Here is a 144,179-nt window from a genome sequence, read left to right as displayed (position 1 = left end):
GTGCTGATCCTTACAGAGCTAGAAAACCAAGAGCAGTGCCAGGCATCCTGAACCCCCACACTACCATATTTCTTGAATACGTTGGGAAAATGTTGGTGCAGAAAAGAGTTTCAACTCCCTGTCACACTTTTCAGTGGGTAAAGGCTTCCATCTTCTCTCAAGCCACTGCTAGTGTGCACATTAAGCAAGTCCTGCATGGTAAAGTAGACCTATTTTCTCTGAGTGCTACAGGAATTATCAAATCTCATTGAATTGAACATGTGAGCAAAGTGTCTCTCTGTGGCGATCATAAGGTAGACATTTGTGGCAAAAATATTTTGGCTGTTGATTCATGCTCTTAGTAATCCTTCCAAATGACACTACTGGGATAAGACCTGATCCTGTCATGGTGTGTAAATCAACTTGGTTCTCTGATTCAATCCAGGATCAGCAGAAAACAAAATGCAATGAGACCATGCTGGCTCCATCAGTTTTTGAACCTTGAATTAGGTGAGCTCAGCTACAACCCAGGCCTGGGAACCAGCACAAAATTGTTGAGGCTGCTAAGTGTCCCAAATAAATAATTACTTGAAAGTTCTTGGAGAACTTAATTTTCCGTGTGAATTCAGCAAACTGTCTCCAGACAGGTGGGTATTTTCATGCCTAATGTTTAGGTACATACCTGCAGCACCTGAGCACATCTTGAGCAGCTGCCAAAGGTTGTCAGTGTTGTGCTTTTCTTGGGAATCCCGCACTTAGGGCTTTCTTCTGAGATATGAAAGACCTGAGACCAAACCGTTCTTGTACCTGCTGAGACATGCATGCACATTCTCTTTGAAAAGCCCCATTGCCCCAGGTAACACGGGAAGTTAGATTCAACCATTTCTGCTGAGGCTGCTTTACTACATGTAGGGTAGTGAAATATTCATGCTGGGGAGGAAAGGAGAAAGAACAGCCTATGGGTGGTTGGGACCAAGCACAAGTACTGTTACCTGCTCCTCACAAGGTCACAATCTCCTCCTCTTCTTGGAGGTCCTTATCTGTGCTCTGCCACTGAGTAATAACTGATGCTGCAATCTCTAGGGAGTCACTGGAGAGAAATGCAGGGTATGCTGCAGACAGCTGGATGGAGGCTGGGAGGAAGAAGACTCTCCAGCTGCTCCAAGCCCTTTATTTTTGCCCTGATTAGATGGCTTCTCCAAGATTTCTACAGGAGATAACAACATTTATTCTAAAGAGTATTTAATTCTAACATGCAGTGATGAAGTTTCACAGAAGAAGGAAAAGTTTCCCCACCCCAGATCTCTGTGAGAGCGGGCATGATCTTGTGCAGTGACTGCTCAGGTCCCCTTGGGCTTAAGGCAGCAGAGGCACTAAACGTGACAGTGGCACCTCAGTCCTTTGGCAGAACCAGCTGTAATTGCCTACTATCTGAAAAACACACCCATTTACACGATTTATACATGTGTTTCCCTCTTCCAGACTGAAAACAAATAAAGCAATTAATGTAACTTACAGAAACAATGTGACAAAAAAGTCACCAAAATGTTTTCTGAAAGTGATCGATTTTTTTTAACAGCTCAAAAATCTTGGAGGTAAAGAAGTGATTAATAATATTTTCTTTTAAAAATAATTGATGAATTTTTATTTTAGAAAAAGATGTAAAATTATCCCACGACATTAGGATAACAAAAATTCTTCCAATAAAACTACATGGTTTCTACTGTAAGAAGATTTTGCCTCAAGTGATTTTAAAGTCCCTGAAATGAATACACACCGTAGTATAGCCTAGTTCCATGGGCTGTGACACGTGCATCTACAACAGCTATAGCACACAATGCATGTGTAGAATCTTATGCAGCAATTTTGCATCAAGGGAAGTACTCTCTCTGACTTCAGTGGGAATTGGAGAGACCCTTAAGGAGCAGAAGAGTATATCATAACAGAAACAAAGCTTAGTTTAGATGTGAATCACAATGCTGCCATTTAGTTTATGCTCAGTTTAACCTATTAAACAATGTGAGATGAGCAAAAATTACTCATTTCCATACTGCTGATTTTGCAGACTTCAGAAACCCTGAGCATGAAATAAATAAGTTGCTCTTAATAACTTTCTGTGTGGATAATGTATTTAAATGTAGGAAGATGTAAATGATGTATTTTTATTGCATTGCTGGTTACCTCTCTGTATCAATCCAGCTAAATGCAGAAGTTTAAGTTTACAAGGAACTGCCTAAAAAGATCTGTCTGTTCTTCACAAATAAAACAGTGGTTGACTATGCTGTCATGGAAGGTTCCAAGAATTAGGTCAACTCTACAAATACAATTGGTACTGTATTTCCTGAATGCCTGGCCTGATTGTATAGCTCTGTCTGTATTACAAAAATGCAGTGATAAAATTGCACAAAGATGGGATGTCACTGTATGCAAATGTATCTAATATTCTTCTGTGCCATTCTTCCTTAGATGGGCTTCTTGTGTCAATATACTGTGGTTATTCCTAAAGACAGCACTCTGAAAAGACACGATCACTCTAAAGGGCTGTTAGCATTTGAGAAAAATGTAGCTGCTGAGTGGATTTTTTTCTCTATTTTTTTAATAAACAAAATCAGCATTTCTTAGAACCAATGCTTTGGGAGTTTAAAAGAGAAATTACACATGTTGCAAGACATATTAGGGAATGGCAAGAAAATTGGTGATTATGAAATTTGCTTTTCTGATGGCTAATTTGCTGATGGGATAAATTTTTATGAAATTGTCCCCAGTCTTCATAGGTAAAGCTATGGTCACTTAATGCATAGCTGCTTACCTCTGTGAAGCCTTTTAACCTGACTTTTCCTACTGGACCTGATTTATGACCCTTTTGAACTCGAAATCTTAATCCCTCACATAAAACTGGACTAATAATAGAATATGAGAAAACCTCTTACCTTTTCAAATTCCTACCATGAGCCTTAGTTTGTCCATTTTCTCCCTTTTACTGCCTTTTCCTTCCAGGTTTCTTTTCTTGTATGTCCTTTTTTCTTGCCATGACCACGAAGAATTTAGAAACAAAGCTGTGCTCACTTCCTGCAGACATATAATATCTACAAAGAGCTGAGACTCTTGTACCCATAATCATCTTGCCCCAGGCTCTTTCCTTTGCAACATTCCCTATGAATGTACCTTCCTCAAAGAGCAAAACCGGATCAGTAGATTCTAAGGAGGCACAAACTGTCTGGGGCATCAGGCGACCGAGAGTATCATTGGGGAACATTAAAATGCACGAGATTATAACTCAGTGTACTTGTAAAGATCTCTCAAACTTAGAAAAGGAGCCACAACATTTGCACAAGTCTCCATGTAGCTGTTTCTGAACTTTCACTTTCCACTGGCCATATATTCCTTTTTCTTGAGCTCCTGCATCTTGAGACCTCTATGTGTTTTGAGACTGGTTTCCTTTGGCTTTGCCTAACTAGAAAATGGGTCATGTCCAAGAACGGGACCTGAGCCAAAGGGACACCTACAACAGTGCTGTTAGCTCTGCAAGTGAAGATAGATTCAAGCTGGATGGGTGCACAGTATCCATCCGTCCATCCGTCCATCCATCCATCCATCCATCCATCCATCCATCCATCCATCCATCCATCCATCCATCTGTGAGACACTGGACACTAACAGTTTCCTGTGAGTCAAAACCCTCTTGAGTAAACTGTGACTTCCAGAGCTTTAAAAGTATTTAACTCTTCCTGAGGTTGGAGCATAGCAATCCCCTGAGCTGGACCTGTCCACATGCACAGCAACACACTCTGCAAGACCTATTATTTCTGAAAAAGTCAGCGTGCAGAGGGTTGAGCTAAAAACTTTAACGGATAACCAGGAAAGGAAAAAATTACTTAATGATTTTCTAGGAATTGGGATTCAATTCTCACTGCAAATGAGGGAGAAAAAGGGAGAGAGGAAGCAAGGAGGACATCTCTCTAATTCTACAAGAATGAATATCCTTCAGAGTTTTCAGAATCTCCTTTCTCAATACGAATTCATTACCTTATTTAAAACAAAAATATTGTATTATGACATATACTAATCTATTAAAGTGATATATCATACATGGACCACTTTTCACCCCAATTCAGTTATACGGATCAGTGCTGTATTTCATTTGGGTAAGGGCCAAATTACTTGGCAAACAGATGTCGATTTAATTTTAGACAGTTTTTGGGTTATTGTTCCATATCTGTTTACAAATATTAAGGTAAATTAGATTTTAAGATCTAGCATGCTTCATTGTGATTTTAATCACAAATCTTCTTGAATACATGTTAATTTCCTGCCATCTTCCTAAGAAAAAGAAGAAAAAAAAATTCAATAGAAAATATTTTTCTGTGTGTGATTTTGAAGCAGTGTGTGTGAATGAAACCACCTTTCAAAATAAGCTCACAAATCATAATTACAGATGACAACAAATTTGCAGGAGTTTCTCTGAAGATACGCTTAGTAAGACTGCAAACTTTGTATGGTTCTTTTCAGTTGTGACTTTATTTTTGGAATGGATAAGGATCAAATTTGCAGCTATGGAACTCATAACAGCTATACCTCATTAAACAAATTTGTGTACAAAGAACACTGTGCTTTAGTTGTTGCTTTCTTAAAGGTAATTTTGTTTTCCATTTGCTTCTTATCTGATCAGCAAGAATATAAGGAGGCTGTATCAAAGCTTTCTGAAGCCAGGGTGCCAAGAGGAAGGAGTCATGCTCATTTTGGTTGTGCCTATCAATAGGACGAGAGGCAATGGGCAGAAACTGGAACACAGCAAGTTCCACCTGAACATATGTGAAAACTTCTTTCCTGTGAGGGCTTACCTGCACTGGAACGAGCTGCCTAGAGATTGTGGAGCCTTCCTCACTGGAGATACTCAAAATCCATCTGCACACACTCCAGAGTAACATGCTCTAGGGGGCCCTGAGGGAGTGAGAAGGTTGGACCAGGTGAGCTCCAGAGGTTCCTCCCAGCCTTGCCCGTTGTGTGAGTCTGTGTGAAAGGCATGTAGCAAGTTTCTCTACCCCAGTGAAAAGACACAGTAAGTGTTAAGGGCTCGCTATGAAAATTTTTATCATTCTACATTGTTACTTTCAAAATCACCAGTTCTAAATTTCTCTATTAACCATTCTTCTTTACTAAAATGGGGGGTTTTGAGTGTCACAGCTCTAAGTTTTTACATTCTGATCTCACTATGAAATCGATTTTGTCTCTAAGTTATTGCGAACTCCAACAGATCCACCAAACAATTTTGATTCTACCTTCTTAAAAATATCCCAACAAATGTTTCCCTAGATTTTTGTATATTCCTTTTAAACAGAGGTGATTTTGTTAAGTAAGACCAAAGGAAGTTTTTTTCACAGTATGTGTCAAGAAACTCAAAACATAGTCTCATATATTTCTCACTGGAGTGACTACATTAATATTCCACATTAATGGTCACGTGCATCTTGATGCTCCTCTGATCCAGGATTAACAAGCCTTTCTTGCCACGTGCCATTTGAAGCATGTTCCTGCCATGGCCTATTTAGTACTGGGGTGGGAGGGCTGGCTGTAAACTGAAGCACAAGACCATTCACCACAGCCACTGCAGTCATGGAGTGAGCTTGTGGTCAATCTGCCAGCCAGTTTCAGTCCTTGCTGACATCAAAAAGAGGATTCCTGTGGGTTGTTGGGCTCCGGAGGCACCCCGTCTTGCCTGTCAGGCGAAGAAGTTCTTTTGTCTTCTCTCAGGCTAAGCCCCAATGCTACGTAGTGATGCTTTTGTCAAATGTAAAAGCTCCAACACTTTCACTGAGCCACAGGGAGGACTGTGGTTAAAAGCACGGAGTGAGCTCCCATACTGTCATTAGAAGAGGTGCTGCTAACCCCATGTGAGGCTCACAACAGCTAGCAGATGCTGACTTTAGCCATCACCAAAACATTTATCTTAAGCCACCTGAGGAATGAAATAAAAAGTGTGAAAATACCTACCAGAGCAAAGATACCCTCACAGATGAATCCAGCATGTTCTGTAGTCTGAAGTAATGGTACTTTCAACTTGTTGATCTCTTACATAGAAGTGCTACACCTGAGGTGGGAGGGGCTAGACATCAGAGGGTTCCCAGAGGGTTTTTAATTCTTTACATCATTTTAATGTAACCCAATATGTACAGTCGCACATTATATAAAAATCTGCTTTATTTACTAGATATTTGATAATCTCTCCATGCTAACAGTCATTAATGTTTTCCCCTCTAGGTGAAGCAGATGGGATTTTAAAGAGAAAAGTTGCATCCAGCAGCAGAAGATAGAGTTCTCTGAAGTAACAAAGTCCAGTGCTTCCTGCTGCTGCAATTGCTATAGAAACAGAAATGCCACTTACACTCCTCTCCCTGCTTTGTAAAGAAATACTACCACTTGAGGGGATTTAGAGGGTTGCAGAGGCCTTGATGCTGCAGGGTGCTGAACGTCGCCGGTGAGGCACAGGAACCCTGGTTCCCAAGGTATTTACATATATCACAGCTATTGATTTTCAAAACCAAAGCAAGCTTGAAGTAAAAAGCCTTCTGAGAATATGAGCATTGTGTGCTTTTCAGTCCTTGCTGAAAGGGCTGAGGGTTCAGGACTTGATGCATTCCCCCTTTCTACTGTCTGGGACTTGTGTTGTTGAAGCAGTGATAGGTCTGGTCTCTCCACAGGTCTGCTGGGTGTTTATCTGAGGTTAGAACAGGTCACAGAAGGCAGCCACTGATGTGGCACAGACAGATGCCAGTGTAGCCCTGGACACCTTGGTTTAACTTACTATTTTCATATGCTTATTTTAATTTTATCCAATCAGGTGGCTGAAGCATTATATATTCCTTAATTACTGCTGAACGTACCAGAAACCATCAAGAGCAAGCGGCCAGATAATTGTCTACAAATTAAATAGAATTTGGATATTTTTTAGATCTACAAAGGGATCTAATTTTTTACAGAGAAAGGAAACTAGGGCAATAATAATTAAAGTAATAGTTACTCCTTAATAAATGCCTATTTTTATACTGGTGTTAGAGGTTAACAGCACTGTTATTTACTCCTCTGCCAAAAAGTACTGAGGGATATGAAATGTAGCAGCCAATAAAGCTGAGCCGTCAGATAAATAACATTCATATTACTCTCTGACAAATTCTTTTGCAACACAGAGATATAAATAACACTAAGAAAGCTGTTCCTACATTACAAGTTTACTGATGTGTAAAATGTAATTTTAAAAAGAGCCCAAAGCACCAGGAGTGTGACTCGCTGTAACATGATCTATAGGAAGGGTTATGTGGCATACCTAACACCTGTAAGGAGATTAAATGGGGGAAGTGAGACATCTCTGAGATGGTGGAATGCAGCCCTGAAGAGGAAAAAGTAGAAAGAGCAACTCTCATTCAGAGAAGTGAGGATAGCTTTATGCTCTGAGCAAGGCTTCAAAATAATAATGGTAATGTTTCTGTTTCTGTGTCCACAGTTCTCAGAGGGATGGATTGGCCAGAAAACACCTGACTCTCAGAGGGAAATTGCATTGCATTTATGTTCAGAAAACAGAGGGTGTGATGAGCTCCTGAGGCAACACAGGAGATTTACCTCTCAGGGTTTTCTTTTCCATAAGCACCAGGCTGCATCTATTCAGTAGCAAATAGCCACAAAGAGGGACACAAGAGTACCAAATTGCCTTACCCTAGGAAAACACTTTGTTGTTTCAACCCCTTGAAAGTGAGAAAGACTGCTTCTTTTTACACTGGATTTTAGAATGATTTAGTAAGAAGAGTGGTATGGGGAGGCATGTGGGTAGGCAGATAGATAGACAGACAGACAGAAAGGCAAAATGGAATGTGTTCCTTAAACTGAACATACTGACATTAGAGTAAATTACTGGCACTAGGAAAAATTGATGTGGAAAATGGCAGCATGCATGAAATGAGTTTTGGGGACAAAAAAGAAGTGGAGAAATGTTCTTCAATGTTGCTAGTGCTTCATGCAAATATGTTCCTTTCCATCGTGTGTGATGGAAAAAGAAGGAATTGCTTCATCCAGGAGAACTATGCTATTTCTTTTAATTACTGTCCTGGGGTGACAGGACATTTTCATGCTTTGTATCCCAAATCATGGGTTTTTTTCATGTTCCCATGTTCCCAGTTTGTTTTGTCTATAGCTGAGCCCCTCCCTCGGCTGCTGGCTTATGGCTTGCTGCTAGCTTTAGGCTGCTTTGCTGGCTTTGCTCTCTTGCTTTCTGCTTTTTGCTTGCTTTTTTGCCATTTTTCTGCTTTTGTGTTTCCCCTTCTTTCCTTCCTCCCTTCCCTGAAGACATCGGACCTGCTGCGGGCCCTGATTCGGGACGTCAAGGGAAAACCCCCCGGAGTCTGCACCTGAAAGAAGCTTTGGCACCCTCCCCAGCAGAGACTGCTCACCCTCTCTTGGACTGGTGAAAACATTTGTTGTCATCTCGGACTGTTTTCCTTGTGTTGGAGAGTGGGTTTTTTTTCGTTGTTTCTCAATAAACAAGTTTTTTCCACTTTCTCCTCTGAGGAAATTCCTCCCGAACCCGGTGGTGGGGGAGGGAGTTGTGGGGATTTTCCCCTAAATTTGTCCTAAACTAGGACAATTACTCTGTCTCTAGTTTTTCTGCTGTCCACTTTTGGAAGCCTTTCTTTCTGATGCTTTGGATATGAAACTCTGTTGCCTGAATTACTTACCATGGAGAACACTGAAAATCAGTGAAATCTTCAGCTTCTTCTAATACAGACCATTAAAACTAAATTCACACCACTATAATGGAGAGGCCCCACAGGCCATCTTGTGCACTCCTTTTCCTTCTGTGCCTGTCTGGGGAAAGCCAGAACTGGGCAGGAGGCAGGAATCCCCCTCAGGCCCACCTCTTCCCTGCTGTGGAGATAGTACTGTACAGTCCTGTTCTCCAGAGGAGCTCTGGGGGATGGCCATGCGATCTGCTTGAAGGGCTGTGCAGGATAATCCTGTGGATGGCTGTTTCCAATAGGTTTTATTTTGGAGCTTATTGAGTAATTACATCCCACACACAGCCTGAGGTATGTATTTGCAGCAACTCTTGTCCTGCAATTTGCCATCTGCTGTATTTTTTTGCTGTTTTGTGCCATCAGAGAGAGTTTTTATATGGCATTGCCTATCAATAAGTATCAATAAGCACAAAATATAAAATTTTCCTGAAAATCTGGTTTGGGAAATGTCAGTCTTGTCTAATGTTTGCTGCAATAAGTGGTCCTCTCTGCTATCACCCATCAAAGACCCCAGCAACATCTGCTCAGTGTCTGCCTTTTGTGGGGAAGAGACAGAGGTGAAAGAAGGACAGAGAGAAAAAAGAAGGGTGGACTGCCAGCTCAGCTATTGATCTTACAGCTGAGCCTGGCTGTTGCTGAGGTGGATGACTCTTTGTGAATAGTCCTGGACTTTGCTTTTTTTTAATGAGAGATAATAAAAAGATAATTTAGGATTACTGTTCATTATATTAATACTTCAAAACTTCTTGGAAATATTATGTTCGTATTTTAAGTTCTATGTTTCCAGAACAATTGTATATATATCCTCTTGCTGAACTCCAAATGAACATCCTCAGAGCACTAACAAGGACACAAAGAAATAAAAATAGGAAAGCCATTTCTAAACTGCCAGAAATGTCTTTGTCCTGCTAAGAAAAATTGCAGCACACACCAAAACAGGCAGAGTGTTTAATCTGTAGCAGCATGATGACAGGAATAAGCAAGTGCACTGATATTTTGGACAAAATGTGTAAGTAACACCTTCCAATCAGATCTTGACACCATGGGATCATTTAGATGTGAGTGCAAGGATGTCCCTTCAGACTTATCCTTACTAATAGTGAAAGCATTTTTTGTCATCCTAACTGCTGCCTTCTTGCAATACAATAAAGAACTTACTCAAATTAATACTAATTGAAGATATATGGGAAAGTGTGTCTGCAAGCAGAGTATTGAGACCTTTCTAATTTCTTTCAAAAAGACCTTTCTAATTTCTTTCAAACTTGGTATCTGCCATAATCAAAAGGATAAATTTTGCTGACATTATGAGCATATCCATTTGGGAAGGCAAAACAAGTATGATTTAGATCTGGCTTTTGTCATAGATAAATAGTTCTTTTTGTAGTGAGCCTGGAGTACTTAAAGCAATGCAGCAAAGTCCAATGAAGTGTCAACTCAAGCCAGGAACATTATTATTTATTGTCAGTTAGGACCTTCATCACTTACAGACATCACTGGAAATATTACTGGTGATTGATACTGATGGCAATGATGATTACTCTTGCAATAAGCTTAATTAAAATAATGAAGTACTGTTGCACAGAACTTGGTTGTTGCCCAGGCAGGATAATGTATAAGCAGCACAAGGAAGTCATCAGCTCAGAGTGCTTCATATTTCAAGTGTGACATTGTTAGGGAAGAAAAAAGGCATTGTGTGCCATTTCTCCACAATTTCTGCTCCATCTCCTATGTGTATGCATACACCAATAATTGCTGAAATAGACACTGCAGAGGTTGCCTTTCAGATATTAATCCTCACTCTCTCCCTTAATGAAGTGTAGATGGTAGAAGTGTGAATTGTAGATTGGAATAGTGGTGGTATTGCTGTTTTTACAACATGCTGCAAGCCTCTGGGAAATTCTTTTTTCTATTATTCTTCAGAGACCTCTTCTCTGACCACTTGGTTGTGGCAGTTTAATTGATCTTCACCTGCCACAGAGTAGCCCATGCAATCAAAGGTTTTAAAGGACCTGGAGAGAGGAGAGCAATTTCTGGCCTCTCTTGTTCTAGGTAGTAAATTCCAGCAAAACCCCCCAAGCACTAAGGTGTAACATCATCTCATTATTGTGTTCTATTCTATTAGCTGTGTATTTAAGAACCCAGAATATAGATGTAAACTCTGAACCATCCAGGCTAGCTGGGCTGATCTCAGACCCAAGTCTCCCAGAGCACAGGAAACAGCTATAAAGATCATGGGCAGCTCCAATTTCAGAGCAGGAAGATCTGCATTTATAAAGGATCTACATTTATACATGTTAAAGGCTTATTAAAGGCTTTTTGAATAAGGTTAATTAACCTGGAACACCATATAAATGTTTAGGGGCAAGTTGATTATAAGGGGTTTTACAACATTATTCCTATTTCTCTTTGGTGTGGCCTAAAAATTCAGTTAAGCAGGGATCATTTAAAAATCATTTAAAGAGTAGCACATCTGTAATGTTAGTTAAGACATGGATGCTCATTTAGGAGGAAATTTCATAAGAACGTAGGAAAAAGCCTTTTCTGAGCAGGTAAAATGCAACCATGCAATCAAATTAGGAGCCAAATCTAGCATTACCACCACGTTGTGCCATTGAGATGGTCTAATTTTGGATATTCTATCTCTTGTCCTTCCCTACTTCCAGGTCGAAGACTGATAATGTTTAGTGCTATTCTGCCTGGAAGTTTGTACCTTGTCCCTTTGCCTGCCCATAGTTTATGAAACATGCCAAGTATTTGTTTTCCTTCCCTACTACTTTCCACTTACTTTAATTCGCTGAGCACTTCGCTTTGCACTCACACCACTATTTTGAATATAACCTTTCTCTTGAATGAGAAAGTACTGTAAAGCTAAGCAGTATCTTGTATAAATTACATGCCCTGCAAGTGAAAAGGAAGAGACAGGTGATGTCCAGATGAAGCAGAAAGGGCACAACTTAGGCACTTCTGTTACTCGTACAGACCTGCAGATTCCTCCAGCACAGCTGAGGATTCATCCTCACCATTCCAGCTGCTCCAGCCACCACTGTTCCAGTACCACCAGTGTTCCCTTGATTTATGCCAATAAATTATTCTGTCTGAACAGATTATCTTTTCTCATTAGTTAAGCCTGTATCCTGTCTCTGTTGAGGGGAACCACAAAAGAGATATGCGATCATCTCAGTAGTGGTGGTCGTAAAACTGGTTTCACATAAGATGATATCAGGGTATGAATTTTCTTGTGCATACCAAGAAGGTATATTTGCCTTTTCAATGAGGTGTTTTGCCTGCTAAACATCCCATAAAATGCGAGTTGCAGAGTGGGAAAACACCTGAATCCTCTCTTACAGTCATTACAGACAATTATAGAGATTGAGGTCTAATATTTCTTAAAGAAGAATGAAATAGTTCAACTAACACAGATATGTTTGGCTAAGTATCCTATTTTTCATGGAAGCTAACTTTTTCAGAAGGTGCATTTGACCCAGTTTTGCAGCATAATAAAATGCCTGTGGTTTTATGTTTTCAGATACCACCAAGAAACTGAGAAAAAGGTTGCCTCATTTAGGCCATTTGACAAACTTACAGGAAAATGCACTCAGCAACACTTTCTAAAGAATTAAATCATGAGTGGAGCAGCAGAGAGACACCAGAAAAGAAAGAGGATGGGTGTGCCCTGAGAGAAGAGAATTACGCAGAGGAGAGAGAGAGAGAGTTTGAGATAAGCAGGAATAAGAAGTCTATTTAGTGAAAGTAAAGAAAACCAATTGAATCAACCCAAACTTGAAAGGTTCAAGCTGGTATGAGGAATGTGTGGGCAAAAAACCCAAATTAATATACAGCAACTCAGTGCTCAAGACTAGAAATCTGTGGGGCACACAAAGTAAAACAGCACTGGATGCTCAATTTTAAGTAAATGTGCTTAAGTGCTGTATTGAAAAAAAGAAAATAGGCAACATTTAAATGTATTTCTACATAGGAAAGTGGTCCATGTTTTAAAAACTAAGTCTTCAAAGAGTTTCTACAGAGAAAGTAGTCCTTCCTTCAAAAAACTCAAGCACAGAAAACCTGTAAATTTTCCTTTCAAAGCCCAAATGTATCTATGTAGACCTGCTATTCATAACCTGAATTTCTTCCTTTCAGTGTTGATTCACCAGTTTTGCCTGTAATATAGTAAAGCAAGGAGTCTCAACATGTGCCATCATACCTCAGAGGGAAATCCCAGTGTAAGGTCAAATAGGTGGACCAGTTAGGGAGTTAAGAAGAAAAAAGAAAACATTTCAACCCAAAAGACACCTTTGCAATGTTCCTGTTTAATTGTTTTTTGAAGTCCAAGTTCTCAGTTCCGCTGAATGTTTTTTTAGTGTGAAAAAGAAGACTCTTCAGTAGAAAACTTTGATGACAACAATCATTTTTCCCTAGGTTTGTCAATTTTTTTAAAGTGCTAATTAAAATACCACACTTTCAGTCCTAATGTATTTTTTTACACCCAGATGCAGACCACTGACATTTCATGCACACAGGTCAGTAAGAACAATATCTTTGTGTTAAAAATTACCTGTTATGTCTCAAAACATAATTACAAGAGAATGAGTGTGTGAGAACTATCTAATCATATCTGGTTCTGATCTCACTATAGCTGTTCTGCAATCACCTGTTAGCACCATCTGAAATAGCAAAAAGAAAAAGAAAAAAAAGAAGAAGAGAACAGGGACTAATCCAGGGACTATTATAATGGCATGGTATAAATCTTGCCAGAATTCTTCAGTTTTTCTGTCTCAAAGATGACATAACAGGTATTGGAGAGCTTGGAAATGGCTAAGAATGATAAAGAGTATATAATTGCTTCTTATTTTGAGAGAATTTGGATTAGGAAGACGAATTTAACATGTCATAACAAGATACAGCATCATGTCTAGTGTAAAGATAGAACATGCACTTTTGGTTACCCTCATCCTAACTGAAAAATAAAAGGCAGTCAATATAATTAAAGGGCAACTAAACTTTTTGTTTCTTTTTTTCTTAACAGAACCTAGCCAGTTAACACAGAGCCTTGTGTTAGCCAGGTACTTAATTGACTGAAAAAGGAAAGGCTGTTTAGCTAGAATGGCTGGCATCATCCTAAATTGAATTTAAAAAAAGATTTTTTCCTAGCTTGCAAATAAACCCCCATGCCCCAGGACAAAAGCCAGCCACTAGACGACAGAGGGCTAATGAGCAGCTTCCCTAACAGAGCAGTTATTCCAGAAGGCCCCAGCTCAGCAGTTCTTCACTGCCTAGGAAAGCATGTTGAGTGGAAATGTTCAAAGGGGTGGAAAACAATTAGGTGTGTAACTCCCATCCAAAGCTGGGGGAGGAGGAGAGGCGAATGCCAGACTTTCACCAGGCTGTTGAAAATCTTCCCATGCCTGAAGTTAAGCATGTGCTTAAATGCCTTGGACTTTCACGTCTGAGACAGGACCCTGGATTAGAGCACTCATGGAGTGGATCAAGCACGGGGAGCCCTATGCTGCTGTACAATAAAGCTGAAGTCTCCTTTCCTGTTGTTAATCTCTTTCCTGTCTGTTAGCCTCAAGGCACAGTGAAGAGTTAATTGATTTTCATCCAGGAAAGGAGAACTTCACTGAAAAGTGCAGTCATGGAATTTTTTATTTTATTTTAAGCACCAGGCACACCTGCCAGGCCCCCAATTATTCCTCAGGAGGAGAAAGTCTACTGTTTTTCCTGTGAGGAAACCCTCTGATCCAAGCACTTGTTGGAGGTTTTTACCTCATCTATGCACTGTGTTAATCTGTCTTCCCTTTTAAAACCTGGCTGCTGGTGGAGGTTTTGGGGTTGCCTGTCCTTTTGTGTAGGTGTTTAGTGGCTAACATATTTAACCAAGGAAAGATAAAGCCATGGCTAGTTTCCTCCTCAGCTGGGGGTACTAAAAGTCCAAGGAAATGTTCCCTGCAGCCCTTCTGGCTGCCCAGCAATGAGGAAGATTTGGGTTTTGGGCCCCTTGGGCTGGGCATCCCTCCTGGGGACCAGCTCAGAAAAGGGGAGAATCCTCTACATAGTTCCTTTATAAATAAACATTTTGTGGAGGACCTGACCCTGCTGCTGAGTGCTGGGGCCCTGGAATTGCCCAGCTGCCTCAGGCAGTGGAGGGGGTGCAAACATCACATTGGGCCAAAACTACCCTCAGAGATGCATTGCATTTCTGAGGAGATTTGGGGTTTGATGATTAGGAAGCACCACGAGGACCCAGGAGCTGAAAGGGTGTGTTTGCACCATTTTGTGCAGCAGCATTAGATGTAATGTTGAGCTCCTGCACAGGCTCTTGGGGCTGCACTGGGATGTTGCCTCATAGCAAAGTCTGGACCGTTTTGGTAAAAGTGAACTGCAAATGAATCTTCTTTGAAAGAGCACAGAGCGCTCCAGTAACTAAGGGAAACCTACCTGTGCTGGTCTGAAAACTCTTCAAGTTGGCCCCCAGCCCTGACACAGACAAAGTGGCCATTGGGTCTTCAGTAGAAAAAATTTCCCTCCACAGATCCTCTCCTTTTGCACCTCTTTACATATAGGTGAAGTCTTAAATGCTCCAAATCAGTGTAATTCTTATTAAAGTGGCTTGATCTTTTAAAATTTTTTTCAGTCATGTTGAGACACTAGTGCAGTACTCTGACAGAATAGCCTTTATAGTATTACATGGAGAAATTATGCTCGTGTTGCTGAAGCTTGAAACAACAACAACAACAAAAAAGCAAGAAAGAAAAAAGTGAAAAATAATTGTGCTAAATTCAAAGTTGCACAGGAGGCTATAAGGGCTTTACATTTTTTTAAAGTACCAGAACAGGTTCTGTTGTGTGTCTTGTAGCCACTAATGGATTTTAACTTTATTACTATTCAGTTTTATTGGAACTAATCAGAAGACTGTAGGAATGAAAGGACTCCCACATTACTGAAACAGTTAAGTTTTTTAAAGCCAGGCTACTGAAGAGCAAATTAAAAGGGAGGAGCAGATCAAATCCATGTGTGGGTCATTTAAGAGCTTAGTCTCATTTTTGAAATATAGATTGTCAAGGATAACATGAATTCAGCATTTCTATGAAATGTTTCATTCATTGATCCCTTAGGCCAGCAGCACTTGGCTGTAGAGAGATATGTAAAAATCAGTTTTAAAACTTTACCCTCTTTTAATATTTTATAACCTGTCAAAAGAATCAGTTAGAGGCTCTGTCTTTTCTCAAGTTCTGATATCATGGCAGCAGATCTTCAGCAGAAATGTGTTTTTTTATACAACTAAATGGTAGTTGCCATGAAAGCACATGGCGAGTCATGACTCTGAAGAAATTCCTGGGTGAACAGTAGCAAAGGTGAAACGAATGGCTAACACCTGCCAAAAGCTGCATGGAGAGTGCTGATGTCATCAGCAGTGCCATCACTTCACAGGCAAAGCCTCCACTCAGGTCTTGACAGGCAAGGGCAGGAGGCTGTGACCTTCAAATAGTCTATTTTAAGATGCATTTTCTGTGTGGCCTTTATAAGTCTCACTGAAGCCTGGGCAGGACCCAGCCTTTTACTCATCAGGTCCTTATTTATGTTTATTTATAAGCTTTTCCATGGACGTCATCTTGTTACTGTGTGAGTGCATCATGTATATTAATGGCCTTGTCCTCAAGCTTTGCTAGGAGTGATGAAAGAGCAATACCTCGCTCTGACAACAGGGAACAGGGATGCAGGGAGGGGTGATGGGCCAAGGTCACTCACAGGATCTTTGGTCCCCCAGCCTCAGCTTTAACTACTGCTCTCGTTTTTGGTTAAGTTTATCTAGCTGTTTACTTTGGTGGGAGCTGAAGTTTTCATAACTCGCCTCAGGGTTAAGTCTAAAATGTTTCTGGCATATCAGTAATGTGACAGACAGATACACATGTCCACAAACTTCAGGACTGAAGCTTCATGAGCTGTTTCACAGACACCCCCAGAGCACTGCTTGGAACTTGCTGTGAGTAATACAGAGAAAATGTCACCCAACAGACAAAAAGCCAGAGGATGAATTTCTGGCTTTGCACCATAGGCTGAGCCTTGTAGGCTTAGCATGGGAGTATTGGCAACGTATTTAATTTTTTGAAGGGTACTGTAAAACAGGCATCTTGATGCTACAGGGTTCCTTATGAAGCCATTTTGACCAAATTGCTTAGATCAAAAGAGGTTGTTCAGATTTTTATATCCTCCATGGAACAATTGAATTTTCAAACCTTGGTTACCCTAAGAATTAAATACCATGCCTTAAGACACCATCCTCTGAAGCACTGGGAATACCCAGTCAGCAACCTCAAGATGCTTAATAAAGTTAAGTGTAATATTTTCCTGTTTGCCAAGGCCACTGTTTTGGACAAAAGTGCACATAGAAGTAGCTAACCCACAGGAGAGTAAAATACTAGTTCTCTATATTATGTTGACATTTAATTGTCATTCAAGAAAGATCAGAAAACACAAAGCAAATCACAGGTAAGTTGAAAAGAAAAGCCTATCCCTCTCATCTCTTAAAAGACTGCTATGCTGTAGAATCAGAACTGAGAGTCTATGCTAACTGGCAACTTATTTAAAGTTTCAGGACACATAGCAGCTGAAAATGAAAGTAATGTGAATGAAGGTGATGTGTTTAGCCTCAGGAAGCATGGAATTAAACTGTCTGCTGGTAGGAGGTGAGAGGGGAAAAAACTGGAAACGGAGCAGTCCCTTGTTTCGTAACAGCAGCCCACAGGAAGGTGGTAGGGGGAAGGAAAGAGGGGGATGAAACCACAGCAAGATTTCCCTTCAGTGTACCTAGCAGGAGATTAGCAGAGAATATGCTTAATTATTGCTTCCTGCCCACCTGCCTTGTTCTTTCAAGAACCAGAGCTCACTCAAACATTCACTGCCTTGGCAAATGCACTCCTAATGGAATTGGTTACAAATTAACCAAGTCAGTTGCTTCTTTTGCCTAGAAGGATTTGCAATTAATTTTGTCTACCTTTTTTTTCAAACCTGCTGGTGAACTTTCAGTTTCCAAGGATCAAAATCTGGATGTCATGCTGGGATAAATCAGCGTAACTTCTGTTCAAGGCAGTGATATTGCCTGTATTTGCACCAGTCAGTCATCCATCAGTTCTGGATGATCAAATTCACTGTCCTATTTACTGCCTTCGGTAGTGTTATCCTAGGCAGTGCTGGATTTATTTTGTTAATAATTCATGGGTTGCCTTCAACTTATGACTCTCTATGCTACACAAATGATATGGAGTAATTAAAATACCTTTAAAGCACCTTGAGTGCTGTTGGCAGGAACAACAGCAAGTATTTAAAAGAATATTTAATATCATGCACTGCCGGCATGCATGCTGGGAAACAAGCTCGCATCCCAGACCCTACCCTGGGCCAATCACAGGAGAATGGCTTAATTGGTTAATCATATAAATTACAGTCACTTAATCATTTTAATCACCATCAGCCAATTAGCTCGGAGTTATGGGCTCTGAGGTAACAGTTATGCAAATGTTTGCTCCACTGCAAGCTATTAACGGCCATATTTTCTATATCAAGCTGACAGTGACTGATGTGAAAAGAGAAGTGAAGAAAGTGAGCATTTGTTTAGTACAAACTTCTGATTAGAATGAAGCACATTACTGGAATGGACTGAAAATGGAGCAGTTGTCTTTTTTCATAGGCAAAACCTTCCAGTGGTTATGCTGGAGTGGGCATGCTGAGATGCTCTCTGAGATGTTTTTGCAGAACACTGCCATGATTGCTCCAGTGTCCCAGCAACACTGTCACTTCTAATGAAACACCTCAATAGCAGGATCAGCATAAGTCTTACTGGAAATCTGCAATAGTGAGTGAGAGCTAGTTGGTTATCATTGCTTATCAACAGTGGATAATTTTCCTGAACAGAGGTGTTACCACATAGCAGGGCCTCCCCGCTCTGTCTCTGCCAAAATCATCCCAGTCTTATTTCCATGAAAGTAGTGGCACCATGCTGACTTAAATAGAGATAATTGCTACTTGCAGTGAGAATCAGAGTTTATCCCCAGCTCTTTCTCAAAGGTGAAAAAGTGCAGGTAAGATTTTCCAATATTTTTTGGCTCATTTGCATTGTTTGGGCAAAATGGGACTGCATGACAAAAACCCGGACATGGGAAATACAGAGCAGCAGAAGTATCTCTGATACAGTACATTGGGGCTGGAATATATAAGACTTTTGTGGGATGTCCAGATGTCCATTGGTGTAGGTTCTGTTCAGGAAATGTATTGTTCTGACCCATTGCCAACTTGGTCTCCCTTGTCATGCAGAAGTTCCAGAACTTCATTCCTATATTAAAGCTATATGGGGGGGAAAGTTGGAGAGGAGTGAGATATTTGCTAACATTTCTTTTTTATTTTTTATATTTATCAGCTAAAAGCACACTTAGAAGTCTAGCAGATAAAGAGAGTGCAGCTGACATGACTTTCTGCATCATTCAGAAGCTTGTCACTAAAAGAGTGACACATACCTCAGAGAAACACCTAGGAGTTGCAAAGACTCTAACACACATAGAGAATGTAGTTGTTATATTTGGTGAGACAAGCCACAAGTGGTCCATTTTCCAAATATCTCACTACGATCAATGAGCTGACCTACAAGATATGGAGGAAGGTTTCCATGAAACTCTACAACATTTTGATTTTTTATGTTTGATTTTTGTGTGTGTATGTTGTTTTAAGACATTTGGGGTTGCAAAATTCTCTATTTGAAGCACTTAGCAGTGTAGCTACATAGATAGACATATCACTGCCACCAGGGTCATGTATTATGGCTGAAATTAAACATGCCTGCTAAGGACATTAGTAGAAAAAATAACAACAGTTTTATGCTATGGTTATTTGAAGCCAGTTAGCCTGTTGTACTCTATAATATTCAATTAAAATTATTACAACATCTATTAAAAATTTATTAGTCCTTTATCGGTTGCTCACAAATAAAACAGTAACGTAAATCATGATCATTTTGGCTACTTAAATTAACAGTCAGTTTGGGGAGATGGTGTATGAGTTATGAGTACTGTATTTCAAGACAGAGGGGCTGATCTTGTCAGCTAGAACAGAAAAACAAAACCCCTCACTATATTCAGAATATCAGAATATTCTAGCTTGGAAGGGACTCACAAGGATCATGATGTCCAGCTTTTAACTGAATGGTCCATACAGGGATCCAGCCTGTGTGAACTCATGACCTTGGTGTTATTAGCGCCGTGTTCTAATCAACTGAGCTAGTTTCATGGTCAAATATTAATCAATAGAGAAACAACTAGGGGCTGGAAAGACTGTTTTTAAAGTGTTTCCACTTTGGAGCAGAGGAGGAGGAAATAAGCTCCTGAGTTTCAGCTCAGGTTCACTGATGCTATGAGTAAATGAGCTGTGTAGGTACTCTAAGAATCCAGTGATCCAAGAGCTACAAATAGATTGGTATTACTGAAATGCAAAAATAGCTGGCAAAACCGGGTGAAAAAATGCTGCTACAACTGCAGACAGGTCTGTACATGAAAAATTACTCTGATGCCAACCAGTAAAGTCTATAGTAAAGGCAGCCAAGCTGAATGGCAACCACCCAGAGGGAAATCCCCTTTATAGTAGGTGAGCTAGGAAAATATTTGCATACAATTTTATGGAGGTAATTGAAATTGAGATTAAAGCCTTAATCTTATAAAAAGATAAGACCAACCAGAGTTCTACAGTACCTACAGAGACAGGATCTGTCTGTGGCGCACCATGTAAGCACAGCACTGCACTGGCACAGACAGCACAGCTCCAAACACCTTCATGGTAAACCCCAATCTGAGGATCAAACCTCAGGAAAAAGACCAGGCTAGGAATGACACATCCTCTCCCTGAAAAGGAATGAAATGCCTCATTTTACAGTTCCAATGCCCCAGTACTATTTCATCTTTCAATGACCTTGTTTCTGCAATATCCTGAGAAATATTGAATACTTTTAAATTTCCATCTTTAGGCAATATCTTACCTTTCTGTAGCACCAAGGAAGATCCTGTTGAGTAGCAGTATCTTTCAGCTGTGTTGACAGGATCCCCTGGCCTTTGCCATGCCCTCAGCAAAGATACTTATGCCTGGTAAGCACTGCTGGCTCTGTCAAGGTCGTTCCACAGCTTCAGAGACATGCTCTGCCTGAAATAAATTAGTAACAGAGCACACCTATCAATATTTATTACAATTACTCAGGCAGAATGTAAAACATAGGTCTTATCCATCAGCGGAGTGCAGTCAGACCATTGCTATGACCCCAAGACCAGGTGCCCAAAGCCTTCAACCCTCGTAAATGGTGTCATGTCCTGTCAGAAGCAATTGTTGGAGCTGCTCGTCTGCTTCCACAAGGAAGATGGAACCAGGTAAAGAGTTCAAACAGGAGGAGATCCTCCTGCAGAGAAGAGAGAGAGTTGCTAGGGCTCTAATTAACCTTCCACTAAAACATTTCCCACTACCAAAGAGGAAGTGTATTTGTCTAGGGTATTTACCCAATTAGTCTGGAATCTTCTAAAATCTTTCTACGACCCACATGCCAAAAGATACCTTTATGATGGTGGTTGTAGAAAACCACTGACTTCTCTAGTCTGATGCCATTCAACTTTAAAAAATAAATACAGCTGTGATTTTGTATTTGTCCGTGCACTCTTTAAAAGCCTTTAGGAGAAAAAAACCACTATTTTCTTGCCAGATTGTTGCATGACCACCATCAGTCATATCTTGCATTTGCCACTAGGAAAAGAAAAGGTTTTATGGATGTTTAAAATGACAGATTTTCTTAATTCTTTTATTAGTGCTATGGTTTTTCTGTTCCGACATTCACATCAACCAAGCAGTGCACAAAGAATGCCAGATCAGGCTTCCTGAAAATTAGCCTCGATTAAGCCAGGTGGCCTTTGATTGTTAATGATTGATTAGAAAGCAAAAGACAGATTTACAGCAAATTAGTCGATACCTGAGCTTTTTTCTTCTTTATTGGTAAAAAAGGTCTCCTTTCCGACTGTTGTTATTTTTTGATATTCCATTAAGGCGCCTGTATTTATGTCACCATGTCTCAATAGAAAGGCTTTTTTATTCTATTGACAAATCTGTCACTTAAAGAAGAACATAATGCTGCTGCTGATTTTACTGATTAATGATAAGTTTGACTATATTAAATACGATAATGGTCCTAAAATAAAGTCATTTAGGTACATGATGGTGCTTGGTTTTTGCTTGTAGGGAGGTCACACTGTGCCACATTATTTTTTTCATTAGTGTGTTGAGGGTGAAGAGGTACATTTGTGCATAACCCCAGAGCAAGAACAATCTCCATTCAGGAGCAGTGCTGTGCAAATGTCTTTCTCTCTGAGGCTTCTAATTTTACAAAGAGCATGATGAATCTTTGACCCTCCTTAAGCAACAGTGTGCCTAAGGAGTGGCATGCATCCCAAACTCGATCAATATTTGTTTCAGGTATTTTAGTCCAGACAGGCAAGTTATCTGAGGTTGTGAATATCAGCAAACACAGGTAGATAGCTAGAGTTAAATTCAAGAGAGAGCCGTGGCAGCCCCAGAGCAAATTTAGGTACCTCAGGGAACAGTGTCTGAACAGGGGCTTTCTGAATATCACTTTTGGCCTGAATTCTTGCTTGAGTTGAAGTTTGGGTGTTGGGACATCCACTAGCTGTACTACTGGTTACACTTCAGCAGCAAGCTAGCTCTGGAAAATATCCCAGCCACTTCTGGTTTTAGAGGCCTTAAATATTTTTTGAAATCTGGCTCCACAATCCACTGCATAAAGAAGGATCTTAGAGACCATCACCAAAGCACAGACAGCTGACATGAACAAGATTTTCTGTTGTTCTTCCTCCCTGTCTGACAGGGAATAAGAACAACAGAATCTTGACAGATCAACAGTCTCCTTGTCTGACATCTTCACCAGGCTGCTGAATGGTATTCAGACCTAAGAGATGGTGCATGAAAGAAGGCTGGTCCTTCCATGGCCTGCAGTTTGAAATCAGATACCAAAATCAGGAAGGAAAACAGTCAAACCCTGTTCTTTGGTGACAGTTAAGTACGAAAAGCCATGGCCCTCCAAGCACCAGTGTAATTGGGTGAGCCTTGTTTTGGTCTTGTCAAAGCATTAAGTGCACCCAATAGCTATTCCCCTTTTCTACAGGACAGGTTTTCCCAAATGACAATGCCAAATCCATGTATGACTGCAGGTTTCTTGAAGGCACAGGGAATTGCAGACTCCTGTTTGACTTTCTACCTTGGCAGTGACTGCAGTTATGGATGTGAAAGATGTTTAAGGACCTTAGGGAAATTAAGACAAAATCACAGTTGTACTACTTAAGAAATGTAGGAATAGAAAGGACATGGTTAAATTAATAGGGGTGTTCTGTTGTTCAGATCTGGGAACATGGAAAACAAGCCAGGTCTGGGCAGTGAATGTTAAAGCAGCAGTAAAATAGGCAACATTAAAAGTATAAAAGGACTATTATAAACTGCTGATTTAGCCTTCTTAATAAAAACTGAAAGCTTGCATTGCTGCTTGTAAGGGCTACTGAAAGTGTGACTGTGTTAGTACAGGTGGGGCCAGGGAGAGGGAAAGAATGAGAAAACAGAGCATCAGGAGAAAGTGTGCTTTTATTGTCTGATTTTGGGTTTTATTAGCAAAGTTTGTAATGCAAAAAGGTAGCTGGATTACTCTACTTTACATAGTGAAGAAAAGCCTGAGGAGTCCTCAGAGAGAAAGAAGAGATGGAACTCGTCCTTTTTTGTGTGCTCCATTTTTCATCTTTGAATTCAGAGATCTCAGGCCCCAGGCAACATCTCAGGCAGAAGTTAAATTAAGGAGAAGGCAGAAGAGTTTACTTTCTTCTTTTTGGTCTGGCCATAAGGAAGAGGTAATTTGATGTCTCTTAAAGCTTTTTTACTGTGCACTGATGTAAGCCAAATGACCTTGGACTGGTTATGAAGCAAAGAAAGCAAGCTGTTCTTAGTCTGCAAGAAATATGACTCATCCTCTGAAAGGTGCCCCCCATCTATGCCTCTGTTGACTGCACAAGGGCCTTCATCAGCTATTGTTTGTCATGGAAGTCCTTTAGCTACATGCTGAACTAAGGTGCTGTGAACCTGGGGACACTGAGTGATAAAATGGGAACTTTTGGGATACTGTGAGTGGCTCTTGTCAGTGCTGCTTTCACCAGAGGCAGAAACCTGTTCTTCATGTGCACTGGATTTCTTGCAATGTGTCACCAGTCAGAAATTCAAAGTGCTGAAGGCCTGACCCTGGACAGTGGCTAGAGACTTTATTATTAGCTTATGACTAAGAGAACTCTGTTCTATTTGCTTTTTTTCTCATACACCATATGTTGAATCAGCTGATGAATTGTCCTCTGAAGAACTCTGTCTTCTTCCCATTGCTTTTTCTCCTTTGACTCTTTAGGATAGCTTCTAAAATAATCATGAACTAGAATTAAAATAGCTGAAAATTAAACAGATGTTGACCCTGATCTTTCAACTGTTCCTTTCAATTTTAGTTACTCTTGTTAAGACTTTTAATGAGGGACACAGTGTATTTTTATTATCTTAACTAATTCCAGTAATCTTCCCATTTGTGTTATGCAACTGCTACTACTGATTAAGTTAAAGCAGCTTTTTATTTTTAGAAAAAGTAGGATAGCTCTATTTGTGACTGGCCAAGGCATTTGGTTTATTCTGGTGATCTGTGACAGAAATCAGAGTAAAATAGACAAATCATTGAAAGACCATTTCCCACAGTTTTCAGTCAGCAATGGGTTTAGATTGACCTAAGTCTCCCATAATGCAGGTGTGAATGAGGATCGTTGAGTATAATTAATTTTTCCTTCCTCAGTGAACAGTACAACATATTTGTCTGCATGAATATCTGTATTTACAGGATAGGGCTTCATGAGTAATTTGGCAGATCTGATTCAGAGAAATGGTGTGACTTGGTAGTGTGAAGAACAAGGCAGTAGTACACTGAGCACCTGCCCTCCCTCACAGAGTGTTCAGCATCTTGCAGGATAAATCCCTTACTAAGTGTTGTTCTGATTCACATTTATAATGACCAGCTCACCCTAATAAGAAACAAGCTAAGTTTCAAACTTTGATCCAAATGTGAATTGGCTGCTAGTCAATTGAACAGAAATTAGATCATCACTCAGTAAGACAAAGGCATCAACAATATGTTGATGTATTTCTCAATAGCAGTTTCTCAAAATCATTCTGCAGCTGTAATCAGAGCGGGAAACAGAGGTTTGTTTCTCTGCTGCCTTTTAGCTCTGTCCCTTTTGGGTCCAAGAGGAGTCAGCTGTGGTCATTCTTTGGTGCATGGGAGTTCCAGAGAGCCGATGAAAAGAATCAGGTGAAAATTTGAAAATTCTGGTTCCTGATGCTGCAATCCTTAACCTGAGCAGGGTGCCATGCCTCCTGTGCTGGGAGTAAAAATCTGTTTTAGAGAGCTAGATAAAAACACATTATAAGCTGCAAGATAGGCATGGAATAGATAGGAATTTCTGGAGAGTTAGACCCCCAGAGATTATAACAGAGTGGCAAGGTATTATAGGACAAAATCCCCTGATCAGTCCTTGAACTTCAACACAAGAAATTACAGACAGAGGTGGGGAACTGACATCAAGTGAGATACTAGTGCAACAAATACAGTTAATTTTATATCAGGAACACATTGTAAAGGGCAGGAAAAGCAGCTGTTTGATCCTGCATTTATGAGTAATACGTGTCTTACAGGTCTGTGATGGTCTACTATGCATCATGTTCTCAGTATTTCCATTTTTATTTTATTCCAGACAATTATAAATGGCTAATATTCCCACAAGTACAAAGCTACAGTGATGTACTTTTATCTTCTTCTGTGGACTTCATGTCATTTTAAGAATAAGAAACTAGATTGTTTATCCAAACCAAAAATATACCCACAACTGTAACAGACTACAAGGGTGTCTCCCATTCCAAAGGGTGTCTGAAGATTCCTGTCAAAGATCAAAGGACTATGCAAAGGGCTGTGTGCATGTGGAAATCTGTGTGCAGTTTATGCACTCTGCTGGATAAGAAATGCTGTGAGCATGGCTGAAAAAAAAGAGTCCCTTTTGACCGTACTAACCCATTTTGTACCTCCATTATAATCATTTAACCTTTATTTTGAACTGAAATATCAAGGATTATAGAAAGAAAAATAATACTGGAGACTGTTAAAATAGACAATTTTCTACAAAAGGCATTTGTTTCCAGTGGTCTGGCAAAGGCTTGCACTTGAGAATGGGAAGATACTTTCAGAGTCATAAATGGTGACTGAAAACCCCAACCTGAGGCTGTTTCACTGTTCCTCTGTCAGCAAACAACTATGAAAACTGGTAAATATTTCTAGTAGTAATCTTTAAGAATGACTATGGTTTAGTATTATTATTGGTTAGTTGATTAACTCACCTGCTAGAGATCCAAAGGTCCAACTCTGATGACTCAGAGAAGTGTCAGTGTGATGCCATGTGATACAGTTTGTTTTTCCATATGCTTTCCTGAAATCCCTGGGAAATTACTCTCACAAAAGCATATTAAAAGGTCTTTATTAATATAGCAGAGTTAATCAGAGTATAATCTAGGAAATGCCAGAAGTGCCACAGCCAGCCAACTGTTACTCCTCTGAGGTGTTGCAGCCTCCACTAATAAAATATCACAACCAAAATTATAATAAAAAAGCAAACAGATTTTTTTTTTTTTTTTTTTGGGTCAGTCATGCTGTGCTCACTTTGAAAATGACTGCATGGTAAGGTGAGATTTTAAAAGTTCCAAACAGAAGCAATTAAGTTGGTGAAAGAAAATATAGCTATTTGCAAATCTGCCTTCTCCTCCTTCACTCTCTAGCACAAGAGCACTCCTAAGGGACCAGTTAATTTCTGCATGTGTATGTACTGTTCTTTAGGTCACAGTACAGCAGACTGAGACAGAAGTTCAAGCCAAAATTGTTTTGCAATTAAGAAAGTGTTGCAAGGTGAAGTTGTGAGGGGAAATAATAAAAAGGAGGTCTTTAGTATTGTAACTTTTTCAGTGGGTCTGAAACATATGTTTTAATCTAGGATACATACTTGAGATATATAATTTTCAATTAGATCAGGCTTAGCTGTTTAAGAGAACTCATGAAAGAGGGGCAAAGCTATATACAAAGCACATTGTGTAATGGTTTTTGTTTAAGGGTGTCTAGTTATCAGTGAATAAATCTGATGAAGATTGTTATTAGTGACATACATTAATAATAAAACCTGAGAAAACACCAAAGTTTTTTAAGCAGCCCAGATTCTGAGCCCTTTACAGCTAATGGAATCCCTGCCTTACAGCAAGGAATAATCCTCCAGCAGGCCAGTGAGACATCAGCACAAATTAAGACTTTTCCACTGTCACAAAGAACACTGGATTGAATCAGGGTCTCCTGAGTCTTAGCCCAACCTTAGCCCTAAGCAATTGTAGGTAAACCCCTTCACGCTAACTAAAAGTAGTCTAAATACATTTTAAATGGCAAGCTTTTGAGAATTGTATTTTCTCAACAACCGGCCATGGAACACAGAACAAAGCAGAGCCCGAGTGTTAATTGCTCCAACCCCATAATTAAATGCAGACATACTGTACTCTGACTGTGATTCTTGAAAGCATGCCCACTTGTTTTTTTCCGTGCAATAAAATAGAACTCCCTCAATATTTTGTTTGAGTAAATGCAGTTAGCATTAGCTGACGTGACAATAGGTTATTGGCACAGTTATGATCAGAAATGCCTTCATACATTAGCCACAAGCTAAAAAAAAAGGCTGTAGTCAAACCACTACAAATTATTCTGCTCATTAACATCCGGTATACTCTAGCAAGCAGTGAATGCGCATGTGTTTATTTTGTGGTTCTGTCGGGAATGGCCTGGGATCAGATTTAGTGCATGCCTGTCTGCATGAGCCCATGCACTGACTTGGACAGCTGCAAGCCTGTCTGGCCCAGAAGCCAAACACTCACATCAGCTCAGTACCATGAGCAACCTCGTGTTGCTTCTTTGCTGCTCTGCCTTCACAGGTCTGGACCAAAGGCCGACCTCCACGCACCCCGACCAAAGTGTCTGCAGCTGGAGCCAGCATCCCTCCTCCTCCACTCGTGTCCTGTGAGCTGAGCTAGCACCAACAGCTCCCACCCGACTGAGAGTGTGCAAGTCCTGTTATCCCTCTCCAAGTCTGACCTTCACTGTTGGCTTTATTTAGGACTTAAATGAAAGTTGAATATTTATGATTTAAATGTGCCAAGATCAAGACTTTACTTTCCAATTAATTTCAAGTGGTTGGTTTAATAAACAAGAAATCCCTTCCAAAAACGGAATCAACGCCTTCAGGGCTTGGACCCCCCTAGGCTACTTTCTGCTTATGTTTTATTTGCATCCTGCACATTTGCTTTGTAAGTGAGTGTCTAGGTCTGCAAGAACAACGAAAGCTGAAATTTTGTATGATTACTTGTGAATGTTTAAGTGAAACACCAAATCTAATAGACTGCTGGTAAATATGGGCAATAATTTTCATTTCCTGTAGAGGGTGGGCAGCATTAGGGCATTGCTCTCGTCACCACCTGTATGTTGGTGAGCTTCCCTCCTGTGGGTAGGAAGGCAGGGATGTTGTTGCTGTCATTGGGGGGCCCTCCAAGGAAGCCCTGGTCACATGCTTGCACTTTGGAAGTGCACTGAACCAAGATACAGATCACCTGAACCAAAATGCTCATGGTCCACCTCCTTCCCTCCCCCTCAGCACCTCCTATCCTTTGGGCATTTACCATCTGTTTCCAGATTCCCATGCAGAGAGGGGTTAAAAGCATTGCTACACTTCCTATGCTCAGTGGACTTTGTACTACAATGGTTTCTTCTGTGCCCCAGCAGTACTAGCTGGTTATTTGAAAGTTGCTTTATGATCCCTGCAGAGTGAAATAAACTTGTAAGTGAGAGGTAAAACCTTGTGCCTGAATAGTGCTATAAAGCTGTTTAACTCCAGCAAGTTATACAATCCCGAATAGCATCCCCTTGGGGGCTGAGTCAATTCTTGTGGGAGAGGAGAAGGAGGTTCAAGATACTGTGAGGGAAATGCTCTCTCTGCTGCCTGCGGTGTCAGGGCTTTTCCCTGTGCATCCATTGTTCCTCCTTCTGCAGGCCACTTGTTTACACACCCCACTGGCAAAGACATTCTCTGAGATTGCAAAGACGCCTCCTGACTTTCATTTGAACCTCTGATGTATCTCTAACTCTGATCTGATTATTTCCTGAGCAGGTATACCTGGGGGTTTTCCCTCATTGGTACCCAAATATAGTACAGCTACTGAGTTAATCAATGAACATTTTCCTCCTGTATCAACGCTATACCCTACTGTCACATTTGAATTCTGTCTTACATATTTCCTTAGAAATAAGACACTAAACCTGAGGAACCTGTGTTTACTTTAGGGAGTCTCTGACACAGTCCTAACATCTTCCTGAAAAAAACCCATGATTTGTTCCTTTCTAATTTTGTCCTGTGGTTTCAAACAAGAAATATAATTCTTCTGAAGCTATGAAATATGATGCCATTATTAAAAGGCAGATGTGAGCTCAACCAAGAGGCAATAGCAACACTTTGAACAGGTAAACCATCCTTGTAAAGTGCCTAAGAAATTATTAATACCAGTGAATAATACTACTAGTTCTATATTCAAACTGGTTTAGGCTCATGGGAATGCAGGGAGAGAGCTGACTTCACCAGTGAGAACTGCAGCCATTATTTTGGCAGCATTGAACCTAGATTTATGGTATTCCATTAAGAAGGAATGCATTAACTCTACAACTGTCACCACTGCATTGATGTCAAAGGAAGTGCTCTGCCTGGCTTTGCTGACTTGATTGATGGAAAATAGTATATCAGTCTGGTTGCTCTCTCTCTGATGAGAAAGGCAAGTATCCTGGACCCCTGAAGCTATAGCAGAACTCATTTTTTTTTCCTACTCTTGGCGAATTTTCCTGCATTCTTTGGCCCTGACCATGGAAAAGGAAAAATAATACAGTTGACTTTTTTTTACATTGCCCAGAGAGGAAGCAACCCAACAGGCAGAGCAATGAAGTTAAACCCGTCTCGCCTTCCAGTCCAGCTCAATTTCAAGCTTCAGCCTTGCACACATGCTATCAAGAGTGGGCCAGACTTGAGCAGCAAACTCAAACAACTACATACTTGGAGATCTCTGCAGATTGAAACTCAGACAGAATCTGGATTGCAGGACAAAGATTTCTTACCATGGATCCACTCTCCCAGCAGACTGAAAAAATATTGGCTTCATCTCTGGTGAATACTTAAAATAGCACCTATTCCTGAAGCTCATTAAAAAGGCACTTATTTTTTGTGAAGGGGGGAAGTTCTTCTCTTGGTCTTGAATAGACAGAGAATTGAGACACAAATAACCAGGGACCATGCTCTGGCCCTGAGGCTAGGCAGCACAGCACGGCTCAGCTCTACGTACCACAGCCTCCTCTTTCCCTTCCCCACCCCCAGACTTGAGTTGAAATTGCCTGATGGGAAAGGACCCTGGCACATGCTCTCCCCTGAAGTGTCTGTGTGTTGTTTGGAAGAAGGGCAATCAGCACAGCAATCTCTGTGCTTGGGAGCATGCAGGAATTATAGAGCATGGACAACTGCTGGCCTTCGCTGCTGCCCTGCCCTGCCCAGCAGGGTAGGCACAGCAAAAAGAGGTGTGCATCCTTTTACAGCCCCTAAAGGGACTTGGCAGAACACCAGCACTCAAGTCTGTGAATATGGTCCTTGAAATTCTCATCTAAACCTATTGGCATTCAGCAGCAAGCTGAACTAGGTGGGTAACATTTTACATCTGTGAATGTTCACAGGGGCTTTGGTTGCAGCAACCCAAGATGTTCGCCTTCCTGCTCTGAAAGCCTTCAGCAAGATCACGGAGGGCACCAGTGTCAGTCAGGTCAGAAAAAGTATGTAAGGAGAAGGCAGGATCCCTGGTCAGCTTGATTACATTTACAAATGAGATCCCCAAGTGTACGTGCATACACACACACACGAGGTGTGCACACTCCCAGAGGCAGTTCCCAATAAAATGTCTCAGCACCATCTGCACCAAAGAAGTTCTGCAAAAACCAGTGCCAGGTGATGTTCCCACAGTCACACTGTGAGGGGGGACTTTCCATGTCTCCCCACGTGCTCCGTTCTGTAGAAGATCTAGTGATAATGGTGCAGATCAAGGACTTGAAAAATATGAATTCCTCAAACACCAAAGGGACAGGACCACAGCTAGAAGATTATATTCCATACATAAGAGAGAGAGGAAATGGTAAAACATATTTTTTTCAGAGCTTTGTTATCACTTTGGATCAAGAAGTAAATTCATATTGTGGAAGATAACATTTCATCAGCTCCTTGCCCATACTAATTGATGGCTTTGATCCTATGGATGGAAAAAAAATTAGGATGCTTTCTGTTAGATTTCTTTCTGTGTTATTATTAGAAATCCTCCCTGTAGACGTAAAACTAATATTCTCTTTACAGAAATAATCTCTATTATTCATAATATTTTTGGCCTGAAATGAGTGCTTCCACAAAGCCTTCCCATCTCAGCTGGGAAAGATTAGTCTCTTTACTGTCTTCCCTCACTGCCCTCTTCTGTTACTCATCTGCTTATACTTTATTTCATCCAAAAGCAAGAGGCTTACACTGAATTCATTAATCAGTGTTTCTGGGGGTAAGATGTGGGGAAATCTCACCCCTGCACATCCTCTCATCATTTCTGTGCTTATCATCATCTTAAATTGGTTTGTCAGCCAGCCACTCACCTCAGCTGATGTTTCTTCTATGCCGGTGTTACAGTCCCTAAAAGAAATCATAAATTATGGTATATAGCGAGGTTGATACTATTGAGCCAAAAAAATCACTCCGAATTTTGTTGCTGACATTTCTCTCACAGCATCTTGTAAAAATGGGTGTTTCTAATTTAAGTTCTTATATTTTCCTCCAATAATTTTCATTCAAGTCTCATACTTTTATTAGAAGTGAGCTATGGAGCTAACTCAGTTAATTGAGTTATTTCAGAAATCATTAACACAGATTATTCCAGAAACCACAGTATCTTGATTATTTATCTTCTAAAATGTATTTACAAATTAGGTTTCTCTAGATAGTTCCCATGTCAGAAGTGATACTGCAGCAATTTGGTGGTGTTGCCCGAGGGCTACTTGTACTCACTGCATGGGAAGTTCAATGTGAGCCATTCAGGAAAGGTTGTTAACACAACCGTGTACACAATGGTTTGAAAACAGGTCTGTTCCACAACAGGGAGCAGACTTGTCTCTGTATTTGCTTGGTCATCATCTTGCCCTTTCTAATACACTTAGTCATCACTGTTTTAGAGTGCCAGGTGATGTGATTCAGCAATCTTCAGGCAAAACATAGCACAGATGTGTTTGGCCAGTCTGCTGGCTAATTGGCAATACAGCAGCTGACAGTCTGCAGAGGAACTGGCTGCAGATGCCCCTCCTTGAGCGTTCTGATGACCACTATGAGAGTAAAATGCTTTAAATTTTGTATTTTTGTAAAGAACTCTGGTAAGCTGATGGACATTTAAATATTCTGAAATAAATGTGCTAAACATATTCCTGACTATCAGATTTTACTACCAAAATCTGCGGTCGACAGGGCCTTCCTTTTTGTATATTCAAAGAAAGTATAGATGGAAAGAAGCTTTATTTGATAATATATGTTTTTAATTGTTTGCATAAACCCTGGCAGGAAACCAGAAAACCCTGTGCAGCAACCTAACACACACACACACACTCATCTCTGTGTTTGATTTCAGGCTTTCAAACAACCATTGGCAGGACCAGCAGAACACAACACGCATCTGTGCCTCTGCTTTGCTCTCCATTGCCATGACAATTATCTGTGTGAAACTGGTTCATTACAGTAATATGTGCTCCACCATAACAGACCCAGTCAGTTTGGTACAATGACTCTTTAGAGGATTTAGCTTTTTATTACACTGAATCAAAGCGAAAGAAGCAATCTGACTGTACAGCTGACTCCTGAGCTGAAACATGTTTTATCCATTCATTTTTCAACAAGCTTTCAAAACTGTATTGCATAAAGTTTGGTTTAGCTATGAAAAAAACCCTATCAAGATGTGTTACTCATTTTAAACAAATGTTCCTATTGTAGTGTCAGATTTACATGTTTTTCTGGCTCTGACTCAGATGGATTCTTCATGGGGATCAAAGCGATAAAGTTCATTACATCAGAAAACTCACTTAGATCAACTTACAGTACTTCAATGAAAGTGAGTTTCCTTTGCTGGAACAACTTAAAATGTATGCATATATTTTGATGTTCTTGGTTGCAGTCTTGTGATTTTCTCAGCCCAGTACTCTGTGTCTCCAGAGAAGCAGAAAAAGTCATGCACATATTCCACAGTTATGCCCATTATATATGGGAGGCAATGTTGAAAGTTGTAGCTTTAACAGAAATTGAAGTTATTTATCACTCTACCAAGAACTTGAATGCATCTTTGAGGAAGATTTTTTACTGTCTTCAGAGGGTTCATGATTTTGGCAGCAGGCACACAGACATTAGGTTGCATATTTAATGAGCTATATAATTTGGGGTCTGACAGCTTTTCCTACAGAATATTGTCCTACTATTCAAACAGTACCATTCCTTTGCATCTCCTCAGCTACTCATAAAAATGAAATTAGGATTGGGTAAAGATTGGGTAATTTTAAACAATTTTAAATGGAAAAATGCAGATCCATCCATTGGAACATCTTATGAGAAGATGTCATTTCCATGAATTTTAAAAAGGTTTGAGGGATGGAGTGGCTGGTCAGAGGGAATGGGATAAATTGTGAACACACAGGATGAAATTCCCAAACAACCACATTTCCTGGGTTTGTCTCAGCTGTTAAAATGCTGGATTTTCTGAGCTGGAATTTTTCCTTCTGTTAAAACAGGTTGAACTTGAGGCCTCATTGCATTGCAAGACAAAAGTAAATGATGAACACTGGAATTTTTTTCCAGAGTGGAATTCTTGTTTCTCAGACCCACCCCTCTACATACGTGAGTAAAACTGATGGCTTCATCATCTTTTATTTGTACAAGATTTCTGATGTTGTGCCACATCATTTTGTTGTACAGCATTTCTTCCTGAGCTGATCCCTACAGCTCATGATTACCAGTCAACTGTGTTTTCAAATAGTTAAATATTTCTGCCAGCAGTTGCTTATCACAAATCTATATTTCACAAACTGTGATACAGCTGAGTTACTCCCAAATTAGCTTTTTCCACCACTGTAATCTTTGGAAGGAAATTTCCTTTGACATGCCCACCTGGACAGAGGTGACGCCCTTTTACCATTGCCAGCTAGAAAATAATTCCACTCTGTCCTCAGACAGATCCTACAGTAAATGGAAGGGATGAGGCAAAGACAAGACCCGAGGAATGCAGAGTGGTTCATACCATGATTGCAGAGAGTACTGATCAACTGCTATATTGCCCAGACAAGTACCACCAGCCTGTGTGACAGAAATGTGCTGGCCTGTGCAAAGATAAGTAAAACAGTCAGCAAAAAGGGATCACCCCAGAACAAGAAAGTGATGGGTTAAAGGCATGTGTTTCCCTGCAATCCTAAGGTGCTAGCTGTGAGTAGTTGTAAATGATGCATGGATAGTTTAGGTCTAAGTTTAAGTGCTGCCTAAGTACCTACACAGTTTTGCTTACCAAGTGAGTCTTAAAAATGACCAGTGAAGACTTGCAGAGTTATGCTAAATATGGGTCAGTAAAGCTATAGGGTATTGTATATTTCTACATCTGGCATTAAAACCAAGCCCCAGAGAGACTACCAGGCATGAGTCCCTGGTGTCCAGGGCTTAGCACTGAGTCATATTGGAAAACTTAAATCTCTCTGCTGCCTCATCTTTCACAAGCTGGGGAGAAGAAACCTATTCCAAAATGAAGAAAAATAAGAGAACCTCTGGAAAACAGGTGATTTAATGAAATTTTCACCATGTTGAGATGAAATCTCACTGGAGTTTCTTATGATATTTCATTGCCACTAAGCCAGAATCTGAATCTTAGACAAGGTTCAGCCTTCAACTTGAAGCACAAAACTTGCCATAAAGGTAGTCTTGATCCACCAGCTAGTCAATAACATCTGAATTTATGTATTAAAGAAGCCTTTAGCTATTCTTTTTCCTTTTATTGTTAAGTTTAGAAGAGAGTGTTTTCATTTTATTATTATTACAGTAACTTATGTTTATATGGTATTTTTTATCCTCCAAATTCTTAAGTGCTTAGGAAACAAAAGGATCTCTTAATCCACTTCTGAAAAACAACTCCTAATGCACTACCGTCCAATAGCTTAGTAGAGGATGTTCACCAGAAGTCTTTAATGACAAAAAATAAACCAACCAAACCTTGGTTTTAAGTTTCACCCAAAACACAGCAGCTCCACCAGTGTCCTAAACTCCAGGCTGAGCTGGCAGTTCAATTCTAACTCCACAGAGAGACTGCCATCTACAAAATCTCAGCTGCTACTCACAGCAGCACCAACACATTCCTCAGAGCCCTTCTACTCAAGCCCTTGTCAGCCACAAATCCACTCCAACCCATGAGATGCAAAATGCCTGTGCTGGAAAGTGTATAAAAGGGTGGTAAAGGGGACAAGAATATCAGACAGAAGATACTTGCTACCAACCTACGCTTTCTTCTTGCCAACAGACAATCCACATGTCACCTCAACTTTAAGTCACCATCCTGTTTATAAAACACACATAAAAGGACTTGCTTAAAACATAATACCACTGAGGCATAGAGGTCAAGTTATTAACACATAAAGCTCAATCAATAAATCACATTAATTCAAGTATTGATCACATAATCTATTTTAAAAATAAGCATAACAGCCCCTCTGGTAATATAAAACATGAACAGACATACTTTTCAAATGATACCTGAGTTATCCCTATACTCAGAAATCCCAGGCTCATCCAATAACATTGGCAATTCACAGAGGCTGTCTATTTTTTAATGGAGTTCATCAGCAAAAATAAATTCCTGAATTGACCAGAATATTTTGATAACAAATTATCTAAAAAACCTTTTTGCATTGTGCTAAAACTCAGACTTAGGACCTTAACATTTTCAGCTACCAATCTTTTAAATATATACAGAGATGAAAAGCATTCCTTGAAATATTTGGATGGTTTATATGTATGCAAGTCAAATAATGTAGGAGCAGAAAGTGAAAAAAAATCGTTATAAGGGCAGATGATGAGACCAGCAAACAAAACCAAAATATGTTTCAAAGGACAAGACTTGCAACTGCTATAGCTGGAGGCTTTAGCACAGCTAACTATCAAGTTGGGATGCCTCATTTTTTACATGTCCAACTAGACACACCTCTGGTTTTCACAGGAAATCTTGAATTTGGCACTTCACATTGCAACAGTTATTTGAATATTTCATCTGAAAAGTGAAATTCTGGGCAAGAAAGAATGAATGATTTTTGTGGATTGTATCTATGATGGAAAAGCAGCAGACAAAACTGAGTATTTGTTACAGGTTTGAGACTCAGCCATTTTCATTTTCCAAGTAGAAGGCCATAAGAACATCACAGGAATTGGGTCCACTTGCACGAACCTGGAAAGTCATGAACACTATATCAGGCTAAGGGAGCTGCAGAGCAGGAATCCCAAGTGATAAGCAACAGTAATGCTGGAATGGAAGAACTAATGAATTGAGTCAGTTGAGTCTCATTTAATTCCCTTCAACTTGTCATATGCTTCTCCTGTAAAGTAATTTCCTAAGAGCTTAGCTTGATCCAGAAAAATTAAAAATTAAGCACTAAAACAGGAGAAAGAGTATCAAGTCAGCTTTTTCCTTAGTAAACTATGCAAAACCTTACTGTACTATTAAGGTACACAACCCAATTACTAAAATATGTAAAATTGAAATAATAAACATGTAGTTTGATTAGACAGGGATATAAAAGCTGTGGTAGTAAAACCAACATTTGAATCAATCAAGTTTATGAAAATTAAACTAGCAGAGCCTGCATATATTACTTAAGCATGCAGGCATTACTAAAGCATTCAACATTTATTAGGGAAAATAGTGGAAGTTTTGTTTTCATCTAGAATGGTATCATACACAGGCATGACCTTTGTCACTTCTTCGGTGCTAAATAGATGAGCTTATCATGCTGAGAGGTAAAAGACTTTTTATTAATTTTCATTGTTTACTATTTTCCATTTAACGCCCCCCCCTCCCCCCCCCCCCAAGCTTTGAGGACATTATTTCTGGCATTGTAATGTATTAAAATAATCATAATTTTACCCATGAAAAGACAAGATTTTTTTCACTCACTTGGAAACTGCAAAAGAAGGCCCACTCTGGCCAGACAGCTAATTTGGGCTGAACACAGAAATGTTGTTTCTGAGCTATGAATGCCTTTTTCTATGACAGAATGTTTCTGTAAGTGAAGTTATTCAGGTTGCTGCCCTGAAGCTTTCTCAGTTTTCAGCCTCTATTGCTTGCAAAAGAAAAAGAAAGCCCAAAATTAAAATTTCAGGTCAGTCTTTGTATTTCATTTGCAAAAATGCATTCAGAAAAAATGAACGCATCAAAACAGATGGAATGTGGATAATTTCCCCCCATGTGTTGACATTTCTATCACACGATTCTTTCATATACACAAAAGCAAAGGGTCATATATTATGCAAATAGCAATAAGAAGAAATGCACTATCAAGTCTGAGAACCCATCATGTGTAACAACACCTTGAGGGCCACTGTCAATTGCTAAAAGAAAAAAAGGTGGATGCTGCCTAGGGATGCATATCTGCTCTGTTTATGGCCCTTCTGCTTCCTTTATTATCCCAAATTGACACATTTTCCTTGATCTCTTTCTGTTGCTCCAGAGATCCATTCAAAGGTTATTTTCCCAATGAGGAAGCAAAGCTTTAGGCTTTTTTTTAGGCTTTTAGACTTGTTATCCAGAGTTTAGCAAGTGTAAGGCTAATTCATCCCTCTACTTGGAGGGGAGATATCAGCTCATCTGCTGACCACCGCAGTCGTTTTTTCAACCCTTCCCTGTGGCCCTTGGCAACAGATTTGAGTCGCTTGTCTTCATATCAGACAAGGTAGGCTATCTCCTCTCAACCCTGATGGGCACAGTCCAATTGCTTGAGGGTTTAAAACTGTTAAAAGGGACTTGGGATTTTTATTCCTTTTTTTGGGTTTTTTTTTTTTCTCCTTCTCAGTAGCTGCTATTAGCCTTACCCTCATGTTTCAGTGAGTTTTCTCCCAGCAGGGAAACTGCCTGCTGCAGGGTGCTTTGTTGCTTTCATAAATCTCTAATTAGGTCCCTATCTGATTTAACAAGAAGTCAATCCTGTCCCCAGTCATCTTGAAAGCTTTGAAAATCTTTTGCTTTTTGAAGATCCCAGTGAGAGAACAGCCTTCTACCTATCCCACAACTAATCTTTCTTACTTGCTTTGAAGGTGTTCCCTAATACCTCCTCTCTAAATAAAATTGGAGCAATTAAATAGGAAAACAATGTTAACACACATTTCCAGGCTCAAAGGACGTTGGCCTGGTTGTTAGGAATGGTTCCTGACTGAGCACAGAGCTTTTTAATGGCAACAACAGTATTCATTACAATTCCACAATGCTTTGGCAATATATTATTTGAACTTCAGAACCTTTGGGTTTTTTTCTTAGGATTTTTTTGTTTATCTGTCTTTAAAGGACTAATTTACTTTAATGTTATCCAGCAATCACAATTCTAGAACTGACAAAAAAGGGCCACCAGTGGAATTTGTTAACATTTTCTCCACTCAGATGTTGGTTACTCCTTGCTTAGCAGGTATAGGAGAAATATGAATGAAGCAGCCTTTCAAATGTTGGAAGCAGTCTGGAAATCGAGACCAGCAGAGTACAAGTATTGATTGTGTGCCTGAGTTACACCCCTGGGCTTTTAAAAGGAAATGTAACATTTCCAGAGTCTGAAGACATTATTGCTGTACATGTAACACAAGTGGGATTAAGCACAAGCAGTTTCCCTGATAGCAAACACTGAAATAGTCCTACTCATGTTACACTCCTCCACAACTTACATGAGCACTTCTTTTGTGGCTTTTGACCCCAAGAGAAGCCCATCTTAACCCAGTGTCGCCTGTGAGGCCCACCTTCCTTTGCAACTTTCAGGTCAAATGCCAGGGACTTGACTGGATTAATACATCTATCCTGAAGCCAGGCAAAGCAGGTTGTGCTGAGCACCCTCCACTCACTGGATCAGGCCAGAAGAAAAGTGGAAAAATGTGTACAAAACAATGAGAGAGTAGGAGAGGAGACTGGAGTAATTTCCTGGCTTGTTTTTCTGGTCATACTCTTCTGTTCACATCCATCACTTATTCCTGTGTATGACAGGAGGCAGAGCTACCTGGAGCACCTGACCTGGTACTTTTAAATTCTTACACTCTGCAAAGAGAACTATTTCATAGAAATTGTTTCACTTCAATTATATGAGCAGACATTAACACAGGAAATAAATCACAGCATTTGTTTCCACGAGGTGCAAGCTTCAAATTTTCATGGGTTTCTTCTCCAAGCAATTCTATAAGCACTCCTGAGTCTGACCAGGGAGGAAGGAAGAACTGGAGACAGAGCTGAGAACATAATTAATGTCACTAAGAACTTCAGTTCTTGATATCATTAAGAAGATAGATCCAGAAATAATTTCTATTGCTATGACATAGCAGTAAATGCCAAAATCCATCAGAAATGTACTTGTATCCCACATTCAGCTATCACTGGATGTTAGTATCACAAATCATTAGTACAAAAGCTGAAAAAGCCACCCCAATTCCTAAAGGACAAAAATGTATTGAACAGTAATTACTGCATCTTAACAAGGCCAGAGCCTCTGTTTAATACTGAATTCAAAGAACAAGACAAAGATCCAAAGGTGCTGTCATGCAGCCTGCAGTGATCCTGACTGGGAAACCCAGTACCTGGGTGACTGAGGATGAATTCCCAAGGATGAATTTGTCACTTTTTCTTGTGAATTGTTCAATGATAAATTGCTGTCACTCTCAGCAAACAGCATTTTTATTTCCCACACTTGAATTTTTCAGGCTTAAATGTCAAAAGCTGGAGGGGAACTGGAGGCTGCAACTCTGCCACTACAGGACTGCCAGTCTTAAACCTGTTGTAACAGGTCTGTTCTTCACCTCATCTTTTGAAAGCCAGCGGACTCACACTTCCTCAGCACTGCTCTTCAGGACCTTTTTCCACACACCATGACCACGTTTGTGCAGCAGGATGCATGGTTTCTCTGTGAAGGGTCAGGGAGCAAGGTGCCCTTGGCCAAGGTAGTGGCACTGGCAGAAGTTCCAGAGTAGGTGATGTTCCAGCAGTAAAATTACACATCTGCTGGTGTAATCTGTCTGCAGCTGCTCAAAGCACACCTTTGCCTATCACAGTGCATTCATGTGATGAGTATTTTTCAGGTTGTTGTTCTTACTGTATCACCAACATATGCCCTTGTGCATTTGGCCAAAGCACTCCTGGAACTTTATCCAGGATCACATCCAACTTTCTAATGTGCGCATATCTCTAAATATCAAAGCTAGCCACCTTATCCTAAAAGTAACACTGGGACATCACCAGTGCTAAGGAGGAGCACTGGGATATTGATGTGCAAATGAGCAGACTCTCCAAAATCTCAGGTTAACTCTAATTTAAAAGCTACTTGGTAGAGAAATTATCAGACACAGCAGGTCACTTCTTTGGAGCTTGGTTTTGCATGTCAATACACAGCATGCTCCCTTCTTAAAGGTAGATGGTAACTGAGGGGGGAATATAAAGTAGCCAGGGGCTCTTTGAGGAGGGTCTTTATAAGAATAGAGACTTAATTTTTGAGGGGTATAGTGTCTGGAAAATGCCTACACACTGAACATGCAAACTAACCCCGGAATAAAAATGAGATTTGTCATCTGGCACTGTTTTGGAAGTAGATCAAGTCTATTGCAAGGGGCTTGGCCATGTGCAAGTTCTTTTGATCTAAATCAGAAGAAACAAAGTATAAAAGCAGCTCATCAGCACACTAAATGCCCAGGAATCCTGTGGAAAAAACTGTAGATACATTCACACATTACAGCAATACTGATGTCATGTGTGACAGTGATGAGCTATAAAGCAGGGGATGCAGGAATACACCCATTTGTGATCCCCGTAAAACCTCCCTATGAATGAAAGAAAACAAGCAATCTATTAAAGTATATTGGATCTATTAAAAAACTTGCATTCCACATTAAGATAATAAAAGAGTGGCATTTCTGCTGCCTGGCACTTACCTCCTGTAAGGTACATTGCATTATTTCCAAGCAATGACAAACAAAATTGAACACTTCTCCAAAGGTCACATCTATCACAGTTTTTATTTTCTCATTTGATTCAGTGTATTAGGGTCTTGTTATTTTTTTCTATTTTACCTGTTTGGTGAAGTCATTCTTCCTCCAGAGAGAAACAGAATGTTATTTATAGAGCTGAGTGAATATTTCACAGCAAATAGCTATCCAGTCAATTTAAATTTTCCTTCTGTTTGTTATTTGTTTATGATCAGTCTGCTATTTGTTATCTCAATTTAGGGATAGTATTTCAGGCTAGACCAATGGAAGATTTCGGCTGTCACATGCAAAATCATCATACTTCATCAAATTACAGCAAATGAAATTATTGACAGTTAAATTCTAAGTACATTCTTCTGCCATTAGCAGAGCACTTTCAGATAGGATATCACCACTACATTCAGAGTGGTCTGGCAAAGTTTGCTTTTCACCCTGATTAAGACTTTCACAAATGACAGAGCCAACAAAAGGAAAAGATGCAATTATAGTACCCAGTACAGTATCAAGCAAAAGTCTTTCCCATAGTAATAAGCTTTTACTTCATAGTTAAAACTACTGCACAGTAGGAAAAAATTCTGCCTTAGACCTCTGTCTGCTTTTACACAGCTGGGTTGGGAACCAGAACATTTCTTTCACCTGGAGCCTGGTGGGGTGTTTTTTTTTTGTTTTGGTTTTGTGGTGTTTTTTTGGTGTTTGGTTTTTTTGTTTTTTTTTTTTTTTTTTCCTGGTTGTGGTTATTATAGCACAAATAGAACAAGTTAGTTTTATTTTAGAAAGGATAGTTTATTCTTTTATTGAGGCCCTGGAGAGCTATACAGTTGTAAAGTGGTCCCTTTGTGGGCATCCTCTAAACCTTGGTAGAGGATGTGCAGAGAATCAGAGCTTGGTCCCTGTTCCTCCTCAAAGAAGCCCTGCCCTTGGGAATTATGCTAATGTGTGGTTTTGTACATGGCCAAAACTGTACTGAAAATAACCCAACAAAGAGCCAGGAGGGTGATGAAGAGACTGGAGCATCACCTCAGTGAGGAAAGGCTGAGCAAGCTGGTTCAGCCTGGAGTGGGCCTACGTGAGTACACATCTTATAAATCTATACATGTACCTGAAGGGAGGCTGCAAAGGGGATGGAGCTTCTTGGATTTTTCAGTGGTGCCCAGTGACAGGACCAGAGACAAAGGCAGAAACTGAAATACAGGAGGTTCTGTTTGAAATCAAGAAACATTTTTACTGATAATCGGCACAGGTTTCCCAGGAGGTGGAGTCTATCCTTGCAGATATTCAAAAGCCATCTGACATGGTCCTGGGCAACTTGCTGTAGATGGCTCTAGCTGAGTTGAGGGGTTGGACCAGATGACCTGTCCATTTCAGCCTCAGCCATCCTGGGATTCTGTGATTCCTCACACGCCTGAAGCCACTGGGATGGCACACAGTTACTGAGCACAGCAGCAGCTGCAGCTTTTAACACTGGGTAGATCTTGTTTACCACTTGACCTAAGAAAATGTTAAATAGCCCATGTTCTTAATTCTGACCCCTCGACTTCTAGATATCTAATATTTGGCTACCAAATTTGTGGATATTGACTTTCACATCCAGACAATTTTCTCCATTTTAAGAGAACATGTTACACACTAATATAAATCAGGAGTCAGCTTCACTCTTCATATACACCATTTCCTGCAAAATTATTTGATGAAATGATATAATTTGATTTTATAAAACTCCTGAAACTTTTTTAAACTTGAAGAGCTGTGCTTAAATTTTAATTTTGCCTCCCAAAAATTAATATGGGAGAAAAAGTCACTGAAACATATGGTAAAATTTCCATTGATTTCAGAAGCACTTGGAATTTTTTACTTGCTTAAGGTAGAATTACATCCACGTGGCACAACTCAAGAAGGAAATAAAAATGTGTGCATGCATCAAAAGTATCTGTTACATTTTTTCAGAAGTGCACAACAGTTCTCAGGTTTGCCAACCGTGCAGCTGATGAACGTGCCTAGTGCTATCATAATTTTTCCCACGGAGGTAAGGAAGTCCTCAAGAAGCAGAATTACTTTCAATATCATATATTTTTAGTAAATACTTTTGTAATATTATTTTAGTACAGTATGATTTGTTAGGCTTTATGATATGCAGTAAATTAATAAGGTCTACAAACTGATTTTTATTACTTTATGTAGAAATATCCCAGCCATCTCAATGTAATTGAATGACTGTAAATTACTGTTAACAACTTCATGAAAGAGAAGGAAGTGGAAAAGTCACCTCCACATTGATGACTGTTTCCTATTCTTCTTTTGTGGCTTCTGGAAAGAAAAGCTTTCAAATAAAATAAATAAATAAAATAAGGTAGAGAATAATGTGTTGGAAACCCTGTATTACTGCCAGGGCTACCAAGGACTTTGTAGCTCACGATCAAAGGAATTCCTTACAACTAGCAGGATTGTCAGCCTTTATGTTGTAAAAATACATTTTTCATGAATGCAAATGTATTTTGAAATCTTTTAAAATCCAGAGTCATAAAAACAATCCCCCACAGAGAACAGTTTTAAAATCAAGTTACGATATCTTGTTTCCACAATAATAACCTGGCTAGCTCCATAAGAATACAAAGCTGAGTGTTGTCACTTTTGTTATTAGAAAAACAATTGTTGAGGCCAGTATCAGGATGCTTCCCAGACTGGGCATTTAAAAAATACAGAGTATGGTCACAGACATGACATTTCACCAAACTGAAGATACATTTCCATGTGGATCTCACTTTAGAGGACATAAAGGGAATCCCTGCAGGAGCCCATAAATGTGCTTGGGTATAAAATCGATGTCAGTAAAAAAGGATCAGCTCCACACTGCTGGAAGACTCAGGCTTGAAATCTTACATTAATCTGGTGAGGCATAGATACTTCTCAAATGTTAAAATAATAAACTGAGGTTTACAGCATCAGTGAAAAGTCACATCTGCTGAAAGGATGTACAGGATCTGCCTACCCCAGCAGCACTGCAGGAGAAAATCTGGAAAACTACACAGTTGTTTTTGAGGAGCCAATGCTTACACTGGAAGTGTTCTACATCTGGAGCTTTCCCCCAGAGCAGCTGCAGTCTGGTCTGGTACTCAGAAGGACCACGGGCAAGTCAAAGTGCCTGAGACAGATCTGCAGAACCATCCTGCTCTTTTGCCTCATTTGAAAGGAAACCCACTCATGTACTCTGGGATCCCTCTGCAATGTGCATACAAGGATGGGAAATGGGTATGGTCAGAAAATACGCTGTAAAGCAGGTTCCTGCTCTGGACTACATCACTGCTTTAGACACAGCCTTAGAGACTGGTATTGATGCAGCTGCTTTTGAAGGAGAGGTGAGAGGACACTTGATGCTAATTTAGTTGAAAAGCCAATTGAGGGAGCAGGAGTAAGATACAAGATGTGAAAACAAGAGTGAATGTGGTGACATAAAATCCAACCTCCTTAATGACTTGAAGAGTGATTTGGGAATCACTCTTCAGACTGACAGTACAGCCTGCATAACACTCTGTGAGCATTAAGGGTTGCAAAGCTGCAAGAGAAATAAGGAGCAGTTCAAATGGAGCATGAGAGCCATGGGAGACAAGCCACACTACTTAATAAGGAAAAAGAAAGGAAAACTAGCTAGAGTGGATTCATATGCTGCCTTTAGGGATGAGAATGACAGATCTTTGTGGATGGTGCTTTGGGACAAAGAAATGCATGTTCAGATGTGATGGAATAAATGAGGGGAAGACCACAGGACAGAGTGGCTATGGGAGGAGGCAGGTGAGAGACACATTTTACAGACTGTGATCTGGAGACAACAATAAAAGAGAATTGTCGGAGAGGGAGAACTGAAAACCAGCAGCAAGAGAATCAACAGAAAGGTCAGGTTTATACACACTGAAACTGCAGGTGTTTCTGTCGGCCTTGGAGAAGACATGAAGCAGTACGAGCAGATTCAGGCATCTAAGAAGTGGCTGAAGACAGGTGACAGTTCCAGAAAGTTCAGAAAAATGCAGGTACTGTTGGATTTGATGTGTGAAGCCATGTGGGTCCCTGAGGCCACTGCTGCCTCTGGTTGGACACAGGTGTCTGACAGGGGTTGAAGGGAAGGCGGCAGTAGCTGTAGATCTCTGGGGTGAGGATGTCTTATAACTTTGTCCCTTCAAGTTCCACACTTTGCCTGTAGCCATACTCAGCACTGAGGACACCAGAAAAGCAAGGCCTGCAGTGATTTGCAATGAATATTGAATAGACATGGTCTAAAGTGGTTAGAGAAAAAATAATTTTCTGCCAGCTATTTATATCCTTAAGCATAAGGTTTTACTATGTCTTTTGGACAGCTAACTATTTTACTGAGACCTTTAAAATAATTCCAAGAATTTGGCACACTGGTTTCCAAGAAGAGAGCAAAGAATTCCAAAAGGTGTTTTACATGCTGTGAAATTGCAGGTTCTTTCCTTTGTTCTAAATTTACTAGTAATTAATTTCCTCTAGCAATCCCATATTTGAATCTTGGCACTATAAAACTGAAAGGCTGAACACAAGCCTTCAAAGCCAGACGGCTGATGGGCTAATGCAGAGTGCCCTGTAATAGTTCGGATTTTATTTTTGAGGAAGTCTTTGGGTAATGTTCTTATCATATCCTACATGAAAAACTAGCATCTGGCTGATGAAATAAATTATGAAAGCCAAACTACAGGGAAGAATTTATAACTATATTTAGCTTGCCTGTGAAAATGATAAGTAGTTTCCTCAGTCCAGCCCTTCACCCTGTGTTTTCAGGCACAAAGGCACTAACCTAAGTTTACTTTCCAAGCAAAAGGGGACACAAAACGGAAATAATGTAATCAGTTAAAAACCAGATCCATAACATTTTTCACTGTTACTAGGGAAAGGCAGAACTACACAATTTACTTTCCTGTGTCTAATGCCAGTATTCTGTTTTAAAACACACACACCTACATTATGTCCTTATTTGTAGACCTGTCACCCCAAAGTTTGTGAGATCATTAATAAAGAATCTAGTCTATAATTTTAAAGACCTTTCCAGCTGCAGCAGGTTTGTACTGAAACTGCTTACAGTTGGTTTCAGGAATACATTTCTCTTCCCACTTTTGATATATATACACTCTCCCCATTAGAAAAAAGTTGCAGTCTCACTGCTTTCTTGCTTCAAAGAAAAGCAAACTACTGGCCAGGCTGAAATCAATTGAGAAGTAACACACTTTAAAATGCAAAAGACACTGAAGGTACTTGTAGATTTTCTATACTCTAGGGTGAATCTCACCATCTGCTGCGTTTGTGGCTGAGACTGACCTCCCTTTGTATCAGACAAAAGTAATTGTGGGGATCAAATGAAGTTTAAACAGGGAAAAATGTGAGTGACAAATCTGCAGGCTGCACACAATCTCTGCACACAAACCAACAAGCATCCACGAGGTGGATAAATAAATAAAAATTTATTTTTATTCAAAGGTGATAAGAATTTGACAGCCTAGCGAAATCCTCTTGAGTGAACACTTCAGCTCTGGGATCCTTCTCCCGCAGAGACAAATGTCTACTTCCGCCTCCTCTCCCTTTATCCAGCCATGGCTGAAAGCCACCAATGAGCAGAGAGAAGTAACTGTTCTCCAAATTTTCAACTATGAGCTATTTTTTTAATTTCCACAGCTGTTCACTAAAGAGGCTCAGCAAGCACACCAAAGTGCCAGTCACCACTTGCCTATTAACATCCACGCAGAGGAACAGCGCTATTTCCAAATCAGGATCCTGCCCCTTCTCACAAAGCAAATTTCTACTGAGATTTCTAACTAAAAGGAAACCAGTAGCCTTCCTGCAAGTAAATAGCTTATTAAGGCTGGAAGTAGGGTTTGTGTGCAAAGACTGTCCTATGCAAATCGGAGCTGATGAGCACTTAACTAATCTGTTTACAGACCAGAGCTGCTGGGCAGGCCTCAGCGATTTTCTATCAAAGCAAAGAACCTTTCTTTATGGGCATCTGGTTGTCCCTGAATTGGTAGTTTAAGCATATACCCTTGCTTCAAAGAAAGATCAAAGGATTTATTACTTCTAAATGAGTGCATTATTTCCACTTACTACTTTCTTGTTTGCAATGTGTTATTAACAGCACCATGGCAGGGTTACCTTAAGACTTGAGTTTCTCACAGATCCCTGAATGTGATTTTAGATCTTATATGTAGCCTATAATACACAGGCTGTTACACAGATGGAGAAGGAAGTAAAATACTAGCAAACAGATTAGAACATCCATTTGCAGGAAACTGATTAAAAAAACAATCCTATGAAGCAAACTAGCCATATTTTAATACAAAAAAAAAAAAAAAAAAAAAAAAAGAGGCTTCTTTGTTTTTACTGTAAATTTAAACGAGTCTGTTTCAAAGTGACAGCCACAGGTCAGTGGACAAAGCCAGTTTTGGCTCCTCTTCATCTGAAAAGAAACCCACATCCCTCCTGCTCTCAGAAAAAAGCTGAGATACCACAGTCACAAAGTAGAACAACGATCAGTTCAATGAACAAATTCCTACTACCCCATAAATGCCTGCCATCCCTATCCTTTAGGCTCACTGTTTATGGCTTTGTTTACTTATTAAGTCTGGAAGAAATAAGGGAGACACATTCATTATGTGCTTTCTGGCACTACTGGGAACAGATGGAGTGCAAGTTAAGACCTAGCATCTTTTTTGTAGGCATACTGAAGGCCTACAGTCAGCTCAGGCACAGAACCGGAAAAGGAATTTTTGGGAAGAAGTGCTGAAGTAGATTCCAGGCAGCCAGGGCCAAGGCAGACAAAGCTGCCAAGACTAGAGCCACAAGCGGCCCCAGGGAGAGTTTGGAGAGGCTGGTGTGATGTTTATTGCTCAGAGAGCAGAGCTGGGTGGTGCGATGCGGGACAGGAACTGCATTCTGAGGCTGTGGCTTTAGTGGCCACAGATGTCTGCAGACTCCCTGTCTCCATCTCTATCATGGTGCTGGAGGGAGCAGATTGCGATCCCCTTATCTGTTTTACAAGGAACCACCTTCCTCTGACAGACCCAGTAGGTCACACAGCACATGATGCTGCTTACTTCTCCTCTTTTATAAAACACAGATTCTGCTTGCATCCACATAAACAAACACAGTTATATACCCAAGGACAAGCAGAGGAAAAAAGTCATAGCAATAGGAGGTGGGGACAGGGTCCAGTGGCTTTCCAATGAGAGTAACATGTTGGCATCAGGTCCTGTGACCTACCAATCTCCATTTGCTTAGTGGTATTTTCCTCCCTGTCTCCTGACAAAGACCAGAAATTGGTTTTTCTTGAGCATGAACAGCAAATGTAGCTTTAACACAGTCAAATACAGGAAAAAAATTCAACCAGCTGACATACTGCAGGCTCTTGGTGCCTTGAAATGTATAGGTTAAAATAAAGTAGAGCTTGTATGAAAACCTTGAAAGTAGAAATGGAGAGGAACCCAAGCACATCTTAAGTCCCAGTGCTGATGCTTCAGCTTCAATCACCAGAGAGTGACTGATGTCAGTCTTTTTTGTAGACTGCAGCCCGACTGCTGCCTGACACAACTACACAACACCAAGGGACCCCTAGGCATTGTACAAGCAGAGGAATGAGCACAGACTGCCAGAGGGATGCTGTAAAACCAGCAACAGCTACAACACCCAATGCATTAACCTACTAAATATTGGTCAGTGAAAGCTTCCAGGCTCTACAGCCATGGAATAACACGACTGAAAAGCAAAAATGGCCCACTGTTGCTAGCCACAAACTAGACAGGTAGTCTAGTGGGTACTGGAAACAGCACTGCTGGCCCAGTATTTACCCAGGAAAGCCTCTGGGATTGGGGAGCTGCAGATATACAAACCAGCTACCTTACAGCTGGTTTAGGCATGCCTGCATTCAATGGTTACAGCCCAGTTAATGCTGTTAAATCAGTTGGAAGGAGACTCAGAGTGAAGCAACCAGCTCAGAGAATTTAAGAAGTATTCTTTCAGTTACTTCCCTACCACTGTTGGTGCTGTAAGTTGCCTGCGTATTTTTTTGTCATGCTTTCAAACTGGAGACAGACAGCAGCAACACTTGATTCTGGCCAAATAAAGCTTACAGCTGACCACACTTGAAGCCTAAAAATTTTGTTTTACTTGTCTGGTTTCTCCTTTGAATTTCAATAAGTCAGAAATAGATCTAATTTATTTTCTAAAAATGCTGTAAGGACTGAAATGTATTGTACCAACATTTGCATTTCTTTCCAGAGTAGCTGCATTTTAGGTACAGGCAAAATCTTTTTATGAGTTAGATTTCAGTTGGTTTTGGCCAGTGTTCCAAGTCTTTTTGAAATTCATGAATTTCATAAAACATATGTTAGCACATTTATTATCTCCATATAGAGCATTTACTCTAACAAACCAAACTCTGCCATCATTAATGAAGGCTCAGTAAAACTAGATGAAGAAATAGACTGAGTTATTTCTTACTTCAGATGAAAATCCAGACCTCATCTTAGGGTCAAGGTCAAAAGGAAGAGCTAGGTGTAAATGCAGAAGTAGCCAGACGGCTTTTAATTATACAGTAGTTGTTACGAGACATTTAGTACTTTAGAAAGGTTTATCCACCTGTTCCAATTTACCCCAAGTGCTCACAATCCATGATGAATGCCAAAGCCAAAAAAAAAATCCCTGCCATATGGAAGTCTAGTTCCATGTCATACATCTATTGAACATACTAGCCATAAAAATATTAATTTTCTGTCCATCCAAGAAAACTCTGTAACCATTTTTATTATTCTTATTGGAAAAAATTTATTGTGTAACTGTGTCAGCAGGCTGGACAGGTTGTGACAAAGCATATCTAGAAAGCAACAAATCTTAAAAATACCAGCAGCCTTAAAGACCACACACATCCATTATGGTGTTGCACAGAATGACAAAGACGTTCTTGCTACTGAAAGCTTGAGCTTTTCAAAAGCACCATTTATTCTAGCTTGTAGATGTTGAAGTTCTCCCACTCTTGAAGTGTAATTTTTCACTTTTGCAAAGCTTGCAGTGAGACTTTTAAGAACTTGATACTGAAGTCAATGATATCTGCAAGTCCCCCAAACTTTAAAAGGATTTTGGTGAACCTAAAGTCTAAAATAGTGCAGAGAACTCTTACCTCCATGTTACATCACTGCACCAAGGAAATACAACAAGTTTCCAAACCACTTCAAAGTTTCCGCAGCTTACTAGCCAATCTTAAAAAGGCAGACAATATTCTCAACCTGTCTTGAGGAAAGCTGAGTTTCATCTGTCTTTATATGAAGGAGAAAATTATGATGATGTAAAAACAAATCAAAAGCAACAGGTATCACTACTGATCAAGTTAGTACCCTCAGACCTGTGCCTGGATAGATTTGATCTTACAAATCAAGCCAGCAGACTAAAAGAAAGACATCTGCTGCATAAATACAGTAACCCTTGTATGATGGCAGCCTTTCTTTGCCTGCTTCAGACATGGCCCAATCTTTCAGTTCTGTAAGCCATTTGATAAAATCTTCTTGTGGCAGAGCTCTAAGATGTAAACAGCTGAAAAGACAGGTAGCTCTGTGCTCATGCAGGCAGGGACAGCAGCTATTTTGTACTCCTCAGTATCTCTCTCAACAAGTGTGGGACGAGGCTCAGATGGGAACTGGCAATACAAAGTTCAGTGGCTTGTGTTGGCTCCTTCCTCTCACAGCCACCACCCCAGCTTCTCATAATCCTAATGCCAGTAATGTGGAACAATCCCAGCCAGAGAGATGTGCTTGAGCTGCTCTACAGATGCATCTTGGCCACATCTGCAGTGTCATCATGTGGGCATTCAACACGCATTGAAATTTTGGCAGTATTGTATTTAATGGCCAAATTCCCATTGATTAAAGCAGAGCCAGTCTATCACATATAATACTTTTACTTGGTCAGAATACCTCCTCCCCCTCCTGAGGCTTGTAAGAGCCACAAATAAGGTTAAAACAATATAGTACTCTAAGGTTTTAATAGAAGGCGTCCTCTGTTAAACAATCACCAAAAATAGTTGCTTAAGATGGGTTATACTGAATCATAAATGAGAGAAGGCTGCTGAGGACTTTTTAAAAACAATCACTACTTTTATTGGTTGTCAATGTTTTCTTATTAGTCAGTAAATGCATTTGATATAGGTGAGTTTCCAAAGTAAGCATGATGGGCGGGCTAGTTTGAGATTCAAACTAATTTAAAGAAAAAGTCACCTCAAGGTTCCCTTCAAGACATTTACAAAGTATACCATTAATTTGTTGCACATGCAGAATAGCCATAGCTAGCATGTACTATCATCACTATACATACACAGTCACACAATATTCTGCAGAATTAGTAAAAAAAAAAAAAGTGTTTTAATATAAATCATATTATTGGCTTCAGGTACTGGACATCATTGAAGTTTTCAAGGCACTTTCTACAATAACATCTATTTAAAAAGTTGTTTCTGACTTTGCCAAACTAACTGCTTGTTCTAAAACTTTACGTGCTGGCTGTCTGCCCTGTCTGTCTGAAGCTGGGGCTTTGGCTTTTTTTCCCTTTTGTTTGTTTTTAATTTCAGCCACAATCCTCCTCCAAGAAGGAGACCACAGAACTTTCCTGGTTTGCTAAAATGGCATTATGGCAGCCTTTCCTCCAACTTGAGCACCTTGTGCTTTGGAGTGAGAATTAAAACTTTGATGAGAGATTGTGAGGGAGGAGAAAAGAACACCAGGACGCATTAGGAACAAGCCTTAGAGAGGAACATAAAAATAACATTGAGGGGTCCCCATGTTTAATAGAAGCTTTATTATTTCAGAAGTTTAAAACTTCAAAACCTCTCTTCACGTAGCATATTCTCTTCCCTCATGACTCCAAACAATTACATGTGCATGTAATGTCTTCAGAAAATAAATGGTCATGCCTCCTGCAAGTCCAGGCCTACAGGTAAACCCAGGGTTACCAGCACACACTTTCATACCAAGTGCTGCCACAGGCTGGGGTGGGTGGCAGAAGGAAGAGTCTCCAAGCCAATATCAGACAAATAACCAAGCCAAATACAGAGGATAAAAACTTAACCAGGATACTCCTACAATTCTTTACTTCATCCATTATAAAACATCCAAATGAAAAGGGATCCCACTGTCAAAACCAGTCTTCACTACTTGACCCCAAATTCCTAACAAGACTAGATCTACCTTTTGTATCATGTGAGACAAAGAGTCCCATAGGAAATAAATGTAGTATGTGATCTTGCTAGCAAAGGTCAAACCACACATCTGCAGCTATGGTGCCATGTTGCACCTGAGTGGATGTTTGTGCCCCAGGTAGTTCTGTGTCTAATTTCTGAATGAATGCAATCCTGTAGAAACAATATTGTTATCAAAAGAGACACAAACAATTTTTTTAAAGTATAATTGCTCTCAGTAGTCCTATACTCATATATAACAATATTGAATCTCAAATCCCTGAATTACCTGGAATGTCAAAGAGTTTTCAAAGAAAGCTGAAAGGAGAAGAGGTCAACTACAACTGTTTAATAACTTCTGCACGATATTACTAATTTGTTGGAATAGTGTCCAGGTTGTCTGATTATTGACAGAATTGAGCTAATTCAAGCATACAATTTTGATAACCTTATGTGCATCTATAAAAGGATCCATCACACAACCAAAACAGGGTTTGGTACATCTCCAATGTAGATGCATAATTGATCATTAAGCCTAGAGTTTGAATGTGAGTAGTTCTAGTAAAATCAGCATGAGTATTTATGAAGCCAAACATGTACCTGTACTCTGGCAAGACCAGTAAGATGTGAATGGTTAAGGTAATACATATGCAAGTATATTACTGTCTGCATTTCATGACAAGAGCTTTTGAAAGGCTTGGGTTTGCAAGATGATCTGACAATCTGTATAAAACCCAGCAAAGAAGACCACTTTGTGTAAGTACTGCATGTACAAGACTGGACCAAAACAAAAAGCAAATAATCATGCAGCAAGTATTTACCAGTATAGATTTTATTTCTTTTCAAAATAATGGGGTTTGTTTAGATTTAAAATACTTTAGTAATTACCTAAAAAAAATGTACACTTTATTAGAACTTCTGGTAAGTGCTGATCTTGAGCTCTGAAAATGCATGACAGAATACAAGAAAATATAAAATTGGGTTAGCAAAATACAATAACGGAGCTTTACAAGAGGGACACACATTCTATATTATTCAACCTAAGTCTATCAGGTAAACATGGTGTAACAGCTTTCCACTTAGAATACATGCCTATAAACTTAATCTGCAACCTGAATCCCAGGAAAAATTAACTTCTGATCAACTCAAGGCTAGTAGGTCCAAAACAACAAAAAAATCCATCTCAAGATGTGTTTCCTCATTGAATATATATTCCTTTTTTCCATAAGGTATTTATTTTAAACTTTAATAGATCACTATATATGATAAAACTGCAATAAAACATTCTCTTATTATTCATGATTCAACTCAGTTCGTAGCCATAATGTAAGTTATTTTATATGTGAACAGTTAATTGTTTCATAAAAAAAATATTTATTTCATCTAGTGAAAAAAAACTTTGATGGTTCTTAAAAAAAAAAGGACTTGCTGTTGGCTAACTGCCAAACAATCCCTTCCCTGTGGCTTGCTTTTTCAAGAGTTATAAAGAAAGAAACTCTGGAGTTTGTTGTGATCTGGACAGCCAAAGATGATTAATCTATATGGGAGCAGGATGCACAGTACTTGATTAAACCCACAAACTTCCCAAATGAGCTCTAAGGATAAAAAAATCTGGTTTGTTGTTGTGTCCATTTCCAAAGGACAGCTCACAAGCTTTCCTCCTCACGTAAAAACTGGAACACAGCTGAGAAGTCTTTCAGGGCATAGCCTTTGGCACACATCATCCTGTAGATCTGATGTGCCTGGGAGCCCAAAGGAACTGGTGTCTTCGTGTTGGTGGCAGAAATCTGGGCCAAGCCAAGGTCCTGTGGGGGACAAGAAGAGGGAGGAAGAGGGCAGAGAGGAAGAATGGAAGGAAAGAAAGAGAAAAAGTCAAGGGAGAAACAATAAGGACATAAACAGCCATGTACATATTATAGGTTATTTGGCTTCCACTGTAACAAGAACTCTACTGCCAACAAGTACAATACCCCAGCCTTAAAATTTCAGACCTGGAAGAAGCAGGTTTTGTGTAGTTAAAAACAGTAATTCAATGTTATTCAACAGAAAAACCTCAAACTTTGCCAGGCAGGCACCACTTTAAGAACAGGAGGAATTTGAAGATTCTAGATCACTACATAACCTGGTAGCAAGACTCAGACCTGTCATACCTAGTGAGAAAAATCTTCCTAGCTGTCCACTGAAGCATTTCACATAGATTCTAAGAGAATAATTTAGTTCTTTTGGCAAGAGGAATTCTTTATTACTATAAACAGGTTAAAAATCAGGCAGAAGAAATTTCAAGAACAAGAAAATGGAAGCCACTTAACAAATATACATTTACTATAATGTAAACAGTTAATAGCAAAATGAGAGTCATAGGCCACTTAATGAATATAACTGGTTTACAGCCTAATTGAAAGGATGTATTAGAGAATTTCTTAGGGGGTTGTCCCTGCTACAACTCAAAATTCTTTTTGAACGACTTTTTTTAAAAATTACTTTCTTTAATAGAGGCACACAGAGAATAGTTCCACTGTGTTTTTAAATACTGTATTTAGGTCAACAAAAAGGAGGGAAGGTTCAAAGAGGACTAATTTGAAGTGTGTCCTCCTTGGTCAACTACAGTTATAATCTGAAATAAATAGGACAAAACTCAAATGTGAGTGCCAGGTACTATGACTAACCATAGTTAGCCAGAAATAGTCAGCTGTCACCTAGTCTTGAACTCTAACCTGAATCAGACATGAAACAACCCAAAGGATAAGGGCCTGGATATATATAAAAACATCTCTTGACTAAGTAGGAAAGTAATGCCTGTACTGAAGGTTGCCTTGAAGGTCTTGTTAGTGAAATCAGTGGTTGGGGTCCATATTTCAAGAAATTTGCATAAGAACCTCTCAAGTGTTACTAGGCAATGCCTAGATTTCCTGTCCATTCAGAACTATAGTGGTTTATAGAATCTGCTGTGTGATTGATTTTTTTCCTGTTTTTCAGTGGTTTGGGTTGGAAAGGATCTTAAAGATCATTTAATTCCAAGCCCCTAACCATGGGAACGGACATCCTCCAGTTGACCAGGCTGCTCCAAGCTCCATCCAACCTGGCCTTGAACACTTCAAGGGCATCCACAACTTCTCATAGGGCAACCTATGCCAGTGGTTGCCTAACCACCCTCACAGTAAAGAATTTCTTCCTAATATCTAATCTAAATATACCCTCTTTTAGTTTGAAGCTATTAGCCCTTATCCTGTCACTACATTTCCAGAAGTCCCACTCCAGGTCTCTTGTAGCTTCCTGTAAGTCTTGGAAGGTGCTATAAGGTCTTCCCAGAGCCTCCTCTTCTCCAGGAAGAACAACCCCAACTTTCTCAACCTGTCTTCGTAGGAGAGATGACCCAGGCCTCTGACAACCCTCACCACTCTCCTCTGCATTCAGTCCAGCAGGTCCATGGCCTTCTTATGTTGAGAGGCCCAGAGCAGTATACAGCACTCCAGGTGGGGTCTCACAAGAGCAGAGCAGAGGGGGAGAATCACCTTCCTCGACCTAATGGTCACACTACTTTTGATGCATCCCAGGATGCGACTGGATTTCTGGGCTGCAAGCACACATTGCCAGGTCACACTGAGCTTCTGGTCAACCCATACTTCTAAGTCTTTCTCCCCAGGGCTGCTCTCAGTACATTCTTTGCCCAGCCTGTATTTGTGCTTGGGACTGCTCCAACCCAAGTGTAGTGCCTTGCACTTGGCCTTGTTGACATCCATGAGGTTTGTGAGGGCCCAACTCTCAGACATGTCAAAAGTCTTTGAGTATCTCAGACTTCTCCAAATCCTGGGCAACCAAGTCCTAACCCTATGTAAGGTCCTGTACCTATAGAAGCTTTTCTTGTTGTCCTTGAAGTATCTGGTCAGGTTTTATTTTATCAGGGCTTCAGCTTTCCTAACCTGATTCCTGGCTGCTTGGAAAATTTGTCTGTATTTCTCCCAGCTGACCTGTCCTTGCTTCCATCCTCTGTAGGCTTCCTTATTGTGACTGAATTTGTCCAGGAACTCCTTGTTCCTCAGCATAGGCCTCTTGATGGTTTTGCCTGACTTCCTCCTTATTGGGATGCATTGCTCCTGAGCCTTATCATGGTGCTGTACCAAACAGATTCTTGCAGATGCCAAAGTTGGCTCTTCTGAACTCCAGGGCAGTGAGCTAGCTGTGCATCCTCCTTGCTGCCCTAAGGATCTCAAACTACACCACTTCACAGTCACTGCAGCCAAGGCTGCTCTTGAGATTCACATTCTCTACCTGCCCCACTTGGTGATGTGAACAAGGTACAATGTAACAACTTCTCCTTGTTGGCTCCTCTGTCTTTAGAAAGGAGGTTCTTATCAAGCATTTCAGGACCTTCCTACATTGCTTATGCTCTGCTGTGCTGCCCCTCCAGCAGTTCTCAGTGGGGTTGAAGTCCTCCATGAGGACCAAGGCTTGTAGATGTGAGATGGATCCTATTTGTCTATATTTGTCTCATCTGCTCAGTCTTCAGGTCAGATCAGCTGTAGAAGGTCCTCACTATAATGTCACCTGTCCCTACTCTCCCTTTAATTCCGACCCATAAGCTCTCAGTCAGCTCCTCCTCCATCCTCAGGCAAAGCTCTGTGCACTGCAGCTGGTCACTGACATACAGCTTGAATCCTTTCACTCCAACACCCAGTCAGAGAGGTCATTCCACTGTGTCTCTGTGATGCCAGTAAGGTCACAGCCCTGCAGGCCTGCACACACAGCATTTGCACAGGGTTGTTTAAACTGGGCCCTGATGGAGCCAACTTACTGGCTGGAATGGCTGTAATGCCTTTGTGCTGCTCTTCAGGTGCTCTCCTGCTGGACCTGCACTCCATCTCCAGGCTCTATTGCTATCTTTGGCATCAAACTGCTAGGACTGGGACAAATGCAGGTTTACCCTCCCCCAGTAACTTTAGCTTAAATCCTTCTTCACCACAGCTCTGCCAGCGTGTAAGCAAAGACGCTCTTCCCCTACTCTGACAGATGGTCTCCATCCTTGATACAGAAGAACTGAAAGACTGTAGTACTGCTGAGAGCACCTTTGACTTCTCAGGGATGACTTACAAGACAGGTCTTTACATTCTGTGTGTCTGGATTTGAATTAGCACAAGGAAATTCAAGATCTTACTCTACTCTCTAAATGTCACTTTGATCTGTAAATCGGCTCTATAAAGGTCACTCTGATACAAATCAGAATTATAGTTACTTTTCCTATTACCCTCGAATGGCTTCAAGCTCCTGGAAAATGGGAAAAACATACATATCAGATGTCACAGGATCCAAAATAGTTTTCATCTGCATCATTTCCTCTCTTTTCAAAGACTGATGAGCTGACAAATCTAGGAACACTTACTTTAACCTGCATACAGTAAGATATTTCATGACCTATATAAACTCTCTTTGTGAAATCTGTACCCATAGTATAATTTTATTCAGCAAAGCTTAAGTCATGTAATGGAGTATTAGAATGGCAAAATCATCTAACTCCAAACTAGTGAAAGTACTTAGTGTTGATAGTGGTGACTGTGATCTGTTTCTCTCTGAAGGGACATTCACAGAAATAATCTGAAAATTTTGAATGGACTGCTAGCACAAGTACAATTTCATAAATGTCCTGGTTTTGGCAAGGGACAGCATTAATTTTTCACAGTAGCTGTGAGGAGGTAGAGCCTTGCCCCATGTCAAAATCTCATGGTCAAAACCCCAGTGTTATTTGGTACCATCCTATGTCATTGCTAGGGTGGAGCAAAGAACTCTCTCTCTGGCTTCCTTTCTGGATGCTCCTTTCTGGTTGTGGAGAAGTGTGGTGGGTGGGTCTGTCCACCATTATTTTTCATTGTCTTGGGTTTGGTGAGCATTTTCCATTTAAATCATCCTCTCTTTTGTTACTAGTATTGTTGCTGTTACTGTTTGTGTTCTTATCTCATGGATGCTTCCCATAAATTGTTCGTATCTCAACCCATTATCTCTCCCTCCTGTGTCTCTGACTAGAGGGGAAGGGGAGCAGCTCACAGGGTTGTTTTAGTGGGAATACTAAACTGAGGAATAGCATTCCTAAACCAAGGCAATAAAGTAGCTCTGTTCACTTCAGTAATGGAAGTCTTGCTCCAAGATGGTTAAAACATTCAATAACATTTCAATAGTCAAATGGACAATGACTCCTGAAGAGTAGGAAGCTTGTTTCCTCTTTAAAAACTCCATTCTATAAATTAGAGCTTTCATTGAAAAAAACCCAAGAAAATGTAAGTAAAGCTTATTTTTAGCTTCAGATTGTAAAGTATTTTGCACCTTTTCACTTGAGGTTGGAGATTCCTGAAGTGAAATAGTACAAAACAGCTCTGAAAGAAGTTTCTCGTTGCTGACTTGGAAAAGTAAAAATGAGAGTATAGTTTATGCCTTCTCTCATACTCTTTGGAACTGACAACATCTTCTGTATGTCTCAGTGCACTGAATATTCTAACACTTTCCCTCAGCTTAAAATAGGGAAACAGATTCTCTTTGGTATTACCTGGTTGCTTACATCTATTTTGCAGTTGACGTAAATGAAACTGCCATTTGGAATAAAGCTCAAAGGCTGTCTTGACATGACTCAAGAGGAGTATGAAATAAATCTAGCTCTTCTCAGGATCCAAAGTTGACATTTAATTAGCAACTGTGCTGTCAATGAAAGCTGGAACTTATGGCCTGCCAATGCCTTGGACACAAACTAAACTCAATTTTTTTAAATGCAAAATCTTTAGAGAAATGCAATCTTTAGTTTTCACATTAAGTTGACTAAATTGTATGTTTCAGTATCAAATTTCAGACCAAAAAGTTTCTAAGAAGTGTCTGGCAAACTTTTCTGACCCCAACACTTAAAATAAGGATCCTCTGGCTTTGTTTAAGAGATTTTCCTGAAAAAATATTTTTAAGAAAGCCTTTGAATTCCATCATCACTTCACCATATGTGAGCAGGAAGTTGATGTTTAGTAACAGTGTTTAGTGACTGTTACTGAGGCATTCCTAGATATTTTCACTGCGGAGTATTTTCTCCTCAACCTCAGGGTTTTATCTTTCTCCTTTGAATACATTTTTTTTTCTTAAGTGGCTAAATCATGCTCTGTATTTCTCTTTAAAAAAGTCCCCATCTCAAACAATTCACAAACTGCGTAGTGTATCACACATCGGAATGAAATGAATAGTATCAAAAGTCTTTCCACACACAGTGAAAAGCAGTGTCTTAGAAGGGGTCACTACTGCACCAAAGAATAGCCTGGACTTGACCAGCTGTCTTGGCTACTTCTTCAAGATATCTTCCATCTATACACCATAACAGAGCATAGTTCAAGTGACATGAGAGGAATTTAATGTCTTTCCTTCTTACTGAGGACTCTAGCCTAAAGAAGGGACTCTTCAGGCCTGTCAGGAGAGGCAAGTCAGAAGAGGTGAACAGCAATTAGAAATCTCTCTGAAGGACTCTCTCTTGGTTATCATTGATGCTTTATAACCAATAACTGGCAGTTTCAACAGGCATAAACCTGGCTGCTATTCCTTCAGTTAAAGAAAGATCTTTCAGGGCATCTTCCAGGGGAGATGAAGGTTCCTCTTAGAAGCAGACCAAAGGAAAAAAACCAACCCTTTGGAAAGAAACTTAAAAGGGAGGGAAGAAAATGTGCACCCCTATTGCATTTATACTATGAGGCTATTCTGGACAAGATTGAGAGCTATCAGTCATGAGAATAGAGACTGCAGCATGAAACATGGCACAACAGCCAGAACAGATTCTGTAAACAACACACATCATGGCAACAAGCCTTGAGGCAGGGCCAAGATCAGGTTGCTTATCTCTAATTGCCTGGCAAACTCCAAGCAATAACCAAATGCTTTTTATAAATCTGTAATTTGGACAACACTCTATTGTCCCTGATGTTCAATGACATGAACACAATGTAAAAACCACTACTTTTCAATATTTTAACACATTTCTCACATAAATGAAAGTTCCTGGTCATTGGTCCATAAATATAAAATATAGCACCCATGAGGGGTTGTGAGCCATGCAGCATTAGCAAAGTTTGCTGGTGCTACCACATGCAAAACACTCTGGACCCGCTCGGGAGAGAAGTTGGCTAATTTCATTGAGTGTGAAAATGCACCAATTGTCCTAAATCAACTGCAAAACTACACGAACAGTATCATTAAGAAGGTATTATATACAGGAGCTCCAGCACTTTGGAGATTTGCATGGTAATATCTGTGTTTGTTCACCAGCTTTGAGAATGCTGTTTTAAGTGCTACATTTCCATTTACGTGGAAGAGCTGAAAACGGACAGAATGCCTAACCAGTTGGGAGCACTCAATAAACTGGTATGCACAAAACCTATCCTGTATGAACTCAAATGCCTCCCTTAGGACAGTATCTCTCATGAAACAGATATTCAGTGTGAAATTATTTCCTGCACTTAGATGAGACATCTCTTCCAGAGTTCATTTTATAGTTTACCTTTAGGCAACCATTGTGCTTAGAGCAGAATTCAAGAGTCAGAATTCTGTATCTCCTTCCTCTAACTGTGTGTCCTAACTGGGATGCAGAGCTCTAACCTCCTTGCCTACTTTCCTTTGGCCTCTAAAAGCTTTGCTTTCCTGACCACAGAGTGACTCAAGACAGCGCTTTTCCTGGAAAAGCCAAGAGCATGACAGTAAGTGCATTCTCTAGGGAAAACAGTAGGTTTTCAACTTCCTACTGCTGAGAAGGACCTAAACCCCCGATCTCCTACTTCTCTGTCCACTTTGTGGACAAGCAGTTTAGATTACTAGGTAATTACTCATGAGAAGCTCTTCTTCTGTCACCACCTAAGACAATTCAGGAGAGCTCACAGAATAGTGCAGAAACCTGCAGAAGATCAGCTTGTGGTGCTGGGGGTTGCTTTCTGCGTTCCAGATGGCCTTAGGTGGAAGGACAAGCACACAAGCAATTGGCTTAGCAAGGAAGTGCTTACTATAGAGCATGTCCAGTAGCATAGCCAAAGGTATTGGAAGAGACTGGGTCAAAATCTGAGATGCTCATGCCACTATCAGCACCTAATTCAGTCACTTGGATTTCCCTGAATTCTCTCTTGAACTTAGGCTCCTAAATTCTAAAGCAGTCATGCAAGAGGCACCTATATGACTTGCTGAATGCTCACTATACCCACACGTCAATTGGGACTCCTTTATTAAGGCAGAACCCAAAAAGATCATGCATATAACCTCACTGGGTAGCTCAGCAGTAATAATGGCTAGAAAAAAGCTGGAGACTAAGGGAAAGCCCTCTAAACAACTCATTAATTCAGAGCTACAGGAAGAGCTCAGTTCCCCTCTATTCATGCCTATATGTTATCCTGTAATCACAAATTTTCACTGAGAAGACGATTTGCTAGAAACCCAGAGAGAAGCAACTGCACTTGACATGCAAGTGTGACATACCTTAGCCATGAGTGTTGTTCCAAAGCCACCTTGGTAATTGTTAGCTGAGGGTACTCCTTCCATCACTCCAGGAACAGGGTTGTATGTATCGCTTGACCAACAGCGACCTGAGCTCATATTTAGGATTTTGGCCAGCAGCTTTGGGTCAAGGCCTAATCTGTCAAAGGTCAAAGAAGAGAAGTGTTAATGTCAAAATGCACAAGACATGGGTGACTTGTTTTATATCTTAGGACCCTACCATCATTCCTCTCCCTTTATTATAAGTCATGAAAAATGACAGAGTATTGATATTGGGGGCAGGGATGCTGTATCTTAAATTAAAGAGCATCAATCCACCATTTAAGCAGTAGGTTTTCAAAGCTTTTTTCCTTTTGCACTAAGCAAATCCTCTTCACCTAGCAATTCTGAAAGTGCAAGCAAATTGAAGGTCCTCTGAGAATAATAGTTACCTTGTATTTCAATTACTTAAAGGCATTCTCTGTTCTGCTACCTACTAGGTCATACTTGTTCTTCATATCAAAATATTCTCTGAATAAAAAATTCACAAGTAAGTGTGGCAACATGAAATTGTTGAGCAATCTGTTTATATGTGAACACTAGTGCATTTTTGAAGTAAACTAGATATCATAATTGATTCTGCTTTAATAATACGAATTAAAATGCTCCATAAAAATGAATAAAAATGCTTTTTTGTCTCAAAAAACCATTACTGTCGTATACATGTGTGCATTCTTGTCTTTGCTATTATTAAATCTTCATTATATGCTCCTGCTTATGAGGCAAGTCTGCATTTCACTGTGACATATGTTATCTATTCACAAACATATATTATAGTTCTGGGTCAGCTGCTGATAAGGTTACTGATCCCGATAAAACAAAGCTTGTCCAAGTAGAAACGTCATTTGTTCTACCATGGAGATGATGGCATAAACTTCTGCTCAGTGCAGACCCTGAAAATTCTTCAATGTTATAAGAAATTAACTCTCTTATGAATTCACATGTATGCTGATAGTAAGTTGCAAGCGTAATTTTACATCTATTGCATCAATACCAGGGACAAGCGGCAGCAGTTTATTTGGCACTGCACAAATGTTCAGCTACACACAGGACAAAAGAGAAAGCAAGGGAACTATCTCCAGTAACAATTCAAGACGAGAAAAGCACATTTTAAAAGGGATGTATCACAACCTTCTACAAATTTATTTAAATAGATTTCAATTTTTTTATATTAGTGATGAGTGTGATGAGCTCTCACATCGCAGACTTTTGCAAATCCCCACAGCCTAACAGTGCTTCCAGGCACTGTAGCACTCAAGGTTTTAATCTGTAGATGAGAAAAGCTCATTACCAATGGAACAGTCACAAAAATGCATGTTTATCTATTCCAGTAGGCATTCTGGATTTGAAAAACTACGTTTAAGACAGTTGGCCCTACAGCATGGTTCCTACTCCCATAGTGGCACTGTGTCCTGCAAGTCTGCCTTCCTCATGCAAAGCAAGATCATTTTCTGTATTTCAGATAGCTTTTTAGCAGTACTGCTGTGGACTCTTATTTATGATTTGCTGCAGCAACCCCTGGAATTCAATGGAAAGTCTCCATTGGCCTAAATAGGATCAAGCTTTATGCTTCTCCTCATTTTTTTCCCAACCCTCTGATTCAACTGAATATGTATAATAATTTGTTTAAAGTTTTCGCAGTATTTGAATTGTATTTTTATTGTGCATAGTGCATCAAAGTCCTCACCACAAAAGTCTTCATCAAGAGCCACTCTGAACAATGGTTTTAATTGTAGTAATCAAAAACACCCACACTGGGAGCACTGAAAGCCTGAGCTTTCAAATACACAGAGGTTGCTTTTTTTCCCCCAAACAAATCTCTTGACTTGTCTGTTTCCTTATCACTGTTACATCCAGATCAGGATTTTTACCAATGCAGTGCCTGCTTGTGCCATATCCAGCTGCATGGAGAGGCCTGCAATTACAGCTGTGAGTATACTAGACAAGTATAGAGAGCTTATTATTTCAAAACACATATAACCCTCCCAAAGAATGCTCCTTTTACAGTGTTCTAACTACCTCTCTGTGAAAGTATACTTTAAAAGCTATGCATATATTATACAGATCTGTAAAATACTGTCTTGCACTAGATCTGACATATTTTTGCTCCTGGAAAAGAAAAAGGAAGATAGTGTCAGTTTGTATCCCTGCTTCTTCAAAATTCATTGCTCTTAAACACCATGCAGCTTCTCTTCAGGAGACCTGAACCTATTTTTTTTTCTCCTTTGCAGCAAGTGTATCATTAATAAGAGCAAGTTAGAAGTGCTTTGCATTTCATCTTTCTGAAGATTCATCCACTGGTGCATATATAACTGACAGTTAAAATTAGACATATATTAAAATCAGTTACTGAAGAAGTCCTCTGTCTTCCACTGTGCCCAAAGCTTGTAATGGTCTGAAACCAGCCAGAATATACAGTAATTGTCATTCAGCAAGAGTCTATCCTAGAAAGTCATGCTTCAGTGGAGAAGACTGAGTTTCCATTTGAAATCAACAAATTAATCCAAGACAGGTATCTGAAAGGGCAAGTTTAATAGGAAGCAGCTACTGGGCTCTCAACCATGATAAAATGTTATTGCTGTTTCCCTGTAAATTGGCTGGGAACATACGATACTCTCTGCATAAGAGCTCCATTGCTGTTCAGGAGATATACTGCTCAAGCTATCAAAATGATGACAGTCTGCCAGTCCCCATAACAACTTACCATTGGACGTGGCAAGAGCTTGTGCATGTGCGTGTGAATTTACAATTACCAAAATGTTCTTCTCCCTTATAAGCAGAAAAGAAGCCCATGTATTAACTGTACTTATAATAGAACAAAAACAATTGCTCCCTCAAATCAATGCTTCTTCAATAACATTCCTAATGAAGTGAACAGCAGAAACCAAGCAATAGATGCATATACTAAAAAAAAAAAAAAAAAAAAGAAAAAAAAAAAAAAAAAAAAGGTTAAAATAGTATCCCTTCATGCCACTGCTCAAAATTCGAGTTTTGCTGAGTACTAATAAAGCCTCAGCCTGAATTTTTCATACACTCCTCCAAAAGTTCAGTCTGGAACAGATACAAAAATAGTATCTCACAAGAAAGATACAGCCTGGTCTCATTTTAAGGTGTAACACCTGAAGTAGCTGCACTCTTGAGCTTCCCCTCTCAAGGTGCTTTGGGTAAACACTGTACAAAGGTGCAAATATTCAAGCAGAACCGTACAATCCTTCTACCACAGTTAAAAATTACTTTGCCATGGGTGTTTCAAACAAGGTAAGTGCATCATTACTAACCTTCATGAGACTTAACTTTAAGTCCCATACCAAAGACAGCAGAACCACACCTCGGAGTTCCTTTTCAAGGTACTCTTTCTAAACTTTGCAGTGGGGATGTGCCCAGGGCTAATTATTTCTCAGCCTGTTGCACATGCTCCTCCCTACTCTGTCAACTCTCATTTCTGTTTATGTCTTATGTCCATAGCTCAGGGGTGACCAGATCTAGAGACTGAGACTACGTTTAAGCTCAGCACGAGAAGAAAAAGTTCTTTTCACTTTGTTGACCTAAAAAACGAAGGGGCACAAATGTGGACACAAATCCATAGAGCAAAATTGCTTAGGAAGGAGCTGTATTGCAGCTTTTGGTATAAATTGGGGTGGCACTTCAGTCCCTTCTCATAGAGATAATTTTCTCTGCTACTGGAAGTAAAAATTGATTTTGCAGTGAGGTTATAGCCATAGAGCCCTTACTGCTCTCCTGGTCCCTTATATCCCAACTACATTAAGCAACCTTGTCCTGTCTTGTGTCACCACATAAGCCCTTCCTTGAGTCTTTGCTGGCTATTTCTGATGGGACTGTGAACTGTCTGTCAGGCAGCAACTTCCACCTGACCTAAATGCAAACCAGGTATCAGCAATATTTCATTTCTGAGCTTTATTTTGCTAGTATTAGAAATTGTTTCACTGGAGCTCAGGGCTCAGTAGAACAGTTACTGGCACTGAGATGATCAGCAAAATGAAAAAGAAAAGTATTTTCTGACTGTGAACAGTATCACTTCATGTTTGTAGTTCTTATGTACTCTGTGTGTCAGTTTGACACAGTAAGTTAGTATTTTGCAATATGCACGCTACTCATAAAACTGTACCAGCAAAATGTGCTCAATATTTTTCTTCTGACAAGTTGCACTAACATGCTAGAAAGAAAATATAAATGACAATGTGAATTAATTTCCGCAATGTCTGCCACACCTTTAAACTTTTACTAGTAACATTCATAAATCATCAGGAAAGTAATGGAAAAACTGACCGTAACAAACATTTCATTGGTCAGAACTAAGGATGGGAATATTTTTAAAAAGTATTTATGCAATTTAATCCAAATAACTCCCAGTAAAAATGGTCATCTTCCTTAGTAAATGAAAATGATGTTCAAGTAAAGCAAATGAAATATAAATGCAAAATTACATAGCAATCTGGCCTATTTTTCTGGGAGTTTATTGTGGAATTTTTGTTCATTAGTGTCAGTTTTCTTTCCTCCTCACCACATTCTATTTGCTACTGATGTTGAAGTTTGGAAAAATTCTATAATTTCAAATATAAAAAAACCTCAATAATTTAAAAATCTGAAATTAGTAAATCAGTCACTTTGCTTCAGAAAATGAAAATTTGGACTGTATGGTTTATGAAAACATTAGAGAAGTGGCTTATTAATAGAATTAATATAACACTGTTTTGAAGACTTAAGTTCAGCGTATATATTGGTTTATGGAAGGTATTGTAATATGATTTTGTAGTTACATCTAGTTCAGACAGCAGTATTTTGAATAATTAATTATTCAAAGTCCCTAGAACTTCATTTAAATGATGTAGCAGATATACACAATGTGTGACATAAAGACATTTTATATTCTATCTGAAAGTTAAGAACACATCTGAGTTACACAATTCCTATTCTAAATTTTTAGATTTTCAGTATCCTTTACCACCATTATTAAGGCAAAGTCACACTTTCTTCACCAGATAAGCATCAATCCAGTAAATCAAGTTCAGTTTCCTACTCTCTTCAGAGTGGCAGCCACACTATCCTTTGAGCTTTAGAATAGAAAAAAAATTCCTGATTAATATAGCAAACCTTCTAAACTTGTTAATATAGCAAAACTTCTAATAATTAGAATGACAACTGTAAACTTCGAACTCAGAAATCTTCACACACTCCACGTGAAAAGCTCTTATTATAGTTATAAGCACAACTCATCTTCTCAAGATTTAAATCACACAAAATTCAAATCAATGCAAGAGTTCTAAATTACTTCGTAAGACTTTAACTTCATGTCTTAAACTTCATGCAGTTTTTGACTAAATGAGATTCTGCTCTTTCTATACTCTGGTTTAAAATCAGCAGGTTTCTTCTATGGTAAATATAGTTCCTTCTTGATAACCACAACTGTAGGGTAGGGAGGCTTATATATTGTTACTTCACACTGTATTTTTGCTCACAAATGCTGAATACAGAGTCAGCCAAAGTTTAAACTGGAAAGGAAAAAAATTACAAACACCTTCAAGCTACAGTGACTGCAGACACTAACTTGCTCTTCTCACAGGGCTTACACGCCCAGAATACCCCTCTTCCAAACCTCTTCATTTTGTTTTAGTCATTCCTACAAATGTAGATAAAACTATAACAAAAAATTAGTTGCATATGCTTTATTAAGTGAATCACGACTTAAAGCAGAACCCAATGGAAGCTTTCTGGATAAGAATGGATTACAAATGTTGTAAACAATGCTACTGGTTTTATTATGGCTTGATGCAGACATGCTTCAGTATATTACAAACCCTCAATTTTAAAATGTAAATGGTACAGGATATTGATAAACCAATTAGCACTGATGCAAAGCAAATTCCTCTTTTATCTCAATTACAACATGACAACTTAATAGGTCAAGACAGTCTAACATCTGAGACAAGGGCAATTCAATAAAACAACTGCATCTTGATATGGTAATTAAGAGGAAATGTGAATCCATTACATTGTCTTGCGTATGTGTGCATATGTAGGTGTTCTTTTTTATTTATTTAAGCATTTGATGCCCTCTTGCTGTTTTTACAGTGTATCAAATCCACATGAACACAGTGGAGCCCAGTTGATAAGTATGTGTAATTTTAGCAGACAAATTTTAAGGATGCAACTGTGCAGATAAATAATGAATGAAAAGCCCCTACAAGATACACAATTACAAGATAATCTCTTCAAACATGGGACTTCTCGTCTATAAATTCACAAATTATTTTGATCTGGAATTTATTAAAAGTTCAAATGCCTTGATACTGAATTGGTACTTGCATGCAGTCTATTGAAAAATAAAACAAAATTACAAAGACAACAGCAGAATAAATACATCACAACTGGAAAATAAAAGTATTTTTCCTCAAATATGATGTCACTTAAAAGTTAGATGTATTACATGCTAGAAAAGAAATGGTAGTCTCAGCATCAGCAACAGTGTAGTGGAGCATACTGCAGCTTTTTGACAAACTAGGAGTTTTGGCAATTAGGACAAAGTGCTCTCACAGTCAAAGAAAGGTAGGTGTTCTGTTTTATGCTTTCATCTTAATTTGATATACACAACATAGTAGAAGTTTCACTTTACAATATATCTTGGAACAATTCAAGAAATATACAAAGCCAGTGAGAGCCATATGGGAGTATAATATTCTGAATAAACTGTACATTAGCTAAGAATACAAACAAAAACTTACCTCTATATTAGCTCTGGATATTTATAATGAAAGACAAACATTATTGTACACTGCACTACAGCAGAACAAATAAACTCTTAACTTCAGATGCAGAATGCAAAAACCTATGCAGCCAATGCAAGAGAATATTCTCATGCTCAAAAAGCCTCCTTTACTTAAATAATCCCTTTAGCCTGTTCATGGCTTTGTAAGACAACTACTGGAAAAAAGTTGACCTATTTCTTTTAATCATCATCTCAGCAAAAGTCAATCATAATACATAAAAATTGTAAACATGGAAAAAAAGGTTTTGTGGTGTTCAATCCACCACAGAAATCAAACCAACCTGATTCCAAGATTCATAGCCTCAGCAGTTCCAATCATACTGATGGCCAAGAGCATGTTGTTGCAGATCTTTGCAGCCTGAAAACACGTGAAATCATCCATTAGTTTACGCATTTTCATAGAACTAATGTACAGGAATCAACTAGGCCTAGGAAAATATGATCGAGTATGTTCTGGCAGCTTTCTTCTAGAGTAAACACAGATCTGTGATAGCACAAAGTTAATGAAAGTTGCTCTATGGCTCTTTCACAGATTAAAAAATACCTTTTTTTCTTAGTACTGCTCAGTTAGTACACATGCCTTGTAGGGGTTCTTTGTCCTTCAGAATATCCAGTAAATCTAAATTTAGATCAAACAAAATTAAAATGCCTCTCCCCTAAGAAGTATAATCTCAATAAGCCAGTGTGGAGAAATACCAGTCAGATTTTGGTGCTAAGTTACACAACATACTGGACAAAAGTGTCATGACGTTATTTACAAATACAAGGTTAGAGACAAGCAAACAAGTATGAAGATATATTATCGTGCATTTAGTTCTAGAGTAAAAGAGTAGGCAGCAATAAATTAAAAGCCAGAAAAAGGAAAGACTGAGATAGCTATTAGCCCTTCAGAAAGCATTACCTGTCCGGTTCCAACCTCTCCACAGTAAACCACATTAGAACCCATGCATGTCAGCAACTCTTTGGCAGCATTAAATTCTTGTTCCACTCCACCAACCATGAAAGTAAGGTTTCCAGCTCGAGCAGCTCCAACACCTGAATCAAGATAACATTGGATTTAATAACACTATTAAAAAGCCTCAAAAAGTTAGGCAGTTTCTCTTACCAGTGAGGGTCTGAAGATGCAAAATGAATAACTACAATAACCTCTCAAATTCTATGTAAAAGTAACCCTACATTCCCAGTACTCAAGGATCAGCAATCTAAATTCTCAAATATCTGATGGAGATAAAACCACCTTATCTTCCAGGCACACTAGCATAAAGCTTGCATAAAACTGGCAGCACTTTTTATAGTTTATACAAAGAAACAATCGATTTTTCCTACAACTTTGCACTCCACAAAATTCACTGTATCTGAATTACTAAATAAAATTTGTTTTGCCAAACTGCTCTTCACACACAACCATTAACAAACAACTGCTCAAAGAACTGCTTTTATCAACCTTTCCAAACCTAGGCTAATTTTTATCAATGCTTCTTAATTTTCACATGACTGAACAGCTAAAAGACACAGGCAAATAAAACCAAGTCTTCTGAATTTCTGCAGTTTATGATGTTCTTAATCTGATGCAAAATTCTCCTTAATCTGAGAAGCTTTAAGTTAGTTTCCCATACATAAACTTAATGCATATACAATGACACAATTACTATGTAAAGACAATGTAAAAATCATTCATTCACATACACACACTCTATTCCCAGTTTTATTCCTGTAGTCTGCCCTGTCTTTAGTACAGTTCAATAAACACACACCACAGTTCTTTGAATATACAGTTCCTAAGCAGAACACTGGCAAATTTTTCATGTGATATTTATTATCTCCACTCTATGAAATATTCTATTCCTTAAAAGAAGCATAATTCTAACATGAATTACTCTTATATCCCTTCCTCATCCCCAGTATTTAACAGGTATAACTGCTAGGAAAATTCAGCCTAAACCGATGAACAAATCAGCTTCCTCACTCATTTTCACTCTGGCAAGAAGCATAGCCACAATAAATTTTCTGTGCTATGCAACAAACATAGGCCAGTTAGGGTGTACAGCTGCAGATAACAACTGACTTTCAAATTAAACATGCTCAATTAGGTACAGTGCTCTGAAGTGCTGTATTACAGCTCAGCAAGTGGTCAGTTTTGGACTTTGTTTACAACATCAAGTTACACTGCAGTTTTTCACACTGAAGAATTTGTAGAATTTTTTTTGCTTTTCAATAAAAAATTCATTTGATGCTCTCTCTGTGTGCAACTGTTCTGTGTGACTATGCCCACAAATGCCCCTTTCTGTATCTCCCAAGTGTTTATTTTTCCTATCCTGCCTTTCAAGATATATCATCTTTTTAAGTCACTGAAGAATTTCAGACAAATTTGACAAATCAAAGTCTCAAAAAGGTTAAATACCTACCAGTTACGCAAAACCAGTAAAGACCTGCTCAGCCTATATTAGAACCTAGAATCACAGGATTTCTGGAGTTGGAAGTGACCTCTCAAGATCTTTCAACCCCCCTGTTCAAGGAGGGCCAGCTGAAGCATGTTGCCCAGCACTGTGTCCAGTCAGCTTTCAAGTATCTCCAAGGATGGAGACCCCACAGCCTCTCTAGGCAACTTCTTCCACTGTTTGCCAACCCTCACAGCAAAAGAAGTGTTTTCTTGTGCTTCAGATGGGATTTTGTGAGTTTTGATTTGTGCCTCCTGTCACTGGGCATTACTGAGAAGAGTGTAGCTCCCTTACTTAACTCTCTCCCATCAGGTCTTTATACACATTGATAAGGTCCTTGCTGCGCTTTCCCCTCATGCTAAACAGTCTCAGCTCTCTCAGTCTCTTCTCATATGAAGGATACTCCAGACCCTTTGCCATCTTCATGGTCCTTAGCTGGACTCACTCCAGTAAATCTGTGTCTTTTTTGTGCTGTTAAGTGTGGAACTGCAGCATCCAGAAGAACTCAGACCCATAGCTTCAATAAAACAATTGGTCTGTATACAGAACACTGGTGAGGTACTGAAATACATATATAGTAGTGAAGATGTTCCTGCCCAGGTTGAGAGACACCCAACTTTCAGCCAATCCTTGATCTCACGTGAAGAACTCCTCTCCAGGACACTCACAGGAACTGGGCTAAGAGCAAAGTCCAAACTAGCTAGCACAAACAGGTCATTGTTGTCTTTTTGGCTACCAGCTCACTATGTACATGACCACAAAGATTGCTACATTAATAAACACAATGATTTTCATTCCATTCCTCTAGCTATTTTTATTCAAACCACATAATGGCCTTTACCACTAATCCTGTGATCTGACCTGCAACAAATTAAGTAGACAATTTAAGTCAAAGCTTACAAACAAAATCCAGTACTATCCATCATAGGTCAATAGCCTTGTATCTAGATTACAGACTGCTAAATAGCTTCAGAGATTCATTTATTAGAGCAAAATTAATGCTGACAATAGTTTTCAGCTGGTTAATCTTCTGACAGCTGCACTCTCTCACTTGTTCAAACACATCTCAAGAAGCAAAAATAAATTAGTTAAGTAGGAAAAAAGAGAGCAATTTGTTTTATAATGCAGAAGGCTTGGAAAATTCTTGTTTTAAAAACAAAAACCTATTTACTTCATGGGAGATTTTATCATCTAGGGTCCTTGCCAACTATCTGCTATTTTATCAGAATCAAATGAGCAACACAGAACATTTTTAAGACTGGCAATTAAAAAAAATTGGCACGGAGTCTGGGAGTACAAGAACTGTAACTTCAGCTAAAAATAGAAATTTTAAAAAAATCATTATACAAGAATGCATAGCTTTCTTTCACAATCACAGCTTCCATACAACAACACAAGCCAGTTAAGTATTATCAGTTTTTAACACTAAAGAGAGCAATGGAGATGCAGAGCAGCTAATGTAACTTAACTTATGCTAACTATTATTCTCATATTTTGAATTTTTTAAAGAAGTCTTACCACCTATGATAATGTTTTATGTACTGCTGCTGTGAGAGTCAGAAGTCATTTAAAATCTATCTGTTCTTTCTAAAATACAAAAAGTCTCTTCACATCCTTGGGGAATAGTTTTCAGAGAAATTGTATCTACAATTAGCATGTGTTAAGATTTCCTCCTCTGCTGCAAAGCAAGACTGATGGAGCCCATGGCTGCAGTCTTGGTTTCTCTAGGATGATAACCCTCACCTGTGTACAGAATCCTGCAAGTTTGTCACACAAGGTACACAGATGCAGCCTCTCAAGCTCAGCCTATCAGGAAGAGAGCAAACATGACAAGAACCTGCTTGTTTGAGGCAGCTACAGTTGCTTAAACTGCATTAAAAAAATCAGAATAAAAGACTAGTGTTCTCTTGCACTTCCCAAAGTGGAACAGGCAAAACCTCAACTCCTGTGCTTGAAGGTGCAACATCCCACAGAGATCCCACAGAGCAGATCAACTCCAAGTCTGTTGGTCACAACAGCACCAGAGTTTGTCCCAGAGATATAAACTGACAGGACAAGGATTGCAGAAAAATGTAAGAGATCTACTCTGGGAAAAAATATGGTGAGAAATTACAGTGTAGCACTGCAGTAAGCAATACCCACTTGGAGATAGGTTTCCCACATGAGCACTAGCAGGTTTTGGATGAAGATCTGCAAAACTATGGGGTTTTTTTTTTATCAACAGAGGTACATAAAGAACTGCACGTCAAAGTATTTTGTCACATATGGCTGTGCTACTTGGGGGGCAAGTTCAATCCAGGTGCTTCTCATTCGATTGTTAATGGATTGCTCAGTTAATGGATCTGCTACAGAGCAGTTCTTAAGTTCAACATTTTAGACAAAAATAGGAAGGGAGACTTAGGAGCCCTCACATGACAACAGCAACTGGTTGCAGCTACCATGGAACAGCCTGAAGATGACCTCAAGTTTTAGCATCAAGGCCACACAGCCTTGTTTGACAGATACGCTGCCCTTCCATATTCACTTTCCTCTGCTGTTTAAACAGTATTTCATGTTGCTGCAAAAAGTCTTGACATATGCCACTGTGGTTTCCAGTTCCAAAAAAAGCCCAGAAAGGTCTTAGCTCTATAGCTACATCATTAAAACTGCTTAGTTTCTATCAGTTTGCTTATCATTAAGAACACAATTTGCTTATCATTAAGAACACAATTTGCTAGAAAAGAGATGTTAATGTAAAAGTGTTATATGAAAGTATCTGATTTTTGTTTCAGCTTTATTACATTTCTGTAAGAATAGAGGGCAGATAAGTTAAAAAGAAGTGATATTTTAATGCTACACATTACAGCAACACCACAGTGGCAATGCTGAAAACAGCAACACTGCTGGAAAGACAATGCACCCAAGCACATCCCTGTACCAATATATTTAAACCACTTGTGGTTGTACTGCACCTGCAGATAAAAAAATTCATTGCTGACCAAGCGGAGACCAAAATTATACGAACGGACCTGTTTCAGAGTCTCTGAAGGACAAGCAGGAGATGTAGGCCCTAATATCAAGAAGCTTCAGCAAAAAATCATCTGTTTTGTTATTTTCTACTCAACATTTAGTCGTAATTTAAAAAACTAATTCTGTGATCTAAACTAGAGTAAAAAAACCAAGAAGAACATTGCTAGAGTCTTAATCCCCTATCTTGTTTTATGATGTTGCACCTTCAAGCACAGGAGTTGAGGTTTTGCCTGTTCCACTTTGGGAAGTGCAAGAGAACACTAGTCTTTTATTCTGATTTTTTTAATGCAGTTTAAGCAACTGTAGCTGCCTCAAACAAGCAGGTTCTTGTCATGTTTGCTCTCTTCCTGATAGGCTGAGCTTGAGAGGCTGCATCTGTGTACCTTGTGTGAGTGCGTATTTTTAAGGACTAAGCACATTTTTTTAAGTACCTGCCAGTTCACACCAAATACTTTGTCTTTGCAGCTCACGGAAAGTAACCAAGATACACAAGGAAAGATTAACTGAAAAGGTTACTATTGTTTTGCTACATATATAAATCCAAAACCAATTAAAAGGCATGTACAGGCAAATATCAGCTATAAATCCCTACTGGAAATAAAAGAATATTTAAAACCATACTACAAATTTAAAATAACCATGAAGAGACTAGTTATTTTATAAAGCATAAATAGGATATCAATTTTTTCTACTTGCTTCTTAGATAATGTCTGCCATCACCAATCTATTTCCAGGAAACAGGTAAATGGAACAGACTCAGGAAAAAACCCCACAGCACACCACCACTCCAAGAGCTTGTGCTTCTCCCTATTATAAAAATCAGCATCAAAGCTAGACCTATGAAGCTATTCTGCTGCCGTATAACTAAAACACAGTAAATCACTGAATTTACTCAAAAGAACTTAAATGTTTTAACCAGTCTGCCATCAGCAGAGATAAAGAAGAGGGCCGATGGGACCGGGCTGCAATGTGAGCCGTCTTTAAAATGCAATTGTTCTAATCATTTTCTACAGATGCAGCCTCACAAGGGGCTGCTGTCACAGGGACCATTTACGACTTGTTATGGTGTCTCTATTGTTTACCAGCGACATTCGCTAAAAAGGCGACAGCTGGGACAGAAAGCTGCTCCTCAACGAACAATATAATCCCGTGAAAGTAATCAACAAATTTAAGGGTGTTAATTAACTTTACACTTTATCATGTTCAATTAGTTGTCCTTTCTCGAAAAGATTGCCGTGCACAATCGGTTTAGAGCGTGCCATGTTTGATTTGTAAGTGATCACTGTTTCTGTTTCGAAGTCCATGTCAGATGTTCTCTTGGGTTTTGGTGACACAGATGAATGGCTCTGCACATGTTAGGGGGTGATCTGGTTTAACATAAACCAGCATAACATAACCCCTTGTTAACGTATTGCTGGCCTTTCCTAGCAGGCACAGAAACGCCCGTGCCCGCGGACGCACACAAACCTGCACAAAACCCCTGCGGTAGCACGACAGTCAATGAGTCCAAGTTTCGTTTTTGCTGAAACGCAAAGACACAAATAAATGGGCAATTTTTCATCATTATATCTCAAAGCAAGACTTGTCTTTTAGGGCACGCTTGGGATCATTTCTTCCCAGCAAGATCCCTAGTTCTGCTGCATTATGCACTAATGCACAAGTGCCTCTGTACATTTTACATAATGCACGCTGCCTTTTCTAATTTTAGCTGAGCAAACGCTGGGTAGATGCACTAAGTTCTTCTGTATATCAAATTCTGTGGTTTGTACTGCATTTATAATGCCAGGGATTCTAGAAGAAAGTTGAATTAATCTATTATTAAAATTTGCCATTTTCCCTTTAAGGTACCATTCCTACTTGCTAATGGGACAAGGCAAAGCTCATGATGAAGCGACAACGTACTTGGAAGTGCCCCTTAATGAAAGTCATTGCTGTTTCTCTCTTCTGACAAATAGAGCTTTGCATCACTGTACCTCATAAGCTAGTGATTTTTGAGCAAAAATGGAAATGGAGGTTCAGGTCAGTGATTTCAAGATTTATACAACAAGCACTCAAATATTAATCCAGACAAAACCACGGTTAAGGAAGTAGAAACATCTCTTTTACAGCATAATTGAATTATACAATTTGTGAGATTATGGCTGTGCAGAGAAAAAAAAATAGTGGATTTCTATTCTGCAGCAACAGGCAAATTAAATACACATGATCATCATTATTTAAGCAGTTACATTGTACATAAAAACAAACAGCAAAAACCCACCCACAAAACAAAACAAAAATGCAAAGAAAGCCCAATGGAAAAGTTGTTAACTCTGAAAGCTAATAATGGACTAGGTTAAATATTTAAGAGGAAATTATAGACTATATCAGAAATAGCTGAAACCACAAAACAAAGCAGTATAAAACATTAGTTTTCTGCTAGGAAGAAGATCTGCAGGGAAAAGGGAAGCGGTCGATAGATCCTTAAATTGGACGCAATAGCTGTTCTTCTATCCCAAGTTGGCAGCTGCTACATTTGCAGACCTAGTTCATTATTTACCCATAATGACCATCAAGCTCCAGTCAAAGTCAGATCACAACAACTGTCAGCAGCTCTTTTAATTAGCCTTGTTTGAATTCAGATAAATATCACAATGGCTCAGCTTCTGCTGAAAAAGCAACAAGAAGACTGCAAGGAATAAGCTGCACAAGTCCAGGGAACCAAAGTTGTGGGGGTTTTTTTGGTTTTTTTTTTTTTGAATTAAGGAAGGCATGGTGATGTGCACATTATTATTTTTCCTCTCATGTGATATTCATATTACTACTTACAATTCCTGTTTATAAGCAAAATTGTGCATTTCAAATGTCAACTCGAAACACTACTACACAATCTAAAAGATAAACTTGAAGAGATGATTTACAGGTATTAATTAAATTTCTAACCTCTGTGAAATCAAACATTTTGAAAAACTGGATCAGAATTAAGGAAAGCACATATTAACAGGATTATCCTCTCTACTAATTTATCTCCTTCTGTTTGTTTATCCTCAGGGAACATAATCTTCTGTTGCACCAAGCCACTCTCATTCTCCCTGTGTCAGCAGCAGAATAATAATTCCCTCCTCCTCCTCCTCCACCCCCTCTCCCACAAGCACTGGCAAGAATGAAGACGAGTGGATCAGACTGTGTGCATCAGCATTAATGCTCCATGCAGCTATTTTCCTAGCAGTAGTAGACACTGAAAGAAAGATGCAAGAGAGGTGAGCAATATGCTACCTGTTCTGAGCAGCCCAGCATGAGAGGGTGTAATTAAACAGATTTTGCCTCCCAGAATTATATGAAGGTAGAAGATGCAGGCAGAGACTGTTCTAAGAGACCTATTCTAGCATTTCACTAGCTGTCACAGTTGGGTCTCAATTTTGCTAGGTGCTGTCCAAAGATAAAGCCAGTTTCCAAACTTTCCAGTCCCACATGCCAATTTGAGAAGTGCTGCTGTAATGCAAAGATCCTTGGAGGCCTCAAGGAAAACATATTTAGGGATTTATATGAATCATAAGGATACATGCATATAAACAATAGGTACTTACATCTGTTACAGTAGAAGAGGCTATCCCTTTTGGGAACAGAAAAAAATATGTAAACATAATCCAAAATGGAAGGTAGAAAGTAATGGAGGAAGAAGAATAAACAACTGATTAAACAAAATAAGCAAAATGGACATGAGAAGCTTTGTTTTCAAAAGAAGGCCTGAGTAGATTTGTATGGGGATTCGTACTTGAACTTGGCCACGGATGGTGGAATAAAGATCTTCAATTTGATTAAGATGTATTATAAATGATGCCAAAACACAGAAAAGAATAGGCCCTCTCAATAAATCATGCAAAACCTGACTAGAAGCTGTTGTTGAGGCATTTTAATATGAGAGGACGCACAAGGAAAATTTTATGAGATGGTATTAAGTAGCAACTGATGCCTCCAAGGGATCAGCCAAAGAAAATAAGTTGCAAAAGGCAAATGTGCACATAAGATACTTCAACTTTTTCAACAGAAATACAAGCTGAAAGGCCTGATGAAATTGTTCTGTCTGCACCATTTTTTTAAAAGCACTACATTTAGTTTTAGTCATTGTAATGTCAAAGAGAAATATCAAAGCACCTGAAAAGTTAGCAAGTAAAAAGGTTAACAGCAGTGCAATAAGAAAGGAAATAAAATATGATTGATTAACTTATTTGCTTATTTTTAATACCCACAATATTGTATTAAAAACATTTAAAAACAGCAGTTCATGACAGTCATCTTTCCCAGTCTCCACCTTTGATCCATATTCCACCACAAAATCACAGACAACAGGAACGCCTTTCTGGTGTTGCTGGAGTACCAGCTACTCCTTTACAAATCCCTAATATTTAGATATATGGCCTAAATCTCATCTCCAGACCTATACAGAAATATACAAAAATATTAAAACTTAGTAACAACAGCTGCATGTATGTACAGTTGTGGACAGCAAAACTACATGCACAGTTCTCAGTGCAGTTCAAAACAAGTACTTATTTTTTTATTTGAACATTAGCAAGAAGGCTGGACAGCCAGTGACAAATAGAAGCAATACATTATATAAGACCCCACATATATAAGACCCCAGAACTTCAAAGCAGATTTCAGACAGTCCAAATGTAAAGCACATGACACTGAGCTGTCTGATTAACTGTTGCTGGGCTCTGAGCAAGCACAGTATCAAATACATGTGAAATACTCAATACAAAAGAAAGAAAGAAAATAGTCTTTCTTCAAAGAAAACAAATCTTGCCCAGCACTACTGCTTGAAATTCTGGTCTTTTAGGAGAAGTCCAAAAATTAAACATGAGCATGCATGCTGATCCTCCACTATGTGGGCCACTGTTAACCCTCCACACAACTAAAATTCAGTAGACACAGTTCTGGTCTTGACTGATGAGGCTTCATGTCCTAGAAATAAAACATTATCCCAATCACATAGTGCAAAATCAAGAATAATTTTTGTCTGGTGTTAGAGAGAAGGAAGAGCTGCCTTTCCAATATCATCATAATCTCAGTTTCTTGAAAAGCTTGTGCTCTGTGCAGAAAATCAGCAACCAGAAAATTGACTGTTGTGTGACTATGGAAGAAAAAACTCAAAGCGACATTTACGATGTTCTCTTTGAAAAAGAGAAGGCAAAATCCCAGAAAATTCTTATATAGTTAGTTGTTCCAACTCAAGTTCACAGACAATACCGATATGAACATCAAGTCGTCAGAAGCTTAATGTTTGCGTGGAATAACCAAAAGCCACAAATAGATCCAACAATCCACCTTGTGATCACAGCTTTACATCTCATCCATTTTGACTGAACAACAAACATGCAAATGCATGACCAACAAAACCAGATGACAACAAAGCCAGTCTTGCTGAGCTCTTTAAATTACAAGAAGCAGCCAGCTACAAGTCACCACTTTAGCAGATTTTGCTACTCGGACTTGAATGTCTCTGGAAAGTATAAAATTACTTGCAGATTCTACCTTAACTCCACCGCAAAATGCAACTATGTTACATAGTGCTGGGGAATAGATACATAAAAGTGGAAGAAACCCCTTCATTATAACAGCAAAACAAGAACCTTCAAGAAAAAATAAACCAGGGATATTTAATATTATTGTTTACGCATTAGTACAACTCTAACAAGATATCAATCCCCTTTTACAAAAACAAATATTTGAAACACTTTAGTACTTTATGATTTTATTATTATTATTTATTACCTTCCTATAGGCCCCTAAACCAAACAAAACATGGCATGTTTTTTTCTGAATAACGATGGCATTAAGCACATTGCTAAAAAAGAAAAATATAGTCACACTAAAATATGCATTTAAACTGCATTATTCAACAGGTTTGGGTTCAAGTGTTCTTCACAATAAAAGGTCTGCTTCTTAAAAAGCCAGCTGCAGAAGCAGGTAAATTTCTATTGATGCATTCATTAGTCCCTTTATGTCATATAAGAAATTAAAGACAATAAAAAAGAAAAATGAAATAAAAACCATTTAAATGGGGTGGATAACATAGCATATATGTTCCCAAGCATTTCTGGTTTATCTTAAAGAGCTGAAGATAAAGCAATGCCACGTGACAGTCCCAATCAATAGGGGCATATTTACACTCACAACATTTAAAAAAATACCTAATATTTAATAGCAGGAATCTAACAAAATTTTAAAATAAAATAGAAATGCATAGCCAGAAAGAAGTATCAGACAGGTAATTTTAAAATAAATCAGTCCCCAATATTTTCTCCTGGAGAGTTGCTCAGCTGAAAGTTTTAATTTTACCTGGTTTGGGTAGAGTCTATGAGAGGACAACTAACAGCAGTTTACCAAATGAGATTGGAAAGAAATGCATAAATAATAGGAGTGAAGATTGCATTGACCATTTTTGAATGAACTTGTGAACTCTGTCCCTTCAGCTGACATCAGTGGTATGAATTTTAAGAATTTTTCTGACAGACTGAACCATCATCAGAGTGCATTGCTTCAGATATGTCTATGTTTATACTTTCTTTAAGCACTTTGGCACTGAATCTTGCCTCTGGATACAGTCAACAGCTGATACAGTCTTATCTTTCAGCTTCTCCTTTAAAATACATGCTTATTTTAAAGCATGCCTAACTAGAAACTACAAAGTAACAAATCACTTTCTGCTAATTTCAGCATAGTCCAAGGTAATTCTCAAAGCTTTAAGGCACTGAAATACAAAACAGTACAATAACACAAGATTATGACAACTTCTAGAAAAACAGCCTAAATTGGAAAGATTCCCTTTTTAAAATGCCTTTGTTTCAAGGCCTTTCCCAGGTTCTATTTCCTGTTCAGGGATCCTCTACACATAATTCTATTACCTCTCTGCAAAACAGATAGTAGAACATCTCTTTCAGAGAACTAGATTTAGCATTTCCCTCCAGCATAAAATGCAATGCACTTTTCAGTGTTCTCAAATGTATTTGAGGCCACTTATGAGTTCAAACCTTTGTAACTTAACTAAGTCATATTTCTTTATGTAAACTAATTCTAAGCTTAATACGGAAATATTTTTAAGAAGAGATACTATTTTTGTTATTACTTATATTGTTTCAGGATGAGCCAATATGCAATCATATGGTTTAAATTTACAAATGTTTACATGCTCCAAATGCTGCAGTTTCATGAAACAAAGCACATTTTCATATTTAACTGTACTGAATGACAACTTAAGGAGACCTGCCATAATATTTGTGTATCTCTTTTTTCTGTGCTACCTGTAAGCATTCCAATGTTGCAACTTAGGCAATTTTGCACAAAACCAATTTAACCTTTTTTTCTGTAATGTAAAGGTATTGAAAGTCAGTACTTGGCCTGGCCTTCCACTTAAAAAACAAGAAAAGAGAAAGACTGCATTTTTCCAGCGAACAGAATCAAGAGGGTAACAAAGTTAATTATTTCTCATAATCAGTAATTATGATTAGATAAGAGACTCTTTGGTAATGAACTGCTCTAATGATGGAGGACCTCCATCCTAAGAAATATAATAGTACATTAACATAACTGTGTATGCAAAGTACATAGAACCGCTGCCATAGTTAACTTGTCATTGAATGATTAAATAGGAATTCATAATTAGAAAAATCCACAGTGTAATTTATTGGCCTTCTCGACAGTTCTGGTTCATTAGAAGTTGATTACCAAATAGTGACCTCTAGCGGCCTACAGCTTTTTCATGTTACCCCAGTTCTCTTAGCAGCTTTAGCAGCCATTTAACAAAAAAAAAAAAAAAAAAAAAAAAAAAAAAAAAAAAAAAAAAAAAAAAAAAAAATTTGCGGAATTTAAAACGCTTCCCTTCAAATTACCTTTTTCAAAACATCCCTTAAAATATATAGTGTGCTAATTTCTTCACAAAATGGTTTCCCGCTCTGTAACCATTTATATAAGTGTATAAAAATGTACATCTATTTGAAAACCCCACAACTTCTCAGTTTTAAAATTAATACTGAAGTTAACACGGTTCTCATGATAATTAATATTTTTATACTGATTAAACATAATGTCTTCCACTAAAAATATATATTAAAATAAAACACTTTTCTAGTGTCAATTACAAAGACCTTGAGAAGCTCATACTTCAAGCCAGCCTGCATATACCTTAAGGTGAAGTGCCTCAAAGCGTTGCCTTTGAACAACAGACAGTTTTCCACTAAAACAAATTACACTGGCTCAGTTGGAGGAGGCAGAGGACGAGGAGAGAGAAAACTCCGCAGTTCTCTGGTCCACGTAGGAGAAAAAACCCCAAACATTTCTTATTATTTGCTGGACACATGCCTTGCAATACTCTTTACTCAAATTTAATTTAAGAAAAATGAAACTTAAAAGTAAGTAAGATTTTCATTTACCTGCAAAATCTTTTAAGCATTAGGGTGCAATTGTCCCTCATTCAACTTAGTTAATCCACTGTTAGGCTATTTAGACAATGTTCTATTTCAAAATTTTCCATTATGATGGATACATTTTTTCTTGAACTAGGATAGTATCAATTTTTTTATTTAAGTATGAATGTTTCTAACAGGAACTAGCACATTTGAAACTAATATAGAAGCCCCTGAAACACAGCATTAAATAAAAATTCACACTCAATGAATACAAGCAATTTAAATTTCCATTGTTTTCATTTTCCATCTTGCTTTTTTTCCAACGCTAACACTGTAGAAATGATGCACACGTATTTTTCTTCACTTTTGTCTAACACAGAACTGGCTAAAAAAATTATCCCCCATTTTTGGATAGAAGCTAGAAAATTAACAGCACAGTCCTTTTCCATACATAAACAGATTTTTCAGAGAAAACTATTCCAGTCTCCCAAATGGGGAGATGTCCATCATCCTTGGATGCTGGAAACGAAACAGCTTTAACAATTGCTATAAACAGAGAAATAGCTACAGGACAGAGATCTCCACTCTGATTGCCGTGTGTGTGTGTGTGTGTGTGTGTGTGTGTGTGTGTGTGTGTGCAGATGTGTGCAGGCACACACAGGACTCTGTTTGTGGCGATGATTTAATATAGTGACTGGATAATGAGCTGTGCTCCCTGCAGCAAGTGAATCACCATTTAATGCTATTATCAACAGTTCATGACCCACCGGCATGAAATGTCAACCTGATTAATCTGAACACTACTGACCTCAGAGAGGAAAAGCTATCTTATTGTCAGAATTTAATATATAATAAAACCATACACAGAATATAAATACCTTATCAAGCAAGGCCATTAACAGCAAATCTACTTTATTTTGCTCTACTATTTCTTTTAAACTTGCTTGGGCATACATTAAAAAAAAAAAAGGAAAGAAATACTTTTGCCTAGTCAAGCAGGAAGCAATCCATTAGGACTTATTATTTTGATATACAGCGAAACATTTCAAAATGGCTGTCCAAATACAAACCCCATGTTGATACCACTAAGAAAAAAAATTAGCATACGCTATTGTAGGACTTGCTACTGTCAATTCATATCAGGAAATGATCAGAAATTGTTCTTGCTTTTCTAAGGTCACTGAGGCAATAAAAATACTGATTTGTAAATAGGAAACAGCTTGTGTGAGTGATGCTGCATAGGTCACAGAAGAAAGCTACCTCAGCTTTGTAAAATGAATACACTTCAAGAAGATTAGAAACTTGTGCCAGCTACATTCATGAATATAAGGGCATCCCTCACATTTTTTTACATCTATAGCAAAGATTTTTTGTTTTGTAACTCATTACCATGTTAGAACCCTACTCAAAAAAAATCTAATAATTTTTTTCTGTTCCCTTTGGAGAACAAACCGGGAAAACAAGAAAAAAGACGTGTTTTACCAGTCACAATGATGTTAGTACAATCTTGCTATATATTCTCCATATGTCTTTTAAATTTAACTTGACTAGGAGCCTTATTAAAAGATGCAAAACTTTTCAGACAGCTTTTCAGGATTCTCTACATAACAGTATATAAATAACCCAGACTGAAGCTGGGAGGACTACATGGCATTTATCTGTCAAGTTATATTAACTGACACAAGCACAGTTACTACTGTGATTTATTGTTAAAACAGTACAGTTACTTTTAAAATGAAACCCACAATGGTTTCACCCCTCATTTTTTATTGCTGTCACCTGGTACTGAAAGGGCTAAGGGATTTTCAGGACAAGGAACTGGAAGAAAACTGAGTGAAATCCCCAAAACTGCCCACATATGAATGGAATGACCGTGGGTGGGACAGGAATGAACACTCCAAGTATTGACTTATAACCACTAGCAGCCAAGGAAAGAGGAACATGTCAAACTGACTTGACTAAAACTTGGACAAAGCCCTGATGTCTGAATTCCCAGTTGAGAGCTCTGCTGGAAATGTAAAGAAGGAATAAAGGAATTATGGACACTTAGGCAGGAAAGTAATTCATGCTGCCAGCACAGACACATGTTTAAGCTTTGCTTTTCCATTCAGAAACCAAACAGTTCTTGTGTGCCAGTTGACTAGCAAGTGTTGGCTGTTTTGCAAAGGCTGTCCTGTGTAGCTGCAAATGCTGCTGGCTGCAGTGTGCCCAAGGGGCAACATCTGACAGCCTTTAAAACCTCCTCTGCACCCCTCCTCCAAACTTCAAGGCAAAGAGGGGTTTGCCATACAGTAGCACAGCCATAGTTCTCACTCTTAGGAACTCCAGACACAGTAATAAGAGTTAACATAGAGGGGCTGTATTTACATCTCCATCAAGCACAAATTGTAAACCTGTCTGCTAGAAGTCAAAAATATTCTCTGTTACGTGCAATTAATGACCATCTTCACAATCATGATGATCTCTTAGTCCACTGCATATTAGCTCACCTAGGAGTCTTGCAGCTAGATTGCATCTTCTGCTCTCACAAAGCCATGCAGCCCTCTCCTGCTACACAAAGCTGCTTTGCCTCTGTGATCCCTCACTGTACACTCATTCTATGAGCCCTTTTAGAGACTCTGTTTGCCGTACACATTTTTGTTCTGCTTAAACAAACCAAATTTCATCCCTTTTACCTTCTGCAGAAGAAGAGGAACAAAGGACTGGGAACCTGTTCTTCTCCTTTCTAAACTTGACACAAACAAAGGCCAGAAACTGAGCAATCCACTCAGACTAAGGTAACAACCCTCCACACTCCTGACTGTGCTAAGTGGGTGCTACAGATCACATCAAGTTGCAGGTTCTGCACCAAACAGGGTATTAAATACACAACCCATATTAAATAACCGTTTACCCAGAATTCCCATGTTGGACAGACAGACTGCCAAACCATTTTACAAATATTTTTAAGTTGGTGGTGGCTTCCTATAACAGTGGCAACACAGAGTTCACTGATGAACTTGGAGAAAAAAAGGGACCTGCCACTCTTGCCTAAACGCAGGTACATGACAAACAAACACAACTTTCCAAACTGTGTAGTTCAGTCCACTCTATTTACCTGCTATGTTAGCTTGGCTTCCACTCTTCCTCATCAAAAGGAGCATATAATAGAACAAACAACCGAACTAAGATAGAAAGCTTTTACTTGCAATTCAACCATTGTAAATAAACTCAGTAAAATTGCAGATATCAACTCTAGAGTGGAGGTGCATGTAGTAATCAAGGAAAGATATTACTAGGGTTTACAGGGTGGAGAGACAAGGATGAAGGACAGAAACTGCATCCTGTCTGGGAATATTGTTGAAATGAAGAACCAAAAAGGAAGTAGAGAAGCTACATCACTCATAGAACAGAAGGACAGAAGCAGCCATCCTTAAGGGCAAACAATTTTCTCATCTTGAATCACACTGATTTCATATTTTCAAAATTTTTGATGTAGAAAAATCAGATTGCATTAGAAATGCACTGAGTCATATGAACTGAAGAGATGTAATTATGGTTAATACTGAAGAAAGAAGACAAAGAGTTGTCCAAACCCTCCCATTTTCAAGTATTCTCTAGAATATTAAGGCATGCATATAATTGGTTCAGTAGATTCTGACTGGTTTTTCCTCCTCACTCACAAAAAAAAAAAAAAAAAGAGGAAGCAAGGACATGGAATAAAAAAAGTAATTTGGCTTGCTTTCTACTGGTTTATAGCTATCTATAAAATGCCCAAGATCACTCTGACATGTTAGCAAAAGACAAAACAGTGGTTAGAATAATTTTTAGAAGTATGCTTTTAAAAGCTCTTAAATGTAAAGAAAAAAATAAATGTACCTTGACAGGGAGATAACATTAGAGTTTCAAATAAACTTTTTAAGTACACAGAAACGTAGACAAAGAAGGAAGAGCATTTCTTTGACATAAACATAGAAAATAAGGTTTTTTGGGAGGTTATTCTGCAATCTTTCTGTGCTAACTCTGGTCTTAAAATAGGTATTTAGGAAGTATTCTTTTTTTGTTCCCAAATGTAACTCAGGCAGCAATCTGGGCTTTTACTCATAAAGAATGATAGGAAAATGGAAGGATAAATTAACTAAAGCCATTTCTTTCAGAATACAGATTTAATTCTAATGAACACTCTCCAACACCAAAGTTCTCCTAATTTTTGTATTTTGCCTCTTCTCTCAGACTAATGGAGAGATCATGTACCCAAAGTATGTCTCTGCCTCCTTCTGTGTCCATTATTCATCAACATACTATAGTTCCAGAAGGACTTTAGTAAGGAAAATAGAGAAAAACAATCAGGTCAGTACTTCGTATAAACTTCTTTGGCTACATATTCAGAGTATCAGCAGGAAGTCAGTCTGTGCTTTCTCTACTGAGAAACTTCAAAAAAGCAGCTTTAATGACAACAGCATCTCCCTTTTCCTGGTGAGCACAGGAAAGAAGGAAGATAGTTGTTTATTTAACTCTATGTAATTTCAGATAAATAACTGCTCCAAATTAGAATTTAATATTCAGAATTACATAAGAAATTAAACTTCTGAACCAGCTACTGAGCAACTGGCATAAAAGTAAAGCCTCTACACCAGAAATTAGTAAAACTGGCATAGACTACACACCAACAGTAATCAGATCTGCTAAACACAGCCTAACATTATGCTCTTATCAGGGAAGGTAATCATACCTGCTACAACATCTGAAATACCAGCTCCTTAATCACTTTTGGCTAAACATGTAAAGTGAACTTTGGCATTGCAATAATTCTTTTTGCTGTGTGTAGAGTACAGGTTTTCAGTCTACATTCCTTGTCTCTGTGTAGTCCCTACACACATATATTTCGTACAACTGCTTGCTTTCTATAAAATATACATAGCAAAAAAAAAAAAAAAAAAAAAAGGAAAGGAAGAGGATCAGAATCATCTACAGAAAACAAAAATACATAATTTATTCTTAAAAAGGCTATTTTCTATCTTGTGTCAAGGGTTAGCTAGTAAAATGATCATGTAAGCATCTCCAAAGGTTGCCAAATCACTCTTCTTGAGGTAGCTGTTCAGTGTTTTGATTAGAGATTTGCACTATTGTGTCAGGAGAGAATAGTAAATTAATGGTATTTCTCAGTAATATTACCTTTAAATTAATGAAAAAGCCCCATTAAATCACAGGTCGATGTCTTAAAAAGGACATTTCTGGCATCAGATAAAAGTGTAATCAAAAGGTTTCTGCTTATCTATTTCATGGACTTACAGGGATTATATACACATCAGACTTCAAGTACAATACCCGAAAACAATACATGTAACAAGAACTCAAGGTGGCAAGGGAAGACAGTTTTGTTGAGTATGTTCTCTACTTGCCTTTTTTTTTTCATCTGATGGACACAAACCAATGATTTTCTCATTCATCATGGCTGTTTGAACAGAAATGCTTTGAGGTTCCCATTCTACAAGCCAAATCTTGTGAGGTTTATGTTGCAGCATCGCAGGACTCAACAAAATTTATAACCTGTTATTTCAGCCTTCTTTGATGAATAGATATAAAAATTAATTAAAAGGTTTAATGGCAGTATTCCACTTCTTTCAAAGTAGAACTTTCTATAAAATACTTATTGCATGCTAAGCATTTTTACAGTCAACAAGAAAAAATACAACTAAAAATGTCTAAAGCCTATAGAACAATCACAATGGTTTTTATTTTGACAATTTCTCTTAATCCTTTTCCATTCTTACTGAGATCTTTTCAAAAAAGAACCCTTTCTGGACCACTGTCTGAGGTGGTATCAAAACGCTCTTGATTTAAAAAAGTAAACATACCTGCCCCTCCTAATTGTCAAGCTTTTGCTCTTATTTTAACAGTCTCATCTACCACTCCTTGAGACAAAAGGGAACTTATGCATCCTGTAGCAGAACAAGATGGATGGAATGGATATGATAGGACATCATACAGCTGATTCCAGACAGTGTCACAGGGGGCACCAGCCTGTTAAAACCAGGGTGCAGCAGTTCAGGTGGCAATACGAGTCTGTTCACAGAGAAATGGATCCAGCATTAAACAGTGTGCTCGAGCAGACTCACAGACTGCTTGAATGGGATCCCTCGTGAGGCTTCTTCACACTGCACTCACTAATAGAGTCCTCCCTGCACAAGAAGTCTCTTCTGCTAGCAAGTGATCTGAAATGAGTTGGGTACAACATCTCCCTTCATCAAAAGAAGACTTCAGCCTGACTAAAGCCAGGGTGCAGAAGTTCAGGCAGAAAATCCCAGCCCCTCTGCAGAGAACCATTAAATTAGATGAGTCTTCCAGGGGTAGGAGAACCTCCAAATGATGAAGTAGGTAGGTTAAGAGACTACAGCCAAGTTGCCATGACTTCAGAGTGGCAAAGGCACCCAAGCTCTCAGAAGTCCAAAGTAAGAACTAGATAAAGTTTGTGATAAGGGCGATAAGTGACAGAACTAACAGAGTGAGGAAGAAAGAAATTTGATAGAAGAATTTAAACTGAAAGAGAACAGGTTTAGATTGGATATTAGGAAGATATTCTTTACTGTGAGGGTGGCAAGGCACTGGCATAGCTTACCCTGGAAAGGTACTCCCTTTTCAGGGTAAAGAGTGGATTTTCCAGGCCTGGAAATGTTTAAGGCCCAACTGGATGGGGCTTTGAGCAACCTTGTCTAGTGAAATGTGTCCCTGCTCGTGCCAGGTGATTAGAACTAGGTGATCTTGAATGTCCCTTCCAGCCCGAACCATTCTGTTATTCTGTAATTATTCTGTAATTGACTGGTTGGGTTTACAAATGCTGAATGCTACTTGCCAGGAAGAAAGAAAGCAGTTAGAAGGATGGGTCTAATGTTCAGCTTTGACATTGATTTTTTCAGAAAAAATGTAAAAGTTAGGGCTACTGACTTGCAAGTAGACTAGCTGGAACCAGATGATCTTTAAGGCCCTTCCAGTCTAAACCACTCCATGATTCTACGATTCTGTGACTGGACAGAAGTCCATGGATGACTCACCATACAAACAACCCAGAAACTGAAGAACAGTACTAAACATGTCTCTCCTCCAGCTTCCCAAAAATAATAGAATTGGTGAAACAGTATGATCCCTTAGAAATCAGAATGACTAGGGACACCATATCCAATAAAAACCCCCTACTTTTAGTTCTTTCAGTTTGGTGTGGTTCTGCATACATAAAAAAAAAGGAATGTTCAAATCAGTAGCCTGTATGTAAGACAGCAGGCAGCTATTTGTTTAGTCACCTTGTAAACAGGGCAAAGTAACATCATGGAGGACAGAAACTATAAGTGGATGAGAATATATAACTCCCATTACTGGTTTTTTTACTGTTTTGGGAGTGGAACAACCTGAATTCTAAACTCCTGGTGAACAGAAACTTTCCCAAATTTGCAAGGGCATACAGAGTTTAAAGCCAACAGCTTAATGCTTACTGGCTGGGGCTCAGGGGTGTTAGGACCAAGCAACTTAGACTAGGGCAGTAATAGATCTAATTTTTTGCATCACTTCTTGCAGGTTGACAAAGGACAAGATTTCTAGCATTATGGATATTCTTTTTCCTACCCACATAGAATACTTATGCACACTAACCAATTAAAACAGTTGTTGCTTCCACTGTTTCTAATGCCTTCCTTCACAGTATATTTCCATAAGCTGCTGTTTAACTGAACAGCTAAATCTAGAATACAGTAATATCAGTATCCTTGGAAGGGACAGAGCAACAAAAGCTTTAGTATTTTCTCTTGTGAAAGTAATAAACACATAAAATGTATTTCTGTTACTGACAGAGCATGCTTGGTTAGATGCAGAAATATTGGTATTTAAACTAAACATGTAGAAACTAACACCAAGTAACAGATTTCCAAACAAAATGCTGGAGAACAGGTTAGTCCTGTCCTTGTTAAAGGATGGAAAAAGCTTTCAGAAGGTTCACTCTCAGCGGTAAAGCAGCAGCGATTAAACAGAAGCAGGTTTCTGAAGCATCTTAACAACTCTCACTGGTGACTTGTTACATCTTACCACTGGTCCCTGCAGGTCCTGTACCCTGACAGGCAGAATGAAAAGATTCTCTAACGGGGCCACTGCCTGTCAGAAGCCACCAGCTGGCCTGCCAGGGCTTTGCAATTGCAGAGGCCAGCTGACAGTCTGGGTGTTGCTGACCATGCTGAGAAACGTGCCACCCAGCTGCTGTGTGGTCATGTCCATCTGGAGATCTCCAGCCAGACAAATCTCTGGGCCTGTCAGATCTCTTCAGCAAGCCTTGTTATGCAAATTCAATTACTCAAGTGTGCCCTATTACTGCTGGCTAACTGCTCCTAGAACCAATCTCACACTGACAGTCAGCTCACATTTCTACCCACCAAAAGTACCTCATTTATTCTTGTTCAACTATTCCCTTGTATCATTAAGGCAGAACAGACAGAGTCCATAGTACTGTAACCTCTCTGCAGTGGGCTACTATTCCTTGCAAAGAGCTTAGAGAGAAATTAATTTAAAAACATACAGCATCTAATCAAACAAGAGTTTAAGCCACACTACCTATATAATTTACCACCAGAAATGGGAATTATAAAACTTTGATAGAATGCTAGATCATCTAACTAGTATTTTAAAATGCAAACAAATAAACATGACAGAATATTCAAGAAAGAAGGGAAATGCATTTGAGGTATTTGCTTCAACACAGGAGTACAGATCGTAATGAAAAGCAAGATTTCTCATTTTAACTAGCATGCTGGTTCTTAGATTTTTTCAACTAGCAGGCCTGCTGTAGCAATAACTACCTGCTTCTCTCACATATTTATTTACTGAATTTAATTTAGATATAATTCTGAGCTACTGGCAGTTTCCTCTGATGCAGAGATATGAAAGATTTTACTTAGAGATGTCATCATATAAGTACAAAAACATAAACTAGGAATGTTTGGTGAAGATTTAGAAACTAAAACTTAAGTATCATATTGTTGATTTGGTCAGCATATAAATCAAACATTCTGCTTAAAATATTGTTGTGAAATTGCATGTCTTCATTCTGAAAGGTTATTCAAAAGCTGACATAAGAAACATTAGCTAAAACACTGTTAGCCAGAGCAAACTGGTCTAAGTCTTTATATCTAGCATTTAAGACAATATATTTTTATTTCTCAAACTGAAATATTTTTAGTGAAGAAGAATACTGGAGAGGTTTTCTAAACCAAAAAATGCAACTATAGTGAGTACAAAGCTACAGCACAGTCCCCCAGCTGTGGGGGATGAATATTCAGTGTGTTTTATAAGCAATTCAGGTCCTAGGCCAGATGAAAACAAAACAAAACAAACATCTTATTAACCTATTTCTCTTTCCCCTCACAGGAATGAAGTCACCTTTCTCGGTGTTGATGCATCTTTTCAACCTCTTTCAACAGTGAGTTTTGGTAAAGAAAGAAGGAGTCGGGGGGAGATTTACTTCAAAAACTTATCATTTACCATAAATGTTTTCTCTCCCAAAATGACTGCTGAACAAATTTATAAAATATCACTGTTGGAAGGTTGTGGGGGAAAATACTAAGATGCAGTAAGACAATGACTTGATTAATGCCCAGGAATCTAAGCTTTCATGAAGGAAGGTGTGAGTCAAACTTTGGGACAAAGTGGAAAAATGGCACAGCACACTGTGCTGGCAGGACACTTGGCATGAGTGAGAGAGATGGGAAGAGACATATTCGAGAGAGAGGCACAGTTGTGTTAAATTCTGGAAGAGGAGGAGAGGCAATGCAGACTGAGATCAGAAACCAGGAAAAGGATTCCAGGAACACATTTACAGCAGACTGCAAGAAATGAAGAGACTTAGGTGAAAGAAAATAGCAGAGAGATAAAGATCATGAGATGCCAAGGAGAAATTAAAATATGCAATTTGCCAAAGCCTGAGATAACTGGGTCATGGACCACGATCATGCCAATATTATTGGAAGATTCTCAAACAAATCTAAGTGAAACATCTAGTATTCAGAACAGACCGAATTTCTTGGATAAGAGGAAAAAAGTCAAATATGATAGTAAGATTGGAGTGTGAAAGGGAAAATTACTAGTGATAGCGAAGGACATGGTTGACTAAACTGTACAACAGCAAAACTTGTAAGATTGTAAATTGGTGGGAGAGAAATGGAAAGATGTAAAACAGAGCATGTGATAAAGAAAATAAGCTACATGCAAGTACATTAGAAAATGGACATTGAAATTCATAACAAAAATGTTACAAATAGAAAAAATCATTTTGAAACAGCCTCACAATTATTTTCCAATTTTTACAAAGGTGCACAAACTTAAGCAAAAACTTAAAAGTCTTACTGAAGGATCTTAACAAATGGTGTGAATAACCTCAAAGTCAGAAAAATAATCATTCCAAAAGAATTTTTTTTGTTTTTGAGTTGGACAGGGTAGATAGGAAAAAGAGCAAAAGAACTACACTGAAAATGCACACTCTTGGTACATCTGGTTTTGATTTAAAAGCATGGCTTTTGAAGGAGCTTTAAGAGTCTCACTCCTAAGGAAGCCAGAGATAGTCTTGTGAATATCAACTGAGGATGTGCATGGAACTCACATTTCTCTCCCCAGCCTCTCCTTCTTAAGAAGGTGGGATAAAAAAGTATTTTCTAAAAAATGGAAAGTTTAGGGAAGTCTTGAGAGCATATAAAATCTCAAATGAGTTTCATTCTTCTTTCTATCTACAAAAAACACAGTATCCCTATTCAAGGCTAAATTAGCAGTCTTGGAAAGTTCTGTTTCCTTGAAGCAATCCTGAGCTACACTTTCCAAACAAAAAATATGGACAGTTCTGATGACACCACCCTCAAACTATTGGTATCTGACAAAATACATCAAGTTTGCTACAAACTGTCTCAGACAATAATGCAATTGCTGTTGTCAGACTCAACCACAACAGACTCAGGCTACTCTTCCCTATTTATGTGACATTAACATTTATTTATTTATTACAAACCAAGATACAACTATATAAATGAAAGATAAAGAAGCAATACTACCCCAAGTTCCACTGGCAAAATAGACATGAACAGATAATCTAAAGACAGGTATTTCAATAAAATGGTGACAATCTGTTGTCAGCTAACTCAGTCACTTGAGATATACCTTCAAGATGATAGGATTTCACCACTTGGTATTATCCAGTACTGATCCACCCTAACCATATCAACCAGTAATTTCACTTTCTGTATTGCTTAGTTGCACAATTGTCAGCCAAGCTTCTAATAGTTCTCTTTCTTGCTAAGAAAAAGAATATAGTTACTTCCTACCAAGGAAATTATACAAGTAGACACTGGAGAAATAGTTCCTTTTGTTGATTCTTTTATCCAAATATCTTGATCCCTTCCAGAAGGAAGAAGAGGTGCACTGCACAGGCATTTCTACATCAAGCTATAAAAGCATGGTGGTTTCCTTTCAAAAAGGCCAAAGAAATTGGAAAGTCTGTTCATGCAATTCTCACAGAAAGTTTTATTCCTGTGTTATTCAGGATTCTGCACTGATGTTTTGTATCACCTTTAAAGTTGACATGGCTCTCATTAAAACTGATTGACTAACTTAGTCTCACCTACACATACGCTCAAAAGTCCCAGAGTTAAGAAGAGTCAAGCAGTTCTTTTTTTTCAACCTGAAATGCTGAAATACTACATGAGAATAAAATGAAAATTATTTATTCTTAACCTCTGTCATTTCCTAGGTGCTTGATGCAGTGATGTACAAAAATGCACACGCTCCTAAATTTTTATTTAATTGTGTCTAATGAAGCTGTGGGTGTTCTTGGTACATGTATATACGGGCTTAATTCTTTCATTTAATCCCAAAAAGCTTCTGAGGTAAATGATAAATCAGTGCATTTATTTAACAGATTAATACTCCACTACATTAGAAAAAAACTGGGTGTTAATTTTTAGCTTGTTGCCTCAGAGTTTGGTTGGATGTCCCTTTACCATCATACCTTGAGAAAAGCCAAACATGATGCCAGTGTATTTTCCACTACTACCCACTTTCAGAGACTAATTTTTAAAAGGAAACTCTTATTATTTTCATCCGTTTACTATGTTTCAAATTCCATTTCTACAGTCTGAAACTCTCCCCATTTTAGCTGCATCTTTGTGAAAGCAGTAAAACCAGAATACGTTAACCATAAAGCTGTGTGCCAAATCACTTACTTCTATACTGGATATACAATTTAGTATTATTTTTTCAGACCTGCTTCTCATAAAGTTCTACATTTATTTATTTTGTAAGCTGATCCATATTAAATAGAAGCTCTCACTTAATTAGCATACAAGGATATACAGGGAGTGGGTGGAAAAAAAGGAAATGTCTGAAATGCATTCAGTTAATTCAAAATCAGGCAGCAATGAGGAATTAATCAAGTGTTTTTTCCTTAGTGAGTATTACTTTATATTTATCAACACTGAACTGTATTTGACTCCTTGTTGCTTAATCATACATCTTGATTTGCTTCCTTACAATTAAATTGAATGTACTTTTCCCATCATATCCCAAAAAAAGCCAATGTGTTATGGTATTTTCTACTCTCAAGTGACCAAAATAATTGTTAAGAACCAGTAAAAGACATAACCTTCTTTTTTTCTTTTTTTGTCCCAGATAATGAGTTCCCAATGTGGAGATGAGATTGTTGGGGTGGGAAGAAGCTCTTACCACCCATTATATTTCTAGATTCATACAGGAGGTAATGAGAGGCACAGAACAAAAAGGAAGAATAAGATAACTGTAGTTTTCCTGTTCTCAAAGCAGAAGCAGATCTCAGAGAGATTAAGAGAAGTAAATCACCCATTAGATCAGAATGGTTCACTTAGGGCCACTGACACTGATTAAAGGGCATTTTAAAGGGTTAAAAAGAGCAACCTTTATGTCTGGCAAAGTTGCCAGAAAACGCTTGGTCCTCTCCTTTTTGCAATAATTCATTCATCAGATCACTTACTGATGCAAGCCAGGGTTTTTCTGGGCTCACTGGAATATTCTTGAGAGAGAAGACATCTTTTGCACTGAAGCTGGCTTCTGCATTGAGTATTGAGATGCTTTTAAACATCAGCAGTTTGGTATCTGCTGTACCCCTCCCACATTCCCAGCAACCACCGTAATTCTTCTCAGAGACTGTTCTTATAAAGAAATTAAGAGCAGACCAAATGTATACACAAATAAAAAGAGCAGAGAGCAAATGGGCCCAGAAGAAGAGCATATATGTGTAGACCTAAAAGCAGTTTGTTCAGTATTTAATTTGGTGCAATGTACAAAAATGTAGCTGATCTGCTTTTATAAAATAGTATCCATTTCTATCAAAACACAGCCAAAGGAAGAAGATAAGAAAGAACATGCATTTTTCCCCTTGCCTCAGCTCATTATGAGCAGAGTGCTGAATGTTTTCTGTGAAAACCATTTATTTATGTATGTGAGATTAATAATGGAGACTGTAAGGTCATTCTTCAGCAACTTTCAAGTTTCCTGAAAACTGAAGTGGTCAAGTCAGAAATATAATCAAGGCAGAAACAGAAGGATGTCTGTGACAAGTGTTCACCTTGTAAAGACACTATGACAAGCAATTTATTCCAAAACAGATGGGAGCCGTTATTTCCATATAGCGAGCTTCCATCCAAGTCACACTAAAACCCGCAAATATAGTTAATCTACAAGACTTTATCACATGTGATCCAAGCAAAAGAGCAAATAATAAGCACTTCCCAACATTTCACAGAATTTGCCAAAAGATCAACTGTAGACTTGAGACTTTGGAAAGCAAAAAAATAAATAATTGCAGACATAGGCAAAGATATGGCCTAATAAAGGTACCTGTAAAATGGTGGCAATGGACAAAAATTACTTGGACAGTGCAATTAAGAAAACAAAACCAAATTTTGCAATGGTTCCCTCCAAAAGACAAATCTCTAATATGAAAAACAATCAAAAGTTGCTTTATCCTTTATCATTAGGTGATAAGATTTGTTCCACATTTTTCTCCACAGAATTTCACATTCACATTTGTCTTTCATTTCACCAATTTAAAAAGACTAGTATGTACAAGAACATTTACCACAGGTGCGTTTCTGCAAATTTTCTGTGGATACATACTTTATTACAGTGATGAATATATAACAAAAATGCACTCTCTGCTGATGCAGATCTGCCTGGTAAAGTTCTGAACTTGACTTATACTTGTGCCAGACTTTGATTTGTATAAATTTGACACAGCAATAATGCCCTATTACCTCTGCTTTATTACTTGGTAAAAAGATGTCTAGGCAAAAAACATAAAAGTACACATATTTTTCATTGCTTTTGGCTCTGCCTTTTGATTTTACACTTATATATGATGAAGACTGGGTAATAAAAACTTCATAATCATACTGAATTATTTTCCATTTTTTAACCTCATGCCAGTGTCACTAGATTTCTGCTGTGAGCATGTCTACAACAACCTACACTTCATGTCAGACAAACAAGCCACCTACAATTAACTCACAAACTCTAATTGTACAACCAGAGCAACATAAAGTTCCTGCTCTTTTTTTACAGCTAACTAATTTGTTTATGTGACACAACATACTCTGACGTGCAACTTCAGACACAACTGAAAATACAATTAACCAAAAATGCATTTAGTTTTCTTATGATAATTATCTTGAGAAAATTGTAATTCTGATCAAGATAGAAGCACAGACATACATGCACATGGAAGCATCATTGGGAGCCATAAGTATGATTACTCCCTTCATGAAATATTACAAATTATAAGTCATCCAGCTGTGAGGCTGATGACAATTATAAATACACCTTTTCAATTTCAATCATATTCTCCAGAAAAAAAAATTCTGCAAACGTAGTTCCTGAGGTTTCATATTAAAAAAAATGTTTATGCTAACTAAACCTAGGAAATTTGAATTTAGCATTTATTTTTGTTTGAGCGAAGTCATGCTTTCCTTGACAAGATTACTTTGGCCAAACAAGCTGTTATCTGAGATCTGTATTTCAACCATTTAAATAGGAAGATATAGGTGAAGTCACTGTCAGTACACTTATCCTCTCAGTCCTGACAAGTCCTATCTTCTTTATGGCAAAGGAAACTTAGCTTCTTGATTGAACCCAGCATCTGCTAATGACTTTTGATGAACTTCTATGAGTCACAAAGCCGATGAGTTAGGAGACAAATAACAGGGAAGAAAAATCTGCCATCTGAGGAATAAAAGATGATGATAAACTAGAGAGATGGCTGGAAGCAAACTTGCAAATAGGAGACTGAGTGGAGAAAAATGCAGTTACATGAGACCCAGAAGACCTAAGTCACAAACAGGAGATCCAGGGAGACCAAGGAGATAGATATATACACTAGGAAGTATTCCTTGCGTGAGAAAACAGTTTCCCTTGAAACACTTCACCTGAAGAAGGTAAGATGATGCCATTTGGCCATCTGGTCAAGGCAAGGAAGAGTGGCCCAACAGAAGGCTATCATCAAAGAGGTCAAAAGACATGTACCATTAATCCATCAAAGTGACAGCAATGCCACAGATAAGATAACATAGAAGGGAAAAAAATAAAAAGGATGGTGGAATGGTGGATCAGAGAATTTAGTCTTATGGAATGAGAGACAGGAACATTTTAATAATAACTTTAAGTCATTCTAGATAAAGAATGCTTCCTTCTGGCCCTTTGAATGGATTCTTTTCGATTTGCTTTGCCACACGTTACAAAGAGTTCTTCCTTCCTTGCTGCTTCCACTCCACTAGTAAGGTACAGGCTACTGCATCAGCTTCCAAGCAAAAGGAAATCCCACATCAGGCTTCATAGCAGGAAGCATTCTATGGAATTTCTTGCTGCCTAATGCACTCCCCACTCAACAACATTCTGCCGAACACACAGTAGGTCATAGAGTTGGGATAGTACCACAGAATGAATAATCTGCCACGCTCCTGCAATTCTCCCCAAGCCCCTACTGCAACAGGCCCATCATAATGCTGGCCTGATATGGCCCCTTTCACGAGAGCAGCCCTTCTGACCTATCATTCTGTCATCCTGTTTATCTTGATCAAACTTCTGCTCTAGCTGTATTAGCTGAGGGATGTATTCAGGGCAACAGCTGCTCTGGCCAGTCCCCCAAAGCTGCACTGAAAACCTAGCAACTGCAACAAGTACAAGAGGACAATAATCATTAGAATAAACACTCTCCAGCACTCCTAGCAAGGACAGAGCTGGAACTGGAAATGAACATTTTATTAATCATTCTTGAGAGCAACATTTTAAATCTGCTTCATAGGGAATCCATGAGTCTCATCTTTAAAGACTGAAAGGTGATTGTGCTGCACTTGGTGATAAGGTAGAGACATTGCCAAAAAATGGAACCCTCAAGAGTGGTTCCAGAAACATCTTCCCAGCCACCAGAGAAGGAATAGATGAACTTTGGTAAAGTCACCTTAGCTCTTACAATTATATTGTATGAATTACGTAAAGAAGGGTTCTCGAGCTCTAGGTGTTCTGGAAATACTGCTAAAGCTCAGGCACTGGAGGCTATGTCAGATGGAATGAAGTGAAATATTTCTTAAGATTTATCACTCTGGTAAGTAACAACATTTATCCAAGCAGTACTTCTCCAGCAACATTTTCAAACCCTTAAAGCAAAGGGTTTTTTACTGTCAACTCCCACAGTAATCTCCATATCTATGCATAGCACTTTTATTAACCTGAAGAGGCACAGAGTTTCCTTCCTGCAGATCTGCTGGGGAGATTATTTCCCAGGAAAACAAACTATTGATGTCATCAAACCAGACAGACATCAATTCTTTTCACCACAAGGTATGCAAAACCATTTCTATTATCTGTACTTTAGCTCTAGAGTTGGAGAAGGCCCATGAGTTTAATCCTTACCTCCTGACACTCTTAGGTGTCTTTAGTGAAGAATGAAGGACTAATCATTTCAATGAGATGTTAAATATCATTCTTTAAAACTCTCACTTGAACAGTATTTACGGTCTGTAGGGAAGCCAATGAAATAGCAATGGCTAAAGTACCAGAAATATGCAAAGGGAAGCTCAGAACCTCATTTTCTTTATAGTTATTCTTGACAATCACTCACCTTTCTCAAAGTTAAAAGGAGGTAAACCAGAACCAGTGCTCAAATCAAATACAGTTGACTGAAAATAAATGCCACTAGCAACAAGTATTTATCTGGTGAACTTGCACTCCATGCATGAGTGCCAAGGAGGAGACAAGTAAAGGACACTGCCAGAGCTACTATATCCTTCCAAATCTCTGGAAGTGGAACAAATACACCCTGTGTATGAGAAGTCTGCCAGTTTGCTGAGTTTTGGACACACTGTAGTAACACACTGCAGACACAAATCAGGCCAGAATTCCCATGTCACAGAGCATAGGTGGTGGCAAAGAAAGTCCATCAGAGCCACAGAAAAAGAAATCCCCACCACACAGCACCATGCAGAACGTCCAATCAACACCCAAATGCACTTCAAATTATGTAGTAGTGTGAGAGACTGCAAGCAAACAGGACCATTCTTCTCCCAGTAGTGCCCCACTACATGAATCCCGCTTGACCCAAGGTGATTTCACCAGCTTTACAATTTTTTTCTGGAGATATTCCTAGTTGAGGATACAGCTATCCAAGAGATATTTTCTTCCACTAATAAATACAGCCTCTAACAATTATCATCTACCATTGAACAAAAGTAGATAAATGTATGCAAATTATTGAAACTGTATGGCAGTTACTGGATTTCAAGCTGGTGAAGAGAATAGGAAGTCACACAACTACAATGCATTCCAAGCTACAATAGATTGTGTGGTTTTCCTCACATACAAATAAAAATATTCCCTTATAAACTAAGTAAGGTTCAAATAAAGACATTTATTGTACTTGCTGCTTGCTTTAAAAGCAAAACAGAAACAGCTCAGTGACATATAGAGGAGTTTTATAAATGAAATTAACAATTTAGGCCTAAGGATTTACAGCTCTTATGCCTCATGTATTGCTCATAGTCAGAAAAGGGCTTGACTATCTGACCTGTAGCAAAATATATTGGTAGTGACTGGAATGATAACACATCAACGTGTGCTGCAGACTGTTCCTGCTATGCACTTTCCAAAACAGGTTCTTAAAATCATCTTGCTATAGTTCAGTCAGAAACTACCAGAAATTAATTTCTGAGATGTGCTAACACAGAATTTTTCTAAAATAGTATTTTTATCCAACTTGCATTGATGTGCCAATTCATGAAAAACGTTATTTCTTTGTTCACCCATTCCTAGAATACCTTAAGGTCAAATGCTCAATATCAATAACTTACTTTCATTCCAGTAGACCTCCAGGCCAATGATTTCATTTTATCTGCCCACTTAGTATCTTCTAACACTGAAAAGCATCCTCAACAGAAGTTATTTTGCATTTCCACATGATATTGGCAGAATGTCAAGGACACTTCTTTTAAAAATCATTTATAATGAAAAGCACTGAAGAATAACACAATTTGATGTAATTACACTTGCTGCCAGAGAGCAAAAACCGAAGATGCAGCAAACTAAATTTCTAGGGAGAGATAACAGAGCATATTTCTTAATATCTTCATGTTAAGAGGGTTACTGAAGTATCCCTCAACATATGTAAAAATGTGGTCACAGTGCCATAAATTTAGAATGTGGGAAGTGTTGGTACTAATTACTGGTATGGAACCTTGACATTAGACATTGCAAAAGCCGAGCATCAACTAGACTAGTTCTTTGACAGCAAAGAGATAATTACTAGGCTTCCACTACTAAGTAATTCCCAGGACTTATTAATGCTAGCACACACAAAAAAAACCTGATCAAAGAAGATTTGAAGCATTTTTCCTTCTGATAAAATGACCCATCTCCAAGAAAAAGATTACACATGGTCAGGCCATGAAAGACCCATGTAACAAATGCTTTGTCATGGGTTTGCTATAAATGTTCTGATCACATCATCGTTTTCCACTTTCAGAGAAAGGGGAGGAGATGATTGACTAAATACATCATCAGTTCACTGTAGGTTGCCAGAGTTAGAAAAATAATTCTACTGCCTATTTACTTTCTCTGGCTTTGGCACTATCTAGCCAAATAGACAAGCCACCATATTTGTGACTGAGTCCATGCAGTTGAGAAGCAGATGATGAAAGAAATTACAGGATCAGGTATCAATTTGTCCAAATTCTGGATCCCAAACACGACATGGAAAGCCTATATTCAAAATGACTTAGAAAATAAGAATCTTAGGTCTAGCTACATATATCTTTGGATCACTGGTAATGTTCCATATTTTAAGACTAATTCTGAGACTCTCTGAACTGTTATGTTTAGAATTCCAACAATATGTCTGGAGTATAGTGTTTATGAAACAAGACACAGAATTTTCACATCTGTCACACCTCAAAAATACTAAGACTAATAAAAAAGTATATCTACAGAGTTTTCATTCTTCTTTCCCCTGGAATTCTGAGATATAACTGTGGCATCTGTATCTGACCTCTGCATGCTGGCTACAAAACGTCTTCGCTGGGAGCAGAGTTTGTCACTGAAGCTGGTTAACCAGACAAGGGTGGTGAAATCTCCATCCTTGAAGATTTTCAAGACTTGGCATAAGAAAACCACAGCCTACATAATCCAATCATGGCAAGAGTATTTCTTCAAGGGGGAGGCTGGACTAGAGGTCCTCCAGACGTCCCTATAAACCAGGGATTATCAGAAAATGAACAGTATGCTGGTATTTCCTTCCCAATGAGTGACAGAAATATCCCGCTTAAACAGACTGGATTTCAGAACAGTCTTGTCATGCAAGAAACAGTCTGGGATATGCCAATGCATAGTGCTTTCTAGATTTTCTAGTTTTGTGCAATGTTTTGTCAGGTTGTTTGTGCCCATGGCTAAGCCCTGAGGTGATCATGTTCTTATCCAACAGGTCTGTAGTTTTTCTATTAGCCAAAGCAAGTTTAACATTAACAAAGCTATTCCTTTATGGTAAAATAGACTCATTCAGACAAACTCCTCCCAGAAAAACAAGATGCAAAAACTTCCCATTCTTCATTTGGTGAGAGACATGAACCCTTGGCATTTGGAGTTCATCAGCAGAGAGGTCTCCAAGCCAGCATGCATATACACAGAGTTCCCTCTCTGCCTTGTGACTGCCTTCCTGATTCCAGTTAGTAACCCTGGATCATCTTACCTATACATGAAGACACTTCAGGATTTGGGGGTTTTGGCAGCCCACAGTCCAGCAGTGTCACACTCTTCCCCCAATACTCATCACAGCATTTTCTGCTTAGATCCTCTTCTTCAAAGCACACCTTCTCTAAAAGAGCTGCATGCTTCAGAGACTACATGAAGAAAACCATGAGATGCAAAGCGGCATCTTCAACACACTGCTCTCACTTCTAGAAAAAAATTCCCCCATAAAACTTGAGTACTGTTTTCTCCTCAAGAAATTTGATGAGGAGGTTTTAGGCTAAGCTAAGCTTTCTAGGACAGTCCTATTTCCCCTCACTTTTCGACTTCCTGCGTTCAGAGAATGTTCTTCCTCCAGAACAATCTCCAACACCTCACTTGCCTATTCAGTTTTACAGGAAACACATACCTTTCCATTGTCATTATTTTTCACCATACAAATCCGTGGCCCCAGACATTCAAATTGGGCTGTCAGAAGAAAACCACACTGTTTAGTAGCTCAGTATCATTCTGTATTTACAGCTCTATCTGAGGTCTGGATGGGAAGGAACTAGAAGACAGCAACTGCAGGTACTGGTTACTCCTACTCTTTGGTACTCCTCCAGTACATTACTCTTACTCTATTGGTCTTCAAAGGATAGAGGTTATTTTCATAATACAGCACACATGTATGTCTTTCAAAAGAAAAATAAAGTTAACAAACACAGACACATTCAACAGTGAGGTGAGACAGCCTAGAAAAGAATAAGGAAGATTGTTAAGTATTAAATAATAAAATCTAATTCTGTGTCAGTGTGATTTCATCTAATGTGTGAGACACAAATGCTGACCAATTTTTCTTCAAAACCATCAAAATAACAAGTTTCCTACAGTCTAGCAATACAATAAAAATCTTTTTTAAAGCTAAAAAGAAATGATTTTTCATCTAAAATGTTATAAAACCTGACACTACTAAAAACATGAAATGTTTATACAATATTTAAAACACAATCACCCTCATTCAATACACATTGTGGAACTGACAAAGAATGCCACTTTTGCAAAAAAGTGATAAGTATTTTTCCCACTGTCCTATCTTATTAATGAGTTTCCTATAATACTATACATTACAAATATAACAGAAGCATTATTAATATATAAATAATTTCAAAGTTGTCTCAGTCTTTTGAGACCTTGTAGTGCTTCAACTTTTAACCATTAAATGATTTTACACAGACACAAAATTTGAGATCACAAAGTTGTTACTGACAAACTGAAAATCTATTAATTCTCCTTTCTATAAAATTTCTATAGTAGCAACAAAAATTATTTCACTACAGAATCATTAATGCAATAGAAATAATTCAGCAGGAATGTAAGGTGTATGCTACTACAATTATTGTCATTTTATGGCTTCAATACATATTTGTATTGAAGGTTGAATGTAGTAAACACGAGAGAATATCTTACTACCCAATAACACAGACAGTCAACTACCTCACTGGCATTATAAAATGGTTATTTTAGGTTCTTGGTGTTGTAAGGAAATTTTACACATTTTGTTGTTCATTTTATTGGGCCATTTCTGACATGTAAGGTAGGGCACTGTAAGATAAGAGAAAAGAACACAGATATAAATGTGCACACACACACTATTTAGCATGTCCTATCTATTAGCCCCTGAAAAGTATATAGTCCATAGGTGAGAACTTTAAACAGTTTATGTACACTATTACTTGCTTTAAATACTATTTCTCAAGTAATTAATAAAGTCAAAATAGGAACAAGCAATGATGTACTTAAAATCTGAAGACTGAGTGTTTTCAGCTTACTGGCTGCCACCTTATTTAACAGGTGTTTTATCTTTAAGAAAACAAAAAAAATACCCAAAGCATTTGTATCAGCCACATTGTTCACAAATCAGCAGAGAACAGAAATGCATGCTCTTCCAGGATGTCTATTATTCGTCCATTAGAGGAAATCCCTCACCTGTTGCTCTAATTAGTTGGGTTTTTTCCATTTTTTTTAATAAAGTAATAATGTGAAACAGACAACAAAACACACACATAAAAGATCTTGTGTGACACCTTCCTTTTCTCCTTCTTGTCCAGTGAGGTGGGCCACAAGAAGACCATGAAAGAATTAGGATTTTTTATTCCTATTGCTCTTGAATACTCCAATAGCAGCGTTTCCCTCACTGTTCAACACTGCAACCCACTTGTTTCACAAACGGTTCAGCCTACACCCCACTTCCCCACAGAAGAGCTTTTCTTATTAGTTACTCAGTGCCCAGGCAGGGAGAAGTTCTACAATCTTGTCATACTTCATCAGGTCATGCACAACCCTGAGCAAAGGTACAGGTACAACAACAGGACAAAGACTTCTGAAATGAGTAACAGGACTGACCTCTGAGAACTCCCTACACTTCCTGAAGACACTGCTCTTACCTGTTCTCAGCCCTGCTTCATTATACCTTGTATTCTCCTTATTCAATTTACACCCAAGTTTTGACATGGTAATTCTCTAATCCCAGAAAATGCTAAATATAGTGGTCCAAGGCATGTACTTTAAAGCTTATTTAAAGGATATTTTCTAAAGAAGCAGCTTAAATTTCTTCCTCTATATTTACTTCCAAGCAGGTATGAGCTGAAGTATTAACCAGAGGTTAGAAGCTTCATGTCTTTATCATTAGTGTGGTATCTTTGTTTTGCCACTGACTAGAGGGGTTGGGCGTTTGTTTTTGTTTTTTAAATGAAATTAAATTGGATTTTGCTTTTATTTTAGTAGTATAACCAATATATCTGCTACAAATATTAGACTTTTTTTGAACATACAGACATTTTTCCTCCTTATGAAAAGGTCTTTCTGTACCTTTTGAAACTTCATGTAGGGATAAAACAGAATATTACTAGGAACATATGCACATCCCTTTCTACACACGTAGATGTATCTTAAAACACCCAAATTTTTGAGAACAAAGCAGCCAAACACTTTCAAATTTTCTAAAGACCATGTGCTACATATTTAAGCATTTCAATTTTTACTCACTGGAGCTAAAGCTGTTCACAAACAGAAGGATGAAAAAAATAGAACTGTCTATGTAGGAAATAACTTATAAAGTTTAAAGCAGTAAGAACACAAATACCATAAAATCTGGACATTCTAAAATGACAGTAGCTGTAAGTGATTATAGTAATTTAACATTCTCATTATATTCTTGTATTAAATCTGCTACTGTGAAAAATAAGTTTCTCAAACTGTTTTAGAAACAAGTAAAGCAATACACAACATTGCCATGGTTTTGACATGCTAGGTACACACATACACACACTCAGGTTAAATGAAAAGTCTAAGGGAACTTCTGTTTTCTGAAGGCATTAAAAGACATTTTATTACTTCGTTCTTATCCTTTCTTCCCCCATTCCCCAATTTTTATCTATCTAGTTCAAGCAAAGCATTGAACCTTAAATGGATACTAATTATTCTGCATGTTTTTTCCTTTGTCCAGACATTCTTGTTTTTCATTTCTGTGCTGTGAATCCTACAGCAGCTCTCAGCAGAACTGGTGTCACACTGAACTGAACCATAGACAGGGAATCAAAGTTCTGTTATGGTGAAACAAGTCTAAAAGCAAACTGCTTCAACTTACAGAGATTCTTTCCTCAGCAATCATTATTTTTAATGAGGCCAGTTTACTTTAGGAATCTTGGCAAAAACCAGTCATTTACTCTAGTCCTAGAGCAATGACTGCAAACTGGGCAAATACAAAGATTACATGCGATGTAAAATCTGCATGTGCATATCATTACACAAAAACCCATGACATGCTGGAAAGGGGCCTGTCAAGCAATAGTGTTTGTTAATGAAAATAACAGTTTTATTCCAAACCAGTCTACTGTATCCGATTTGATAGAACAAGTGTTAACTGAACATCATGCTTAAAAGCTTTGATGAGAAAATCTAACACGTTAAACTAAGAAACAGTTCAAGGACAGCAGGAGGCAATTCCAGAACACAGGCGCAATCTATAAAGGCAAACTACCACAGCTTTTTGATGTTAAATAAGTAGCAATATCAGTATACAACAAAGCTTAGAGGCAGACTGTTGTATCAAGTCTAAAAGTTTAATATCCAGGGTCACACGCCTCAATTACCTATTCTGCTACATTTCTTAGTGAAGAAATCAGAGTTAAAGCATGATTTACTGAAAGCATTACCTAAATTACCACATGGGGTTTTGCCTGTTCCCTTAGTATCTGAATTTTTAGTATCACAGTTATGCTGCGTCTCAGATACTCAGACTACAGCAAAGCATGTATGTTCTGATTTCCACGAGGTGGGAGGTCAGAGACACTTACTTTGAAAACATATACATTCCTGAAAATGGGTTATGCCCATTTAATGGCCTAAGAAAAAGGGCACCAGCTCAAGAGGTGTGGCATTTAGTAAAACTGTGGATAAATTACTGCATTAGCACTTTACATTCATACCTTTCAGGAGAAAGCATAAAAGTACATATCCAAAAAATACAAAACTGAGGGGAAAAATCTCCCTTAATCAAACTAGAGTTTATTAAGGTTTTGACAATATTGTTGTATTAAATTTGTCAAACAGGTTACATGACACATGTTAATAGCTATTTAATAATTTATTTAATTGGTGATATATGACTTTCAAGTTATTTTTCATGGGTATGTGTTTTCTTTTGTCCATTTATAAGAGAATGAAGTGCATGACTAAATGGGTAATTCAAAATTGATAACAGGAAATGGAGGAAGGATACCTTTTTAAGGCAAAAGAGAAAAAAAAACCCCAACTTCATAACTGTACTTTTTCATCTCTATCTAGAATACAACAAGGTATCTTTGCAGTGGATACAGAAAACCATATGGATTATTCTATGCGCTCTTCTATGTCTGTCCACTGCACAGCTTTTCAGAAATTATTGTGACCTTCACTGTGGATGAATTTAAGATAATTCATTAAATAGGAACATAAATCTATTGCTATCAGGTTACCAAAGCAAAACATGTTTTGCTGATACCCTGACATGACATCTTTAACAATTTTACCATTGAAAAAAAATTCTAGAATTAAATCAATCTGGCTTTTATGAATATTAAACATCATGATAAGATATTCTAAATTAAGCCCTAACAGTGCATATTAATGGGGTGAAATGCCCTCTATATAAATATTTATAAATTCTAAATTGTGAATTTTGAGCAGGCTGGGCTGCAATGCCACCTGGTGGCTTAGAAAAAATAACAGGATGCAGTTTGAACAGTGCTTAACAGCTTGGAAAATATGCAATATTCTATAAAAATGCCAAACATGGCAACAATGTTTAAGTTAATCATTTGCATTTCTTAGCTAACAAGTATTTTTTTCATTCTGTTGCTCCCAGTGCACAGTACTTCAAGTTTTAAAGTTCACATGTTGAGATCCAACTTCAACTGGAATTTTACAATTGATTTCAGTTGTGAGTTGAACTTGCCGATGAGTGTAACCTGTAAAAGGTTGCACACATACACACAGGGTCTAATTCACACAATAAATGCCTAAAGTTGATTTTTTCCCTACTTGGGGAAAAATCAAATACATCAGAAGTCTAAAAGAAGGGTTACTGAAATGCTTTGTAAAATTACACTGTATAATTAATTCCACAGTAAGAACGTTTTTATGGTGTGTGTTGGTGACCTTTTATTACCATCAAGTTCACAATGCTGGTGGGCTGCCTTTTAATCCCTCCGCAGACAAAGGCCCTAAATAAACACAGATCCCTTCCTGGGAAAAAGTCCTCTCTGGTTAAATGGTAAGGAAATGAGTAAATCATTAGTAATCTTTAAAGCCAAAGCTATAAACTCAAGTTACCTTAAGTTAAAATGAAAGTGTCCTGCAAGAGTTTCAAAGTTCTGTCACAGATAGAAATCTCCAGCTCTTGACTCCAGACTAGGCGCCAGCTGATAAACAAACAATTTAAGTCAAGAGCTGGAGAATTCCCAGCTTTTTCATTTAATGGCTTTGGCCAAGAGTATTTATTGCCTCCAGTTTTATTCTCACTTAGCTCTAAGAGGAAATTTAAACTCATCATTATCTTAAAGCCCCATATGGGCCACAGTCAGCTCACCTGATAGAGCTCCTTTTACTCTGCCTAAGTTCTACTTCCCACTAGAAGTGATGTAATAGTGTAAACTAATTAAATGTAGTTTTAGGCTGACTTTTTAATAGGCTAAATAAATTTTGTTCAATATGGTTTATATTCCCACTTGGGGCAGTAACGATTCCAGAAAGTTTAACTTTACAGTTTCCAGTCTAAACTACTAGTAGTTTACTCCAGAAAGGACAATTGAAACAAACAAACAAACAGTCTTCAGAACAAGAGAAGCCAACTGTTAAAAGCAACTGTGTTGAAAATTCCCTGCTATAAATGGATCCACTGGCACCAGAACATACACAGAATTATGAAAAAGCAGACTGCACGACAGTTCCGATATTTCAAACAAAACATTTCAGGAATGCAAGGACATACATGTAATTAAAATTTGATGTTTGGTACTTGTTCTGTTCTTGGAATGAAAATAAACAAAGCCACGGAGCTGGAAATTAAATATTAACCAAGCATCCGTGGATAAGTCAGGATGGTGAATGTGGTGAGCAAGTCCAGCACAGAAATATTTCATTCTAACTCAACAGGAAGGTATCATCATCCTGTGCCTCAGATGCCAGCTTTCTCATTCTTTTCTAAACATGTATACATTAGAGGAGGTAAGAATACTTTAATACATATTCTAATGCTTATTTCACCTCAGAGATTTTTAAATCCATCGTAATTTAGATTTAGCACTTTTCACCTTGTGCTAGGCAACTCCTAATAAAGCCTGTTTGTCTGTATATTAGAAACTTTTCCCTTAAATAAATTCCACACATGTCAGAGATGGAGAGACCTGTGCTTAGCAAGAAGTCTGACTACCATTCCTAAAGAGTTAATAGAACTCAAACTTGAAACCAGGATGTTGTATTCCCCTCCCACCCAGCCCCCTCCCCACAAAATACTTTCCTAACCTGACTTGGCTGAAAAAGCCAATTAATTGTTACAGTGTCTGCCAAGACTTCTTATTCCTTTAAAAATGTGGATAGTGTTTGAGACAGCTGGCTATTCCAAACCCAGGTAACACCCCTAAATGTGGAAAGAATGAGGGAACACGAAATATGATTAGTATTTTAAATGGATTTCTAACGAAACAGACAGAGATATCTTAAACTTACTGTATTTCCAGCATATATTATTTAAAAAGAGGAACACCATAACTTAGATGTCTCTGCTACTCCACTGAGTATATGGAAGCAAATTAGTGCCATTAAAACACATGGAACTAGTTCTGCCTTTGTTAGGAACGGACAGTACAGACTCTGTGAGGTCATGCAAGACACACACACATCAAGCAGCCACCAAGTGATAGACAAGGACCCTTCTGAGCCTAAGCCATTACAACCCCTACAGAAACTAGTCATTCTAGGTCAAGTTAAAGTCATGGCAAAGCAGAGAAAAGAAAACTTTTTGACAAACCTTATGCCAAGTATGGGGCTTAGTATTAAACAAAGAACTGTAATTAGATTCTGGGAAAATTTTCAGAAGTTTTCACAAATATATGAAAATTAAAACACTAAAAAGAAAAGCAAAAGCTAGTTTTATAGGGAGCATGTTTACAACTTTCTGGTCATTTTTTAGTTTGTTTACTTTTGTCTGTTTTTTAAGGAAAAGAAAAACATAAAAGCCATGTGCAAACCACAAATAGGGCCTTAATGGCTGAACTGTGACTCCTAGAGCTTATTTTTTCCCTCCCAAAGCTTAATTTCCTTGCAGTTTTCCTAAATCCATAAAACCTATAGAGGTTTATCATCACTGTAAGTATATAATCATCACAACAATTACATTTCTGGACTTCCCTAAGAAGTATCTGACTGCGGAGGCAATGTAATGATGTTCTGCACAAATGAGCTGTGGAGTTCTAAGGTATTCAAATGGTATTGCCTTGCAAAAGCACATCAGCTTCAGCAGCTCAGATCTGATTGAAGCAACAGACAGAGGTGACCAAGCACAGGCAGTTACCTTCCCAGTAAGAGCTGTCAGTAGAGAGGCATATTCCAGTAACTCTCGACAAAGTTGCAAAGTTTCAGTGGTTTCAATAGCCTACAGCAGCATTAGGAACAGTTAAAACTCTGCTAAAGCCTTGCCTCAATAAAAGAAACACTCCTTTGAAACTGCAATCCACACCATGTACTTACAGAAGAGTACTTTTCAAATAATAAACCTTCTCCAATTCTCCTTTCCCACCAAAATACTGTATATTTTGTCACTGGAAATCCAAAGCACTACCTTAAATTTAGAAAATGGGTCTTATCACCAGTGTGGATGTTGATAGAGAATAAAGTGATTCAAGAATGCTCACTCTCAGCTGTGGCCTCTAGAGAAACAGCAATATTCCTGCTAGAGTGATGCAGGGAGAAGAAAAACGGACATTATTTCTGCTTCAATTAGAAAGTTAGGAAGTGACGAACACAATTTAAAGTGAGTCAGCCACTGCTGTGCTGTAGAGATAGAGAAACAGAGCAGTAATGAAATGTAACAACTTGCAAAGCCTAAATACTTAGTTCTGTTTCAAGGTCATGTTTGCAGATGTGCTTTGAAAATAACCATAAAATATTTTAACTCAATACGATCCCATTTCCAAGACAGGAGTATAAGTCATTGTACTAAGTTATATTTCAACAGGGTTTAAATAATGTATCAACAAGGTTAGCTGCTGAAAATAGCAAAAAATAAAAACTTGAACTTAGATGACACCAAATAAAAAAATCCTCTATGTTTAGTTAGGGATGAAGGATATTGCCAAATATATGAAAGAATTAGCTTATAGCGGCACGAAAAGTCCAGTCAAGTAATGCCCAGGATGTCAGCTCTACACAGTGCTTTGCAGCCCTGGAGTTTGAAAGACAACAGGTCAAAAGACAGAGAGCTCACACCACAGACACTTAACAGACACCAAGGACACACCTCTTCAACTTGCACTAAACTCCCATTCAATTGGACAGACTTAAGCAGATGTCTAAGTGTTATATAGATGTGTTCTATTAAGGTCTTTCTAATGATTTTCTTTGTCTTAACTACACATAGCTTATAGTTCCTTAGCAATAAAGGGAAAATGTTATTGAAATATGTTTTGGTAGTGACAACTAATCATGTCTTGTGACATATGTTGTGTCAAAAAGGAGCTCTATCAGGTGAGCTGACTGTGGCCCATATGGGGCTTTAAGATAATGATGAGTTTATTTAAACTTCTGTTTCCAGGTTCCAAAGCTGAAAATAGCAGGTTATAATAGACACTAAACTTTTAGTCTTCAGTGCTTTTAAATGTTAATACCAACAAACTAAAAACAGACCAATAAAATCCATAAAATTAGTTGTCCCTAAAACATTTTAAATTTGGAACATCTGACCTCTGGAATTAGACAGAGGAAAGCATGATGGAGAAGACTTTCAAATACTTTAATGGAATCTAATGTTTTAGGGTGCAAAAAGCTGTTTTTTATTATGCCTGTTTGTACCTACAGGCATAATTATTATACTCACACTTCCCTTTTACCTTTTGCTAATAAAACAGAAGACAAAATGTAACAAAGCATTTTCATTACTTGTCTGTCCAATCAGTAATCTGCATGAATTACCTGACATAAAAAGATCCCAAAAGGACGAGTACACAAGAAGCTGCCAAATCCTATGTTCTCTCTGTACTTTGTTTTCCATTGACCAGCTTTTTCTTGTAATTCAATAGCAAAGGAAAAAACCAACAGACACTATTGTACTTTACTGCTTCTTGTGCAATGTGGTGAAAGAACTGACCCAGAAACTTGTTTTCTATTTTCAGCTGTATTATTTGGTCTAATAAAAGCTTCCTTTTATTAGTGTAATGGTGTACCTCTCTGTACACCATTTCCCTTCTTTGCAGTCTTAAGTCACTAAGCAAAAGAACAGTGGTACTTCGTTACTATGATTAGTACTGAAACATTACAGATACCTATTAGTCGTGTGGCAAGAATTTAATTAGCTTAATAATAGAGTAGTATGGCAAGAATTCCTGACTAAAAGAAGTGTTGAAATCCTCTGTGGTTCAGTGTTCAGGAGCAAGGGAAAATGGCAACTTACGCCACTTTTAGACTCTGAGAATTACTGCACCCAAGTAGTAATTTACACAGATCCCACAAGAAATGGCAGAGCCATAGGAAATGCCACTCTTAACCACATAGGGTTCCATTTGACTGACAACTACACTCAGCCCGTCTTTTTCCAATTAAGCTCCATCTGCTTCCTTCAGTTGGACTGGTTGGCCTAAGGCCTCTCAACAGGACACCCATTGTATGTCAGTTCATCCACTTCCCCAAAAAAGCTTTCTCTGCCAGAATCCTGGGGATGCTTCCCCAAAGCATGTCACTGGGCAGGGACAGGCGAAATGGGTGGGTGAACGAGTGGGAGTGGATGCGCTGCATGTGAGCATTGGCAGAAACCTGGAAAAGCATGGGCTTAGTAAACCCAACACAACCAAGGGACGTTTAAGTCTCTACAAAATAAAATACAAAGCACCATTTTTCTTTCATTATATAGTCTGACCAAAAAGCTTCTGAAGCCAAAATTAAATAGTGTGTTCCCTCCCACTCCCCAAGATACACACTCTAAAATAAATAGTGGCCAAACTGATTTAAATTAAATTCTGTAGAAGAATTTGTGCTTGGGTGAAAATGGCACATTTGAGCCTGAAGCAAAAGTAAAACCACCAAGTTATAAACCTCTCAAAGGAAGGTTTATAATGGAAATGCCAACAGACCCTTAACTATAGTGGAGCTGTTAGGTGCCAACATATAAATAATTCTAGTTTTTGCGGTCACTTACGATAAATTAGATACAGTGCAAGTAGAAACAGTAGGGTTCTGATTCAGTAAACAGTAACAGCCAAGAGTGCATGTTTGGATTTTTGGACAAGTATAGCATAGATTTGATGCTGGCTCTGAAATGGAGTCTATAAGGACATTTGGACTTTTTAAAGTAATAAGCAAGCAATATTCTGAATTCTTGAGGGCTTGTAAAATAAAAACCTCCTTAACAAGCTTTGCTGCCTACTGTTTCAATCTCCTAAGATTCCTTTACTCCAGTAACAAAAGAAAATGCTCCATTCAAGATTGTTGTAATTGTCTACTAAAGAAAACAACATACTAAGTGCACATAGCCACATTTAGTGTTAAGAATTGCTAAGCATATTAATACAGGGGAAAAAAAGTACCAGTGACCAAACAGTAACAGATTAACCACTTTGTTCTTTAATAGGTGTGCCAGTTGTTGCACTACTAATAGAATGCTTTTCTATAGTCCAGCTTGTTCTGGAACTAGAATGATGCATTTAGGTGATCAAGTATGTTCATTTTGGTCCTGGGAGGAATTTATTGCACTGTTTCACAGCAGTTAAGTCCCATGCCTTAATATGATTTGTTGAGGCAGTGAGGGATGCTATTAGGGCTCTCTGCAGGAACTTCCATCTTGGATAGGGTGGGAACCCTCGGAGGCAGCCAAGATTCAGGCTGAGGCTGTTAAGAGGATGCTCTATCTCAGGAAACTCTCCGACTTGCCAAATTCACATCAGTTTCTCGTTTAGTGCTTCCGCTACAAAACCTAGTACTGCCCCAGCATCAGCCCTAACTCCCCACTAATATAAATCATGAGATGAACATCTGCAGAAATAGGAAAGTTAGACACACTCCTAGTTTACTCTAACTATATAGGGCTCTACCACGACAATGTTCCACATGCTGATAACCTACTGAAAATTCCTTTCTCCATCTGTCCCTCAGCTTTTGAATGAGGAAGGAAATCTCTGTTCTTCCCACACATGTGATTATAAAATGCCTTATTCAAGACAAAAAGCACCTAGCTGCTACCAAATACTGCTTTCAGACTACTAGTAATTGTAGCAATTCTGGAAGTAGTTTAATCAGAAAAATGTTGGACCTCAGAAATCAACCAGGTTGGAACAGCTAATCATTTACAGTCATATGTCTGTACAGATTATCTCCATGTTAGCTTCATAATGAAATCCACAATTTTAAGCAAACCCAAGAAATCTAGCACAAATGAAACACAAGTAGTATGCTCAGCCAAAGCTAAAAGTCAACATGACTTTCCCTGTACTCCCTGTGGCAAACACACTAAGAGCCACAAGCCATATATTCCCTCCATACATTCTCAGAAAGCAATGGAAACTCGGATTGAAAACAAAATGACAGCCAAAATGCACATTTCTGACTGTGCATGGTTAAACAATATGGTTACTGAGTAACTAGCATCTTACACATTTTGCAGCAACTCATTAAATAAAGCAAATGGATAATCTTTACATGTCAGATTAGTATTCCTGTCAATTTGCTAAGATTCACATTTAAAAAAAACCCTCACCCCATTAGTTTACCAGCAGACAAACAACATACCGGGACACTATCAAATCATTATGTGGATTTAAAATATGTAAAGAGTTTAATAAAGTGTTCCACAGTGTTTCACACTGCTCCCCCTATTTTGCCACAAATAATTTAATATTCTTCCACACTACAGTAATTAAAACACAACTTCTTAGACAACCAGGAACAGAAACTAAGGTATGGCATCAGGGTAACATTTCCCTGCATTACTCTGTTCCCATCAAGCCATCTCCTAATTTTTTTCTTACAAACAGATACAGGTTAAAGCTGTATTAAGGTTTAGGAAATTCCACACAATGTGTCCCAGCAAAACTAAGAAATTAAAATTTGAACCAGATTTTAAGGGTTAAAATTATCGGTGAAATACAGTGCAGTAAATAAATTTTTTCCCATTTCAGGTCCTATGTTGTGCTTGGCATGAAGAGAACTGTAGTTAAAAACTGTTTCTTCAGCTCTGGAACTGCAAGACTCCTCTGTCCTCCGCTTTTCAGTAGACTGAAGTGGTGAACCAACAGGACTAAATACTGTTGCACAAACTGAAAAGTGAACATTTGAATAAATTGTATACTGACAGCTGCATTCTAAATGCTTATTAATGGTATGAGGCAATACTCTTTCTCTTACTGTTTTATGTCATGATACAAAGCGTGTTTTTTTAAAATGTGGTTGAAGGAAGAAGAATTAGGCAATTTTGGTATTTCTATGTGCTGCCTGTGGATTAACCAGGAGCTGTTCTGCTAAGGACAAAAGCTCAAGCTACTGAATTTTCTCACAATGGGCAGCACTACACTAAACACTGCAAATATGGAATAATTGTCAGGTGTTTGTTTAAAGTGCAGAGGGACTGCTTCTGCTAAAACATTCTCCCCCTTTTTATTTGCACAACTTAAGATGTTTTTCAAAACATAAATATGTCCTCTTCTGCAATGATCCAGTGACTTAGAATGGCTCCGGATCATGGGATAATATTGTCATAAACAAATCCAATACTTGGCCAACTCATCACTATGACTTTAAAAATGAAACACAAGGAACCCAGAATACTAGCATCATCCAGATGGAGGTCAACAGAAGATCAGCTTTCATTCCTACTCATCCTGGATCCAGCTATTTAGGGGATCAACAAGTGATTTAATTTCAAAGGCCTGCACTACAAGACAAGGTTAGCTATCCCTGCCTGCAAAATTTACTCCGTGTGGGTTTGTTTCTTTTCTTTTTTGCTCCTTTAGTTTAAATGTTTAAAGGGCCTTCAAAGGACTGTTCTTCAACACAGAGCAGTTTGCACAAATGTGTCCTAAGACTTAACATGTGTCCTAAGGTTCAGACACTAAGGATGTTAATGTTCTTTCCACATATCTAATGTAGGATCTGCAGATCTCTTGAATAAGAGACAAAATAAAACATGTAATTCTATGTTGGGCCATGTCTTCAATGGCCCAGTCCATTTAAATAAGTGTTGTGATTTAAGCTGGCAAAGAAGCACCATGCAGCCACTCGCTCATTCACCCCTCACCCTGCCCCAGTGGGATGGAAAGGAGAAACACAAAAAAAGGTCAAATCCATGTGTCGACATAAGAACAGTTTAACAACTGAAATAAAATATAATAATTATAACAATTATATAAATAATAAATAATAATAACTATATTAAACAATAATAAAATGGTGATGAAAAGGGAGGCAGCAAAAAGAGCAAAATAAAACCTAAGAATGACAAGTGATGCACAATACAGTTGCTCCACTGACTAGTGTCCAGCCCATTCCTGAGCAGCAATCAGCCCCTCCCAGGCAATTCTCCCGGTTTATATACTGAGCATGACGTTCTGTGCAATGGAATATAGCTCTTTGGCCAGTTCAGGTCAGCTGTCCTGGCAATTCTCCTTCCTGTCTTGTTGTGCACCTCCTTATTGACAGAGCATGGGAAATTGCAAGTCCTTGACTTGAAGTAAGCACTACTTAGCAACAACTAAACATCAATGTGTTATCAACTTCATTCTCATTCTAAAACAAAAAAATCCCCGGCACTGTACCAGCTACTAGGAACAAAATTAACTCTATCCTAGCTGAACCCATGTAGTCAGGCTTCTCTGGACTTTTATCTTTTTTTCCAAAAAACAAGAATTCCACACACAGACTGGAAAAATCTGTTTAAGGCAACACTGAATTACAACTGCTTTTTATTAAGATTCAGAGAAAGCTGCATTTTCTCCAGCGGCACCTCCAATGCTCATAGCTGGTGGGGGTGTCCCCATGCTGATGGTCACTGTGCAGGCATGGGGCACTCCCAGTCTACTCTGGCAAGTGCCTTCCAGTTTGGACTTCCTGCTCTGGTGTGCCTGGTGCTGGGCTCACTACTGACATCTGCACCATCCACATTTAGCATAGTGCAGAATTAGGACTCATATGGAGTCAGGGGATTATTAAGGTCTAGTGCTCATCATCGCCACTGTCCCAAAAGCACAGGAATCATGCTATTTTTTTTTTTTTTTGACTACATGAAAAATACACACTTTGAACAAGGCACTCCACTGAAAGAACAAAAAGAGAGAAAAAGAATGTTTAAAACCAAAACAAACTTTGCAGAAAGCTTCAAAGTCATCACTTCATTCCAGAAACATTCCCAAACACCACCTGCAACCCCTTAACTTTAAACATTCTCTAGGAGAAGCAATCAAAAATTTAAAAATGAAATTAAATTAACTTTTATTCCCTAGGATTTATGATAGACTGGCATTTACAGATCTTTCTTACTCTGGGTATCTCAGAACATTTGACAGGAAGAGGCAGATACTAGCATTAAAGTAACCACAAACAAACAGAGCAGTTATTAGGAATGTGGTAACAGCTCACATGCAGCCGTGAATATTAGAACCATTTTTATTGAGAGAAGGAATGTTGGCTCTAACTCTGCAGTTATTCCTTATTCTTTTTCAAAGAGTGCCACAGGGATTTCTAACTTCCATCTGGACAGTTTTCGTTTAACTGTTTTTGAACACCATGTGTGAGAACACAACAGGATTGTAGACACTGGAGATGGAAAAGACCGATTAGATCATGTAGCCATCCTCCTGCCAGTCGAAGATTTTTCCCTACAGAATAGTTCCTAGCACTTTGCCCAGTACGGTTTAAAGCATGTTGAGATATTTGGCTTCAACCAACTCCTTTGGAAATTATTCCACACTGTATGATGAACGTCGTTAGGACATTTTTCCTGGTAGACACGGCACGCATTTTTCTTTCCTTAATGATTTCCAGCCTATTATTCCTGGTTATATCCCATTGAGCCAGCCTGAATAACTCATCTTTACACCTTCAAATAAATGGAGACAGATATGTTTCTCTGCACATTGGTCACTATTTGGCCAGACTACACACAATTTTATTGCCAAAATATACAGTGTGCTTTAATAAAATCATTTATTCCACCCTTTTAGTCATTGTAGGTTAGTTGTCTCCATCTCAGTGAACATTTTTAGATGATACTCTCAATAAATCTGTTTATTCCTCCTTACCTTCTTTCTGCTACCTTTTATTTTACTTCATAGATAATGCAAAAGGCATAAAAGACTTACAGAAGAAAAACTGCCTTGCAAAGTCAGCACATAAGTAAATATACTCCCTAACTCTTGTGAAACAGCAGCTGCTGCCAACATAGTGATATTTGCACAGGGTTTATACTTCCTCTGCTCCCTGTGTCAAAATACACATTTACCAATGTTTAAGATTTTCAAGATCTTCAGTTCTTTCTTCTCTCCAGCAAAAGAGATCTATTAGTTTTATTTTGACAAATAAGTATGGTTATATAATTTAAACCATAAGTTACTAGAAGTCAGAAGCTTTTTAAGCATCTCAGATTTTGAAGTACTTCTTCATTCTCATTTCAGCTTCCTTAAATCAGTTCAGCCAGTTCTTCCCTTTTCTGTTATCAGTTACTTTCTGCATTATTTTCCCTTATCTAAATTTCAGAGTAACTCAGTAATATTTTTCACACTACCTTTAGTATTAAGGTTGTACATTGTAATTTCTACTACCATCCCTAGATCACCGCAAAAAATGAATATGATCAAATACATTCAGCAAAAAATGTAAACTGAGAAATTAAGAAAAATGTCAGGAAAAAAAATAATTACACAAGGCATGTAGTGACTGAGGAAGAGAAAAGCAAATGACGTAAATGTTATGCTCAGTACCAGGAACACAGAGAACATTTTGGCCAGTCTGAGCACACACATTTAGGCTTTAAAAATAAAGCATAAAAATATAAATCCAGAAACAATAATGGAGCAAATACTACTATGCCTTTAGATGTTTTTCCTTACCAACAAGAACACCTGCTATTGAGAGGGATAGGTCAGAATTATCAGTTCTAAATTCATGAACTTGCTCCATCTTTATAGTGTTTCAAGTATCCTAACAGATCCAATCACTGCATTACCAGACCAGAAAGACAAAACCACACCAAACCTCTATACCACTGAATTCAGGACATTCCTCATTTTATTCCTGGTGTTTATTAAATTAGAGACATTGAATTAACCCATCAATTCTTCCACTCTCATAAAGTCATAAGATTGCATTTCTCTAAAGGTGCACAAAGCTAAAGGAAAAAGCAGATACAACTTAATGAAGCCAGTTCAAGGAGCTCTACAAAGGCTCCCCAATAAAGACATGTCTATTAAATCAGTTTAATTCTGGCAAAGATACTGGCGATGCATCTTTATTACAACAGAATTTACAAGCTAAGAGGTGCAATGTTTGAACTACTCATTCCTAATTCCTATTATTTAGTCTAGTCTGAAAGTGTCTTTCAAATCATCTTTGCATTGGTGTGCATAAAGTTTTAACTCCTCTGCTTCCTGGAAAAGGCACAGCACTAAGTGCCTTCAACGTTCAAGTAAGAGAAACACATAATTCACTTCTCCTATTTTAGGAAGGTGCCCTTTCTAAGAAAAAAAAAAAAAAAGCTGGTATCCTGAAATATATTACTCTTTGAAATAAAATAAATAAAACATCTTCAGAGTGTTTCAAATATTTTTTTCCTTTGCTCCATATTAAGTAGAGATCTGGCCATGCAGGGAATAAATCTGCAATGCACCCCTCAATGACTCCCATTATACTTTACCTTATCAGTGACCTGAAGTCTTAACTTGTCAGTGTTACCACTAATGTTTCCATCACTTAATGATTAGCTCAAGTTTATGGAAGCCATACTATAAGATGACACAGTCTGAAATGACAGCTGGCATAGAAACTATAACCTCTTCTAGCCACCTCCAACACACAATTTCTAAAACCAAAATCTTTTATTCTACTCTTTATTACTATTTCAGCATGACTACAGTTCTCTATATGACAGCTGTTATTAACAATTAGCAGTCTGACTTTTTAACTGACTGCTCTTTTGTCTAAAGAATAAAGTGAAGAGGAAGATCTAAAGTTTCATTATCAGATCTAAAGAACCAGACTTGTAAAAGAATTTTTCAAAAAAAGAATACTTTTTTCATACCTACAAAACCAGAAAAACAAATCGTCACATCTTTTTGTGAAGTTCCAGTAGAATGTTGTACAATGTAATTTGAGCAGAAATAGAGCTGATATAATTTCAATAGTCAGTGGAAGGGGAAAAAAGTTGATAAGATTATATCTGAACACTAACAATGCTTACAACATAGAATTACAATAGAAATAAAAAAAATAGCCAATGTACTTTAGGAAATTAATATCTTGTACACTGAGTTAAAGAGAGAAAACTATTACAGCAGTGTCAGTGAAGCCACCAGTGAAGTTAGCTCTGGATTATGAGGTGAGAATCTGTATCATGCTTCCACTGAAACCAGTAGGAGGACAAATTTGACACAATTCTTGAAGGCTAAATTTAGATCCTGTACTTAGCCAGTAGTATCTTGTGCCAACAGAAGTCAGCTTTAAATATGCTTCCGTGATAATGCGTGCTTTAAAATGCTTTTATACATACAAAGATGAAGAATCCAATCTTTGCAAAGAGGTATTTTTCCAGTCTAGATTTTAAAAAAACCCCAAATTTGATAAACATGGATTTTGAAGATGCTTCCCCATTTGTCCCATGCCCACAAAGAGGTCACAAACCAGCGCAGCACTGGGAACCATGACACAACTTTCTCATGTGGACCTGCAAGAGATCCTAATCCCAGACTAAAGCGATTGCTATCTCTAGACAGCATTAGCAGCATAATCTGCATGCAGCTATGGGGATGAGAAGTATTTTCTGAAATCACTTAATACAAAATAATACTATAGTGACTTGGTTCACCAACTTCTACTTAATGGGTCCTGACTGTAAGCTGCAAGTAAATGCTGTGGGCCAATCATATGAAGAAGACAGCACTACTAAGCTGGCATGCAGGCCCATCTGAAAAAGAGCAAGAGGAAGAATCTTTTGGGGGCAAGGCTGCAAAGAAGCCACTAAAATCTGGCCCTAATGCTACATCCAAAGATTCTTCATTTGCAATGTCAGGACTGGATTGAAATCACTGCTCTCTCTCCGTAGGCTTTACAGACCACGCAATTTTCAAAATATTATTCAGTTTGTGAACTTGTTCACAGTGCAGATGAATGTTAACATCAGGCAACACCCAAATACCTTAAAGACACAGTGGAGTTGTCTGCCAATAACAGCTAGTAAACAGACAGCTCTAAAGAGGACAGCTCAGGCACGCTGCTTTCTCTTCCTCCTCCCTGTGTCCCACAAACGCTCTCCTTGAAACTCCTGCCAACTCCATTGCATTGCACAGCAACAGCACAGTGCCTGCCAATTTCTAGAGAGCCAAGCATACTTCTCCATTTAGTGTTTTGTCTGAAGGCCAACAATGCAGTCAGGACATATAAAAATACCCCAAAGACTTGATGTGTTAGGTACTGAAAGACGGAAATCACAAAGTATAATATTAAAGGTTTTTTCCAAGAGACAACTTCTCCACATTTCTAGCAAGTGCCCACTTTAAACATGGTTTGTACAGAGACTCCTTGGGCTTCATGAATATAGTAAGGACTAAAAAGTTAAGACTGTTCTTTCCCCCTTATTCGGGATATCCCTCAATCTGTAACTGACACTAGTCACCATGTTATTTGCATTCAGATAAACCACTAATACCAAAAAAGCCATCTGTATTCATACTATCAACTATATGTTATCACATTAACTCTGTCTTTGCCTTACCATTTTCTCGAGGAACAAAACCCCCTAAACAGCTGAAGTTCTTTCAGAATCAAACTTTCCCTTTTCTTCTTTGTAGTTATAGTCAGCCTTACACCAAAAACTTACAGGTAAAAATAAATTACAGACATTTCTAAAAGGTAAATAATTCCCTCAGGAAAATAACATATTTGGCAGAAAGGGATTGAAAAAAACAACAAAGAAGTAGGTCAGAATTGCTCAAGTGATAAGCAGAAAGCCATGCTGTGTTTATAAAAAGGATCAGAGAGATACATAATCCGCCCACAATACAATTTTTCTGTGGTTTTTCTTCCCAGGCTGATTAGCTATCTAGCTTTATAAGACAGAACTTAATATTTTGGCTGGGAAGCAAGAATCTGGGAAGCAAGAATACATTCTTCAATATCACCTACCTGGATCTGCCTACTCTCTGTTCACAATAGAATTTAGATGAAAATTTTGGCCTCTAGTACGTAGTCAAATCCTGCCTTCGCAGTTGAAAATAAAAAGATTGTTAGTTTTTGCTCATCACTGACACTCATCAGGAAAAAAAAGAATTCTCAAAATGCCAGTTACATTAGTTTTTAGACTGGACTGTAAAAACCTCAAGATTTTCCCATATAAAATGATGTTTCCTCACCTTCTAATTCTAGGTGTTTTGGAGAAGGTTTCCACTAACAGTTATGGTTTTGTTTTCAAAACATTAATTTTATGTTTCTGCTCTCCTCTGTCCAAAACATGAGAAGTCTTCCCTGCTCTATATTATTTCTTACAAGCGACTAAATACTCAGAGATCAATAGTTTGCAACTTTTAAAAATAGACAATTATCACCCACATTCTTCAGTTGTTATAAAATCAGAGAAATCTCTCTTTTCTTTTGATAAAGAAATTTTATATTCCTCACTTCATTATCTTCTTTTTAATTAATGAAAAAGCAACAGAACTGCTTAATGACAATCAGTTTTTCCCTAACAGGAAGAAACAGATGAAGGCTAAAGGAATGTGAATAACTGCATAAAAATGCAACTTTATGAAAGAAGTTAAATTAAAAGGACCATTGTACCATATCCCAAGAAAGCTGTTTCTCCAAGTGTAACACAGAAGTATACTCCTAAATCCTAAAAATACTCCTGTAATAATATACATATCTGTAATGCAATTCAACAACAACAAGACAGAATACTGTACATGTAGAAAAGAAAGGCACCTTATAGCAACAAAGGTACAAATTGGTGACTAAAACTACAAACAAAGAGATAACTTGTCCAATATGAGGTAAATTGCTAATGAAGACTTACCTCCAGAAACTGGGGCATCCATGAAAACCGCTCCCATTTTTTCAGCATCTTTGGCTAATTCTTTTGAAACTGATGGATCTATAGTGCTGGAATCTATTAGCAATGAGCCTTTCTTCACTTTCCTAAAATAAAGGGGTTTTTTTCATTATTATTATCATCATCATCATCATCATTGTCATTATTTTCAGAAGATATTTGCAACTATTACCATGGCATTGGCTTCCATTCAGCATGACAAATGTGCAGACATTTTTTGGTACACTAGTAAACATAAAGTTTTAAACCTTACTGAGCAAAATCTGCTCAGTATTTTTATTGCTGAGGATATATATTGAGTATATGAGTATTTATATTACAGTATACTGCAGTTTTGAATCAATCAAAGCCCAATAACAGATGAACACAAAAAAGCACGTTCTTCCTAAACACTAATTGAAAAAAAAATACACAAAAAGGTTGCACTAGGAAAATCTTCCATTACACAAGTTGAGCAGTATATAATATCACCTAACATACACTCTAAGCAACTATTGATACAACCTAAAATTTAATATATAATAATAAAATGTTCTTTTTATATAGACAGTATTTTAAGTTCTTATCAAAATGCATTTTTGACTGCTTTTTTTTAATCATTCTACAATTTGTTCTACATAAATACCCTAACTAAAAACCACAAAAGCCCACTGAATATTTGAAGAGAAGCATGGAGAAATTTGAAGTGAAGCACTGATAGCCAGTACATTTAGGTAAGTTGGTATTTCAAACTGTAGATCACAGAAAACAGTATATCTGATTTAAACATTTGATAAATTTTTTGAAATTTAAAAAATTTGAACTTTTTTATTGCCCTCCACAACGAAAAAGTTGATTTTTATCTTTCTTTCCATTCAGTAGCACCATGATTTCATGTCCACCTGACTAGCAATCACCACGAAATCAAACACCAGAATTTTTCAGTCATAAAAAGGTGTCCCATTTAAAGCTACTCATGACAGATAAAGAGGTCCACTGCACCTTGCATGCTGTTGGCAGTACAGTGGATTTCACATAATTGAATTACCCAGATTGCTGGAAATAGTCTCTCAACATATGCATACCTTGTGACCCTGCTGGAACTCCAGACTCAAAACAGTGCCACATTCACAAACTCCTCCCTCGTGCTGCTGCAGTTAGTTTGAACACATGCAAACAAAAACCAGCATAGCAGATAAAGTACTCTAAAGCACTATCTCCCCTTATGTTCAGAAGAGGGCACAGTGGCACAGGCTCCTTGGTACCACAGGGGAATGACTAACTCAACCTTTAAACACTTCACGTTATCAATGTTTTCTTCTGTAAAGCTTTAAAAGCTTTAGAAAATTACAAAAATCTAACCAGTCACCAAGGACCAGGTCACTCAGAGCCACAATGATTCACTACTGTCAAATTACACTTTCTTCTCCTAGAAGGCTGAAAAACTGCAGCAGCACAGGACTGCTTTCCACATCCTCTGTTCCCTGCTGGATTTTCCACATCCAGGTACTCCAGAGGTTAACTGGCTGTACTGTCTCAGTAAGCACTGCCAGTCGTTCCTCAAACCGCTGCCATCGTGGGTACAGTTCTCCCACAGCTGTGTCCTGAGCTTTGTGGGGCTGATCCAATTACCCATCTTCCCTGAAGGGTCTAAGCTATAGATACTTAGATCTGCTCAGTCCTACTTTATGAGGAATTAAACTACAGACAGTAAGGGAAATAACCAACTATTATTCCTATATAGCAAGACCAACAGAAATCCCTCTCTTCTACTTCCATTTTCTTGTCACTGCATCTTAATATTGTACAATTAATACCTAAAAAGGCATCATTGTTTTTTGATAATCTACTGTACTTTTGTCTTCTGTATGTTTTTTCCTTTACCTTATTAGCCTGGATAGCTGTAAGAGCCTATATGACCCTCAGAGGTATCCAGTAACCTTAGTCAGCCTGCCAGGAGCAGTGTACATGTAGCCAGAACAGATTTTTAAATCATATTTAGGTTTTGATTTGGCAAGTTCAAAAACTCTGAGCATTAGAATTCTGCAGACTATGGATTTAAGGCTCAGTGGAAATCCCTCCACAAAAGTTAAAAAACTGTTTTTTTTAATTAAACAAAATCTTTAGGTATTTTTTTGTGTAATAAACAGATAATAAGAGTAGAAATCAAGAAAGTCTTGTCAGCTATTCTATGTTAATACACTTTAACACCGTAAGACACAATGATGTCTCTTCAGAACATTTAATTTATAGGATTTCAAGTTAAAGAAAATAGTATTTGAGCAAATAATTGTTGCCACCAAATATTCTAGTTGTACTTGATTGTAGTTGCACATTATCCCAAAAGAACCATGCAACTGAAAAGGCAGATAATAGTTAAGTTGCCTGACATGCACAAGAATTATTATTCTATTGAAAATAAAATTAAGACTTTAGCCAAAAGCCATTCAAAAACAAGCACTGTATGAGAGAACTCATATAATGAGAAATATCAATAGTGACAGAACAGAGAACAGTGAATTAAGTGCCCTGAAGGCACAAGAAGAGTTACAACAACAGCAATCATCAGACAAACCTTAAGTACCAGAGGACATTCTCCAAACTACAAAAAAGTCTTACTTTAGAATTCCATTTCCTCCTGTGTAAACTTCTTTTGCATGGGGACTAGAAGGCAGCATGGTAATAATTCTGTCTGCTCTTTCTGCTACGTCTGCTGGGGATTCTGTTACCTTTTAAAGAAAAAAAACCCAAACAATATAAGCTTACACACTTCCTGAAAACGAGATGTCAGACGTTTGGTAAGTGTGGTTTTAGTATTCACTGGTCACAACTAAGCTAGGTAAAAAATTAAAACACAAGAAAAACTGCTCTCCTAATGAAAATATTGGTTACATGAATCCAGCAATAGAAAAAAAAAATTAAAACAATCTCCTATCATGGAAGTTCCTCCACAACATCTGCAAAAGGGAATATGCTTTCATCTCATCAACCCATTCATAAATCTTCAATTCACTACAAACCTTGCATCTATACAAAATATTGGTCTACAATGTTTCTAAGGAGGGACAACATGTAAAGATCACAAAAATCTCACTTTTTTCCTTGTCTTATATACGGCATTGAAAGAGACAAGAACTGAGGAAAAAACAACTTGATGCAGCTCAGTCTCACCATAAAAGAAATCAGATAAACCAATTTCTCTCAATATTACAATTGGCATTTTTAAAGAGGAAAATAATCAGCTAAAGCATCCTTCACAAAAAAGATCTGAACAATTTTCAAAATATATTATTAGGTATTAGTTGTTAAATAACCACACCTAACTTGAAAGGTATATGACCTTTCTGAAGTCACTTTCAGAGGTAGGCAGTATAATATTTAAGATACATACACAACAAAGGAAATATTGACAGCTGAGTTGTGAGTTTCACCTGGAAGGCATTTACCACTAAGATTTCTGTCCAGTACTGGTCTGAATTAATTAATTTCTTTAAAATTGCATTGTTAACACATTCATAGCCCAGGGAAAATAGCAACAAACACACTGCTTAGTCTTTTATCTTTAGCCCACAAAGATCAAATCAAATTTCAGTCATTTGTAAGAAATGCTGGATTACACCTTGAAGGACCTCTGGGATACAGCATAAGAAACTTCTTGATTTTTATTTAACTTCTGAATAAAAGACGGGAAGACTGTCTATAGTCACTGAACTTTTTTCCCCAAGGCTCTTGGGAAAAAAAATGCAAAGAAACTGGCATATGTGGGACTGAGAAACACACAGATTTTGTTTTGAAAGAATAAGTTAATACTGCACAAAACACCTGGCATACCACACAATTACAAATGGAAACATGCTTAGTCTAAAGAACAAAGGGTAGCAGGAATAAACGAGGCAATTATAAGCAGCATACCTTCCCTATCTGATTAGTTGATTTTATGACTTGCCTCCCTGAAGATGAGAGAGCCTATCTCTTTAAAAAAGAAGTATGACATCTTTGTCTTTAGTTCTGAGTATCTCTGGTTTGGTTCAGTCCCAATATGTATTATTAGAGGTAAAGAGAGGAAGTGTAAAATTGGAACCTAAATGTATATACGTCTTTTTATTTGAAACAATGATCTCCAGTATTCTTAGAGGTTTGGAGGGTATCAGCTGAAGACTCAGTGGTTCACTTGCATTTTTCAACCAGAAGTTGAAAAACATAATGTATTGGGCACACAACTGAAATAGTACATCAGCCTCAAATTTCTACTTGGCTACATGGATAGAAGACAGCTAGGTTTTGGTTCAGTTTTAAACAATTCTTAACCAACACAGGTACAAAGAAGACATAATACAGTAGTCATCTAAACAGAAATTTATTCCATCTACATCTTTCAAAATACTAAGATGCCTTTTACATGAAAAAAATGAGATTAAAAATGTACACAGACTGAGACAGTACTTCCACAACCATACAAAGGAAAAGCTTTCTGCTACCTTGAAACAAGTAGCAAAACAAAGTGGGAACTAAAAGTGGGAAGAGACACTCTCAGCCTTTTGGTACTGTTAACAAATATGAATAATATTGCCTGAAAAAACCTACCTCCCTGGTTCAATAAGCAGCATATAAACCCTTTATTTTATTTGGGACTTTCTGTCTCAGAAACAAAGCTGAACAATTTGAAAGCTATTGTAAAACATTAAGCATTTGAAATCATTACGAATATGTGCATAACTTTCGAAAACAGACCAAATACTAACTGCTGATTACCAACATAGACTATACTAGCTTAGAGTGGCAGCCCACCAAGGCCTGTACATGTTCTGATACTTGTTTAGTTCATGCAAACTTTTGCAGTATGCAACTGGATAGGAGAGACTTTTCTGCATACTGCTGGTTGTTGGTACTGCCCTTCAATACGTGCATCTGCTTGTATTTGTTCCAAACTGCTTCCCTATTTTGTTTTACTTATATTTACAGTAAGTCAATTAATTACTGCCTACCTGAAATGCCATTCTTACTGCACACTAAAGAAAGCTCTATTTTTATGATGCTTTATGCATCAGGTGACTCCAGTAACATTCTCTGTGTTCTAAATCTGAGATAGGATTTAGACACAAAGACCTGTAAACTGAAGTGTGACACATAGTTACTTCTAACTTTCTCCAAGTTTTACCCAGGTGGTTCCACATGCTCATGCTCAGGCAGTCTTCCTCTGACTTTTCACCATCAGCAGGTGGTGGCCGCTGTCTCACATGTCCCACGTCCCCGCTGTTCGCTTCGGTGCTAAGGAAAGCGGAGCCGCAGATTGTGCAGATTTACGGTCAAACAGCCCGCATCCGCCATATGCCTTGGTAGCTGCACTGGCCTTGAACAATGGACATTTGACTAGGTTTAGTGTCTCCTGGGGTCATTTCACCCCTGTTACACTCCTCATGGTTTTACCCTTACAGCCAGACCAAAGAGAAAGCAGCCCTTAGAGCCCAATGTTCCTTCTACAGCAGTTTCTACAAGGCCCCATGGACCCACAAGTTTTCAACTCCTGAAAAAAAGTGTTGGAGTAGGATTTACACCTACAGATCAAGAAGAGGAAGTTATGTTCACATATTTTCTTTAAGTGTGTTTTATTTGTATTTAAGCCTACCCATGTATTCTCTTAGTGATTTATGATCTTAAAACATACTTTGGACTTTATTTTTAAAGGCATTACAGTTCACCTTTATTATCATGTTAAGTCTTGCAGTGAATGCCAAGGATTCTATTACAAAGGCAAAATACTATCAACATAGGCAGCCACAAAAAAAAAAAATCCCACTGCAGAACACAAATTAAAAATACAAACCAATAGTTCAAAACAGTCTCTTCATTTGCCCAGTCTTACTCAAGACAGGTCTGGTTCATGCCTGAGGGTCTTGGCTGCTTTAACAAAATAGCAACAGGAGCTAGGAAAAGAGGTGAAAAGCTTACTTTCCCACTTAAGGCCAAGATTCTGTAATTATTCAAGGGGAGCTGCAATTAATTACTAACAGGTGTGTGGTATCATATTATCTTTTAGGAATCTTGATGTTACCTCATTATTTAAAACCGCTGCAATTAGCTTTAACAGTTTAGACGTTCAAGGCACACAGCTCCTCTATCTAGATCTACCTACAATTTCCTCGCCACTACTGGAAAATTCCCTTCTATCCTCTATGTTGTTACATGAGAGGTTTATTTTTGCACTGCACTCCTTTTTTCTGTGTTTTAAGCACATATTCATCTGCCCACAACTGTCTAAATTGTGACAGCTTTGAAGAATGTCAAAACCATTCAAATGTGTTACAGACACATAGAAATGACACAACCACCTGAGAGAATGGGGTTCTGAGGGTATTAACAGATTAAGGAAAGCAATAGGACTGGCTGGAGCAGGGCCAAGATTTTGCAGGGTATATTGCAGGAAGGTAAAGATCCCTAATGTAATCAATTTCCTTCTCTCCTTCTTCCTTTTCATTCCTTCCTCTTCTCTCACCATATCCTTCCTCACCTCCAAGAGAATAAGCACTTAAATAATTAGATTTTTTCCCCTGCCCCTGAGGACTACACCTTGAAGCAGCAGGAAGGCTCATATGTCCCTATAACCCTTACAGCTATGCCAGCAGGAATTTTTAACTAGGGTCATTTAACCTGAAAAGGTCAAAGTAGGAACCAGATGAAAAGCATCCCACTGGCCATCTAGACCTAGGGGAGAAGGAAGCAAGAGAAAGCAGGAGGTGAAAGAACAGGCCATCAACCTACTCTCATAAAAAGTGCGGGGGGGAAAAAGACAGCTAGAGAAGTCTGACAAGGTAGCAATTCTGGCTAACAACATGTAAATTACTTGGGAAAGAACCATACCTTTGCTCTAACTGAAACCTCACAGATTCAGATTGTATTCATTGTGCTGTTTCAGTTCTGATTGTGATCTTAACCAAGAAAAAAACCCCAGAAGATTTAGTTGCATTGCATGCAGGAACCATTCAACACACACAGTTATTGCTGGAATAAAGAAAGTTTATTACTATACCTGAGCACCCAAGTCTTGAAATTCTTTGCAAGCTTCTGGGAAGACATCATACACAATAACTGGATATCCATGTTTTACCAGGTTTTTTGCCATTGGATTTCCCATGTTACCCAGCCCAATGAATCCAACTGGGGTTTTGGAAGCCATAGTCCTAGAACACACTGATTTCAAAAGAATAAAGATCAATATATTTGTATTTTAGACTTATGTACCATAATGATATAATAAAAACTACCATGTAATCTGTTTTCTACTATTTTACCAGCTTTATGCTTAAAAACAGTGCAAATGTGAATCCTATTTTACACAGTTTAAACCTTACATTATAGCACACATCTGGCCACAAATACCATCCCACAATGATTTATTTACATATCAAAGAAAATTATTGTAATTAGGAAAATGTGGGTGTTTTGAAAAAATACAGTACCTAAAACTAAGATCCAATAAGAGCTCAAATGTAGACTTAAAATATACAGGATAGTCTGTGTTTTATTATGTGTCTAAATTCTAAAGTGGATATGCAAAGTCCAATTTTACATATCTTTTACAGACTCTTTATTGGTAACTTTGCTTGCAGCCATGGGATATAGCATGTGTTCTCTAGAAACAGCCAGAGGCTGCCACTTCACTTCATGCAGCCCCTCACAGATTCTTCTGATCCTGCAGTCAGATACAAGCCACTAACCTAAAGATGAAAGTCTCCATAGTAAATCATGGCAAATCCTTTAAGCCATGCAACCACAGTTTAAATACTGAAAACTAGAATAAAATAATGTATAAAAAATTACAAAGTCTTTGCAAGAATCACCTCTGTATTCTATTTACCATACTACCAAGAAGGAACTATAAAGCCTAACCTACAACCTGAGGAAAACACTACAGTTTCAGTCAGTTACCTTTTTCCAGTAGTTAGTGAGCATCAAATTCTGGACAGGAGCAGCACTGCAAGCATTCATCTACTGCAATCACTATCTCATCACTCTAAACACTCCTAATCCAAAGGCAGCACAATTTGACAGTGACTAGATTTCTTTGCCAATTACATAAAATACTTTCTCCTTTACGGCAAAGGAAAAAGTTATGCAGAATAAACACTAAAGTATGTGTCAACTAAGCAGACAGAAACAAGGCTAACTAACTACAGAAATACTGTAGCTCTAAAATGCACATAGAGAAAATGTGCCTAAGCTGGATCGAGACTCTAAGAGGTCTCAGTGCTTAGCAAAGAATCCTCTCTAGGCCAATAACACTTGATTAATCATTTTAAAGTCTTTCTGACTTTAAGCTCCTTCTTAGCCAGCAATGGTCATGCTCTTTCATCTGCAGCACTGTTTTGGAAGTGCCACATTTAATAAATCAGGTTTGTTGAGAGAACTTTGGTCTGAGACAGTTTCCACAGATGCCTGCAGCAATTACATAGCTAGAGAAGTAGCAGAATTTAAAATAAATGTGGACTGGGAAAATGCTTAATGAAAACTGAGATAAGTCAGGAAAAGAGCCCATTGCTTTTTTAAGAAGTGCTACATGTCAAAACCAGGGAACAAATGAACAAAGAACCTAAACCAGCATCATCAGCCATAACAATCATTTCAAGTCCTTCTCATTGTTTCTATGAGTCAGTATTCCCCAGTCCCTCACTTGCACTAATCTAAAATTGCTCCTTTAGTTAGCCCAAAGCTTCCCACTTCCTGAGAAGCTTCAAGCCCTGGTTTTAAGCATCTTTCTTTCTCTAGCCCTTAATACGAGTAGATCTTATTTACCTTGACTTCAATAAAGCTTTCAGAACAGCCTCCTCTCGTATCCCAGTAGCCAAATGAGGAAAGTATGGGCTGGACTGGACTGCAAAACTGCCTGAAGGAAGAAATACTGTCTGGAGTGTTGGGCTTAAATAACCATGATCAGTAGTTCAAATACTAGAAATAGTCTAGTTACACATGATGTTCCTCATGGGTCAATACTGAAGCTGTTTAAAAGCTTCATCAATGACTGATGATTAAATATGAGCACCCTCAGCAACATCATGTGTGACACCAAACTGGGGGAAATGTCTGAGAAATGGCAGGGCAAGGCTACCATTCAGAAAGATTGGAGAAACAGGCCTCAAGCAGTTCAACAGAGATAAATATGTCTTGTACTTGGGGCAGGGGATGTCATTGCAGGCTGCTGACTGGCTAGACAGCTGGCAGCTCTGCAGAACCTGTGGATTCCCATCAACTGGAAGTTGAGCATGAGCTAGTAGTGCATCCTTGCAGCAAAAGGTTAATGACATTCTGCACCGCATTAGCAAGAGGTCTAGACCCAAGAGAAACCAGTCATGCTTCTACACAGCAAATACACCAGAGATGTGATCAAACTGCAGACAGCCCAGCAAACATCAAGTAATATGACCAAGGAGCAGGAGTACATGGCCTGTGAGCAGAGGGTAAGAGAACTGCCTTTGAGTTTAGGACAAGCTGCAGTCTTCTACCACCTATGGAGTGGGAGGAAAGAAGAGTTACAAAGCAAATGAAGCTGAACTCTTCACAGATGTGCTCTACAACAGGACATGGGGCAATGGCCAAAAGCTGCAGGAAGGGAAATTCTGCCTGGAAATAAGAAAAGCATCCCTGATGTGGAAAAAAGGTGCTGCACTGTAACAGGCAGTGTAGAGAAGTTGTGGAACCTCCATCCTTCTGGCAACCTTAGAACACCATGAGCAACCTAAGCTAGCTTTAAAGATTTAAGGCTTTTGGAAGCCTTGCTTCCAAACCTTGGTCTTCTTTGTTTCTGTGAATTCCAAATAACCGTATCAGAAAAATAATTCTGACTACCATATCTAGGCTCATTCTTGTAGACTCCCCACTTCTATCCTGATCTCTTCTCACACTATCTCACGGACACCTAACCACCAATTCAAACTGAACATCTTCAGAAAACTTGCTTGATACCTTTTTCTGCTATCAGTGCTGACACCAGCAGTGATGCTTGTCACTCACAACAGCCTAAAAGACTCACCCATGATCTGCTTAAATCTCATTGATTCCTCCATCACATCTGAGATCTCAGCTGCTTCAGAACCCGGCCACCTGCCTCAACAGACATAATTCTGCCTTGATCTTCATGTTGAGAATTGAGGACATTTGGCCCATGCTACTTCACTCCTCTGCAACCTGCCTGCTTTTTGCCTCTACAATGTCACGTAAGACTGCTTTGCTTTGATGGCTTTTCATGACTGTCATTACATCTTAATATTAAGACTTCAGCTGGTAATTCAACTGCAGTGATGTGCCTATTGCCAACATGCACTTTTATTGTGCCTCTAAGGCAGCTCTTCACAAGGTAAATATCCATGAAATGAACCCATTCTTCTACTATAAGGCCTCCCTTAAAAATTGTCATTTTGCAGTATCCCCAGAAAGGCATGGCAAAAGTTAGGCTGTGATACAAGACATATTGCTGAGCAGTATTATTAAGTTTTGTGTCATTGTATTCTATTCTTTCTCCTTTTGTCTCTGTTCATTTTTTTGTCTCAGTTCACAAATCAGAGACCACTTTCAGTTATGTGTGAAAACATATTCAAGTCCATGGGAATTGGGACCTTTTAGAGAAGTACTCCAATTCCTGAGTCAGTTTGTGACTTTATTTTGATTTAGCTTTTCACAGCCCAGTGTTATATGACACTTCAAAATTAAATAATTTGATTAACAGTTTTGAAAAAAACTTCAGATCTCCAGGTACTCAAACATAGGAAAACTGGTTTAGAGGACTGATTAAATTAGTTCACAGATCTAATAGAGATGATTTCAATTGAATTTGAACCAACTGTATTTAGATGCATGGCACATTTTTATGCCTACTTAAGACAGTGGGGATTTGCAAAAAAAAAAGATGTTTAAAAGACAAAACTTTCATGTTTTCCCATTAGATGAACCTCCGCAGGTGATTTCACAGAATGTGTTGCCCAGCCTGCATATGTTGGCACTTCTTAGCATCTGATATGTAGCACAAACTCAACTTTTGAAATAATTGTGTAATTCAGATATCTGATGACTGATATTCTGCAAACCCACATCACGTATGCTAACTAATCCCATCAACTGTATATGCATTTGCTGAAACTGTCTCTGTGGTATTGAGCCCATTTTACTTCAACCATAAAATTCACAGTAACCTGCTGCAGTCACATGGCTGGAAAAATGCCCAGTCCATACTCAACTTCTAAGAGCAGGCAGAACATCAGAAGTAGGAGCAACAGAATCTACTTTTAAAATAATCATTGATACCATGTGCAACTAATTCTCCTTCCCTGGGAACAGAACCGGCAATACAAATTAACCTGTAAATCAAGCTAATTGTGAGCAAAACCAGCTACAGCTATACGGACTCCAAAGAAATTGGGCTTTTCCCAGAAGATTCTTCATTATTCTCTTCAGGGAATATATGCTTGCAGATTCTCATGCCTATGAAAACTCAATTGATGAGGAGAACCAATTAAAACCCTCTCACCAAATTTGGGGCTTACAGTCAATACAGATAAAATACAAATTTTTTGCTTTGAAAAGTCAGCCTAGAGAAGAAAAACTTTACCTAATCTGCAATTTCACAAGAATTTTACCTTAAAAACAACTTAATCCAAAAAAATCAGCAAGAGTTTATTAATCTCTTGGATGCCTCTTCTTGAACAAAATGCAGTTGTTAGAAGAGTAACTTCAGAAATGCACAGATTGCAATCCTGTCTTTAAAATACCTGGCCTGTCAATGACCTAAAACTTGTCTTTTCGAGCTTTATATAGAGATACTGAAAGCAGTTTTCTTTTTAACCTGAAAGATGACATGTTTAGACAATTTCAGATGTTTCCATTTTTCAAGAACAAATTCCAGCTCCAGTGCTGCCCTGATTTCACTGCAAATACTTGACTGCACAAACACTGTAATATGCAGAATTGAGGACATCTCTTTGTATTCAAACAAAAAGGGACTAATATCTGGGTAGAACCACAGACAGCAGACATGGAAAAAATCCAGTGTGCTTGTACTCTGAGTCTAAGTGGCCAAGAACAGGACTGAGAAACAAGTAACTTCCAAAATACAATTTCAACTATATTACTTAATTCTTGCCTTTATAAAATTTATTTTAAACCAAATTCACAAAATAGCAAAACAGGAATAGTGGACACAGTCCCATCCCATAAGAGCTTCCTAATCAGAAGCTGCAGTTCATATTAATATTCTTGATCTCTCTGGATCAGTGAAACTTCACCTCTTTTCCAATATCTGAGATTTAACAGGATCATGGGAAGAGTGAGCTCAGCTACCGAAGTTGCTGGGTTTGCTTGGGGCTTTATGAGAAAATACACATGAAGTCACTTGACAAGGAGAAGGAAATATGATGACACTTCAATATGAGTCAGTAAATGAAAGATTCTCCCACTGATTTAGCATCTGAAGTTCTGGTACAAGCACAATGGAAGACATCATCCCTTTTCCCCTTCCTACTTTGAAAGAAAGGATCAGAGTGAGTTTCTGTGTTTTGTGTGGACTTCTTCATGTAATTTATAAAACCTCTACTGAAACTAGATCCTGGGAGGAAACTAGATGAAGAAATGTAGAAGTTAGAGAGGCCAGTTGTACATGGCTAGAATCCATCAGCTCCCAGAAGTTTTGCCAATTGAATTTAAATTGCCCCAGGGCCACTGACTTTTAAAGGTTTTATTTAAAAGGTTTTAAAGGCAATGATTTGGAGAAATGCACTCTGCCAAAATAATAATTTAAGAAGATTACAATACTCTAAATTCGGCCAGCTTTACATTGAAAAAATCCCACTTGCTTTCTCTTGCCTCTGTAAAGGTCTACTAATCAAAACCAGAGATGCTATCTGGTGACACTCAAAGTTTTATACATCATTTTTCATATCTGTACCTATACCTCATTAAATGTTTGCTAATACATTACAGAGAAAACCATACAGAAGTACTTTTCATCTAAAAAGAATATCAAGTGTACACTTGATCCCTTAATTAAGTAATGTGCTGGACTTCTGAGCAGCAGGTCTTCCGTCAAAATCCTTGCTTACTAATCAGTGCTTCTCTGCACCAGAGCATAGAGTCATTCAATAGTTCAAACAGAGGTCCTGCAACAGCAAAAGCAACTGTTTAACCAGCAAAAATACTATTCAGCTATTAATTGCACAGGTCACCTCCACTCCAACAAAACTACTTGTAAGGACATTTTTGTTCTCTAGCACAGTAGTGTCTTCCTTGATGAACAGCTCCCTCAGCTGATGAATCTTCATTCACCAGAAAATCATCTTTTCTCAGCCACTATAATTCATTAATCACCTCTTCACCCTCTCCTCCCCACCCCCCAGGCAGTCCCCAGGAGGGATATCTCCATATCCATCAAAAATACATTTTTAAGTAAGGTCATACAAACCCCCTCCATGAAGCACCTTTGTCAGTGCCTGCCAGCTGCAGAACACAAGACCACATAGTCTCTGTCCAGCTGGCTAATACACAAACATACACATCCAAGATGTTCCTCCAAAATCTGCCCTCAGCTCTTTATTTTCCTTCTAGACAATTTAACAATCTCTAGCATAAACATACAGAAAAAAATAAACTACATATACAAATAAATACAGAAAAAACAAACCATCATGGTCTGCATCAGCTGCAAAGAGCAACTGACCAAGTAACCAAGGAGCATTCAATAAGAGAAGGAAGATAGCCTGCTTGCCAACCAAGCTGTGGTGTTGGACAGGTCTCAGAGCTGGCAGAACTCCTTCACTAGGATGGCATTTCTCTAAGGACAGATGATGAAATTACTCTTCAAAACCCAACTGTCAGACTAATCAAAACCAAAGAAAAGAATGGCAAACTTAGCAAATGCATTAGAGATGGGGAAGCCATGACATATAACTAAGCAATAGAGTTTAGCAGTTAAGAAGGCTTAATGCTTAGACCTTCATCTCATAAACATTTCTCAGAGTCAAGAGTACTTTCAGCACAGTCACTACTGACTAAGCCAGAGCTTAAATGCTGTGGGTGAAATTCTGTTCTATGGAAGTTTCTTGGGAGAGTCACAATTTCTCCTTAGACCTAGTTACAGTTTCTTGCTCAACTCTTTCAGGCAAAGACAAACTGTATTTTTCAACTTTAAGGGCCAGTGTTGGGTTGCTTTTCACACCTATGCTCACCACGAAGAAACAAGATCCCCACCATCTGCCCTACGTTAAACATGATCATTTGAAAATTGACCGTGACAGTGGATTTCAAACTCTTACAGAAATCCCTGACAGTCACCACGCACAGAAAGTTCAACAATCCTTGAACGCTATTGCTTTCAACTGCGGTATCCCAAAAGGTATAAACACAATACAGGTCCCTGTATTTAACTTCATTAGCATGACACCAACACGCCTGCTGCACCCGAGCTATCACTTATCACAACATCAGAACCGCAACTACAAAAAAATGCATTAGTGGAAAGGAGACAGTGGAGCAAAATGCACTGAAAGATAACGTCAAAGTTGTCACACGTTTTTCTTTCATTAGTTTAAGTGAGGTTGAAAGGGGAGTTACAAAGTTTTTAGTTACCCACTTAAAAGTAATTCCTGAACCACTTCATTACGTGTCAAGATTTTATAACCATCTACCATTTAAAAGAATCTCTTTCTTCCACTTTGCTAGTTAAAAACCTTCACCTGTGTGTTGGGAGCCTAACCACAGAGTGACATACACGACCAACAGACGGCAATCAAAATGACATTGAAAAAACTACTGAAGACTACTAAAGGTTTATTTTTAATCATTTACTTCAGCAATTAAATTACTTAGGAACAGTCATGTGATTTCTCAGGACTCTGGAAAGGGAAAATGTCTAGGTCCAGTTTTACAAATGCATTCTTCCTTTGCTTGCACCAACAGGACATCGGCAGTGCTCGCTCCTTCCACTGCCCATGAACCATGGTGAGCACCAGTGCCTGCAGAGCCGAGACAGGAGGAGGTGCCGCTGGCTCTACCTTCAATTTAAAGAAAAGAACCGGATGCAATGACCGAGAGGGCTGAACAGCGCAAACCCAGGTAACAGGTACCGCAGACATGTCACTGCTGCCACAGGAAGCATTTGTGAGCTCTGATGATTTCCAGGCACGCTATTTTAAGCATGTGAGTGAAAGCATTTATTAAGCCAAGAAGCTCCGGTGGAGCCCCGAATAAGGCGGCAGCGGTAGCGCGCCGTGCCAGCCGTGACCGCCCCGCGGGTCCGTCACTGGGGATGCCGCACAGGAAGGCGGCTCCGGAGCTACACGGGGCTCGGAGGGCCCGCGGCCGCCAAGGGCAGCGCGGCAGCTGCGCGCCCCGGGAGAGGCCCGGCCTTTCCCCGCCCGGCCGGCCGAGCGGGGCCACTGGAGCCGAGGGAAGGGGCAGGTCCTTACCCATCACCCGCCGGTGCCAGCGCCACCAGCCCGCAGGTCCCCTGCGCACCACCGCTGCGGCCATGCTGCGCCCCCGTGCCGAGTGACCTCCGGCCCGCCGCCGCCCGCGCCGCGAGCGGCAGCCGCCGCAGCCAATCACGGACTGCGCTCGGGGGGGCGCAGCCAATGGGAGTGCGCAGCGTCCTCCCTGCCGGCGGCCGGCCGCGCCCACGGCCCGTGACGGCTGGGCCGGGGCGCGGGGCGGGGCGGGGGCCGGGCCGGCGCTGGAGCACCTCATTGGGGCGGTGGGACATTGCATCCCCCGCCCGCGGCTCCCGGGGAGGCGTTTCTTTCCAGCTCCGCTTGCCTGTGCCTGCCCGCTGCCGCTTCGTCTTCCTGATTTGCTGCCGGGGGAGGAGGCTTGGCTGAAGCGGGAGAGGAACGGAGCGCCGGCGTTTAGGCGGAGACAGCTTGTGTTGCGAGACGGTGCCCTCGGGGCGAGGGAAAAAGCCGCCTTGCGCTGTTTTGTCGAGTCAGATGGCGAATAAGAGTTGGCGCCTATTGAGGGTTCGAATTAAATCATCTTCAAGGTCCTCTTCCAACCCAAACCATTCTGTGATTCTGTGACTGGTTTCGTCGTTGTGTGGGCTTTACCGCGGCTGGGCGCCAAAGCCGCTCCATCACTGCCCCTCCTCCGCTGGACAGTGGGAAGAAAATACAACGAGAGGCTCGTGGGTCGAGATAAGGATGAGGAGAGAGCACTCACCAGTTGCTGTCTTGGGCAAAACAGGCTCAACTTGGGGGAACTGATTTAATTTGTTACCAATGACATTAAAGTAGGATAATGAGAAATAAAAACTAAGTCTTAAAACACTTTATCCCCACCCTTTCCTTCTTCTCGGGCTCAACTTCACTCCCGATTTTTCTACATCCTCCTCCCTCAGAGACACAGTGGTTTGGGGAACGGAGTCTGCAATCAGTTCATCACACGTTGTCTCTGCCGCTTCTCCCTTCTCCGGAGGAGAACCCCTCACATTCTTACCCTGCTCCAGCGTACGGTTCCTCCCATGGGAGATCTTCCTTCCTGGTCTTCACCAGTGTGAGTCCTTCCTCTGGGCTGCAGATCCTCACAAACTGCTCTCAAAACCCACACAGGATCCCATCCATGGGTTGCAGTCCCTTGGGAACAGACTGTTCCAGCGTGGGTTCCCATGTGGGGTCACAGATCCTGCCAGCAAGCCCACTCCAGCACAGGATTCCCATGGGATCACAGACTCCTAGGGCACATCCACCCCCTCCAGCGTGGGGTCCTCCATGAGCTGCAGCTGGATGTCTGCTCCTCTATGGACCTCCATGGGCTGCAGGGGGACAGCTTGTCCCACCGGGGTCACCAAGGGCTGCAGAGATGTCCTCTCACAGAAACCAGCCCTGTAGAACCCACCCACTGCCAAAATTTTGCCACACAAACCCAATACAATCATGCCCAGAGTGCACTTCCCAAAGGCATAACACAGGGTTTATCAACATCAATAAAATTTGCAAGAGACCAGTTGCCATCTGGAGACCCCACTGGCAACTCTGGGAGAGCTTCAGGTGGGTGTGTGAGGAAGAACATCACACTGTGAGGGAGGGCAGGCTGGAGGCAGCCCAGTGCTGCCTTGTCAGAGCAAAGTTTCAGCTCCACTCCTGCAACTGCCACATTCATCTCTCTGGAATAAAACATTTAATTTATTTTCCTGACAGCAAAACTTGCCTTACTTTGTTGTGCCAGGATGCTGGGTACTCCCTCAGTCGTTAGGTTTCTCTTGTTAGGTCAGAGCTTTTTTTGTCGCTGTTATGTAGTATCATTTACAGACTTCTGGAGTGTAGTCATGAGGCACAGATCTCGGGTCTCACCACAACGTGTCTTCACTCAATTATATGTTAGCACAGAAAGAATAGGCTAAGTATACATGAGCTTGGCTCTCCTATCAATATCATAATATACATTTTTATATTTACCTGTATAAAGCAATACAGTTAAATATAGTTACATCAACCTATCTTAACATAAAGGAATTCTGTGGGCAGTGAAGGCAGCTGTGGTCATATAGTAGCTTTACTGTGACATGTGAGAGTGCTGCTACTAAGTAGGCTGATCTCATACTTTCACCCAGTTGCTTCTTTCTCTCATTGCCTTTCAGCTGACCATTGAGACAGAAGATGACGTAAGAAAAAAAGAAAAATCTCTGAAATTAAAGTGATGGAAAGAGACACAAACACAGAAACTCTTCCATTTGCTAGCACTGCAAAACATTGGAAGCTCCGTAGACTCAAATACACCAATATTTTTGTAAGCTCACTCATCTCTTTCACTGGGCCATTTGAAGACTGCCAAGTGAATAAAGCTACTGAGCTATGTTTACACTTCTCCTCACTGGGGAAGAGGTTGATTAACATCTTGTACTTGATTTTGTTTTTATGATGAGGTGTGACTCTTCATTGAGCAGCTATAGTGGCAGAAATTTGTACTGAGGTATGGTCCCAATAAGGTCTTTGGAAGTCTTTGAAACCTGATTTTCACATGCAATCACACAGTACTTAGAAAACATGGGATTTTTTTGTATTCCAGCTTGCTTCTTCACCACCTTACATTTTCAGAGTCATTGACCCATTATCAATTTGGTCTAGACTCCTATCAAGGCTGAACTGAGTTAGAAAAGTGATTTCATTTTCTTTTTTTTTGGGAGGGGGCAGTGGGAGGGGGAGCTAAATGTAGAGGAATGTACAAAGAGTCTAATGCTGTACTCATTGTGGTCCTTGAATTCTGATTGTAACTCTCATTACAAGATGCTTTACCTCTATAGTTGCTATCTCTACATCCTTCTCATGTCTAAGGTGGTTTAGTTTGTGTAGGTATAAATAACACATCCTTTGTTTAAAAGGTCTACGAGGAGAATAAACTTAGTACCAACATAAATATAAATAAAAAATACACTATAATTACTCCTAAATAGAAGTATGAGAAAGTGGAAAAAGGATAGCTCTAATCATAAAAATGTAGTAGACTTAGTCTTATATTACTTTGTCACCACATTTGTGTATAAAGGCTTGTTACAGACACAACTACTTGATAATATATATACTATAGCTTTTATATTGCTTTTGTACAGAATGTACTTTTGCAGACAGATAAAATTCCTTGAGATTAGATGAAATGGAATCTCTGCTTATATTATGAACACTGATAGAACTCATATTAGTAATGTGTACCACTAAGGTAGCCACTATGAGAAGGAATCACTTGCGAGACTAGATGGTGCAGGATTACCACGCTGCAGAGCATTTTCAGAAGGGTGAAAATGAAAGAAATAGTTTTTGTATTTTTTATTTCCTTCAAAATGCCCTCCAGAGATGTTTGAACTCTTAGCAGGTGGATAGTACAGTTAGCTCCTTCTATTAAAAGTAACTTTGCCTTTGTAGAAGTTTATCTCACTAAGCCTTGCTAGTTAATATTGGTTTGGGTGTTTATTTCTTTGCCTACCTAATTACATTTTTCCCCCATAAAATGAAGGAAAAAGGCTTTGTTAACTTAAAAACATATTTGGTTTAAGTAATGGCCATGAAAGCTTTTACTTACATTAAAACCCAGGCCATAAATGTTGGTTATTTTTCAAACAAAACAGCATGGTCTCCTTACTCACACCTAGTAGTGGGTTTCATAAAGATTTGTATGTGGTGACTTCTGAAATTAACCAGTTAAAATGCAAAAAACCTGTTATTTGTGTAGCTTCTTTCTACACGTTGTTATTTTTCCCTTGTGTTCAGAATGGAGATATATACCTCATCTGAGTGCATACAACTTCTACTTTTTAAACTAAAACATTTTCAAGTAATGTGAGTCAAGTATAAAATTGTCTATAAAAATAAATTCTTTGGTTTTTTTATCTTTAACTGCCAGAAAAGCTTTCCAGAAATCAGTGATTACACTGCAAACATGCCACAAAGGCAAACTCTTAATAAGTGTGCCTTTGCCAGTGGTAGAAGGATTGCCAATGTTTAATTGGCTTTAAAGTTTTGTTTCATCAATGGTGTATTGTATCTTAAAAGCAGTAATGCCAACCTTATGACTGAGGCATGAAATGGCATCTCAAAATATCATACTGATTATGGTTGGAACTATTTTCTGAAGGAAAACTTCCCAGTCTACTTGTTGGTCTAGCACAGGTAGAGTTTAGTTTGCACAACACATTAAAAAGAACAGGATAAAAATTGTATATGGCAAAGACAAATAGTAAATATGTAACTGGTATATGTCTATTTTCATGGGCAGATCTTATGGTGCTTTATAAAAACAGTATAGATAATATTTTAAGAACTGATTTTTTAGCTGCCAAACCCCTATAAGTCATTGTTGATACTCAAACCTAGGTATACCTGGAGATCCCCCCACTCAATTTAGTCAGTTCAGGCTTTTGACAGCTTCCTAAACAGGACCTGTGAAATGACCAGGATTCAAAAAAACCCCACTGTTTATCCCCATCCTTGCATTACAGTTTATGGCCCTCTCAGGCATACATATAGAAGTGTTATTAACCTGGAGCCATGTGCTTTACTGTTTGCTCAACAAATGATTGTAGTGGCACACTCAGTCCTCACTCTGGATGGACTGAATGGGCCAGGCTTAAATCAGCTCCTAAACTGCTGGGGGTTGGTAATATAGAACTGAATTATTACTCATGGGAAGACAAATGAAGTCCCTAGCTTTAGACCATCAAAAAATTGTGTATTTTATTTATACAGTACCCAAATAATGCTTAGTGACACAGTGAATCTAGATCTTTCTGTTCAAGTGACTGAGATTCATTTTCTT

At 38.6% G+C, this 144,179-nt stretch overlaps 1 protein-coding gene across 2 annotated transcripts; it reads right to left on the bottom strand.

Moving 5' to 3' along the window:
• Positions 1 to 53,307: 53,307 nt before the first annotated feature.
• Positions 53,308 to 139,450, bottom strand: HIBADH (3-hydroxyisobutyrate dehydrogenase). 2 transcript variants are annotated; one of them, XM_063409915.1, is made up of 9 exons: positions 139,349 to 139,404; positions 132,696 to 132,786; positions 130,933 to 131,093; positions 126,525 to 126,634; positions 123,891 to 124,012; positions 69,704 to 69,837; positions 69,084 to 69,160; positions 61,962 to 62,118; positions 53,308 to 54,298 (listed from the first exon to the last, which is right to left on the bottom strand). In XM_063409915.1, the coding sequence occupies exons 3-9, from the start codon at positions 131,077 to 131,079 to the stop codon at positions 54,140 to 54,142; spliced, it is 906 nt and encodes a 301-aa protein (XP_063265985.1). In that variant the 5' UTR covers positions 131,080 to 131,093; positions 132,696 to 132,786; positions 139,349 to 139,404; the 3' UTR covers positions 53,308 to 54,139. The 2 variants fall into 2 exon arrangements, with proteins under 2 accessions (XP_063265985.1, XP_063265977.1); XM_063409907.1 differs by lacking the exon at positions 132,696 to 132,786 and having other exon boundaries at positions 139,349 to 139,450.
• Positions 139,451 to 144,179: the final 4,729 nt, after the last annotated feature.

The sequence above is a fragment of the Prinia subflava genome, chromosome 1 (assembly GCF_021018805.1).
Source record: "Prinia subflava isolate CZ2003 ecotype Zambia chromosome 1, Cam_Psub_1.2, whole genome shotgun sequence".
NCBI lineage: Eukaryota > Metazoa > Chordata > Aves > Passeriformes > Cisticolidae > Prinia > Prinia subflava.
This window is presented reverse-complemented; position numbering and strand designations above follow the sequence as displayed.

Coding starts and splice junctions, on each gene's coding strand:
- HIBADH (XM_063409907.1), bottom strand. CDS start 139,412: ATGGCCGCAGCGGTGGTGCGCAGGGGACCTGCGGGCTGGTGGCGCTGG. Junction 69,838..123,890: donor GGATGCCCCAGTTTCTGGAG/GTAAGTCTTCAT, acceptor ATCTTGATTCAG/GTGTTGGAGCTGCTCGAGCT. Junction 69,161..69,703: donor GAGAGGTTGGAACCGGACAG/GTAATGCTTTCT, acceptor ACGTGTTTTCAG/GCTGCAAAGATCTGCAACAA.